The 111446-nt window shown below is 40.4% G+C and overlaps 2 protein-coding genes and 1 long non-coding RNA gene across 3 annotated transcripts; all 3 read left to right on the top strand.

Annotated features, from left to right (window-relative positions):
- Positions 1–3680: 3680 nt before the first annotated feature.
- On the top strand, positions 3681–20087 carry LOC144464210 (uncharacterized). The gene is made up of 2 exons (XR_013491980.1): positions 3681–3751; positions 18827–20087. It is a non-coding gene; the product is annotated as an uncharacterized LOC144464210 (long non-coding RNA).
- Positions 20088–37985: 17898 nt separating this feature from the next.
- On the top strand, positions 37986–46345 carry sall4 (spalt-like transcription factor 4). Its single transcript, XM_033630187.2, has 4 exons — positions 37986–38231; positions 41384–43840; positions 43933–44237; positions 44343–46345. The coding sequence occupies exons 1-4, from the start codon at positions 38165–38167 to the stop codon at positions 44775–44777; spliced, it is 3264 nt and encodes a 1087-aa protein (XP_033486078.2). The 5' UTR covers positions 37986–38164; the 3' UTR covers positions 44778–46345.
- A 4217-nt stretch (positions 46346–50562) lies between these two features.
- Positions 50563–108848, top strand: atp9a (ATPase phospholipid transporting 9A). The gene is made up of 28 exons (XM_033629272.2): positions 50563–50768; positions 55343–55487; positions 59420–59533; positions 59655–59763; positions 62606–62664; positions 63604–63655; positions 64745–64839; positions 67218–67298; positions 69532–69607; positions 70074–70150; positions 70372–70532; positions 70634–70776; positions 72331–72443; positions 73141–73350; positions 80490–80651; positions 81221–81313; positions 81443–81526; positions 84376–84546; positions 87106–87204; positions 90477–90566; positions 90829–90973; positions 93646–93710; positions 94954–95109; positions 97709–97773; positions 97999–98107; positions 98226–98283; positions 103462–103665; positions 106982–108848. Exons 1-28 carry the CDS (start codon positions 50701–50703, stop codon positions 107116–107118), a joined length of 3141 nt encoding a protein of 1046 aa, XP_033485163.1. The 5' UTR covers positions 50563–50700; the 3' UTR covers positions 107119–108848.
- Positions 108849–111446: the final 2598 nt, after the last annotated feature.

The raw sequence follows: 111446 nt of genomic DNA, 5'->3' as shown, positions 1-111446 counted from the left end.
TCTGTGTATAAAATAGGATGCATGTTGCAGATTATACGACCCCAAATATTGAAAGTAGGCAGAGTTAAAATGTTGTTATATAAATACTGTTTATATGTATCAGCAATAGCAATCCAATAATATGTCATGCAAGGTGCCATTTTGCTGCCTAATTTTATTGTAAATATGTCTTGTCTATAATCATTTTTTACTTCAATACTTTTTTGAATGCAGGATTTTACCTTTGAATAGAGGATTTTTAAGTTATGGTGTTGCACTTTGACTCAGGAATAAGTAAAATATTTGAGAAGTTCTTTCACCACTGAACTAAATGAAGAATGACTGCTGTATATCAGAACTCATAAATGTTGGATAATTAAGCATATCTCCTCTTAAGTCTGAAATTTAAAGGAGAAAAATGGGAGATCTAAGGTTTTAATTACTCCTTAAAGTCACAGTGGATAGTTTGTTTGCTCACAGGCAATTACCCAACAGTCCCTCGAAAATTCAGGAACATAAAGTGAAAAGTGCAACCCATTCATTCATGTTCGGTGGGTCTGTGGCATTGTCGCTACCTGCACTCAAGCTCACATTTACATGATAATCACAGCAGTGATCTGTGGTGTCAGCGGTGACCCTTTTTGAACATTGCGTGTGATTCCAGGAACCAAAGTCTATGAAGATGAGCGTTATGTGGGAAAAGCAAGAAGTGCTCTCTGCTGTGTGTCTTTGATCTATTATCTACCAGACTTCCAGGCCCTAATCCTGAGCACCCTTCAGGAGGAGAGCCCATTTCTTCCCCACCCACCCCTCCTGATCCACGTGTGACATCATGGGTGAGTTAAGTGCTTCTTGTATGGGCGACAATGTCTTTAGAGCTTGTGGGGAGAGTCTGAAATGTTAGATCTGAAGTTATGTTGTGTATGATTGGTGGGTTTTTGGTTGGAATATGAATGAATTTTAAAAGAAAAGTCTATGAAACCTTTATTTATTTGTAGTTAAAAGGGTTTTTTGTCAGAGAGGCAGCAGGAGCTTTTAACAGACCTCCTGATACTGTATGGCACTTCATCCCAATTCCTTCCTTCCTGTGTTTGAGATGTCAGCCTTTGAATGGGGTCATAAACGTCTCCCCAAAAAGCAATTTCCACTCGCAGCTGCTTAAAGAAATCGTAAGTTGTGATGCATTCCTCCTGGACATAAACAGATCCAGAGAGGACCAGGTGATAGCAGGACAAAAGCCGGTCAACACACGAGTGTAAGCAAAAAAAGGACAGGTACTTTAAACAGTGTGAAAATGTCAAAGGGTCGCAAAATAAACTTTAATGAATTTAACATTACGCTTCGTCTATTTCATCAGAGGTGCTTATAAATCGTTGAGACAGCCACTGAGTGCAAACTACAATCTGTCACTTCAACAATACATTTCTGACCTTTGCTTTGTTTGCACACAATTTGCTATCCCCATCAGCAAATGGCATTGAATGCTGTAATGAAATTAACTGATTGGCAAAGTATTGACATGGATTTGTTTTCTGATGCAGGCGTCTTCTCTCTGTGACACTATTGACATCTTAAGTGAGTTTTGATTCCTCAGTACACTGGAGGCTTTTATCTTGTCTCTGTTCTGCTCTTTGTCTGTGTGCTAGAAATAATGATAGAGCTAATTGATCAGCGTTTTACAGCCATGTAACAAAACACACTTTAATTTGCCTCTCTGAATGCAATGTGATTATTTGCTAAGACATTATTAGGCTATTGTCGTGGTGAATGGTGGAATCAATACCTTAACTTTGGGGTAAAATTTAGTTGTAGGAGCCTTTGTGGGTGGTTGTATTCTATTTTTAAATAAAATCATGCACAATTCAATCAATCAATTGATCCAGTCAGTTCAGTTTATTGTCATTTAGCCATACATCTCTGGTAAGGCAGAATTAGAGCATTCTCTGGGATCATGTTGCCCCAGTAATAAATACAAGAACACAACATTTATATGGAACAACTCAGTCTCTGAGTCTGTATCCCTAAGATGTATGGAGTTAAATTTAAAGATCCAGATTTGGGGGGATCTATTGGTAGAAATGGAATATAATATGATAAGTATGTTTTGTTTAGTGTATAAATCACCTGAAAAATAGCAATCGTTGTGTTTTCTCTACCTTAGAATGAGCCAGTTATATCTACGCAGGGAGCAAGTCCTCGTCTAAGGAGATCACCTTGTTGCGCCAACATGTTACCGTAGCCCAGAACGGACAAATCAAACACCTGTTCTAGTTAGAGCCATTTCATCTGGATCTTAAAGGGATAGTGCACCCTACAATGAAAATTCAGCCATTATCTACTCACCCATATGCCGATGGAGGCTCAGGTGAAGTTTTAGAGTCCTCACATCCCTTGCGGAGATCCAAGGGGAGAGGGGGTAGCAACACAACTCCACGTAATGGAGGCTGACGGCACCCCAGATTCAAATGTCCATAAACACAGAATTGAAACCACAAAATATTTCCATACTGCTCGTCCGTAGTGATCCAAGTGTGCTGCAGCCCCAACATAAAAAGTTGTTTTGAAAAACATAATTTGAACTCTGTTTTTAGCCTCATTGTAGCCTGCAGCTCTAACTGCCCCTCTGTGCACCGTGCTCATGTGTGTGCACTTGTGTGTGAGACCAGCGAAAGCACGTGAACACACATGAAGGTCGTGCCCATATCTCACAGTCTCGCGCAAGCGCACACACGTGAGCACAGTACACAGAAGTAGTTAGAGCTGCAGGCTACAATGAGGCTAAAAACAGAGTTCAAATGATGTTTTTCCAAACAACTTTTTATGTCGGGGCTTCAGGACACTTGGATCACTACGGACGAGCAGTATGGAAATATTTTGTGGTTTCAATTATGTGTTTTTCAATGTTTGAATCTGGGGCACCATAAGCCTCCATTAGGTGGAGTTGTGTTGCTACCCCCTCTCCCCTTGGATCTCTGCAAGAGATGTGAGGACTCTAAAACTTCACCTGAGCCTCCCTCGGCATATGAGTGAGTAGATAATGACTGAATTTTAATTTTTGGGTGCACTATCCCTTTAAGTTGTCTAAGAAAACAGGTGAGCACACATAAGCAGGTGCTACGCTAATGGCCCATCTCTAGCATGCCAAACAGCATCAGATAAACACTGATCTGAAACATGGAAGTGCTTTTTCAGTGTTTTAACCAGTTAAAATCCCCTGGGGTCTCTGTTTATTAAACAACGTGTAAAATTTATACTAAAAATGTACGTACGGACAAAAGCCAAAAACGGCGTGTGCCAAAAAATATTCGACAATTTCTACCACCTCACCATCTGCATCGGCAATTTCCCGACTCCAAAATGTTCGTAAGCATGGGTCAAAGTTTCTCCCATCATATTTGTTTTAATAGATCAAAACTGTTTCATTGGAAGTAGTGAACGCCTCTTTCAAGCCTTGTTGTGCAGATGCAATGTTTGTAAATGAGACCCCAGGTCATTTTACTTTAGAGAGGAAGAGAACTCTGTGGGTAATTCGACTCACAGTAAATACTCTTGAATGTCTGGATCAGAAATAACCTTAGCACACATAGGCGAGCGGCCCGTCTGCGATGAGCCAAACAGCATAGAAGAAACAATGATTTATAACATGAAACTGCTTTATTTAGTGTTTTTACCCGTTTAAATCACTTTGTCCATTTGTTTTAGAGAGGAAGAGACCTCTGTGGATAATTTGGCTCCTGGTTAAAACCTCCTGAATTTCTGGATCAGAAATAAGGTGAGCACACATAGCAGGCGCTGGGTGAATGGCCTGTCTGCCATGAGCCAAACAGCACAGAAGAAACACTGATTTGTAACATGAAACTGCTTTATTCCATGTTTTTTACAGTTTAAATCACCAGATCCAGTTATTTTGGAAAGGGAGAGACCGCTGTGAATAATTTGGCTCCTGGTAAAAACCTCCTGAACATCTGGATCTTATGTTATCAGAGAAAAAATGTGAGCACACATTAGCAGGTGCTGAGCTAACAGCCCTTCTCTAACATGCCAAACACCATCAGAGAAACACTGATTTGTAACACGGAAGTGCTTTATTCAGTGTTTTTACCTGTTTAAATCACCAGTTCGAAAAAATAGACAATGAAATAAATAAAATAAAATATTAAAGTAGACATTAAAATAAAATAAAATAAAATAAAATAAAATAAAATAAAATATTAAAGTAGACAATAAAATAAAATAAATAATAAAATAGTAAAGTAGACAATCTGAAATATATACAATATACAATGAAATGGTTGTAGCGTTATAAATGAAATAAGAATGAGTAATTATATTGTGTGTTTTGTTTTATAAATAGCCAAATGACCATGGTTACAACCTCCTAAATGTCTGGATCAGAAATAAGGTGAGCACACATAGCAAGCACTGGGTGAGCAGCCCGTCTGCGATGAGCCAAACATCATTAGAGAAACAGTGATTTGTAATGTGGAACTGCTTTATGCAGTGTTTTTACCGGTTTGAATCACCTGGTCCAATTGTTTTGGAGAGGGAGAGACCTCTGTGGATAATTCTGCTCCTGGTAAAAACCTCCTGAACAATGAACACTGAAGGAAATCTAATTGGGAGAAGTTTCAGCTGGTTGCAATCTGTAACCTTCCTCTGTAACCGTTCCTTTAAAACAGAGCAGAAAAAAAACAATATAAAAACAACAACAGTGGGATGAAGTTGTTAAAAAAGCTGTTCAAAGAAAAGATATGCAAATTGATTCTAATGTGATTGTCTGCTACAAATCTACATATTAATTTCTCCTCACTCACCAGGATTTTTTATTCACATTTCCTAAAAGCTTTGTCACCTTTCCTGTGGTATCCATTTGGTGTTTGAGTGTTCTGGGTGTTGTTTTTGTCTATCTTGGGTTGTCAGGAAGCATTACCCTGACAGTCTCTTTTGTTGTTGTTTCTTTAAGATTGAAAGCAGCAGTTTAAACCCAGACCTCAGGGGGCAGAAAAATAAGTAGAATTTTGAGCCAATAGGCACGGCCGCAGCGACAGCGCCAAAGCCCATAAAAGTCCCTTTAAACGGACAAAGGCCTGCTACAGTATCTCCTGCTCTCCACAACACACAGCCGGTGCCTTTTATAACAATGTCCTTTTATAACGATGTGGGTTTCACCATTTAGCAATGAGCGCTGAGTGTGATCTCGTGAATGCAAATAACCAGCTATCAGCTTTTGTGGTTCAGTAACAAAGACATTTAGCCATTGTTTCCCCCACCCTGTTTCTGTGCCACTAACCCTAAACAAATGAGTGTTTGCATGGTTTTGACCGTGCACACGGTGCCACGAATTGAAGCCGGAACAATTGCTTGATTGTTTTCTTTTTATTCCATATTTTTGTGGGATGCAAGTTGGGAGCAGTGGCGTAAAGGTTAGATTGTGCAGTTGGGTTCAGCTCTGCACAGATACAGGATTTTTTTTTTTTTATGCTCAGTTTGTGACAGCCTCAGATGGTTCTCACTGGTCAGCATGTTGCTTTGTGTTTTCTCCATCTGCATTCTCATAGTTTGTAGAGCGGGACAGTCGGTTATTGTGTGGCGTGACATTTGTTTTCATAGCCGACCTGCCATTATAGAGTGATTAGATTGTTCTTAAGCGTCCATTAATCTGAGTTAGTTTTGTGAAAGTAAAGCTGATGTAACAATGTAGATAAGTGGAATTCTTTAGGATTGAGTGGACTTTTTATTTTATTTTCAGGCAAGCAGCTGATGGGATCCACAATTTAAACATTTAACTTATAAATGCATACTTATCTCAGCCAGTCCCCAGAGTTGGAACAGTATCCACAATAAACAAAGCTATTTACAATTTTAGAAATTCCTCTGGTTTCAACAGATGGCCATGAGCAAGCAAAATATTTTCTTTGTTCACACATGCTTTATCCTAAGAAAACAAACATGATGGAAATCTGATCTTTACAGATACAAGCCATTGTTGTGTCTGTGTGTGTGTGTGTGTGCTTATCTTGTTTATCTTGCCTGCTTTCAAATGCGCACACATACTGTTGCTGCCAAATTCATTCTTATGCAATCTGAAAACTTTTTTTTTTTTTAAATCCCAGGTGGATATGGAGCAATTAGAAAAGCAGTGTGAGCGATATGGATTATTGTTGCTTCTCAAAAGATTAAGACTGCGCAGTTTTTTCCAGTATCTTTACAGGAAAGTCTTGTTATCGTATTTGTTTCCTGCGAATGCTGAATCACAAATATTTGGAGAGAATCGTTTCTCTCATGCAAATGGTCAAGAATTATTTTCATAACTGCTGCTTGTGTATCTTTGTCATCACTGGTGGTGATTCAGTACACCGGGGGACTCAGACCCAGGAAATGTTCTTGTTTTTATTTTGATATGGGATGGTGTTTCTCGGCAATGGAGAGGTGGGGAGAGGGGTGAGGAGATAAGATTAAAGCTGTGCTCTTTTAAGTGTCACAATTAGCATAACTGGTTTCAAAAGAAGTCACTTTTATTCTTTATTGTTACCAGTTGAGAAGAAAATGTGCTGTCATCCATACTGGCACCCTTTTTTTCCAGCTTAAATGAAGTTCTCTCACTGCTACCATAATGTCCACCCAACCCCATGATCTCAGTCATAGCCTGTCCATATTTGCTGTTTGTTTGACCCCATAAGGGCACGAACCCTGGCTGATCCTTCATCTGAGGACAAAGCTTATGTTTGCTGTGACATCATAAATGCCTGTGCAGAGAAAACAATGGCTGATGAATTCAGCGGGAGTCGGGCACAGTGGATGGCGGAGACGTGGCCCGAAACTTCCAGTGTCATGGAAAGTTTTTAGACAAGGACCCACACCTTGGCCAAACATGCTCCCAAAATGAGGGGAAGCTGCGAGTCAGAAGGGATCAGATTGCGTTTTTTTAGAGACAGTGTCAGGGAGGGGAGTGGGCACTGCCGCGATCATTGGGTTATAACACTAAATGTTTATATGAAGCTTTGTGGCTGTTGGAGACAGTCAGAGATGGGGCTCTGCTCCTTGGGGAAGAAAGACACTTTGTTTTTATAGGCTGCCTGGAATGTGTTGAGGACTGTGGACATCTGCTTTATTAGCATATGTGATTCCACCCCCAGCTATGAATCTGCTGGTGGTCTGATAATGTGTCTGATATCTGTAAATACAGACTGTGTGAATGACTTACACCCACCAGTGGGCTGTGGTTAAGAGTCATATTAGAAAATTTACATTTTTCCACCCGTGACAGAAACAGAGGAAATTGGCTTTGTTGAGTTCATGTTTGTCAATGCAAGGAGTTTTTGTTTTTTCAATTGCACCACACGGGGATTAGCACTATATGAATGTGTGGCACTGCAAAGTTTTAGTCTGGCTCTCCTGGAGCTTATTGGTGTGAAAATTCCTCACAAGCATTCTCAGGTCATTACAGATGCATCCCACCCATGCACTCGTACTGGCTCGTGGATTACCATTTTCTTTGTTAGGCTAATTGCATTATTGGGGCTTTTTTAAAATCAAGGAGGGGGTATGAGGGACTATGTATGAAAGCATCACTCAAGGCAGTCATTATAATATATATTGGGGGCCAAATTCAAATTCATTCATTCACAAATTGCATTTATTATTACTGCTGGTTCTAGTGGTATGGTTTGCTGCAGCTCTGCATGTGGTTTGTCCAAGTGGTGTTGCCGTACCCCAGCAGAAGCTGTTGGAGAGCTGTGGTAAAGATAAAATCAGTGCCAAACATTGAACCTGTTTTATAAATGTACTAAAAAGTGGAAAGCTAGAATGTAATAGAGTGCTGCAGGGATAGTGTTTATTAGTAGGCCAACAGGGAAGTTGAAATCATCCTGGTTCCCTCGACAAAAAGCCAGTGGGATTTTTTTTTACATTTGATTTTGGATTATTGCAGAAAATTGTTCTGTGGCAACAAAAAAAAAAATAGTTTATGATACTCAGATTTTGTCCTGGTTTATGTCTAAAATGGTCGTTGGATTCTTGGCTGGCAAACGGGTGAGGTTGGAATGAATAAAATAGAAAGATGGGAAATGTTGTTATTATTATCATATTTCATTTATTTTTAATTTGGCTTTTATTTATTTATTTGTTTTATTTCCTACATAGAAGCAAAACACACACTCATTGAGGGTGTTTTGCCTCTTTCTTTGTCGATTGTGTCTCTTTTGGTTGTTTTCTGTCTCTTTGTGGTCGTGGGCCCCGACACTTTGGACCCCTGGGCCTGTGCCCTGTAGGCCCGTTCAGTAATCCATCCAGGCTTGTTAGCACCCGTCTTTTTTTAAGACTGGTAAATGATTGTGATCAATTTTGTAAAGTGTATGGAAATGATAGTTTTGTAAATGGTTATCTTCTCACATTGTTATGCTAAATTCCCTCTAAATATGTTAACTAGCGACCAGCCCATACATGCTGAGCATATTCCACTTGCTGGCTTTGTGTAAAGTTAAGATCCATGAACTTATTGTTGTGTAGAGTGTTGCAGTGATGAGTCTTAAAACCCAATAGAGTTAGCGGATCCCGTGTCTCAAAGTAAGTCTTATGGTTAACACAAGCTTTAGAGACTTTCATGTTTTGTTCTACGGCACAAAATACGTCACTAAATACCCCACTCGAGAATTTTGAAGCTTTTAGGTGTCATGACCATATGACACGTGGCTAAATGAGACATCAGAGCATCATCATGCCAAATATGGCTCTACAGCCTTGATGTGGTGGAGACATTGAAGTCATGGAACTGTAGTGTAGTTAGTTTATAGCTTAACAATAGCTTTTTACTTCTGGTGATTGCATTTACACTTTAAGAATCTATTATGTTCTCTTATGAAGATTATCTTGCCGAACAAGACATGTAAGTATCACAAAATTTATCACAAAAAAATAATCCAGTGTAAAATGGCTTTTTGCAGAGGTGATGCTAACTTCTGTGTTGGCCTTCAAATGAATGTCAACCCTGCAGCTCTATATTGGCACCCCCCTCCCCCCCCCCCCTCTTAAAAGACATCACCCTTGTTCCTGATCAACCCACAACACCCAGCCTCGGGTGCTTCCTGTTATCACAACTTCATACCAGATAATTAATTAGTTTATGGATGATGCAGCATTTTTCCAAAAGCCCACTGATAAAGATCACATGACAAAGTCCCCTCAGACAGATATCATCTATTAAAGTGACCAGGCCTGTGTAACCTAACACTTCTTAGGGAATGCACTCAATCAAGCCTATTGTTTCTGCTCACATACAGTTCCCTGTGTGAGATAAGTCTGGCCTGGCCACAAAGATAACAACAGCGCCTTAAGAACACGGATGAGACGTTCACTGTCAACACCTTCAGTTTGTGAAGTTCCTGCTCAGATTAATGTGCGAGTTCAGCTCAGTCCAGCAGCGGTGGACATCTGAGTGCAGGAAAATGCCCCTGATTAACAATGTATATGGAGAGTTATATTACTGCGGTGACTCTCTGGTAAGCCATTCGTTCTAATATCACATTATCCCCGACTAATATTCAGACTATTAGTCAGGATGTAATGAGGTGAGCCGGTGCCTGTGGTGTGATTCACGCAGCAATTTGATGAGGGCAGCTTCTGAATAGCCTGCATAAATATTATGGCACGGAGGATGTGAGTCAGGACAGAGAATCCAGTTCATTGGGCCATTATTGGAGTTGAAAGGAAGGAGAGGAAGTTGGTTTGAAGATTTGTCACCAGCAGATCTTTCTGTTTTAGGAAGGGGGTGGGCTGTGCACGGCTCAGGAATGTGACCAAAAAAAACTGGGTGTTGGGAGGGTTTTCATAAATACGACTAACTTGTCTAACTAGTGACCAGGCTCTGTGTGTCGGGTGCTTTTGAACAGTAAATCCAAAAATATGCAACACACAAATATTACCTGTAATTTCACGTGTTTAACTTCATATTTTGTGTCATCGCAGTTGAATGGAACATGAAGCCTGTTGCTCAAGACTTAAATATGCATGTCCACAACAACAGGTTTCAGAGATCAGAGCAACAGGTAAATCAGAAACTGCCTCTTTCTGTCATCGGCTCATCTCGCTCATTTAATTCCAAGCCTGTTGACTGCATCTGCATTCCTGCTAAAAGCTCATTTGAGGCAGTTGTCCTGCTCAGACACTCATCACCATCGGTGGGAGGCTGATATATCCATCTGCGCCTGCGAAGGGGCGCTAATCCTTGACAACTGTGCCCCTCTGGCACCATATCCGTTGCACTGCTGGCTGTGTGATACAATAGACTCCCCTCCTTTGTCCTTGAAATTGTTTTAATTGGCCCCGCAGCAGGGGTTGGGGTTGCAAACATAAGACTGACTCAATGGGACTGACAAAATCACAGGAGCATGATACTGCAGGCTCAGAGATGACAGACACGTGTTGGAAGCAGACCATCTGTAATAAAAGTGACAGATTTAGAATCGGCGCAGTCTGTTAAATCACAATGAAAATAAATACAGCTATTTAAACGAACATAAAGGTGTTGAAAACATGTTTCAGTGGCAGCTTATGCCATGAGAATGTAATTATCCTGAACTTTTAACATAGTAGGGGATGTTAACACTTTATAAATACACCTGTAGCATGTTTCTTGTGGGGTTAAACATCTGGTGAGGAATTTAAATAGACAGTTATGAATATTTCTCAAGTGGAAAAACCTGCTGCAAAACACAAAACTTGACAAAGACCCAAAACAAATTTCCCCAAACATCACTTGCAGCGCTTATTGCAAAACCAGTTATGCATGATGGCTTATAACTCACATAGGTGAGTGTGTGTGAACATGCACATGTAGCCTCTGCTAAGCCACAGCCACATGCATTCGCCTGTCCCCAGCACCAAACTTGCAGCATGGACAGTTTGGACCTCCCAGCAGCCATGCCAACAACAAGAGGTGACGAGCGTGATCCAAGAGGATCCTGTGACCTCTAAAACACCACTTTAATCCAATATCCATGTCTGCTGTGAGGGTCACCTTCTTTTGGGAAGTTAATTCAAGGAATCTCTGTGGAATGCCAGAAGCAGCACCGGCTCTTGATACGGGGGAGGAGCAGCTGTAATTCAGAGCAATGGTTGTCAGACAGCAAAACTCTCTATGGGTGGAACATGGAGGCAAAAAAAACTTAGTTTGGCCTTTTATGTAAATGCAAATACCCCCTTCCAAATTCTCCCAAGTCAAACACACCCATCCCCCTCGACTTCTCCTCCTCCTCCTCCTCCTCCTCCTCCTCCTCCTCCTCTCCCTGCCCCATGGGAGGAGGGGTGGTGGAGAAACAGAGAGAGATCCCAAACCATCTGAATCCCTTTTAACTAAGTGGCCAGAGAGGAGTAAGGGCAATTATTCCACCATGATGCATTCCTTTTCAAAAGAGGACACCATCACTGTTCAACACATGGAATGCAAGCTGTGTTATGGGCACTGAAGGCATGTCACATCCTCCGAAAAACACTCGAGCCGCACATCAGAAACAGCAAAACAGGTGCTCACAAAGGCATTAAGTGCTGCATGCACAGTGGGGAACAAAATATGTGAGGGGGGAAACTGCTTACATGTAAATGCTTTTACAATATGCTCAGTGTGGTTATTTACGCTACGCACAGCCGAGTGGGTGTGTGCTGGAGTGAAAATCAAAATTATGGCATAATCTGCAAATTAACATGCAGGAATTTTAAAATCAGCCAAACTCTGATTTTGCTGTTTGCACCCACAAACTAATTTACTCCATGTATTCAGTCATAATCACAGCATAATTTGATTTTTGGTCTACATGTGAAGAAGCAGAAGGCTTTAAATGTGGGCAGCACAAGCCTGTTTGCAGTATTTTGCAATAGCTGAACAAAATTGTGTTCCTGAGATCTGATTGTCTGTCACTTCTGTTGTATGGCTCAGTTTCCTGCCACTGTAAACACAGGCTTAATGATGAAAAATACAGCTGTGGGACTTTTGAATGGAGAGGCCTACAATTAACAAAGATTAATAACAGCGTGTTGTAATGAAGCCCCTCCTTGCTCCGGGTCCCTGAGGCAAAACTTCTCTGAGAGAAAAAAAAAGTGTTTGTTTATTTTCACCATTCATAGTCATGCTGATTATAAGAAACTGGAGACGTTGCATTCTTGTCCGCGTGGAATTTAAAGAGTTTCTGCCCCCCCCCCCCAGTCACCTTTCAACATGAGTTCATTGAAAATGGAACAAAAGACGGTGTGTTGGTTTTATAAGACAAAATGATAAACACATTGTTTGGTTTTTTTTCCAATGTAAAATCAATACTTTCTACTAGTTACCACTTTTAATTCTGCGCATCTTTAATTTTTCAAATTGCCATTCTTACACTGCATGACTGCCTTTAAAAGGAAATATTACACACTTCTTTATTCTGATCAAAGATTTCAGGCTTGTGTAGCCTCACCCCCCCGTACCCCCACCTGTAGCTTGTGCAGTATTGATTGCTCCTGCGAGGTTCACTTCCTCAGCGGTGTTTAATGGAGCTCATCGTCCCCGACCAATTCTCTCACCATTTCCTCTGAAACTGGACACTTGTGCCCATGTTTCATCCCAACAGCACCTTCCTTAGGAAGCGACTGGAGCATGGAGCGAGAGCTTTAACACTTCTTTTAAAAAGACAATGAGCGCAAGACAAATTTGCAGCGGAGCAGCTGTGTGGTGGAAAAAACGCTCGCCTTTGTCCAGTCCTTCCCACAGTGGCATAGGGGCTGTCATATGCTGAGCATTTGTTTGACTGTTTTAGATGGGTTTTTGAATGCATGTGGGGTGGAACCAAACACATTCTCATGTGTGTGAAAGTCACAGGGTATAAAGACAGATTGCTCAACTTCTGTTCTCCCACCTCATCTGTGATATAACTCCAGTCTGTTTTGGAGTAGTCAGCTGGGTGGTGGTTTGACACCAGTATTCAGATGTTTCTCTTATGTTTAGCAACTGTGTTTTTTACCGACAATCAAATATGTTGAGAAGGAAATAATTTGACATTTTGAGAAATACACTTATTTGTTTTCTTGCCAGAAGTTAGATGAAAAATAGCTTCTGTTTTCACGTTTTTACGGTAAATATGAACCTACCATGAGCAGCTGGTTAACTTAGCTTAGCATAAATTCAGGAAACAGGGAAGCAGTTAGCATGGCTCTGTCCAAAGAAAACAAATTCTGCCCAAAAATCACCTCTAAATCTCATTTATAAACATAATATATCTTGTTGTACCTGTGGACAGAGTCAGGATGGTTGTTTCCTTGTTTCCAGTCTCTGTGCGAAGCTAAGCTGTTGTGTTAAAGGAGCTTGATATGATATTCAGAGCAAATTGATTCACAGGTTGTCTGCACATGGCTCTCAACATGGAGTCAGCTGGGACTTGGTATTTGAAATACATTTTCAGATGTTCTTCTCATATTGTGCACCTATGGGTTTGGGTTGTGGTGTTTTTTTACTGTAGGGTGACCATATTTTGATTTCCAAAAAAGAGAACACTCGGCCAGCCACGACATAGCCTACTGAAATGATACTCGCAGTTTACTCAAAGATGCCTTATAATTTTAATATATTTAAAATTTATATGTATGGATAGAAAATTCAGTTATATTACAAAATAATATCTCTCAAAGACAGAAATTCAGATAGGCCCCAATAGGGGACACATACACACACTAGAGTGTGGCGATCCGAGCCCGACGGTACCCGACGAGTCGGGCCGGGTTCGGTCAAAAATGTAGCTATAAATTGTATTCGAGCTTGGGTCGGATTCGGTCGGCTTTCAGTGAAAATATAGTGTAAAAATAAATAAAATCCTATTGTCTGTCCTGTTTATTGCTTTGGGACTGTTATTTACGTGACAACACCTGAACATAACACACACACACACACACACACACATTGGCTGTTTGTTTCTACCTCTCTCCTCGCTGGAAGTCTCGGACCTCCAGCTGCCCGCCTCCGCCTTGATTAAACGCTGAAAATAAAATAAAAGAGGGAGCCAGGTTTTTCCTATTTTATCTTATTTTGTTTTATTTCTCCCTCTCCTCTCGCTAGAAGCGTCGGCCCTCCCGCCTTCCGCTCCCGCCTTCCACTCCCGTCTCAAACACGGAGGTCTCCCTCTTGCGGAGCATCCACGGCGCACACCCGGCCTGTTAAATAGCCTGTAACCACTGTGTGACACAAACTCAGTGCTTTGGTCATTAAATAATGTCGGGCTCGGCTTGGGTTCAGACAGAAATATGCGGCCCGTGCCACACTCTAACACACACACACACACACACACACACAAACACACGGAAAACCGGACATTATCATCAGTTTATAAGGAGGACGTTTGGTCAGCCTATTTTACTGGCAGTCAAATATGTTGATAAAGAAATTATTTTGAATTTTGAGAAATATGCTTATTTGTTTTCGTGACAAAAATTAGATTAAAAATTGCACCGTTTTCATGTTAATATGGTAAATACGAACCTACTATGAGCAGCTGGTTAGCTTAGCTTAGCATAAAGGCTAATAACAGCGAAGCAATTAGCATGGCTCCGTCCAAAGACAATGAATTCTGTCAAAAATGACCTCTAACGCTCATTTATTAATATGCTGCATCTTGTTGTAGCTTTGGACAGCATCAGGCTAGCTGTGTCCCCTGTCTCCAGTCTCTGTGCCAAGCTAAGTTACTGTGTTAGAGGCCGCACACATGTTGTGTCTTTAACCACCTGAAAAACGCAAGGTCTGGCAGCAGGGCGGCATGTGAATGGTCCCTTAAAGGAGCTCCATTCAATATTCAGAGTGTATCTATGATTTACATGTTGTCTGTACATGGCTCTCAACATGGAGGTGGCTTAACTAGCTCTAGCAGCTAATAATGCTAACAGCACGGACATTGCTAACAACAGAAACAGCGCTAACATTTTTAACAAGGGGGGAACCAACAGGTGGGCGCTACACTTTCACAACAAGGCTGTCATGATATAAATGGCAACCACCATATTACTGCGGTGTAGATCGGTGATGATTAGCTAGCTGGTAGGACCAGAACCCCTAACCCAAACCCACATGCACATGCGTCGAGACCATCTACCACACCACAACAACATATCTTCATTCTGTTCGTATGATATCTTATGATTAAGCCTCCAGGAATGGAGTTGTCATGTTACGTACTTAACGAAGAGTTTCGTAGGTTAGATTTGGTAAAAGAAACATGGTTAGGCGTCGCTACATTATGTACTTAAAGTTAAGTTAGGTACCTAACGAAAAGTTTTGTACTCAACGTAAAGTTACATAGGTTAAGTCTAGGAGAAGAACATGGTAATGACATACGTTACAATAACTCAAATTTCACACTGGACACAAACATCAGTCTCCTGGGGGAAGTTCTCTGTTTGCTTGACCCACCCCAGCCTCACTCCATATATAGACTTTTGCTCTTTATACTACTTCCTTCTGTCTCTGGTCAGCGCTTTTGTCAGATGGTTGCAGCCCACCCAATTACTTGGGTTATAGACGAATTCTGGTGCACTACTTTTTTTTGATTACAACACACACAGCAGCAGCATGACTTCATTTTCTGCTCCAGACACTATTCCTCCACTAAATCTTTACATAGCAAATAGTAATTTGCCGTGGTATTATTGCTCTGAATATCACAAAGAGCTCCTTAGCAGTCAGATTTACCGCAGACACAGGAGTGGTTCAAGCTTCTGATCTAACTCAGTAAGCGTTATTCCAAATATGTCATGCGTTTAGGAGGGAAGACATTCGTCAGAAATGTCTGTACTTTGCATCTCTGTACTGAACTTCACGGTGTCTGTGTCGTGTTAGCAGGCAGATTCTACGCGCTGACACTCAGACAGCAGTCAGCTAAATGAGTCTGTGTGATAAGTCCAGCCCGAGCCTTTCATCCTCTGGACGTTCGGACAGAGACACAGACAGGTCAGGGTTAATGACGGGCTGTCATTGCACCTTTAAGGTACTACGTGTTGAGTAACGGGTGTTTATGGGTAATAGTTTAGAAAAGAAAAGAGTCAAATCTGACACACAAAAGGATTTTGATCATCAAATATTGATTAAATCTGTAGATGTATTCTTACTGGTTGAGTGTAAGATTGATTTTTGATTAATAATGGATTTATCCTCCATCATGCACAACAAAGGTGAGCTTATATTCCATATCAGTAACACCTCCCCTCCCCCCGCAAAGAAACTATCAACATTTCCTTCCGATCAGTCCGACTGTAATGGAATACTTGTTAAAAACCGAAGAATGCGCTTTAATTTGTCAAGGGGATCTGAGCTGACAACTTTAGTAAAGTCCACTATAACAACCTTCCAGGGCCCCTGACCTAGGGAGGGAGTGACCCCTGACCTTATTTGGGCCTCTTTTATGAGGACTTTTTTTTTTTTTTTTTGGGCTCCGGCCAGATGGCTAAACTATCAAAGGGTTTTTTTATGAGAAAAATCTGCAGGCAAGAGCAGAGTAGTATATTTATCTCATTGTGTGCAGGGCGAAGCTTCTGTTACTTCTGTCTAGGTGGGTCGAGAAAGAATCGGATACACAACGGGGTGTGTGTGAGTGTGTGTGTGGGTGCCAGCCTGCTCACCAACATCTGAAGTGTTGTCAGTTGGCCCCTTTTTCATAAATAATATCAGCTCGGTCCTAAATTCTCAAGCGAGGGAGTGTTTGTGTTTAACCTCGGTACTTTAGTTCCATATTCATGCTCACTACATCGATTTCTACACTGTGATATAACGAAAAAAGTTAATTGGATTATTTTTTTCTCAAATTGAAAAACAGGTTTCCATTATCAATGCTAACAGCAGCAGCACACAGGAAAAAAAAATCAATTTTATGTCTCTGCAACGCAAAAGCAATCACACTATAGAGTTGCATAAATAGTGTGTTGAATAAGGTTGCTGCTCTTTTTTTTACAAACAAGCCCTGTCCATTTTTTTTACAGGTAATATAAAACCAGTTTATGAAAAGATTTTATAAATGCTACCCTGAAACCGATGTGACAGTTGCCTGAGATCACAGATGAGCGCAAATCAGTGGAATTTGCGTGTTTGAGAAAAGGGAAGAGTTGTGTGTCCCAGGGTCACTATAACTCGCTCTGCTCACATCACTCATGTGGCGTCTTTATGAGCGATTGGCTGTTTTGTTGGATTAGGTTTCTGGGGAAGCATTTAGGGCCGGGGCCTGTTTGCAGAGCAACACGGGAACGGATTTTCGAAGATCCCAGTAAATGTTTAAAATGACATCTAATCCGGTGCGCATGTTTGTGTGTGTGTCTGCATGAATCTGACTTTGTGAATGATAGAAATATTGCTATATTTGTGTAGTGGTGAAAGCCCCGCTCAGCAGGAAGTGGTTGCCTTCTTATGCACACATGAATAGCCACACAGCTGCTGTAAGCATTACCTGTTTGTTGTTCTCTGCAGACACCAAATCAGCTGCTCCCTCTGAGCCTACTCATCATATGTCTTTTGACCTCTGTATGAACAGGAGCGAGATAATTTCCAGACATGAATTCCACATGAGCGCAAAGTGGATACACAGGAGTTTCAACGTCAGTGCAGTAATGTATGTAAAAACTCAAAGAACTTTGTCCTTTTGGACATAAAGTACTCCAAAATATGTCAATATAATGTCAAAATTTAGTATGTTTTGGTATTTATGACCTTCCAAAATGATTCCCAGAGACACCGATCAGTCATTTATGAACACATGTAGCTTTTAAAATAGTATCCGACCCTTCATAACTGTGGTAACCCAAGCTGTCGCCGGCCCCGGTTGTTTTAATGTGGCCATTCCTTCTCCTGATTGCGCTCAGGGGTCGAGCAAGATCTGAAGTCACTGGAAGCAGTTAAAATAATAGGAGCTGACCATGTGTTTGAGGTTATAAGAAGGGGAGGGACTTCCACCCCCCCTTTACACAGAAACAAAACAGCCGCAGCGGAGACGGCTGCAGTTGAACTCTGACGTTATTAGAACCTGGAGAATATGTGATGATAAAACATCAGTTATGAGGGTTTTCATCAGGCGTAGCTTCAGATCTCTGAGTGATTTTGTGAACTGTTTTGATTTGATTCTCGCCTTTGGTGTTAATTTCCATCATTAACAACACATTAAGCTTCAGTATTTAATAGCTAACTTAGATATTAATGTGTGTTTTTATCAGTAGACCTCAAAAGGTTATTTTACATTCTGATGCAGGATTGAAAATCTGAGCTAAATAAGATCTGACAAACTGAAGCAAAGCAAACTGGGCAAGGTTTGTAAAAACTCAGAAATTAGGCAATTTAAAAGTCTTGAAAATCAGTAACCACTGAATTGGTGATCGTTGTGGTGTGTACACTTCCTAAAGTCTGTTATGTACACACGGCCTGTTTACTTTCCCCAGCAGGGCAACGGCTCAGCACATGTACATTCACATGCACACACTCTCAAAAATACTCACCCACGCACATGTACTTCCACTCCACATAACTGTCCCCACCCAGTTTCATTCACAAAGAGAAGCGTGGTGACAGGGGCGGGGTTTTAAAGCTCACCCAAAATGTGTGTGAGTCATTGAGGGAGCACACGCATAAACGGACATCTGCTGTGTGCTGCAGAGAGTGAACATTCAATAACCCCTGAACTAAAAATGTTTATCATAAAGATGTGTACCAGTTTGCTTCCAATCTGTGTGTTTGAGTGTTTTTGCTTTTGACTTCAAAGTTTGATTTGTGTGTTTTGCAAATGATCTAGAACCAGAATTATGAGGGAGATCCTTCACCTTTTTTTCTTCCTTTCTTCTCCACTGTTAAATCCTCCTAAAGTTCACAACACAAAGACCCCTGAGCGCTGGCCAGCCCACCCTGCAGATGGCCGGAGGATCAGAGGCTGTCAGCACGCTTAAACGAGCCAAGAGTCGAGGCTTCAGCCCTGCGGGGGAGGGCAGAGCATGAATGGGGTATTTCCACCAACCTCTATAGCCCCCCACTGGGCATTTGTAAAATGATTTGTGGCAAATTTGTTTAATCAATATGGATGTGGGGGTTTGGATACCCTCCTCGGACACAAGTCTTTCTCTGACCTCTTTTTTTTTCCTTCCCCTGCCTGTAAGTGCATCATGATGTATTAGGTAAGCTCAGGGTTAAGTCAGGTTTTTGTTTGTATGTGTGTGAGTACAAAACCAAGTGGATGCATACCCGGGAGGAAAGTTAGTGCTCAGGAGAGGGCTCGCCAAACAGCACAGGGATTCAAACAAGTAATACAAGTTTGGACACTTCACAACAAAGACCTCTTTACAATGTGTATTGCATGTGTGTGTCCTTGAAGAGGAATCACTCCTTTTGATCTTTCTGATGTATTTTTTGTCTCCATTAAAAGTTTTTTGGGAGTTTTCCTCTGAATCGAGGGTCTTGAGATAAAGGCTGTCATGTGCTCCGCTTGTTTTGAAGCTCTTTAATTTGCATTTTGGGCTAAACTTTTGGGCTAGACTTTAAAATCTATGATGTTCTCTTTTTGGGTACTTGATGTCATGTTTCTCTGTGTAATATCACCAGCCTTCCGTGATGTAAAGGCCGAGACACACCAAACTGACTGACTAATCACTAGTGGTGATGTCGGCCTAAGACCAACCGTCAAGGGGTTGAAATCCTTTTCTCCCTCCAGGCAAGGAAACCCTTGATTTTGGCAACCGCTTTACCTGTATTGGACGACAGTGATGTGCTTTTTATGAATGCCCCTGACCAGTTCCTACAGAAACTTGAGACTGTTTACCAATGTGCTTTACATCTTATTACTGGCTGTGGAAACTGTAGCCCTCTCTGTACGTCCTCCGACTTTCACATTGGTTGGTTTTTAAATAAAAAGCTCTGTTTGGGATGGTCCTTTTATATCTTTGTACATTTGTAAAAGCCAAAAAAGCCCCTTCTTTGAATAACTTACAGAGATCCTGAAATTGTCTGAGCTGATAACTAAGAGGGAATTTAAGTCAGTTCTTAAGGGTTGAGAAAATAGCGCTGTTCGTCAGTGTGATTGGTATTCAAATTTGAACTGAACTCATTTTAGAAAATAAAACGTGTATGAATTTAACTGTTTTTGTGTTGCATTTTAACTGGATGTTGTGCTTGCTCATTTGTGGCGTGTGATTGTTTAACTTGTCTGCTTGTATTTATTGTTGTAACGATGTTTGAGCTGCCCTCCTGGCCAGGTCGCTCTTGAAAAAGAGATTTTAAATTTCAACAAGACTTTTATCTGCTTAAATAATGGATATATATAAATGTAGACCTACCGTTGCGTTGCCCAGTGTCACCTGTGTCTTAGCTAAAAAGTTGCACTGAACTCACCGCAATGATAACAGCCAACAGCCAGCTAGCACGTACATTCTCCACCTGTATGAGAGGAAATATCTCTTAATACCAGCAGGTGGCATTAGCCTGTAATCGTCATTCAAAACGACAGGATGGATTCAAGATGCTAGTTAGCCAGTTAGCACATTAACAACACAACCAGATGCTGAAAGAACTAATTATATTTACGGTGCCCCAGTGAACAATAATACAATTACGAACCTTGTTTCTATGTCATGCCCTCTTGACTTAAATCATTTGTTTACTTTCCTCACTTCCATTTCTTATTTTGTGTGCCGAGCTGAACTTCCAATCAGAGTGATTTCATTCATCGATGGGCTTCACCATCTCTGACACCAATTTAACATGCTGAATCAGCTGGGGAAAAAAACGGATATACTCTGATATACTCAAAAACACCTCAGAGGAGTTGATATTTGCATATTTAGAGCCATTCTGGCAGAATTTAGCATGATGGTTAATTTCATTACCTCCCTGATTTTGTTTTGGGTACCATAGTTGCTAAATCTATGTAGATATGCAAGAAAAGGGATTCAAATCAACATCCACAACCCCTGCTTTATTGTGTCCTCCTCTCTTTTCAAACCAAAGTTACACTGCTGGATATTATCAGCAAATTTCAAGATTCTCTCCGACAACATTTGCAATGTCAAGTTGGGGGGAAATACTGTAAAAAATGACACACTTGTGTGAGTGTGTTCGGTACACTTGTTCTCACTAAGAAGCTTAAATCCTTCCTCCGTCATGTAGGGAAGCAACAGTGGCCTCTTTTCTTCAGTGTGCACGGTGGCTTTACAGACAGGCAGGTGGCTTCAATCCAATTCTACCATGCCTGCTGTCCATGAGGAATCAAAGGACAAAAGGCACTATAGGGGTTTCTCCTTTTTGTCCAGCTTGTGATTTACAGTTGTGCCTCCCATAAAGTAAACCACCCTCTCTCTCTCACACACCCAAACTTGCTCATTTTTGTCTCGTCGGAGAGGAGATGGGTTGCTGTGGTCTTTGCTTCCAGTGGATTTATTGTTTCAGTTACTTTTTGTGCACAAAATGAGAAAATTCAGCATCAGCTTTAAAGGGTAAAGGGGGGTGACACACATGAAATGGGGAGGTTGAGGGTCCTCTGTTAGAACATTTTGAGCATCAAACACTAAATTTCCTGCATTCTTGTGATTTTAATGCACCGAATTTGTGCAGAAAAATCAGCATCAGCTTTAAAGGGTAAAGGTTTCGTTTTAACCCTGGGGGGTGACACATGAAGCAAATGGGTTGGGGGTCCTCTGTTAGAAAATTCTGAGCGTAAACAGTTAATTTCTAGCATTTTAGTGATTTTTAACGCACCAAATCTGTGCAGAAATTGAGAAAAGTAGGTATAAGCTCTCAGGGGTGAAGGTTTCATTTCAACACTGGGGTTGACATATATGAAATTGGGAGGTTAAGGGTCCTCTGCTAGAAAATTTGAAGCATCAAACACTAAATTTCCTGCGTTCTAGTGGGGTTTTTTTGCACCAAAATTGTGCAGAAATTGAGAAAAATCAGCATCAGCTCTGAAGGGTAAGGTTTCATCTCAACACTGGGGGCAACACATATGAAATGGAGGGGTTGGAGGACCTCAGCTAAAAAATGTTAAGTGTCAAACACTAAATTTTCTGAGTTCTAGTGGAGGTTTTTTTGCACCAAATTTGTGCAGAAATTGAGAAAAGTCAGCATCAAATTTAAAGGGTAAAGGTTTCGTTTCAACACTGAGGGTCACACATATTAAAAAGGGACACTGGTGGTCTTCTGCTAGAAAATTTTGAGCGTCAAACACTAATTTTCCTGCATTCTAGTCATTTTTAATGCACCAAATTTGTGCAGAAAATGAGAAATATCAGCATCAACTCTCAAGGGTAAAGGTTTCGTTTCAACACTGGGGTTGACATATATAAAACTGGGAGGTTATGGGTCCTCTGCTAGAAAATTTTGAGTGTCAAACACTAAATTGCCTTCATTCTAGTGATGTTCTAGTTCTTTTTATGCACCGAATTTGTGCAGAAAATGAGAAAAATCAGCATTAACTTTCAAGAGCAAAGGCAACACATCAAATGGAGGGGTTAGTGCATCAAATACTTAATGTCCTGCATTCTGGTAGTTTTTTATTCACCAATTCATGTTGTTAATGTCTTAAATTTGGTAAAAACAAGTCCTTTCATGTTTTGTATTGATGGAGATAAATTCACATGATCTAAATATTGAGTGGGACATGTCCCCTGACTCTCACAACACACCATTTATCATTTGTCATTTACTCTTTAAAATATCTTAATAATGTCTTTATTGTCTTGAATTTCATAAGTCCTGTTGTATCTATCTGTGTTTATCCACTTGTTCTGTTTATGTCCCATTATGTGCCACTAATAAAAGCCAAAAAAATACCCTACAAGAAGATCCTGGAAGCATACATATTCTACCTCTGCATACCTCTCTGGTTACTGTTATTTACAGCCTATCCAGCTGGATGTTTCTGGCCCTTCCTCTGGAATTGTTTGCCATTATAAACCACGCACAGCACATAAGAACTTTTGTCACATGCTTTCTTTTTTTTTTAACCCCACTGACTTGTGTAAGTTCAACAGGCCTTCATATGTCTCTTTCCTTTTTCCTTAGGTCCTATCAGAGCGGTGCTACCAGAGCTTATACTGCACCAGTTCCTGCACAGATGTTGGCAGAATTCCTAATTTCATTCTCATTCTCTCAGCCTGTCAGTTCTGAAAGGGGGAAGCAGGACAGAAAATAATCGGCAGAACATCCCATAAGTCTGAATGTGGGGGCAGCAGATGTGGGTGTGGGGGGGGGGGGGGGGGGGGGGCCTCCCCAAGGCCCATCTGACTATTGTTCAGCACAGAAGCCATTTCTCTGGTTGCTATAACAACCATAATACACTCTTATCCATGTCCCTGCGCTCACGGTAGCATGAGCTCTGATTCTTTGAACTTCATTAGTGAGACGAAGCAGCAGCAAACTCAAACATGTCTTTTTTTAATCCCAAAATATCTAAATGTTTTTCTTATTTAAGTTCAGACGTTGTGAGACCAAGCAGCAGATACAACTATGTTTCAACGCCATGATGTTTTACTCATGTTGAAGGGAATGTGAGCGGATTTTAAGTGCCTGGGAGTGAATATTGTTGAATACAGTAGGCAGAGGCTGTGGGGATTAAGAGTTTCCTTTCAGCGGTCACAGAAGGCAGTCATTACCTCTGAGGTCCGCGGCTGCCTTTGTCAACGGTCGCTGTAAACCTACATTGAAGAGCCTGAAAACCCACCAGGTGTCTTATAGTCTTTGAGCCCCACAAGAACGACCACATTCACTGTCAAGTGCTTTATACTGCGTGTTTCCTTTTGTATTCAAGGACGTTTTTACCCCTCAACACACAAGGGCACTTTAGAGAGCCTTTTTACTTATGCTAAATTAACCCCTTTTTAAAATTTGCATTATTTGAATCATTAAATCATCATTCTGTAACATCTATTACCACTTCTGCTACTAAAAAAACTTAAAAGTTTAATCAGAAAAACTAAACTTAAAAGTGTCCCCAATAATCTGGTGACACTATCTGCTTCATTGCAAGTTCAGAAGCTGTGTGTGTGTGTGTGCATATGTTGTTGGGTGTGTCAGCCTGAGATCACGTTAACATGGGCGTGTTACAATCATCAATGTTTCATCAGCGCCATACTTTACTCCTGTCACTTTGCCATCTGGCTGCACTTTCCACAAAACTTCATCCATCAATGTGAATGAGTGTAACATGTGTCCTCCTGCAGCATAAAAAAAACTTTTTTTAAAAAAAAAAAAGCAACTAAACAGCAACAAAACGATTTATTCATCTACAAAGTTCACTTATTGGACTTTGAAGGTTGTTTGGTAGATACAATTTACAAGAAAATAGATTAATCTGTAGTTTAAATGCCTGTGAATCAACTCTGCTGTAACTCTAAGTTCTATTGATGCAGTGTGTCGGCTTTGGAATGGAATATGATATAATATGTATGTTTTCTTTAGTGTAAAATCACCGGAAAATAAGAATCATTGTGTTCCCGTTGCCCTAGAATGAGTCACTTATATCTACATTGAGAGCAGGTCCTCATCTACAGACATTGCCATGTTGCACCGCCATGTTTCTACAGCATCCCAAATCGGACAAACCAAACACTGGCTCTGGATAGTGACATTTGCGTCTTTACTTTTTTGCATCAGACACCATAGAGAGAAGACGCTCCATGATGAGCAGCATTATTTACTTTAATTTCACACATAAGAAACAATAAATTGTGAAGACAATAAAGCCTCCACAAAAATAGCATTTTAAGTCTTGTGTGTGATTTATCCTGGCTCCATATGAGCAGAGGAAATCTCCACTAGTCGCTAGGCTAATTTATACAATGTAAAATGCCATAGGCTGGTGCTAAAAACATTAGCATGTTTGGAAAATGTTTTTAGTATAAGACAGTTGTTTTGTCAGTGAACCTTGTGAGTTGTAATGGAGCTGAATTTTGCAACGTTATCTTTGTTAAATGTTGCTGTTGTCCCTGGCTTCATATGAGTAGAGAAAAAGTCTGCTAGCTGCTAGGCTAATTTATACAATGTAAAATGCCATAGGCTTGTGCTAAAAACATTAGCATGTTGTAACTGTGGGGAAAATGTGTCCAGATAAAGACAAATGCTTTGTGTGTGAATGCTGCGAGTTATAGTGAAGCTGATTTGTGTACTTGTGTTTGAAGCTGTCTCTATTAAGTCATGTTTAATGTGTGTTTTGAGTCAGTTAAACTTTATAGCACTTCACAGAAACCCAGAAGCCGACAAGTGTTTTGGTGGTGTAACTGTAGAGTGACACAAACATACCACCACACAAGTATAAATGCTCACAACAGCGTAGGCTCTGCATTGAGCTGACACACAAGTATAAATTCAGCTTAATCTGGAGAAGCTTCAGCTAGTTGCAATCTGCAGTCCTCACCGCTAGACACCACCGAATCTCCTTAAGTCTTTCACACTGCTCCTTTCAACTGAAATTAGCATTTGGAAATCACCAAAACAGGAGCTTGCAGCATGCTATTGTATAACTGGTGCATTCTCATAAGCTAATTAGAAGTGAGAGAGCACTGATATCCTGCAGGCCCTCTGCTCAGCACTTCCCACCCTGTAAATGTTTATGACCCTGGCCCAGATTGCATTGGAGATTTGAAGGATTGGCCCCCTGTTGACTCACAGCTTGATGGTGACTGCCGAGCTCTCTCTATCTCTTTGTTTATTGTGTCTCAAATTCTTCAAGTTTGACCTCTTCATCCCCAAAACTGCAATTCATCTTCATAAACTGATTGAAATGTGTAAATTAATAGCAGAGCAGTGGGAGTTTTCTGATCTTAAAACACCACTTAAAGTGCTACTATATCTGTGTTTGCGCTCTACTTTCTCTCCAATGTGTGACTTGAGCTCTGAGGGCTCGTTATTGAACAGACTCATCATACGCTTCCTCACTGTGTGGCTGATTAGAAGAGAGGGTGAACACAGTGGGGTTCTTGTCATACAGTGAGTCCTTGTTGCCCCCCCCCAATACTCTATTGTTTATTGATGGAGGTGCTTGTCATAGTCATGCAATAACAAAAGCCTGACTATTGGTGTGTTTACCTCTGCACAGGAACCACTGGGCAATTCTCCATTAAATTACAGCCATGTGTGGGCCACTGATCTCTCCCCTCACCCGCCCTCCCCTTCACCAGAGACACACACACACACACACACTCACACAGATCACACACTCAGGGCCGAGCAGGATATTAGACTGTTACCATCTCTATAAACCAAGACCTTAAAAACGCACATTGGTTTCCTTGTATCATGTCACCACCTATGAGGAAATGTTGAGAAGACATAGCAGGTAGACAGCAGTTACAATCATCTTCAGGATTTATTACTGGAGCAGAAGTTGTTTGTGGAATGCTGTGACACATAATTTCCTCCAGCCCTGACGCCCAACCTCCCAGCCAACAGTGTGAGACAAATCCTTTTGTTATCTCATAAGACACAGATCTGGTTTATAGACAGAGTCATTTCTACTTCCTGTTTCTGGTGCCACAGCCATTTGTGGTTGAACTCTTAATGTGCATATATTTTGTTGCAGTTTTCTTTTTTTACATCCAAAGATCCCCTCTAGAGTTGTTTTAAGACCGGAGGTGGGACCGAGTCATTGTTAAGACACAAGTAAAGGTGCATTCCTTTTCCACTGGAAGCTGGAATTTTCCAAGACTGCTGTTGGAAATTTCAACCGGAACACCCTATGAAATGCCAACTCAGAAAGTCAGAGGAACCTCAAAATCCATTATGGCCACCCCACCTATCAACAGCAGTGAAAGCTGCAGTAATATTCTGTTTATTAGCACTTCTGCATCTCATTAAAACAGTCGTACATAATGCCTCTAGTCTGTGCGCACTGGAGTTCAAGTTTCCACACCACATCTGTGAAAGTTGCACCTTGACTTCCAAATCGAACTAGTGATGTCACTGAATCATGCTCATACAAACAAGCCTCAAATTCAGATTTAAAGTGAGTGCAAAGGAACCTTATGCCTCAAATTTGTTGTTTGTTTTGGTATCAAACTACACCGACCAACCTAGTCTCACTTCGAAGTTGTCGAAATCCGACGCTTGGGCAGTGATTTACGGTGTCACACACCAACAAAAAAGGCTGTCCTTTAATGTTGGTATGATATGTGTCCAGTCGCTGTTATAGTTTATAGATAAAGGGGAATTGCGGTGGGACAAGAACACAAGTTAAGGTGGTGAAAGTCCTTGTGGGGCGGGCAGATGGGCAGGACAAACACTAACTTCTACCCCGGAGACCAGTGTTGGCGTCCCATAAGATTATAAAGCCAAACCCTGTTCTTTTTTTCCTAAACCCTGTTTTGAAAGGGGAAAAAACCCCATCAATTTGCGGTGTTGTACCGACATAGGGCATTTATTACCTCCGCCAAGGAGGTTACGTTTTCGCCGTTGGTCTGTTTGTCTGTTTGTTTGTCTGCAAAATAACTCAAAAAGTTATGAATGGATTTTGATGAAATTTTCAGGAAAGGTGGATAATGGGACAAGGAACAGATTATAAAATTTTGGTGCTGATCCATTGAAGCAAAGTGGATAAAATAATGAAGAAAAGCGCTAAATAGCACTGTGAATTCACCGAGTTTTAGAATAGACTCATTCCATGACCAGACAGGCGCCACTGGTTGGCAATGGCGAGTAGGCCTACTTGGGCTCGAAATCCGAGCTGCTTGGCGGAGGTCTGCGCTCTCCGAGTGCTTTTCTAGTTTTGAAAGAGACTGTATAAAAAGAGCCTGGTCTCACTCTGCAGTCGTCGAAATCCTGCGCCTGGGTATCAGAAACCAACAAAAAAGGTGCCCTTTAACGTTGGCATGAAAAGTGGCCGGTTGCCGTTCTAATTCAGTGACACCCAGTGGCGTCAGGGGGAAATACGGCGGGACAAGGACGAAAGTTAAGGCGGCAAAAGTCCAAGTGGGGTGGACAGGAGGTGTTGTGCATGGGTACAACAAACACCCGAGAGACTTTAACCGGAGAGAGCAGTGTCTGCGTCCTGTGAGATTCTAAAGCCAAACCCTGTTCTCGTTTCCAAAACCTATCCATAACATCAGACATAAATACTGCAATGGAAAGGTCAAACACCCCAGTGAAGTAATGATAATACATTTTTGAGTGGAAGGGGAGCTTTAAAAATTCAGTTTATTACAGAAAATCCACTATACAGTATATTTACCTCCTATAGGTTAATCTTATCTTATCTTATCTTATCTTATCTCATCTTATCTTATCTCATCTCATCTTATCTATACAGTGTGTCTACATATCTACGTCCATGTGGCTAGTTGACCAGTAGGTATATGTTGCATGTTGTATGACTCATCTGGGTAATGTTTTTCTAAAGAGCGACACTCAATGGGGGAAAAAACAATATTGGTAGAGCAGACAAACATCCAATACCTTTCACCTCAATGCCCTCGGTCTCTCTTCTAGGCTGATGTTACCCAACAAAAGAACTAAATACATGCGTTCATGAAAAGGAGGACATTTGAAAGGGTGTTTGCTGATCAATAATGAAAACAGTCTGACACTATAGTGATTGCCGTGAGCCTCTATACTTGTATTTGCTAGATAATGCCATGTTTAGATGGTTGTATGCTGAAAACAAACAGTTGCAGGGAAAATTACTGTACGGTGCTCTCACATAAAAAGGCGCATTGATCGCCTACAAGCAAAGTGTATGTTGCGATATGACTAATATGAATGGAAAAAAACACACTGGACCTGGGCAGACTAAGTCACAACAAAAGGTCAGCGGGACTGTTTTCATTTGTGCTCGCCTGTCCTCAGCATTACTTACCCTTTCCATGGGAATCAAGTCTTGCATGAAAAAACAAACTTTTCCCTTTGTCCTTTGTGTGAGTTTAATGACGTTATTTATGACTACAAGAGAGGAAATGTTTTAAGGGGGCACCTGAAGAAAACCAACAGAGGATAAAATAATAAAACAGGATGTAGGAAATACACTCAGAAGAAATCCTTGTGTCAGCTAGCAAGAAACTGGTCAACCATTAAAAGACTATTTGTGGTGTCCCACTGCTGAAGGGAACACATTTGAAACTGTGAGAAATGGACCGCCTGGCTGTGATTTTTAGGTCCTTTCATAGGAAAATGCTGTTTATCATTGTGTTTCTCCAGCAGGCAGTTTATCATTCACAATGTAGTACTTGTCAACTGTGATTCAGTGCAGGGAGTTTAGGATTATATTGAAATGCCATCATGAATATTGAACGGTTATGACAAATTAAAGTGTTTCCCAGTATATTTTGTGTCCATAGTTGATCATAAAATCAACCTTTTCTCTCCCAGAAATGTTTGGAGACAAATAAAGATACTTAGCTTTTAAGAATACATTGTGTCTTGGATAGTTCTTCCACACACAAAAAGTCTAGATCATGCAAATATGTTACATTTTGAAAGTTGTTGTCTCCCTCCTCCCATGTGTTGTGAGGTTTCAGGTTTCCATATCACACTTATTTTAAAGGAATACTTACTCACCCCATGGTACTTTGAATTTGTGAAGAAAACCTTGTTTTTCTTGCATGCCTCCACGGCAAACGAAGAATCCAAAAACTAAGAAAATTCTTCATAAATTGAGGTCATTGGGGTCCACCTTTAACAACAGCAAAAATCTATCAGAACAGCCGTTTACAAACTGTCAAACAACTCGTGCAGTATACTCCAGGTCTCATTTATCTAGTCATATGTTCAGTGTTTACCAAATACATTAATTTCCATTAAAACCTTATTAAAACTTTATGAAATTCATTTATGTTCCCTTCAAATCCAGACTCCATTAACAAAAACAGTAAGTGCTGGTCTACCACTGCCTCAAGCTGCAGTTTTATTTCGCTCAGGGAGGGCTGGGTGATACGAGTAAAAACTCATATCTCGGTATTTACAGGCTGAATGACGGTAGACGATATATATCTCTGTATCTTCCACGAAATGAGCTCCATGTTTTCAGTTGCAGGTCAAAGCCACATTTGAGATGTCACAGGCACTTTTATAAAAACAGACTGTGATCAAAATAAAATGCAAAGACTCTGTTTGAAAATATACAGCTGCACAACATGGAAATAAAGATTATACAAAATAAATAGCAGGGCTGTACGTTAACTTGTTTGCCCATAGCACTGGAGCTACAGAGGTTTAAAGGTTTGAAGCACAGGACACTAAACTATGAGTATAAATGTATCAAGTAGGTTAGAAACAATTAAAAATCTTTGTTGGCGGAGTTAAAAAGTCCTTTTCCATTTGTTGGCCTTTTAAATGAATCTAGTGCTGGACAGTTATTTAAATCTTTATATTCATTTAGGCTATTAATCTTATTTATGCACAGAGCATCAACAGAGAGGTTGAGGGAGGGAAGGAGTGACACACTATTTGTCTGCGTTCTATTCGTCTTGTATATGAAATGTCTGTCTCGTCGCTAACCAGATCTGTCGCCTGCATCCAGGCGCTGTCTCAGTGTTGCAAAATAGACTACAACTACCAAGAAGAACAGCGATACGCTGTGATCCACCTCACACACAAACTAGCAGTGCAGCGTTGTACTGCACGTGTGCTACTGCGGTAATTTCATTCATCTCACAGGATGATTTAGTGTAGCATTGTGCAACATATAAACCGATGTCACACTGTAGACTAATTAATTAGAGGAGAGATGCACACTGGTATGGCGTTATGTAACGTAACTTGACCCTATATCGATATTAACAGTGTTGTCTAAATTTGTATCTTGCTTGAAAATATATTGTTTTATCGTACATAGTCGTTACATCACCCAGCCCTAGCTCAAAGCAGTGGTAGACAAGCAGCTGCCATTTTCTGCAAGATAGAAATACTGTTTTTGTCAATGGAGTCTGGCTTTGAGGAAAACATAGATAAGTTTCAGTTTTAGTTCAGCTCTTTGTCAAAAAGGGCAGTCTGACTGGATAAATAAGACTTGAATTATGCTGCATGAGCTGTGTGAATGTTTGAAAATGGATGTTTTGATATAGTTTTGCTGTTGTTAAATGTGGCCCTCTATGACTTCAATTCACCAAGAATTTACTCTGTTTTTGGATTCTTTGTTCACCAGGGAGGCGTGCGAGAGAAACAAAGCTTTTTTCATTAATTCGATGTAACATGGGATGTCTACTTGATATACAAATTGTAGTTTGGGGAGTGGAGTATTCCTTTAAGATTCCTTTAAGTTGTGACATCACAAAAACATGCATGTACATACATGTCTCAAACTCAGATTTAAGGCAGCCACATTCCTTTTTCAGAAGATCCACATGAAAACAGCCTTCTTTGTCAAAATAGAAATACAGAATATAACACGGGTCAGAAATCTAAATGAAGTAACAGTAAGTGCAGCTCATTTCTGAGTTGAGGGGAGCTTTAAGTTATTACCTCAAATCCAAGTAATTTGACTGTTTTCTTGTAAACAATTAGATGAGGGTCTTTTCGTGGAACTTGGCCTTGTTTTGACAGCAGCACCCATCGTCACACTGATGTGAAATCCTTCCCAAGTTGGCCTGTGCCTTTCATCTTTTACTGAGTCCTAAAAAACACATGTTCAATTCACAATTCCTCAGCAAGTGTTGAGGCTGTTATTGTTTGTCCACTGCAAGGTCATCGTAAAGCTCGGCAAATGACATATGTGAGAAACTTAACATCTGTCCATCTTGCAGCGCTGTCTTGTGTAAACTGTCTTGTGAGACTTGGAGAAAGGTCAAGGTATAGTAAATTGTGAATTGTAACTGTCCTGGGTGATGATGTATATTCACTATTGTCAGAAACACGACCTGGTCAAGGATGCAGTATATGTTCCTGTAGGTTCCTATGCACACCACAACATACTGCATCAACACTTGTTATTTCTCCTTTCTCCAAAATGACATAATTGACACTGACCAGCACCAAGTGATCACAATGGACCTGAGCAGCTGACAAACAACTATCACTTTAACAAAAGGCAGAGAAAAGGCCAAGGATCCATCTGTCTATACAGTTTGTTGCTCTTTACAGAACAAGTGCGAAGCAGCAAAATGGATTTCTATTCTTTCATATAATCATTGTCTCTTTCGACTGTGTCTGTCAAGGTAAAAATTGATTTTTATTTTCAATGAACTTCTTATATATGTTTATTATTTACTGTGTTACTCTTTTATAATTTGATTTTTTTTTTTAAAAGTGGTTAAGGCCATGTAACTCATATATCCCTCTGGTTCCCACAACTGCAGTTTTACAACCGTGCACAGTTTGGGTTGTTTAGATTGAACGCAGAAGAAACAGCGTATTCAAGCATAGTTTCTTATTGGGGCAATAAACCGTCTAGACAGCACTCCCCTCTTTTTCACCTTCAGCCAGGCCCTTAAAGGGCATTTGTTTATCTGGATATATTGGCTTGTCTTTGTCTCACACTTATCAGCTGTGGCACTATATAACACATATGGAGGCGTTTGTAGACTGAAATAGAAAGGTAAAAAGACCAATATCATGTATATGAGCTCATTTAAATCATAGATGTAAAAAAAATCCATTATCAGCTAATGAATTAAATACTTTTTAATGTATGTAGCTTTTTGTTTATTGTCTGTAAAAGAGTGTGTTAAGTGTCAAATTAATAGCAAATGATCACCACAAGGTGAGAGTCAAAACCGATGACATAATAATTAATCTATGGTCCATCAACAATAGACTTCTAATGTTGCTTTTATTTTGTTTAAAGTCTTTATTCTCATTTTTTAAATATCAGAATTACCTCCAAATGTGAAAAAGTTTTCACACTTTTTTAATTCAATCTTCTAAATCTTGTTTTTCAATTGCTTTAAAGTCCAAATGTCTGCACAGCCCTATTAAAACTGCCTTGTATATGAATATATACCCTTTTTTTTACCAGGGGTCAGCAACCTTCACTGTCAAAAGAGCCATTTTTAGCCCCCCCAAAAAATCTGTCTGGAGCCGCAGTAGCTACATATTTGTGCCTTATAGTGTCAGCAACACAGCCTGTTTAATTTAAATTAGCCTTTAAATATTCCTAATAAGTCTCAATGAGCATTCATTAATATGTTTTACAACAAAGAAGCTACTCTGCAGTGGAATATTTATGATTATTTGGTACTTAAACTTTGCAGCACTAGTGGTGAAAGCGAACAAGTCTGTTTACTCACTATGAATTCTTTATTTTCCTCTGATACCTTTTTATTTTCTAGATGTGGAATCAATAGCTAACCTCTCTAAGGAGACTCAAGACCAGCCATCACCACTGAGATTCCACAAATTTTATGAAAAGGCACCAGGCTGTAGAGGTATGACGCACATAGTTGATGAGATGTTAAAATGTTTTTTGATTTAGTGTGTAGGCACATTTATACATGAAAAAGAGAAGAATCACTTTAGAGCTACAACAATGTTCAATGAAAATAAATGTGTTAAAAAAAGAACTCCATATAATTTTTTTTTGTCAAAGCCACAGGAAGCCGCTGGAGAAGGGCTAAGGTGGAATTTATATGTCTGCCTTGAATCGACGCCGTACCCTACGCCATACCTTACGTCATACCCTACGCCATACCCAGACGTGCACCTCCCCAGAAATGTAACTCCATGTTGTGGCGATGCAGACTTCCTGTTTATTTTTGTAAGCTGAAACCGTTTCCCTCAGTGGAAACAAAGCTTTTATTTACTTTAATTTCACAGGTAAGAAACAATAAATTGTGAAGACAATAAAGCCTCCACAAAAATAACATTTTAAGTCTTGTGTGTGATTTATCCTGGCTTCATATGAGCAGAGGAAATCTCTGCTCGTCGCTAGGCTAATTTATACAATGTAAAATGCCATAGGCTTGTGCTAATAATGTTAGCATGTTGTATTTGTTTGGAAAATGTGTTTAGTATAAGACAGTTGTTTTGTCAGTGAACCTTGTGAGCTGTAATGGAGCTGAATTATGTAACGTTACCTTTGTTAATTGTTGCTGTTGTCCCTGGCTTCATATGAGTAGAGGAAAAGTTTGCAAGCAGCTAGGCTAATTTATACAATGTAAAATGCTATAGATTTGTGCTAAAAACATTAGCATGTTGTATTTGTGGGAAAAATGTGTCCAGATAAAGACAAGTGTTTGTCTATGAATGCTGCGAGTTATAGTGAAGCTGATTTGTGTACTTGTGTTTGAAACTGTCTCTATTAAGCCATGTTTAATGTGTGTTTAATGTGTGTTTTGAATCAACTTAACTTCACAGCACTTCACAGAAACCCCAAAGCCGACCAGTGTTTTGGAGGTGTAAATGCAGAGTGACACCGCTCAAGTATAAATCCTACTTAAAGAACCATATGTGGCTCCTGAGCTGCAGGTTGCCCACCCCTGCTATAAACCTTAGGTCCCCCTTAGTATTTAGAACGTGCATTTGTCCTCCACCCCTCAATGAAATAATAACACAATAAAAACATTAAAAAGTTGTAGAGGACTTCTACTTTGACAAAACTGATACAGAGAAAGCATAAACTGGTGCTTAAAGAATTACGAGAATGCAGAAAAATTAAATGTTTAATGCTCAGCATTTTCTGGTGGAGGATCCCCAAACCCCCCATTTTATACCCACACCCTTGCTTTAACCCCTTTTGACCTTTCTTTATGCACAAATATGATGTTTCTTTCACTCTGTTTACTCTCTGAAAGCCAAGATCTTTATAAATAATATAATTCCTGTTGTATCTCACTGTCTCATGAGGATCCTCCTCCTTTCTTTCTTCTTCTTCTGCACCTCATTAATAATGAAATATGTATCCAAAATAGATTTTCCCACACTCGAATGATCTCAGCTGACCCCTCGCTCGACAGCATTTTGCACACAGCTTGGTATGTCGTCGCTTTGTCACATTCCAAAAATAAATTCCTGCCTGCATACGGTAATATGAGCATGAGCAATGTACAAGTAAGGCAGGTTATATGTCCTGTACATGCATGCTTCATGTACATACTCATGCTCTGAACGCGCTGGGAAAATGTTTCAAGGAGAGATTTCTATCACGAGAACCACAATGGATTTTGTGTTTTGAAGAAACACGGGACAATCTATGTGACAGATTCAGCCTCATTAAAAAATAAATAAGCAAATGTCACGGCTTACTATTAGTAGTATTAACCTAAACATTCACAGCAGCTGAGTGATCTCTGTCTGTAATATTAAAGCACACATTTTCAGAGCGCAGTCATAAATTCAAAAGTGGGGAAACAACTTCCATTCACAATAACAACCATGTATGTTACCTTATGTCATACGCATGTCATGCTCGGTACTATTTTTGTGGAACATACAACATAAATAATCATGTCAGCCTAAAATAAGACCTGCAAACAGAGTTCATGTTTGTGTATCCTCCGTTAACGCACATTCCTGCTCTAACTTTTGACTGTATTTGGAAAAGTTTAGATGAACATTTATACCCTCACTACAATAAACAGTAATCCCATGATATTTGTTGTAAGAATATCCAAACAAATCTATAAATGCCCCGAGGAATATGGGAACATATAGAAATACCATATGTGTGTGTAGCCTATATAGAGGGATGATTAGACCACCAATCATCTGCTCCTCTTTTAAGAAAATATCAACTTTCATCAGTATTTTTGTCTATGTACAGCTCACTCATGAAGTCTTCCTCAGACATTCACTCTAAGAACCTTCATCTTCCACATTGTCTGACTTCTTTTAATCAATACTCACTGACAAACAGAGGACCATCTCTTTGGAACGACCTTCATCCATCTCTACAATCATCATCTACATTATCGTTATTCAAAAAACATCTGAAAAGGACTTCATGCAGTCTTTGTTTTTATCTTTTTCTTTTATGTATGATTGCTGTTCATCTTTATACGCCATTTTTTGGCTTCTAACCACCAACTTTTAATTTGTTTTTCCTGCATTTTCTATACACGTATGTGCAAATAAACCTAACTAAACTAAACCAAAAACCACAGATATGCCACATTTACCTGAAGCAACATCATAAATACATTACAGTGACAACATATCATGTGATTAAAGTCTTTAGGAGCATCCATATGAGTCTATGCAAGATCAAAAACTCCTGTATGTGTGTCTGATAGGAATCTAACAGGAAATAAACACGATAAAAAGGTCATAAAATTGTTATATTCCGGTTTATTTCAGCTAAAAGTGCCACAGGTTGACAGAAGACTACCAGTTTTAGACACTGTTGCATGTGACCATCTCTTTGGAACAACCTTCTTCCATCTCTGCAATCATCATCTACATTATGGTGCTTCAAAAAACATCTGAAAAGGACTCTAATTTGCAAAAACTCTCAACACTTCATTGATTCATTTGTGATTAGTTTGTGTTTCTGTTGTTGTAAATTGTGCATCTTTAACAATTTTGTATGACTTCTTAGTCTGGTCTTTGTTTTACATCTTTTTCTTTTCATGTATGATTGCTGTTATTTAACGTTTTGACTTTTAATTTCTTTTTCCTGCATTTTCTGTACATGTATGTGCAAATAAACTAAACTAAAAAAACTAAACCATAGGCTGACTCTTCCTTACCACAGATGCACCACATTTACCTGGAGGAACATCATAAAAACATTACAGTGGTAACATATCATGTGGTATAAGTCTTTGGGAGCGTTCATATGAGCATATTCATGTATAAATATGTACATCTCACTCATGACTTGCCTTGTGTTTTTCAGAAGTCTCCCTCTGACATTCACCCATATTCCACAAAACACTCTAAGGACCTTTATCGTCCATATTGTTGGACTTCTCTTAATCAATATTCATTGAAATACAGAGGACCTGGACCTGGTTTTATGTATGACTGCTGTTATTTAATAAGGGAGGTATCTTCATAAGCCATTTTGGGCTTCTAACCTCTCCTGCACAATGTTTTAACTTTTCTTTTTCCTGCATTTTCTATACATGTATGAACAGCTAAACTAAACTAAACCATGGACTGACTTTTCCTCACCACAGATACCCCACATCCATATGAGTCCATGAAGAAACAAAGACTATACAAGATCCAAACCACCCGTATGTGTGTATGACAGGGATCAAACAGGAAGTAAACACCATAAAAAGGTCATTTAAGTGCCAAAAGTGCCACAATGAACTAAAACTACCAGTTGTAGACACTGCTGCATGTGACCATCTCTTTAAAACAACCTTCTCCCATCTCTACAATCATCATCTATATTACTGTAATTAAAAAAACATCTGAAAATGACTCTAATTTGAAAAGACTCTTAAAAACATCACTGATTAATGTGTGTTTTTGCCATTGTTGCTGTTGTAAATTGTACATCTTTAACAATGTTGTATTACTTCTCAGTCTGGAACTCTTATTGTAATTGTTGTTATTTAATGGGGGAAGTATCTGCATTAACCATTTCTGGCTTCTAACCTCTCCTGCACAATGTTTTAACTTTTAATTTCTTTTTCCTGCATTTTCTACACATGTATGTGCAAATAAACTAAACCATAGACTGACTTTTCTTTTCTCACCACAGATGCACATTTACATGGAGGGACATCATAAATACATTACAGTGACAACATATAATAAGATATAAGTCTTTGGGAGCATCCATATGAGTCCTTGCAGAAAAAAAGGACAATGTATGAACTATACAAGATCAGAAACACCCGTATGTGTGTGTGATAGGGATCAAACAGGAAATAAACACGATAAAAAGGTCACACAAGTGCCTAAAGTCAAAGCCAAAAGCGCCACAGGTTGAAAGAAGACTACCAGTTTTAGACATTGCTGCATGTGACCGGTCTTTTGCTCGCTTGTGCCTGTCGGTGACAATATTTATTTTTTTTCCAGGGAACAAGGGAGAGAGCGATGAGTTGGGTGTTATTAACCCTGCCTCCATCCTGCAGTCCATCCACTCGCATGGCTCCTCCCGCCCCCTCCTGGCACTGCGCTCCGCTCATCAATAGGGAGCACATTTGAATAATGTGTGAGCACTTGGACTGGAGCCAATCAGCTGTCAGAGGACCGTGATAAATCGCAATGCATTATTGATAATAATAATTACGTTGACATGCGCATTTCTACTTGAGGGGACTAATTTTTTTCCCCGAGCCGAAGAATTTGTTGAAGAAGGAGAGGAAAAATTATTGGCAACTCTTTGCTCCTGATGGTTGCACCATGTCGAGGCGCAAGCAAGCCAAACCGCAGCACATCAACTCCGACGAGCCCGGGTCGTTAGAGAATGGTGAGTTTAACACAAACACACACACACACACATTTGGAGAGTTTGTTACCCAAAAAACTTGTCCCGCAGCTCCGCCATGCCATGTTGCGAACTATCGACATTTTATCTCAAAGCTGGGGGCTGCCTTTTACACGGTTCCCCTCGCACTTTGACCTGTTGCTGTCCGTTTGAATTGACCAGGAGGAAAACTTGGCTTCAGTCATGAGAGGCGACACTTTCAGAAATGATTTTTAACACAATACAGGTGTTGCGCGAGGAGCGTTTTTAAAATGCAACACTGTAATTTTGACTCCGTTCGCATTAAAGGCAGGTGAAACAATAAAGTGAGACATTATTTCTAGCTTTTTAAGCGGTTTAAATGTTTAAATAATTCACCAATTACATCTTGAATCGAATATTCCGGAGTTGAGTGGTTGTTTCGTGGGTAAAATTGAAGCCAGTGAATGCGTCTCAATGTTTTTTTGGCTACATTGAAGCGTGTGTTGCTACCTGTTGAGTTTTTTGGGACTTTTTTGACTCACTTATTTAGCTGTGCGGTAAAGAATGGCTGCCTTGGCTGTCTTTCATGTGTGTTTTTGCCCTTTACATCATTCTAATATCACTAACTGCTATCACCTATCATGAAATATCACTTTAATTGGTGGCAGATATTAGTGCGTAATTTCTAAGTTGTTTAACGGAATATAAAGAGGGACTGTCGCTGTTGCTTTTGTTTCTTGTGTTGTAAATGTAATGATTTACATTCCTACTTTGCTTAGAGTTTAAGTGTAATGTAACATTAATATTTTAGTTGTTATTTTTGGTGGATTTTGTTTGTGAGTGTGCGTCATCGTTGAGCTTTTACACAAAGGTACCTAAAAACAGTATGAAATGTGACTCTGGAGTAAGCTGACCTAAAGGCAATAAATCCCCCAGTTTAATGCATGACTGTTTCCTTTCGTACATATGTGGAGAGGTGGGGGATGGAGCAGTGGCCTTTTTTTGTGGAGACTGGGTGGGGGTGCGTTTTGGTGTTGCCATATGCAAGCTCCCATAGCTGCTGGCGCAGACCTCACCTTGTAATTAGGAAACTTTAGTTAACACGATGTTTGGAGAACCACCGCACATTCATATTTCCTTTCACCACTTATAACATCATTGTTTGATGAGGTAACATTGTGTGAGCCACTCAGGAACATGTATTGAATGTTTAGTCTGACCTCGTGTCATGGAACCACCAAAGGTGATCGGATACAGGTCATGCGCCGTCAAGTGGTAAACCAGAGCGTTGCTCTTTTTATTGTTATTTCATAATCGACAACTTGTGATTTTATTGCTAAGAATAGTGCTTAACACTCAGTTATACCTCGTGTTTACCTTTCCTATCGAAGTTAATTATATTAAGATAAGAGCGGCTGTACCACAGTGCGTAAAACTGTGTGTGGCCTGCGCGCTGTGTCCCTCAAAGATCAGATTGTAACGCAACTTTTCTTGTGACACCGCTTCACTGCCTCCTGGTGAGCAATTAACAAGTCCAGCAGTTTCCTTGGGCAAATGCAAACAGGTGGTCTACCCCCTTCCCCAGAGGCATTAGCATTTAACAATACACCCAGTTGTGAAATGGCCTCTTGGTTAGCAGACAAATTAAAATGCTCACTTGGAGCACTTATCAGGCTTTCACAGGCTGTGAACATGCTTGGAGGTAATCAACATTAAACCACCTCCTTTCTTTTATCTTTTTTTTTTATCCCATGTCTGCATAGTTAACCTAATCTTGTTTTGTCCTGTCTGCTCTTTTTTTCATATTTGCTGGAAACTCAGATTTAGAATTAAAAGTGTATGGATTTATTGTGTATTGTGGAACCCAGACTCACATTTGCTTGGGTTTTAGTTTAGTGTTTGTCACCAGTTTTGCCCCACATGTGCTCCGGAAACAGATCTGATTTTTAGCAAGTGCTTGGTGGAATATTTCAGAAAGTGAGTAATTTAATGCCCATGGCTCTTTGTCTCTCTGGACATTGTTCTGGGTAATGTCAAAGGTAGATGATTGCCCTCTGCTGGCCCTGTAGGCAAATTCAAAGCCCTTTACAGCCCAGTGCAGTGACCTACAGGGAGTGGACAAAAGAAAGGAACATCATGTAGGATTATCCATTGAATAAAACACTGAAGCCTGAAACATATCACAGAATCAAATCAACAAATTGTCATTAGAGCTGCAACAATTAATCGATCCAGTTAAAGTGATAATGGAGTAACATTTTTAAGTAAGTTTTTAAAGAGTTAAAATTCTCTGCTGCCAGCTTCTTAAATGTGAGTAGTATCTTTCCTCTTCTGTGATAGTAAACTCAATATCTGGGTTTGTTTCAGGAAGAGATTTCTATCACAAGGATCCAAATGGATTTTGTAAAATCAACATGCATACATCCTGTGTCATCAGGAGCTCACAGATTTTAAGAAAAATCATTGAGACTTTAGTGTTATCAGAAGATGTAATGCCAGGCAATTGATTAGCTGATCAACCTCATAACATTTGAAGATTGGAGTCACATTTGTCTGAAGTAAGAGTATATTTTGGGGCACTCTGACATACAGGAAGCATGGGACAAACTGTGACAAATTCAGCCTCATTAATAGATAATGGAGTCAGTGTAATGACTTATTATTTATTGTATTATCCTGAATATTCACAGCAGCTAAGTGACCTCTGTGTAATACTAAAGCATACATTTTCGGTTTAATGGCTTATTATTTATTGTATCAACAGCTGGGTTGTGGACAGAAAGACATTTTAGGATGTCATCTTGGGCTCTGGGAAACACTGATCCACAGTCTAACCATTTTCTGACATTATATAGACCAAGCAACTAATCGATTGATTGAGAAAATAATAAACCGATTGTCAAACAGTAAAAAAAAAAAAGCAAAAGCAAAAAAAAAAGCATTAGTCGCAGCCTTTGTCACAATGATAACAAAAATTTAAACTAGTTAAAATTTCTTAAGACTTTTGCAGGGGTGTCCTCTTGACTTGCATAACACATCTTCAGTTTACCAACATACTGTTTTCTAAAGTCTGTTAATTACTACACTGTATTGTCATTTATTAATTCTATAGTCTGTCATTGTCATAACTGTATGAAGAGCTGTCATTAAAATCCTGTATCCTCTCGTTTTAGGGATTCTTCCGGACGATCAAGCTGAGGAGACTGAAAATGAAGTGAAGAGGCTCAGAATGGACGAGACCAGGGTCTGCACCAAATGTTGTGCCGAATTCTTTGATGAAGCAGAATTTCTTGAGCATGAGAAAAATTGCACTAAAAGTCAGCAGGTGGTCATCATGAAAGAAGGAGATGGCAACGAAGTGCCTGAGGAATATTCACAAGGCTCTCCTGAAGGCCTCATGAGTGACCACGACGACAGCCAGTCCAGCAGTCACTCCCTATCGAATGTCAACACAGACCATCTGGAGAGGGCGGAGGAAGAGTCCAGCATGAATGCAGATGATTCGTCACAACAGGATCAGGCGGAGATGCCTGCGAGTCCTGTGATGAGTTTCCAGCCATCACACAAAATGCAAGACACAAATGTCACTCTTGAAACCATCGCAGACACCAAAGTGGCTGTCGCCCAGCATTATTCAAATAATACATCTCTGACCTCGTCGCAAGACGCCCTGCAGGCCATCCCGATGATCCTGGAACAGTTAGTGTGCCTCCAGCAACAGCAGCTGCAACAAATCCAGCTGACAGAACAGATTCGAATCCAGGTAGCCATGATGACTCCACAGAGTCTCCAGTCATCAGTAGGGGCAGCAATGGACCCTCTCAAAGCCCTCGGTGCACATCTCTCTCAACAGCTGTCTGCTGCAGCAGCTCTGATAGGAAAAAGGACTGGCAGTCAGAACCTTTCTCTGGAGACAATGAAGCATGTTAAACTACCTCTGCCCACTGGTATCCCTACCTCTCTACCTGGAGGACTGGGTTCTCTGCCTTCTAAAACAGACATTTTGAAGGGCATTCAAGACCTGCCGAACCGTTTACCAGCACAACTGCAGCATTCACCAGGTGTCATGGGTTTCTCCAGCACCTTTAATGGTATCCAAGCAGGGAATGAGGCCTCCAAAAAAGTGAAGACGAAGATGCTGAACCCCCCACTGGAATCAAAGAGTGGTGACTCGATATACAAGCACAAGTGCAAGTACTGCGGAAAGACCTTTGGCAATGACAGCGCTCTCCAGATTCACTTGCGTTCTCACACTGGCGAGAGGCCCTTCAAGTGTAACATCTGCGGGAACCGCTTCACGACCAAAGGAAACCTCAAAGTGCATTTCCAGAGACATAGAGACAAGTATCCTAACATCAGCATGAACCCCCATCCTGTGCCGGAGCACCTTGACAACATTCCCACCAGCAGTGGCATTCCCTTCGGCATGTCTGTGCCCATGGATGAGTCAAATCTGACTGACGTCAAGCCTATGCTCGGCCATCCTGCTGCTGGCTTCCACCCGTCACCTGTACCAGGATTCAAGACAACATTTGACAACTTTGCAGGGGAACCATTTTCCCAGAGACCCTCCCCATCAACAAGTGACGGCTCCCCATCTGTTTCCTCTGTGTTTGGCCAAGAGCCAGGAGTGGATCCGAATCACAAGGATGCTAAAGAACTGCTCGGAGCGCTGCATCACATGAACGGTAACGCCCTCGTAGCAGAACAGAGCTCTGGAACTGCAAAACTTCAGCAGATGGTGGATGGCCTGGACAAGAGGACCAATGACCCCAACGAGTGTTTAATCTGCCATAGGGTGCTCAGCTGCCAGAGCTCACTCAAAATGCATTACCGCACACACACCGGCGAGAGGCCCTACAAGTGCAAAATCTGCGGCCGTGCATTCTCCACCAAGGGTAACCTAAAGGCTCATTACGGAGTGCACAGGGCTAACACTCCTCTTAAGATGCAGCACTCGTGTCCCATCTGCCAGAAGAAGTTCACTAACGCCGTGGTTCTGCAGCAGCACATTCGCATGCACATGGGTGGGCAGATCCCCAACACCCCGATGCCAGACAACCAATATGAAGCAGCAGAAACAATGGAGTCATCTCTGTCAGAGGAGAAATCTATGGATATCAATGGATTTGAAGCAAGCATGGAGGATCAGGAGCCAGAGCTGAACTCCCAGAAGCCAAACAATGCCTCCGATTCCCTCCCACCTGCCTCTGAGGAACAACAGAAGCACGCTGCCCCCGCCGTGTTTTCCAGCCTCGACATTTTGAAGAATCTCACCTCTGCTCTTGCACTGAAACGACAGAGTAGCACCACATCGGAAAGTGAGGGAACATCAAAAGAATCCCCATCAGCTCCCAGAGAGCAGGAATATCAGAACGGCCGCAGTCCTGCCATTTCTGACTCTGCTGTGTCGTTTCACTCCTCTTCCCCACTAAACAATATGAGCAGTAGCAAGTCTCCTGAGTCTGCTGGTGATGACTATGCCCGCAGCGTGTCAAAACCAGAGTCTGATGGCGGTGCTCAAGGTGGCTCTGAGTCAGGCGGGGCCCTCGACCTCACCGCTTCAAGCAGCTTCACCCCCAAAGCGATCAAGGAAGAGCCGGGCATGCCGTTCACAAATGGAGATTATGGTGAGTTTATTAGAAGAGTATTCATTTGTATTGTAGAAGCTGCCATGTTGGATGTAAAGAACTAATTTCCCACCTTTTTTATATTCAAACAGTTCCCAGTAACATGTCCTTCATGAGGATGCCATCAAGTCTGGCCAGCCTGGAGATGAAGATTCCTCCAGAGAATCACATGGGCCCTCATGGGTTGTTCAACTCACATATGCCTCAGGGAACAGCCATGCCTTCGTCCATCTCCGCCGCACCGCGACGATCAGCCAAACAGCATGTGTGTAACGCCTGTGGCAAGAACTTCTCATCTGCCAGTGCCTTGCAGATCCATGAGCGCACTCACACAGGGGAGAAGCCATTTGCCTGCAACCTCTGTGGCAGAGCTTTCACCACTAAGGGAAATCTAAAGGTAAGTCATCGTCTAGCAAAGTGCTGAATAGGCTGTTTTTAATTTGGGAATAATGCAATGTCAAGTGTTGTGATGTGATTGTAATAAAATGCGTCTTGTCTTTAGGTGCATATCGGCACTCACATGTGGAACAATACGTCGCGGCGTGGCCAGCGTCTATCTCTGGATAACCCCATGGCGCTGATGGCGATGAGCTCCGAAGCTAAGATGTTGCCAGAAATTATGCAGGCCCCCAAAGAGCTGGGTGCTCCGCCAATGAACTTTGACCAGTCTCTGTGGAACCAGTATGCTGCTGCCTTCAGTGGGGGCTTGACCATGAAGGCCAATGAAATTTCAGTCATTCAGGGTGGTGGTATCCCACTTCCTGGAAGCCCTGCCGGTGGGCCTCTGATCGGATCCACCGGAGGCCTCGTGAAGATGGATGGATCCCACTCCGGCCTGCCTGCCACCATGGCTGAAATTGAGAAGAACAGCTCAGAGAGCGTGCCAAAATCACAGTTCCCACATTTCATGGAGGAGGGTAAAATTGCAGTTAATTAGGCTTTTTCAGTGAATTCACCACCCGAACTCAGTTTATGAATGTCTCCTTTCCGAATGAGGTACAATCACTTTTCAAAGAACCTTGTAGAATCTGCTGAGATTGGTTGAATTATTCCAGTAACGTCATCGCAGCTCTCTCCCCTCCTGATCTGAACAATTCTTAAGTGTTATTTTTAGTTGAACTTGATATAACTACTGTAGTTGTATTTTTATTTTATATAAATATATATGCGGGTATTTTTTTTTCCTGTGACTTTTGTTTTGCTGTCTATCCAGAAGTTTGAATGTATAACTTGAAACACTTGAAACTGCTTTAATTCAGACCGTCTCCTCGATGCTTTTTGAAGGATTTCGACGTAAATAGGAAGTTTCAGGGCATGACTCTTTAAGGACACCGTGTTTCAGTGCTCAGAGATAATGGTTTAGTTAACCGTATGTATCTAGAATGACTACTTTCCCTCCTATTGTGTGCCATAGGTTTTATGACATTGTACATTTTTTGTAGTGGTAAATGTCATTAGCGTGTCTCATTTTGAAGGGGCTTTTGATCAGACTGACAGATTACTCCAGTGTCTTGTTCATTAAATAAAGGTGCAACAGTTCAGTCATCAGTTTCGGGTTACAAAATAGGCTTTCATCGTTGATGCATTGGTGCTAAGATACAGTAGGTAATGACTCAAACCTTTTGCCAAGTGCCTAATTTGAATTGTACAATGTTGCTGTTGTCTTTCACTGCATCATCAGGTTGTTAGGAAGGCTTTGTTTGACTAAGAAATTAGTGTGTTGTACCGTTTAACATTGTATGTTATATTTTCATGGGTTTACAAAAGTCAATTTCCCTCCTGACATATTCCACTTCTTCTTTAGAGTCAAATTTAGTTGGCTGAGCTCTGAAGGCTGTTGTATGCTTCATGTTCTCATGCCTGCACTTTATTTCAGGTTTTAGTTCCATTTCCATTTATAGTTACATTTCACTGCTTTTACTGTGATGGCTGAACGGGGTAAAGGGCAAATCAACTATTTTGTTAACTTCTCCTTCTTGTCATATTTTGTGTGAAACAAACAGAGTAATTGTCAGACTTTTTTTTAGGTTATCGTATCAGTTTTGTAGCGTCATTAATTTATTTATAATTCACAAAATGCTTGAGGTTAGGGGGTAAGTTCTACCTCGTTTAGATTTTAGTTGTCCTCCGCGCCCCCTACTCTCAACGCAGCGTTCTGTACATTTTCCGATACATTCTTGAGTATACGACGAGATTTTTCATTCTCAACCTGCTGAGTTGAACGGTAATGAATGTATCACTGGACACTTTACACAACTCAGAATAGTCAGATTACTTTGTGGGCCCCTGCTGTACATTCCTTATCGATATGCATTTGCCAAGTTGTGCCTTTCTTTAGCAAACCATGTCAAAACTGCTTTCAAGTTGGTCTCTGCAATTCAAGTGATGTTGAGCCAATTTGGCCTGTTTACAATGTAAATGTCTTTTTTCGTTTTGTTTTTCAAATGTTTCCTACACCTAAATATTTTCTGATTTTGAGAAATAAAATCAGGGTGACTTTTTCAATATTTTTCCTGTCATCATTTCACGACTTAAAACTTTTTTACTAAACTTATTTGAGCTGATACCCAAGGACAAACTTAAACAGTGTAACACAAGTCACTGAAATGTACCCTGTCCTTATGCTAATGTCTGTGCTAGCACAGCCAAGCTTGAAGGTACATAAAATCCCTCATTTACATCAATTCACCTTCAGATGACTCAAGTGGAGTATTTTTCTATTCTCATGGCCCACCAGGAGCCATTAATCCTTTGCCATTTTGCATTTTCCACGAACAGCTATTTGCATCCACAACTGAAGCGTGCTCTCCAATCATGTGTCCACAATCTATTTTAGGTCAACTATAAGGTGGCCTTTCACTTTACAACTTTGACATGAGATAATATTCTGCGTACATGTCATTACTGCGCGCTCAGGCTAGTAGTGTCTGTGGTGAGAGAGCAAATACACCTGTACTACAGCACAACAGCTCTACAACAAATACAGCCATATGCATTTGGTTTGATTTGATTCTGCCACAGACAACTCAACACACTTGTCCAAACATTCAAAATAAAATATGAACCACCTGGGCATACAAAGATAAAAGAGAAATAAACTTAAGTACAAGGTTCTATGCATAAAATTAAAGCATGGCACAGTGTAGAAACACAGTGGCTGCCCCAAATCATGATGACAGACTGCTTTGCCTTTTCTAGACCAGTGGTTCCCAACTGGTGAGTCATGGTCCAAAAGTGGGTCACAGGCCCATTCTGAATGGACCACAAGTGACCTGCAAACGTGCTAAGTTTGTATAATACACCCTTTATTTTGAAGTACAGTGAATATCTGACACAAGCTTTTATTTTGATGTGCTGTGTCCTGTTGTAGATTTACAGAGACAGGAAACTAACTTAATAACATGGCCAAATACAAGTATGACGCTGAATATGAAACTTTGTGGACCTTGAACTAATGACTAAGGAGCATTTTGGACCCAGCTGTTAGTGGATCAGTTGGGAACCACTGTTCTAGACTTTGCAAGAGTTGTGGCGTGCATTATACAAACAGTACATTTTTATTAGAGTAGCAGACATCCACCATCACTCCTCTTTTCATTTCCTTTAATAAAAAGTTTTAACACTTGTTTTAGAAGCCAAAGTAGTCTGTTAGCTGTCACAAATATCAGCCTCCACAAGGATTGAGATCCAAAGTCATATCTGTAAATTCTGATTACATGCTTGACTAGCGCTCATAGTATTATATTATATTATGCTGGTTTCTAACACCTGTAAATTGCCTGGTGCCTGAAGTCCTGGACCATTGGACTGCAATATATGGAAAGAGGTTTCTAATATTTTGTCCACCTCACTTAGCACTTAGCAAAATATACATTTAAAAAACTTGACAGCAATGTGTCTTTGCAGAAACCATGACTCGGTTACTCAAGAAGTACTCAAGAGCGGTTTCGTGTATTTTCTCTCTGCGCCCGCCAACCAAATCACAGCTCAGAAGGAAGCGTGCATCAACTCATGGATGAGAGGCTTGTTGTAAACATCAATGGCGCCTTCCTCGGCTGAGCTGTAACATTAGCCAGCTCAGTGGTGCTAACTGAGCTAGTAGTAGATGCACGCTTCATTCTGCACAGTGATACAGTTGGTGGGTGAAGTTATATTCATACAAGTAATATTAATACTGGTTTAAATAAACAATTTGATCACGCTTCCCATCTTTGCTGAGCAACAGTTTTGTGTGAAAGGAATTAAAGGCCTGTCCCAAATATAGGCCTGTTGATTTCAGTGAGTTAAGCAAATAATAGCCCGGGCTACTAATTTAAGTTTTACGGGTAGTTCATTTTTACCTTTGCCTGTAACTGTGAGTTAATATATGCACATATTTTTACCAGTTAAGCCCTGATCACACAGGAAGCGTTTTAGCAGCTGGAATGTTGTAATTGTTTTGATGAAAATGAAGCTTTTTGCTGGTGGTTTTTGCTATGTGCCTCATGTTTCTGCGCTCCAGGTGCCTGATATTTTTGCCAGAGTGCTCTGAACTCCTCGACTTGAAAAAATTTCAACTTAGGGGGTGATCACACAGAAATGAGACGCTAGAGACGCGGACGCTTCAAAGACGCTTGAAACGCTGGAAGCGCTTATTCAATGCGCGCTAGCTACTGGCATCTGTCCCTCAGAAAAGTTGAAAATATTTTAACTTTTCAGTGTCTATGCATGTCTAAAAACGTGTGTCTAAAAAGAAGCGTCTACAAAAACGCGCGTTTAAAAAGACGCCGGAAAAACACCTGTCTAAAAAGATGCTTGAACGCTGGTCAGACGCGCCGTATCATAGGAAAACAATGGTTTTACTGGTGTCGTGCTTCTATCTTTTCATCTCGGTGTGATCGCTCCCTTAGAGCAGAAAGGCGCCCCATGTAATCTCTTTTGTCATCGTTTTTCGCGTTGTCCAATCTGATGATTTGAGAGGCGGGCCTTCTGTGGTGGTCATGACAACTTAACAGTTGGTAAACATTGGAGGAGAAACTGGAGGTAGAGGTTGCTGGATACCCAGAGCTATACAGCCCGATGATAGACAGCAGGTTGTCAAACTGCCACTGAGTCATCCTAAAATATGCCTGGAAACGTCCATCATGGAGGAGAAGCTCCTGGACCAACTGGTGGTACTCCCCATGATCCACCCTCTTTTTTAGGGTCTCATGTACCCACACAGATCTCCGTTTATCTGCTGACAGCCTCTCACCCTCAACCAGAGCTACAGACAGTACCCTCTGCCTCAACATTGTAGGAACTAGATACTAGTTACTGTGAAAGAAAAGTCGTTTGATTACACAGGAAGGGTAGTGTAAGGGTGTGATGGGGTGGTTGCCTGGCAAAAATCAAAAGGTACAGCAAGTGTTTTTTTTTTCACTAGTGGTATTCAATCGAAAAATCGGGGCCCAACTTTTTGAGGGTTACCCATTAGGCCCGTTTCCACCGCAGGAACTTCGGGGTAATTTTACGGGGCTGGGGCCGTTGGTGCGCGTCTCCACTGCAGGAACCACCTCAAAGGACAGAGTTCTGGAACTTTTACGGGGGCTAAACAAGTCCCTGCCTTGGAGTAGGTACTCAGAATGGCCCCGAGAAACTCCTGGCTGGGGCTTGGGGTTTACTTGGTGCTGATTGGATATACTCAAGGCGGGATGTGACGTTTTGTAAATAACAACATGGTTATCGTAGATTAGCTGGGCTAACCATTAGCTGTTAGTGGTGTCTGTAATAACTCAATAAACGGCCCGTGAAAAAAAAAAAAATTCCAGCGGCTATCTTAGTTACAACATGATTGAGCTAGCAAAGCAGTTTTGTGTTGCTATGTGTGGTATTTATTCAGTTTTGGGAAATCACGATGTCTAGAAAGCATCAGCTGACAGGGACAGCTAACAGCAGCAGCAAAGCTAACATCAGGACGTCATCTGTTAAAAGCCTCCTGTTGTCAGATACGACATGAAATTACTCCAGTTAGCTCAATCATGTTGTAACTAAGACATCCGCTGGAAATTTTTTTTTTTTTCACGGACCGTGACCGGAGTTATTACAGACACCACTAACGGCGTCCCTACGCCCCTACATCGCCCCAGTCAAAATGGTCGCGCAACGATTACATCACAGAGCCCGGTAACTTTACAGGAACCTTCCTCCTACTCCGCTCCCTCAGTGGAGACATGGTGGTTGAGAGGGCCGAGTGAGAGGACGTTCCTGTAGTAGTTCCTGCCCCCCAAATAGTACCAGGAACTTCTTCAGTGGACACGGGCCTATAGAGTATCCATGGGTACGCCAACCCGGTGCAGGACTCTGCTCAAGTCTTTATGCCCTACAGCATCACAAGTTTGAGACGCACTTCTCTGGTTTCTGACTTTGAGAGAGAGTAGCTCATGTTCTCAAATATTGATTTAACTTTCCTTTGGCCATGGAAATAACATACTGGAATTTTTAATTTGGGTGGTGTTCCCCTTTAATGTTTCATATAGGCTTGTGATGCAGACTGATAAGAAATAAAGCTCAACACAGGTACAGGTTACCTACATAAAAATTGTATTTCAAATAGCTCAAGAGGTTTTTGAGTCAGTATTACAATTACTTCCGGTCTCCAAGCAAGATATAAACATTTTAGATTTACATCATTAAAGTATTCCCAAATAGGTCAGCAGCCTGTGTGCTTGCCATAGTGCTGTAGGCTATCAGTCCCAGCAGCAGCAGCAGCAGCAGCAGCAGAGCTAACCTGCTGACGGTCCTGAGTGAGTGACAGCTGGGAAGCCTCCGCCCAGTCAGAGCCGCTACAGCCGGGCTGCCTGCCTGCCGACAGCCCCCACCCGCTACCAGGAGCCGCAGGAATGACCGACAATATCCCCCTACAGCCCGTGAGACGGCCGAAAAGACACGACAGTAAACACAGAAATGGGTAAGGGCGTTACACAGCACGGTAACATGAACACGGAGCCATCTGTTTGTCGCTCGGCGGCTCCTGCTGGTGTCAGTGTAGCCGTTAAATTGTTTACAGCAGCGCGTCGACATTGTCTCTGAAACTAGCTTAGCGGCGGCGGGTTTTAGGGCTAAAACAGCAGTTAGGGGACAAAACAACGACCAACAGACACATACATGCTAGCGAATATTACGTGGCCATTCATAGTAGCGTTTAAAAAGCTAGCCATAGCTCCAGGAGACATCAGTCTTGTTCCGGGGTGCAGTTGGAACAAGTGCAATTGACGCCCATGTCAATATTTGCTCGGTAACGTTACACTGGAGCTGTCAAAGAGCAGAAATATAGGCCCTGACTAAAAAGACACCGTGTGCTAAACTCACATGTGGGTTAAGGGATGCTTTGTGGTGTAGTTTTGACCAGCACATTAAGGGACAGGCCTCCGTAGATGATGATGGAGAAACGCGAACAGGGCAGACACAGTGCTGACATGCAGCCAGTAGATCAGACTGTCATGGTGATGTCACCTTCTGTAGTTATCACAGTATGCTAAGACAAAATATATGAAAACACCTGTCTTAATGCAGGAATTTTGGCCTATAATATAATTAATATTTAAGCTGGATGCACCCATTCACCTGTCCACCCTCTGTCATGGTCGGTGTACACTTAGCTGCCAGTTTATTAGGTACACCTGGCTAAAGCTCATGCGATCTAATACAAAAGTCCTGCAATAAATCCTACCTTAACCTCCCAAGACCTGAACTTTTAATTAGTATGCATTTTTAATATCTCCTAATTCTAGTTATACAAGGTATTTTTGCTCAGAGAACTGCCGCTCACTGGGTATTTTCTCTTTATTGGACCTTCCTTAGAGATGGTTGTGTGTGAAAATCCCAGTAGATCAGCAGTTTCTGAACTACTCAGACCAGCCCGTCTGGCAGCAACAACCATGCCACGTTCAAAGCCACTTAAATCACCTTTCTTCCCCATTCTGATGCTGATTTGAACATCAGCAGGTCGTCTTGACCATGTCTACATGCCTAAATAAATTGAGTTGCTGCCAGGTGATTAGCTATTTGTGTTAATGATTAGTTGAACAGGTGTACCTAACAAAGTGGCAGGTGAGTGTATACCTGTTAGACAGATTTTTACAGGACTCTGCTCCAGACTTTATACCCTACTACATCACAAGTTTGAGACTCAAGTCTCTGGTTTCTGGCTTTGAGAGAGAGTAGCTCATGTTCACAAATATTGATTTAACACTCCTTGGTCATGGAAATAACGTACTGGAATTCTGACTACGTTTGGGATCAGTAGCACCCAATAAGTATAAAAAAAACCTCAACATCATCAGTGATAATTGAGTCGCAATATCCTCACATGAGACAACAATAAAGTCTGAATGTCCTCAAACGAGTACCTCCTAATTAACAGTGTCTTATCTTTCTCTTATTTCTCTTCATAAACAAACAAGTTTCAACCATAAAATGTGATCAGGTTTTGGACCTTGTTCACTTTTGTGTCTGGATTGGCTACAGACTGACTTTGCAGAGATGGCTGCCATCTTGTTTTTACATGAATTAGTGTATTATGATCTTACTATCTCTAGAATACACAAAAACAAGGACATCAATTCTGAGTTAAGTTGAATTAAGTATAAGGTCAAGTAAACATGACAACACCAAAATTTGCAAGTTCTCTGGGGCCTCACATGTCAGGAATTACAGATTTTGAACTGTTGATTGAACAAAACAAGACATGTGGATATGTCAGTTTGGGTTTGAGGAAATTTTAACGGGCATTTTTCACAATTTGTTAATATTTTATCAAAGTAAAACAAGGGTTGGCACAGTGACCCCTCTCTCTCTGTTGGGCTGATTTTTATACTCTAACCAAGTAATGGTGAAACTATTTTTGTAGAAGCTATGTAGCAGAATAATCAACAACAAAAATGAAGTGCCATTTTGACAGCGGACATTTTGACTTGTCAGAGAAAGAACAGCGCAGGTGTTAATAATAATAATAACGATGTTCCAGTCTATTCAGCTGTCCCTGTCTGCCCTGACGGTGAGCCAGCATGCACAATACTATGACCCTGAAAGTGAAGCAGAAAATACAATTCTCATAAACAAAACGTGGTGTTTACATTCTCAAACACATAAACTGGATTGTCCAAAAAAACCTGATTGCTCATATCCATGTGACCACTCTCAATATGAGACACTTCTAGAGTATGAAAAGAGCAACATTATCTTTAAAAAAAGTAAATGTCGTATAACAAAAACATTGTTACTATGTGGCCCTATTATTAAAATATGTTTGGTTGTTCCCTGAATACAAGTTATACAAGACCCCAGCTGTAGCATATTAAAGAGATAATTTGATTTTTTTTTTTTTTTAATGGATGTTACATGGGGTACTTATTTTTTAGGCTCTTTTTGCCTTTATTTATTAGAGCAGCTCATGATAGACAGAAAAGAGAGAGCGATAGAGGGCACAGCACGTAACAAAGGGCCATGGGTCGGAATCAAGCACAGGCTGTAGTACATTGGACGCACGCTCTACCAGGTGAGCGCCCCATAGGAGGTACTTATGCATCACCTTCAGCACATGGTGGTTGGCATGCCCCTAGTTTAGAGAAGCGGACAGGAGTACCACCACAGAAGCTAAGCAATGTACTGCTTTGAATGGGGGGTTTCATCATGTTGTCAGACTGCTCTTTCCGAATGGGAACTGAGGATGGTATCTATGTTCTTATCAAAGCCAGACTCCTTTGACAGAAACAGTAATTTTACTTCGCACAACACAGGAGTTGCTGGTTTACTGCTGCCTCGATTGGTTATTTTTGGTTATCATGTGACTTCAGGCTTTTTTACACAGAGATTGGGCTCTCGGGCTGCTACACAATCCCTTCTTTGTGCCGCTTTTGTATTTTTACACAGAACCAAACAAAGACTGCATCATGCCGCTCCAGTGTGTGGTTTTAAACTGCATGATGGTATCGTGGAAGCAGAAGAGCAGTGAGAGCGTCAGCCTCTAGTATGATATACAACATACACATCGGCAGCACTTTCTAAACGATAACTATCGCATAACATAGCAATAACAATCATTTACCTTCCCTGTTATATGGTGGCTGATCTCATCCTCTGCTTGGAGGGTAAGAAGCTCCGGGTCTTCATTGTTTTCCCAATTTGTTGACATTTTCAGCTGCTGTTCTTCTTTGAGTTAGCTGCTAACTGCTACCACCTAGTTTTTAAATCTCCTGTGGTGGGTCGCATGCATAACACATTGTCAAAACGTTACACATCCCATCCTGCGGGCTGTCTCTTTTATACTGGCTGTTTTGAAGCTGTTACTGCCTCCGATGCCGGCTTAAAGGCAAGAAAACTCTGTCCCCTCGTTCCGCGATTATACCTTTTATACAGAACAACAAGGCGGCATAACGGCATAAACACCCTGCCTGGAAAAGGCAGTGTAAAAGTGGCTTTTGGTGTTTGAAAAGTTTAGTTCGGACCAGTAGCTCCCATGTTCTGCAAGGTAAAATTACTGTTTTTGCCAAAGGAGTCTGGTGGCTTTGAAGAGAGCATAGATAAATGGCTTCAGACAGCAAGGTAAAGCATTGTAGAGTCTGAACACCTGAAGTGATAAACATTTAAAAAAAAAAATAATTAAAATACATTTTGCTGCTTGCTCTGTCTACAGCAGTACGTTGCTTAGCTTCAGAGGCAGGACTCTTCTCTGCTTCTCCAAACTGGGTGCGTGCCAACTGCCATCGACTGTCGGTTATAACCTGACTGTGGATAAGTGCCTCACTTCAAAAGATCCAAACTGTCTCTGTAAGTGGAGGAGGATCCTTGTGTTTGGTGTCCCATCCACTGCAGGGTTATCGCACAGTAAACTAATTAAAGATTAACTGCAGTAAAAAAATTGTCAGGCCTGGCAGACAGCTTTTGAACAGTGAAACTTGTCATGCTGTTTGAAATACTGAGTCATCTGTCGTAAAACGCATGGTTCCTGAATTTCCCCATTTTGTCTTCATCAGATAGGGGCTAAAAATTTGTCACGCCTACATTTTGTTTAGAGCAAGTGTTCTATAACTTGGCAAGTAGTTCAATTATTAATCAGGAGGTCACTGGGCTGTTAGTGTATTGATATGGAATGCTTTGTTTGGGTAGAGCGAAGGGAGCGGCAAACCTTTTCCAGATGAAGTTAATATTTATTTTGTGAGGCATAATCTCTCCAGACTCAATGATCATGCACCTTGAGCACAGCCTTGTATGTTGTGAGTTTGTAGCTGCATTAGGCAACACATTAACTCAGAGATGTGACAGGAAATTCATTAAATACGGAGCTCAACAGCTTTACACAATACCACAAACAACAGAATCTACTTTTAAAGTGAAATAGACTTAAATGAATCAACTGAATCCTAAATATTTTCGTCTTTTTTCATGTAACTGTCTCCTTCTCCGCATGCCTCAACAAAATGGTGAGATTAAGTGTGTGGCTATATTGTGATTAAATCACCCTCCCCCGCCTCTTCCTCTCAGGTGCTGCCCGTGGTCGAGATGCTGTGGCATGGGTGACTTCCGTCCCCGCACCGTGTGGCTCGGCCACCCAGAAAAGAGGGAGCAGAGGTACCCGAGGAATGTCATTAACAACCAGAAGTACAACTTCTTCACCTTCCTGCCTATGGTTAGTGTCAGTCAAAGGTCACCCCTCCACCCTTCCTCCCTTTAACCCCCCCAAACCACCACCCACCTCTCCCAGCCTGTCTCTGAGTCACTGTCACTTGTTGGAAACATTTTCCCATTAACACAATCTTAATGTTAGGAACCATCATCTTGGCTGTCATCTCGTACCACCACCCACTGGTGCTGGCAAAGTGGGTGGTCATTGTCATGTCTGAAAATAATAAAAGCTGTCTGTTAGAACTTAAAAACCAAAAGATATTCAGTTTAAAATAATATAAAATAAAGCGGGATATATGCAGATTTATGAAGTTGGGACAGGCAGGTATCAGTTTGGCTTGAAAAGTGACTCAAACAATGAATCGATTATGAAATATATCTATTAAAGTTGTCGATCGACCAGTTCTCAGCTCTAGGTCAGATACGTGCCTCAAATTTGAATATTATTTGTTTTTTAAGTTCACTTTTCTTTAGTTTCATCTAAGAATACTTAAGCCTTGTTTGCCCATTAGTCAGTCTAATCCCAAATGACTACATATTAGCAAGCCTCGGTATGCTTAGATACTGATTACCTTCTTACTTTTATAACATAGGCCAGAGGACATTTTCCTCCAGGTGCACACTTAACACTGTACCAGCCTGATATGTTGATGAAGCTTCAGCTCACATGTCGACAGTATAAGCAAATGTACTCTTTCTACCTCGTTAAGAAATTCTGTATTCTGCTTTCCGCTCTGCCAACCACCACTGCTTGTGCCAGCTAGGCTGACCGGTAAAAGAGAGTGCGCATCGAGATGGCTAGCATTCAAGGACACATTGGAGAGATTCAGCCATACATATTTGAGCCTCGGATGAGGAGTCTGTTGTGCACCAAAATCAGCGACTAGCAGACATATCAGAAAGTTGAGTGTACTTAGCATATTATTTTTGTTTATGTTGTTAGGTGATGTCACAGTATGATCACATTGTCAAGGTGTTATGTTATTATAAACCAGCGGTCCAATCAGTGTTTGCAGAAAGATATATTACGTCGGGGTGAGATTTTTATGTTGTGTGTAAAGCCCAGTTCACACCAAAGATTTGCAAAGACGAGCTGAAACAGGCAGCTACTTCCAATGCGCCGTTCTGCAACGTTCTAACAACCTGCAGGTTCACACCAATGCAACTAGATGAGATGGTGTATCGTCTCTATGCAACAACTCTCTGTACTTCTGATTTGCAGCTTTTCAGCAACAGTGAGATAGTGGCTACAGCTGCATTTGTAGGAGTGATGAAATGGCAAAAACATAAACAAAACAAGCACCAGATGGATTGTATTCATAATAAATATGCCATAATAATACATAAAACAGCAGCAATTAGTCAGTCAGTGAGAATGTGTGTGTTGAGGGGGGCATAACAAACATACAGCAAGCAGCAGCAGTGACCCACTGTCCGACATTGACCCACAGTGAGGCCGGAAACAGAGTGCAGGGACAGAGCACAAGCCAATTGGCCATTGAAACAGGTGACACGCTTTATGTTCTAAAACCAGCTGCTAGCGATTTGACCAGCTGAGTTGCAGGTGACACCATTAGCAGGACTGAGTCGAGCTCACACTGCTGCAACTCTTCTCTGCAACATCCTAAGATGGTTTTGTCTTGTCGCGAATCATTGGTCTGAACTGGACCTTAAGGCTCGGACATACTTTGACATTGAACGTGGTGGTGAGCTGCTGGTTCGTGGACAGCACGCGGTTCAATACATAGGACGGCTGAGGGTCTGTGTTAGCCCCTAGCAGTAAATGAGAGGGCTGGGAAGTGAGCTTACTGTCCTCCCACTGCCAATGTTGGGTCAAACTGAAGCTCAGAAGTCGATGTTGGGTCCGGAGTGATTGGCTATTGAACATCCAACTTTACTGTGGAGCAGTGGCTGTGGCTGGCTTGGCTGCAGTGTTTTGGACTAAGCTGGAGTATGGAATAGGGCCCGACCGATATGGATTTTTTGGGGCCGATGCCGATTCCGATATTATGGAATAAAAAAAATCTGATAACCGATACATTGGCTGATTAAATTTTTACGTTTTTCAATTTATATTTACTATAAAGTTATAGTGCAAAAAGTAACACAAGGACATCATTTCTAAGTAAAACACCATATTCCCTGCATTTTATTAGTGATGAAAATATAAGTGTTATCATCGGCATCAGTCGGCCAACTTTTGGCCCATTGCTGATTATTCTCTAATGGCTATAATCGGCCGATTAAATCAGCTGGCCGATAAATCAGTCGGGCCCTAGTATGTAACATGAGGATGTCTGCATAGGGGTCCGCCTGGACCTTTTAGGGACAATGCCAGATAATGACATTTACCTGTGTGCCCCGTAATAGACAGCAATTGGCATTGAAATTGGTGACATACGTAATCTATCCTGCCCTATTTACTTTTCAATCTCAGATTTTGGAAGTGCATCGACATCTCCCCCATCATTAGAGGAATATGAAAACACCTCTCAACTGACAAACTTTGAAAGATACAAGCCAGTAGAGTCAAGTTCAGACATCTCAGGGGACATAAACTTAAGTGGAGGCTGACTTAAAGATCTTAAAATGGTAACAAGGGAAGCATGATATAGCTTCCGTCACATTTGGACAAACAGCAACATGGTCTCACAGCACCAGATCACATTCACATTCTTAGAAGAATATGGAAAAGACAGATGTGACATTGGTTGGAGATGTCTAACATTGGTGGCAGTTACTAAGCTGTGTGTTTTCTCCTCGCTTTTCCCCCAGCCTGATTTACATATGCATTTGTTTTCCAGATATTCAGTTGTCTTAAGATCTTATGACTTTTTTTGTATATGAAGTCAGACATTGAAAGTAGCTCAAATTTGTTTGGAAAGCCAAAGACTAGAGCAGAGCCCTTTTTGCATTGCAAATGGTGATGGTTTTTATTTACCTTAGTACATGTCAAGAAGTTCTTCTTACTACAACATATTATAGTCTTTGTGTTTCTGTGCATGGTTTCATGTTCTCTGCCTTCTGCTTAGCAACAGGTTTGGAAATGATGTACAGTAGCGCTGTGAAGACACAAGATTCCCCTGGTAGTCATCTTGCACGCTGGTGATAATGAAATTGGGCAAAGCTGAAACACGAGTGTTAACTTAAGAATGACACTACTGGAGGAGAAGCTACTCCATCTCTAGGGTTGTTTTAAAAGGCCAACAAGAACAGTAATTGTAGACAAAATTTGATTTCATTATGATTTTTGCATCAATTTGAGAATGTTTCTTAAGTTGTCAAGTGTACAGTTCGCTGATTTGTTATCTAGGAACAGTTTCTCATTAGATTTTTTTCCAGAAAGTGTATAATTATGACCGCAACTAAAGATTATTTTCATTTATTTGCAGTTATTCTCAATATATCAATGAATTGTTTGGTGTATAAAGTGTCAGAAAACAAAAAAATGCAATTTCTCAAATCCCCAAGTCTCCAAATTGCTTGTGTTGTGCAACAAACAGTCTAAAATCCTCTATTTCTTTCATAGAGGACTAAAATAAAACAGCAAATATTCACATTTAATAAACAATACCTTATGAATTTGTTGTATTTTTGCTTGAAAATGATTAATGGATTATCAAAATATCTAGATATGCTTGCTGCGTAGGGTTGCGGTTGCAGTAATGTAGATATCGTCACAGCCCAAGTGTTGAATTAACTTTTTTATGTACATCGGAAGTCATTTTTCTTTTTCCTCAATTTATGTTCATAGATGTTTAAATGACTTTTCATCTACAGGTCATTAAGGCCGTGTTGTAACAGGGCGGATGGAGACCAATAGTGTCGAATCAAAACCAGTCATGGCCCGGCAGTAAATGTCAGATGCAGTCATATGCACAATAAGTTGTCACACAGCAGATATTTCACACTGTGCTTCTTGTTTCATGTTCACAGGTGCTGTTCAATCAGTTCAAGTACTTCTTCAACTTGTACTTCTTGCTCTTGGCCTGCTCTCAATTTATCAAGGAGCTGCGCTTAGGTGCTCTCTACACCTACTGGGTCCCTCTGGTATGTGGCATTTCACTAATTGCTAGTTATTATGGTCAACCAATAATATTTTCCATACTTTTGTGTTTAGTGCATCTTGGTATTTGTATTTTTTTGATGAAAATGTGATGTCACCCTCCAGGGTCTTGTTTTGGCCATCACCATCATGAGGGAGGCAGTTGAAGAAATAAGATGCTACATCCGAGACAAAGAAATGAACTCTCAGATTTACAGCAAGCTCTCAACAAGAGGTAAGGATCTGAGGCTTAGAGGACGACATCGATTATGTTTTGGTCGTGTCGATATCTGAACCGTGTTGCTTATTTCTCAGCATCAGCGTCTATTAACTGTAGGAGGTTGGTCCTATTAAAACTTATTGGGGCTAGGGGAAATGGTGGGTAATTCAAAGCAGAGATGTAAAAGTGTACATAAGAGGCCTTGGTATAAAGTGCTACCAGCAATAAAAAGCAGGAGACCTCTTGTGGTTTCCATCACTTTGCCCCTTTGATGTGGCAGCTTGTTTGAGCCATAAACACAATGACTGGTTGCCTCCATGATCGCGGCCCCCGTGCATATCTTGTGGTTTATGGAAACTTTATGGTGTCAGAACTTGGGAGTGTTGTTTTCGAGCATAAGAAGAAAATAGTTTTGTATGAGTTTTGTTGATTAATCAGTTAATCGTTTTGTCTGTAAAATTAAAAAAGTAAATAATAATTTTCTCTTTTCTTCGTTTCTGAAGGAGATTTAATGAAATTGCTTTTTTACTCAACCAACATTCCAAGAAGCAAAGATATTCAGCTAACTGAGTAAAAGCAACAAATCTTCACATTTCAGAAGTGAACACTTTTCGTTTGGAAAATTAAAAGTGATTAATTAATTGTTACTTTTTTTTTCGTACAATTGCTAACAAATGTTTACTTAAATTACAAATTTTACTGTTTGATGAGGCACTATCTTTGAAAGTATTTTTGCAAAGCTCTACACACTAACCGCAAAACCAAACCAGCAAAACATTATACATGTCTTGTAAGAGCAAACCGTTCTTGCAAAACTCTTTGAAGCCTCTTAAAGAATTGTGTTTTTGCATCAATACAGTACAAAAAAAATGAATAAGCACACAAAAATTATTTAAACACAAGATAATTAACAAATATAAAACTGAAGTATGAACACCAAAGTCTACTGAAATGTGTTTGGGATATTTGGGCAGACAATAGGCCTATATAATGTATATATACTTAGTTTCTGTCCATTTCTTGTTGCTCTGTATGAGTAAAAGGGAGCAGACAAAAATGATGAATGTTAAGGGGGTAGGTGTTATAAGCTTAGGCCTCAGCCTACACCTTTTCATTCCTGTTTTGTTTTCTTTTCTTTTTTTGTTTACCTTTTGTTTTTTATGCCCAAAAAAGTATTAACTTAATGTCTATGTACTGTCTATCTACCAGTATATTTGATTTTATAAGTTGGGAAATGACTGAAATGAACTAAACTAAACTAAAAGACGTAGTATTAAAGCATTCAGAAAAACTGTGAGATACTTTTTCTCAACTCTTAACACAGCAACACACCTACATCACCAACCAACGCTGCATTTCAAATGGCAAAAACACTTTCTCTACACGCACTAACTCTATCAAAACACTGCCAACCTGACTCAGTATCGAATCATTCTTTCAAAGCACTGCTTTCCTATCCAAGAGGAACAATCAGCACAATGACGGTCAAAATATTAACAGCTGATGACATGACAAAAAGTGCAGTACTTTCATGTTTCAGTTCTACCTGTATGTAGTAAGCCAGGGGTGTCAAACAAAAGGCCTGTGGGCCAGAACTGGCCCGCCAAAGGGTCCAATCCGGCCCACTACATGACTAGACTAAGAGGTGCCAGGTTTCAGAAGCAAGTTAAACATGCGTTACCTACTTCGTGTAAAATTCTGCTTCAGAGGCTTTTCCACCCTGACCAGGATACAGCTCTCTGACACAGCAATGAATACTTATTGTGACCATGTTTAGAGATATTGAACATTGTGCAAAATATTTTAAATCGGCAGCTTCAGTTCAAAAGAATCTGTATCAGGACATGTGTGGATAAACGCTCATGAACTGACAGAGACTGAATGTGGACAAACTGAGACGTACTGTTGATATTGAACTTATTCTTCTTAAGACATCTCAGGCTGTTCATGTGTCTTGTAAAGGGATGGGCGACATACATGGCCTTTGGTTTCAAATGCGTAAAAGCAAAATACACAAATACAGTGGAAAAAAAAAAAAGATTGCTCAGTCCTGTTCTAATCTTTACAATCTCCTCTGTGTTGTTCTGTATTCACATTTAACAAAATCAATCCAAGAAGTCCACTTTTTACTGAATAGTCTACGTAATTAAAAGAACTCATGACTGTGTCTCTGATTGAGATCAGAATCAGCTGTGGTTGATCTAACTTACACAACTTAAATCAGCTGCAAATTTTCGAATGATTGTCTACTCAGTTACTCAACTAGTCATTGCAGCTCTGATCACAGGTTTATCAACAAATGTTCATGAGATATTGACATTAAAGCACTTCCTTATCTCAATCGAAGCTTCATATTTTATTTTAGATTTTGTTTCTGAGCGCTGTAACATGAAGCTGCTGTGTAATCTGTAAAATGCTTTTTTGTTAGCAGAGCAGAGCACTAATGTGAAGTCCCTTGAAGCCTTATGCACAGCAATATTAATGTGCTTTAATGTCTTACATATGCAAAGCCCAGAGGTCACGGCAGAGGTCGAGGGTCAGTGATCTCTTCCAAACAATTTTGCCTGTTCATTCCGAATGGAATGAGAGAAAAGGCTCAACCAACTCCCCCAGCATTCCTTCAAATCTGAGAGGAAAATTACTTTCCCAAATTCACTGCCAGGGTGACTGACGAGGCACGCACCAGTCACATTTCATTTCAAGATCAAATTTGTGTGTGTGTAGATATGATCTTTGAAGGATCAGTTCCATAAATGGTCAAAAATCTATGAGAATTGAACTGCGTGATTTTTACCATATGCAATAAAAAAGTTGGTAAACACGTCATTAACTTTAAACTCTGCTCTGTGTGTTTCAGGCACGGTGAAGGTTAAAAGCAGCGGTATTCAGGTCGGAGATCTTATAATCGTGGAAAAGGTTTGTTAAAGATTGTTTCACCCCACATCTGTGAATAGTTTTGCCTCTTAGGACTGTCAAGTTACCATTTATATGACAGCAAATAATGAGGGGGTTGTTAATCTTCTGGTGACTGAGGTGAAAGGAGTTAGTAAAGATTTTGTAATCTTGTGATCAATGCTGAGCCTCAGCCTGTCAAACTCAATGCAAACACAACAGACGTGAACCGAAAATGCCTTTAATTAGATCTCAAACACAAATTCAATTAAGTCCTATTTATTGATATATATTTTTGTTCATCTTGAAATGTCATTTGTAGTTGTTTAAGATATCTAATCTGAGAGGAATCTGTTGTGTTGCTCTTTTTGTGGACAGCGTCTCTGAGGTCTTTGTACATGAAATGTGAGAAGCAAGCGCTGTCTTCTGTTTCCAGCTGAGGGCTTCTCTCTGAATTACTCATTTCAGTGCAGCTGAAGGAAAGGTCACACATGTTGTCCCACACATTTCATTAATATGACTGAGCGATTCACAGTTATGTGGGTTACACATTCAGACATGAGGTGAAACCGGTAGCTGACAAAGGAAAGCTTCTAAATTCAGCTGCATTTTAAGAGTCATAATACATCTTTATTATTAGGCTATCGACCACTTAGCAATAATCCATGCACGGTTCAATTTTTGGGAAGCTGTCTAGTTGAATTGAATGGAGAATTTGTCTAGTGCGGTGGAGGGAGCAGGTCAGCCAGAGTGTAAAACCTGGTCAGGGTCCCGTTCAGGCCACGACAGGATGATTTGCTGGAGGGCTTATTATTTTTGACTGACTGGCTGCTGGTAATGTGGCACATGAAAAGCTAAAAGTCTTACTTTTCTACAGTTTAAAGAGCGGAGGAGGGAGGTGGAAGAGTGCAGGATCAGGAAGTGATGCTGAAGTGATGTTTTTCTTTCTGCCTTTCTTTGTAGAACCAGCGTGTTCCTGCTGACATGATCTTTTTAAGGACCTCTGAAAGAAATGGTAAACATCTGCTGGTCATTCATCCAGATCTCCACAACAGGCCGGCTGCCTGGCTGGCTGGCTGGGGAAATGACTTGTTTAAAAAGGCGCTGAGGTGCAGGGATTAGCCCTGAGCCAGGACAGGAAGTCCTACAATGTCTAAATTGTAACTGAGTCCAGTACTAAACTATCACTCAAAGTGCAGGGTGGTGTAGGGCTCCGGCTCCATGTAAGGCTGAGATGGGCGCTGGAGACAAAACATTGCTCTCTCTTCTTCTTTGAGGACTAATTTTGTCTTTCAAATGAGAAGATAATGAAAAGGAAAATCGAGGACACGCAGAAATCCAATGCAAAGAGAAAACAGGAGACATGAGAGAAGGATGCCTCATCTGAATAATCAAATATGGATTAGGACAAGATCTGTCAGTGATAACACAAACTTGGCCAATTGCATTGCGCTGTTTATTTGCACATATACAAAATAAGTCCATTCAAAATAACAACCTCCAAGGCACAGCGCATCAAAAATCACAGGGACATATTTTCTACTTGTAGAAACCCAAATGTGAGTCTGCAGGAGGAGCTAGATGCATGTTGTTGTTGTTGCGTCTTCCTGTCGGGGGGAAGAAAAACAACAGCTTTGTTTTACTGGAAATAGTGCTCGGTTATCTCTCTTCCATGTGGAGGCCATTAGGTCAATTATAAAGAGCCTAGGCCAGGGTTGGGAGTTTTGGGCAGGATGACGCATGCAAGCCGGTGGGGGGATGGGCTTTGGTGCCAACAGTAACGTGCAGTTAGTCCCATTCACAGAAGTTGCTGCTATTCATCTGTGGCTCCATGTTAAATTGTTTTACTGCGGTTTTTCGTGTGTGTACTCAAACTGGGAACTTTAAAAATTTTCTTGTAATAGAACAAATAAAACCGGCAACAATTGATAGTAGCCTTCAGTATGTGATGGAATATTAACATAGTGATTTGTCCACTCACTGCCACCATCAAGAATAGCTTGTGATGTCCCCTCTTTAACTAAAAGCCTATCTGTTGTTGCCCCCTAGGGGTGAATGTTTATCCATCTGGCATCAGCTGCAGCTCTTGTCCTCTCCCTCCTAGGCTCCTGTTTCCTGCGGACTGACCAGCTGGATGGAGAAACGGATTGGAAACTACGCCTCCCAGTGGCCTGCACGCAGAGACTGCCGACTGCTGCCGTGAGTCATGAAATAAAGATGGAAGATGAAGTAGTGAGGATGCAGGAGGAAACTGCATGTTGACCGCTGTGTTTACGCCATCACCGTGCCGTGTGTTGTGTGAAATAAGAACTGATGAGTAATGCATTCTGACTGTGATCTCAGAGAAGTCTGTCATTAGGACGGAGTGGTTGTTTAACTAGAGTGCAGGGTGGCCTGGTCGTCAGAGAATGTCTTGACCACAAGGTCAAATTTTGACCTCAGGCCTGTGCTTTTTTGTTCCTCTAGTTCTTCAGTGTTTGATAAGGCTGAAAAACAATGATTATTTTCATTGCCAATTAATCTGCAGATTATTTTCTCGATAAATCGATAGGTACTTGGTCTGTGAAATGTCTTGTTTTGTCCCCAGCCCAAAGATATTCAGTTTACTGTCATAGAGGACAAAAGAAAAAAGAAAATACACACGTTTAACAAACTGTAGTCAGAGAGGTTTGACTTTTCTGTCATGAAAAATGACTCGGACTAGTTGACAACTAATCAATTAATTATTGCAGCTCTAGTGTTTGAACAGTTTGGGTTTTTAACATCTAGTTTTTAGATATTCATACTGATATTATTAGATTTTGAGTAAATAAATTGTCACAATTAATATTTTTCAATCATTTTATTTATATATTTTTCAGACATTTCATTAATATATATCTTTTTATTTTTAATCAATATTTTTTCAGACAATTTATTAATTTTTGTCAGACATTTTATTAATATTTTTCCACAATTTTCAGTATGATACAGTTTAATTTATTGTGTTATTTTATTCATTTAGTAAATTATTTTCCACCTACATTTTAAATTTGGCTTTCGTCTTCACTTCATGGGGGGTAAGAAGTGGTGGCCTCAATTTGAAATAATCCTAATCAATCAATTAATAAATAAAATCTGATATAGATTTTGATATTTAATTATAGATTTTACAAACTATTGCTAAAACACTGGTGTCAGGAAGAAACCTTTTTATGAGCAGTATTGCTGTTGCAAGCTGATATATTGTTCTAGAGCTGAAGCAGTTAGTCATTTTATCAATTAGTCTATCGACAGGAAATTAATAAAAAAAAATGATTTATTTATAATTATTTGTTTGGGTGCGTTTTTAAGTCAAATTGCCAAAAAAAGACATGAATATTTGCTGGTTTTCATAATCCTGAATCATCATCATCATCATCATCATCATCATCATCTTTGGGTTTTGGACTATTAATTGACAGAACAAGACACACTGAAGATGTTAATTCATGATTGGCATCTTTTATTGTTTTCTTTCAGCCTAAAGACCAAATTATTGATTGTTTATTAAAGAAAATAATAAGCAGATTAATCGGTTATGATGGTTAGGTGCAGCCCTGGGTCTAACTCGACTCAGAACTGCTGCTTTTCCAGCATGAGCTGCTACCGTCATCTCGTGCTCTCTGAACCTCTGGTGACAGGATTTTTTTTTAAGAGAAAACAATATATGCCTCAGGTACAGTTGATAGTCAAAATAAAATAACTGCCATATTTGTCAAACAAGTGGGAATATTTATTTTCTGTGCGTGTCAAAGCAGTTTGTCTGCTGATTACAGCCTGGAGCAAATGTTCTTCATGCAAAATGCAAAAACAACAGAGCAAACACTGCAGCCGCATAAACTTTAACTGATCATGTCAATGAATCTGGTATCTGTGTAAATGATACGTCACTGGAGATGGGTACATGACGGATGATGTTTGATGAGCGAGTAAGGCAAAACTTTTCATGCTCTTGTATTCTTCTGAGTCAGTTTTCATTGTTAAGTCACTTTTTTCTGTCAGTGACCTCAAACTTGGGCTGTATCGAATACTTTAAAGCTTTATTCATAACGTCAATTCCAATTATATATCAACATTTTTTGCATGCCATTCATGCTGTTTAAACCTGTTATTTTGGCACGCCAATATTAGTATGTAGAATTACATTCCAGTGGTGGCTGGGTATGGATTGTTTCCAACTGTGTGATTCAAATGTTTCTGTTTTATACCATCTTCATTGGTGATCAACATACAACATTTCCACTTTGCCTAAAAACCTGTTTGCTCTCATGCTTGCCGCCCACAAAGGGAGGCATGCACCTGTATCAACAGAGCGGTCTAGCAGCAATCTATGTCATCCATACATGACATTTATGTAAATGAAGAAAGTTCAATTTTGAACGTATGTAATCAGATAAATTACTTCATTCAAATTGAGGATTTTGCTTGAGGATGACGCCATAAAATATGACAGATATTTGAAGTTTCAGAAAAAAATCTATAGAAGCTGCGAATGTTAAAAAAAAAGGGATATTCTGAACAAGTCTATCATTAACCATGTTTTTGATGTCTTGCAGGACCTTCTACAAATCAGATCGTATGTGTATGCAGAAGAACCAAACATTGATATCCATAACTTTGTTGGAACTTTCACCAGGGTGAGTGCTTACATCTCTGTTCTGTTGAACCCTGAGCCCCTTTATGTTAATCTGAAGACAGTTTAATTTGTTGAGCTCATTTCCAAATAAGTGCCTGAATCACTCCTGTGTAAAAGTCCTGATATTGGTTTTGCTGTGGCGTAGTAACATTTCAGAATCACTTTCAGCATGGAAAAGTCTAAATTGAAAGCTGATAAATAAACAGCCCAAGTAAACAACAGAGAGAGAGACAAAGATAACTGTCAGAGACAATAAAAGTTATCCATTTGATAATCTGTAAAATTACTCTTGTCAGGTCAGTGTATAAAAATATTTTTTCCTCTGAAGGCCTTTGCACACTGAGTCCGTTTTCTGTTATCTGAAAAAAGTCATTACATACCGAACCTTTGCACACTGATTCCAATATGTTTTATTGTTCTATTCTTTGCAAACGTTTGCAATACATGACAAAATTAAAAGACATATTTACTCCTCATGTCCACCTATGGTCATGACCTCTGGGTAGTGATTGAAAGAATGAGATCGCGCACATAAGAGGCCGGAATAAGTTTCCTCCTATGGGTGGCTGGGCTCAGCCTTAGAGATAAGATAAGGACCTCGGACTTCCGGAGGGAGCACGGAGAAGAGCCGCTGCTCCTTCGCATCGAAGGGGGTCAGTCGAAGTGGTTCGGGCATCTGATCAGGATCCTCCTGGGCGCCTCCTGTTAGAGGTGTTCCGGGAACATCCCACTGGTCCCCAGACCCAGAACACGCTGGAGTGACTAAATATCTCATGTGGCCTGGGAACGCCTCGGGCTCCCCCAGGAGGAGCTGGAAAGCGTTGCTGGTGAGAGGGACGTCTGGGGTGCTTTGCTTGGCCTGCTGCCCCCGTGACCCGGCCCCAGATAAGTGGATGAATATGGATGAATGGTTGTACATTTCCTCCTTTGCCTCTCCACTGGAGTGACCAGTGTCATCATGCCCTCCCTGTCTTTCATTTGGCACTGCAGCTGTACGAAGGGGCGGAGCTGTCCTCCATCAACATCTACCTGAATATTACTATCTGACCTGTTGTGAACGTGAGCTATCTGAGTGACGAAATGATTCTGTGCACCCAGTTCCTCTATCCTGTTGTGGATGTGTCCTGCCGCCACATTTTTCTCACTGATTTTCAGTCAAACGTCTCTAACGCGGAAAATGCAGAAGATTGAAAATTTTAATGGCAGATGAAAGTTTCAGGCTCAGTGTGCCAACATAAGATAAGATAAGATAAGATAAGATAAGATAAGATAATCCTTTATTTGTCCCACAGTGGGGAAATCTGCAACATTACAGCAGCAAAGGGATAGTGAAATAGGAAGACGTAAAAATTTTGGATAAAAAAACGGACTCAGTGTGCAAAGGCCGTTGGATTGCGACCAAGATAAAGGAGATCAACAAAACCTTTGCTCTAACAAAGTTATATATTTATTTATCCTTTATTTAGCCAGGAAGGTCCCATAGAGATATAAGATCTCCTCTTTTAGGGAGTCCTGGTCAAGACTGCGGAACAATCAACAAAAAATAACTGTAAAAGACGTACAATACATAAAATCAACACAAGGGAAAATAATAAAAGAAGATGGATATACAATACAATACCTGTACCATACACTTTCTATCTAGGTCAAGGACTATATAAAGCAGCAACATGTTTTCTTCCTTTTAAAAGAATTTTAAAAATCTTTAAGAAAGGGAGTGCTTCTAAGTTATCAACATTTTGAAGCTCATTCCATGTCCAGGGTGCATAAGAAGAGAAAGCAGATCTACCAAGCTCTATGTGCACAACAGTCTCTCCCTGTAATTTCAGTTTTCATGTCAACTTTATGAATGAATACATAATATATGTCTAGCCAAACGCTTTACATTAAGCATGTGAGCTAACAGTCATAAAACAAGAGTCCCAACCCAACATCTTGTCATTTAATTGTCAGATTTAATAAAAGATAAAGCTAAATTCAAGTGTGAGTCATAAACTGAGGCTTCAGAGGCAATATACGTTTCAAAATCCATCAGTGATGCACCTGCCAAAGAACAAATAACTTCATCCCGCAAACCCTCCAAACTGTTTTGCATACTGTAAGGCTATGTGGCTAGGTAGGAGCTAGATTAAGGCAGCAGTATTTACCAAACGTCTTTAACAAAGATAACAATTATATGACCGGTTTCTGTCTTCTCTCATCATTTTGAATATTTGTTGTCTCAACTTCTATAGGAAGATGGAGATCCCCCAGTTAATGAAAGTCTCAGCATTGAGAACACCCTGTGGGCCAGCACCGTTGTTGCCTCCGGTAAATATCTGACTGTTGGTGCAGCTTTGCTGATGATAAGGCAGCTATTTCCCAGGATATAACACAGACCATCCTTTGCCGTTAGCGCACAGAGTTGCACTGGATCATTTCTTTGTTTACAACTGTTGGTATGTTGACTTGTCTAACGCATCCAGGAAAATAATGAGGCAGTATGCATTTTGCTCATTTATAAAATAGCCCCCGGGGCAGGTACCCATAACGGTAAAGAAGGTGTGCACCTTTCATAGGAGATGTAATCCACTTTAAACCGCAGTAACATGTGTTATCCATTAAGCAATTGGAAATCTGCATCCTATATTCCAAATGACACTCATCATTTGAAAAAGTCTATTCTTGTCAAGATTATAAGTCTGGAAAACATCTTCTCGACATACTTTGTTTTATGTTGTTGCATTATTTTGACCTGAGGCAGTTTTTTAGGGGCTTTTTCTCTCCCTCACTCCAGGCACAGTGGTGGGGGTTGTGATTTACACAGGCAAGGAGCTGCGCAGTGTCATGAACACCTCCAACCCAAGGCACAAGGTACAGTAGTGTGAACCGTAGCATGAGCACAAACATTGGATCACTTACCAGTAGTTTTCATAAAGATGTACTTGTAGGATTTTTATGGAACGTATCCATTATAGATTAATTGTGCAAGTTATTTAACTTTTAATTTGTTTACTCAGACCTCTGCACATGCACAGACCATTTGTTTTTATGTTGATCTGACTCATAATGTTTGCCTCTGTTGCTCATGCTAGGTGGGTTTGTTTGACTTGGAGGTGAACTGTTTGACTAAGATCCTGTTTGTGGCCCTCGTGGTGGTATCTCTGGTCATGGTGGCCCTCCAGCACTTTGCTGGCCGTTGGTACCTCCAGATCTTTCGCTTCTTGCTGCTCTTCTCTAACATCGTGCCCATTAGGTGCGACGTAAGATTCTCTACTTCACATCCATCAGCAGTGTTGTATTTCCATGTAAGGAGTTAAAGAAAAATTGCTCATTTGTTGTTTTTATTTGATGCAGTTTGCGAGTCAATCTGGACATGGGTAAGATGGTGTTCAGTTGGATGATTAAGAAAGACTCCAAGATCCCCGGGACGATGGTGAGGGCGAGCACCATACCTGAACAGCTTGGACGCATCTCCTACCTGCTGACTGACAAAACAGGTTAGACTGCAGAAAGTGGCACTGAAAAGCAACATACCGGTACTTCATTTTTAGATATTAGAGATGCATCGATATTCACCGGAATTCTGGTTTTGGGCAAAAGGTTTGGTTCAGGTTTAGGTAGGGTAAAACAACGACGGGCAAACGTTAACTAGCTCTTCTCTTACCCTAACCCTTAACACAAATTTGATGTCCACAATGTGGCATTAGAAGGGAAAAAATAGGTTGCGTACACGAAGTTGTTGATAGTGAGTGTACTGATGAGTCCTTTCATCCCAATGGAGTCATGGGGAAGATGTTCTACTATCTCCAGGACAACAGGCAGTGCTTTTTAGCCTGCACAAAACTGATGTGATGCAACAGAAAAGCATCGGCCTCTGCCATTAGTGAGTGTTCTTCTATTTTGCCGATGTTAGGATAAGAAGATTTGTGCATTCCTATGAAATATCCTTGGTTTTGTGGCCAACAGGATCACCAAAGCCAGCTTGTGGAGTACTAAAATGAAGAGTTATAGTGCTGAGGATTTGCCAAGGAAGTATCCAGTAGGACAGAGTTAAGTCATTTCCTTCCCTGCGGCGGGGGTTCGCTCTTTGGTGGGGTTTCAGCTCCCTGAGACTTGCTACTTATTGGACCCTTAAATCATAAAAAAAAAAGCCCTAAGTCTCTCATCCATACACACCTTAAAGCACAGCGCCTCCACCAGCGCACTTCCTCAGGCGCAAGGTGTTACACGTCAGATTTATAGCCCTCATGCCCAATAAACTGATCAGCCATTTCCCCATCCAGAGCGTGATAAGGCTTGTGGGGTCCGCAGGTCAGGCTAATGTACGTGCGAGGCCCCTGAGGTCTTTTTGATATACTGGCGGAAAATGCTTTTAAAGTGAGTGTGAGGATACGGAGGATATGTGTAGTGTTGAAGGAAGGGCCTCTGGCTTCCTTACAACTTTTTCCTTGATCACTTTATGTGACACGTTGTTTTTGGTAACTGGTTATTGTTTGTAAATCCAAACTGTGAATCAGAATCACAAATGCATTATTTAGCCCCGGGGGGTAACTGGGATATGTTACAGTTACTCTGATTTTTATATGTTCACAGAGAATTATTAGAAAATAGAAAATAAGAAGTATGTAAAAGTATAAAATGATATGCATTGTGTGTCACGCAGGGTTGCAGTCCAAAAGTGCCAAGTTTAGTGTTTAGTGTCAAGTTAGTAAAAAACACACTTTATTTTGAATTACAGTGAAATTTCAGCACCTAACTTTTATTTTCAAGTGCTGTTTCCTGCTGTAGAGTGAGCAACTAACAGCCAGTCACTTGGCTGAGACAGCAAAGTAGCCCGACGACACGTTCAAACACAAGTATGACATTGAATATATTAAACTGTGTGGACCTTTAACCACTGATCTAAAGCACCATTTTATATTTTGTGCATCAATTATAATGTAAACATAACACATGCAGCAAAGGATGCTGAAATTAATCTCGAAACAAACTTATGTGTGTAGTTATTTTGAAGGAATTTAATTGAATGCCTGTAATGTAATCTTCACCAGGGACTCTGACTCAGAATGAAATGGTGTTCAGGCGCCTCCATCTTGGAACTGTGGCGTATGGGATGGACTCGATGGATGAAGTGCAGAGCCATGTGTTCAGCGCCTACACACAGGTAAAACAAACCAAAAAAAAACACATGCATGAGTCTATGCAGTGCCCTGAGTCTGTCAAAGAGAAGAAATGACTGAAGTTTATTCACATTTAGAAAATAAACACAAAATAAAAGATTGAAATTCCAGGGGAAGGGTAAAACAAACAGACGTGAGCATTATTTTAAGAACCATATTAGTTTGTGATTATTGTTTGGTTGAATGCTTCCTGACCTCAGATGACACTCTTTGTCCCCCCTGACACCAGAGGTTAGTGAAGCAGGAAACAGGATTAGCCCACAAGCAAAGCACTGACCGGACTTCTTAAATGACGCCACCATTAACCCCTGGAACGCACAGCCTTCTATAAATAGCACAGCCACAATGCAAAGGCAAATTGCTCATATTCTCTTTACACATCTGGTTATGTTTACGGGCCACTAACACAGCAATCATTGAAACCGCAGTTACTTTATCAGACTAACATCTCCAGTTTGTAATCTCTGTTTTAAAATGAGCTTTTTGAATGTGTGTCTTTGTGTGTTGTATTCAGGGGTTCACATGTTCCTACACATTATTAGTTCTGCTGGCGACAATAGCTGCCGCCTCTGAGAAAAACCTTGACCACAATAAAGTGCTCCTATTATAAAAGGTTAGAACTCTTTTGAGCTTCCTGAATGCCCTTCTTTTGATCACAGTACCCTCTGTAATCATCTTCAGCCCACCCATGACCTTCCAGCCTCCAGGGCCCCGGCAGCCACCAAGGTCCGCAAGACCATCAGCAGCAGAGTCCATGAGGCTGTGAAGGCCATCGCCCTGGTGCACAACGTGACACCCGTATACGAGGCCAACGGCGTGACGGACCAGGCCGAGGCTGAGCAGCACTATGAAGACACATGCCGAGTCTATCAGGCTTCCAGCCCCGATGAGGTACGACAACCAGACACACAGAATCATACACACGTTTTTTTGGGGGGGTTTCAAAACCCTCAGGGCGTTTGCTGATATGAAAATTAGGTAGTACTGGGATTTCCCACACATTCATGTATTTGTGGCAGCCCACCACGATAGCAGCAGTTGCCGCCACATACTGAGTTTCTATTTTTGGAGCTGGTCCGTTTATTAGGAGCGCTGTTGGAAGAAATATACTATTCGGTTATTTGGAGCTCCAGCGTACAGACGGAGCAGCGGAGCAGCAGAACAGCAGGCGTGGTGACAGTAAAACTTGATCATGTAGAAAGAGAACGCTCCTTTTCATAGAACAACAGCCCTCTTAGTTTAGTGTTGTCCATCATTTCATTGTTGTCCAACCTATTTTACATTATACTGGCTGCGTTTCCATGGAAACTGCGCACCCCTTGGTCCATGACTGGGTCTAAAAGTTTGCTTTTACTAGCCTCTAATCCATCGATCTGATCTAAACTGATGATCGATCCGACCACAAATTGATGGACTGATCAGTTCTCTGACACTGCTGCTGCTGAGGAAATACAATTATGAAGAGCAACAATAAATGCAGATGTCACAAAGTTTGCCATGATACGATTTTGATTTGATTCAAGTGAGAAGCCTGCGATTGATATGAGATGATCTTATACGTCCATATAACACAGTCAGTTACAGAAGAACACACCAACTATTTCTTTTTCTTGCTTGTGGCCATAAAAGATAAAAACAACATTTAAATAATGTAAATAATTTTAACTGGTTAAGTGCAGAAAAGTTTGCTTTAAATTGACTCCACTGACACACATAAAACAGCACATGGGATAAATTAGTCTTCAGGGCTTTCGGACTGGTAGCTGGTCTGTTTGAAGACTCCTGTTCTTGATCTCTATGATCTCTTCCCTAAAACTTTAGGGCTAACGTTATCTGCCCTGGAGGCAAACTTCTCCCAGCAGCCATAAAACATGGATTAACAACATCTTTTAACAAAAGTATAAATTCCACTCAGTAATAACTGTCGAGTTGTATCGACAAAACTGTTGTTTTTTGCTAGTCACCAAATATTAGCTTAAGCACTTTTACCTTGCATAAATGAGCCTAGCAGCGAGTGGAGTATGCCTCAACTCATAGGTAACCTATTTATGTCTTACTCACCATTGGTTTACATCTCCCAACAGATCATCACAGTTGAATTTCAGCCAGCATGCACATTTTTTTTTTTCGAGCCATGATCTTAGATTGAATTTGCACAAAATACTATTAATTTTTATTTCCGCAAATGTATCATGAAGAACTTAAGTGACTTAAGTTAAAGTCCTCCTCCGGTCCAAATGATGTTAAGCTTCTTGTTCCTTCACTTGGATGTTTGAACTTCACCGTGCAGAATAATGCATGTGCTTACAAGTTTTACACTAGAAGGTTGTTTTCACATTCATTTGCTTATTTTAAATCTGAGTTTAACTCGAATACATAAGAACGTGATTTGTGACATCACAACTATGTAGGAAGCCAGTTGTGGTCCAGTATGTAACTTACACAAATGAGTGTAAAAACCTGAAGCCCTCAACGCAGAGCCACTGGGGACTGACATCTGGTTTCCAGCAGTTAAACCTTTGAAATGAAAAATATTTGCATATTCATAAATTCTCTCTTTTTTTTTTTTTTTTCTCCAAGAAGGGGGGACAAGCAGGTGACATTTAACAGTTTTGAGCAAGGTCTTTTTTTGTGTGGAAAAACTGCACTAACCAGACACAAATTATTATTCAAAGCAGAATGTATTTAGGAGAATTTAACATTTTACTATCTAACATCTAATCCAAAAATCTAATCTAATCTGACAACAAAAAGTGTGTGACTGTGGAAAAACTCTCCATTGAATTGTTGCACGTCATATGCTCTGTATTAATTACAGTATTATAATAACTAGTAGCACGCTAAGCACAGCTCTCCACCAAAGCCAAATAACAAAGGTGAAAAATAATTTGTGTATCAGCCCTGTAATTCGGATCAACTCTTACATTTAATTGATTGTTCTTTGGCCCTCGCTACACCCTTCCACTAGAGATGCGACAGTATGAGATTTTCACGGTAGGATAACTCTCAGAAAATATCACAATTTCACGGTATCACAGAATATATATTAATATCAGTCAGAATGACCCTTAAATGAATGAAAACAGACAGGTTATTTTTTGTAGAACAAACATTTTGTTGCTATAATTGAAACTAAACCATTTTGTTCAAGGGGAACTAATGTTTTTTTTCAACCTGGGCCCTATTAATGTTTGTTTGTCCAAATTTTTACCCAATTTTGACCAACTGGATCTGGATGAGCCATTTGAATTTGATGACCGCCCGTATTTATTTGAACACAGAATACATGGACGTACACTGATGCAGAGCTCATTGAAATTGAAGAGCGGACGAGGAGAGAGAGGGAGCAGTGTTACTTCGGTAGCACATATACTAAAATTGCAACAGGCAGAGGAACATGTCCGAATCCAGCTAAAGATAAACACAGACGTTCATTTCACCTCTCCGTTATGTTGTCGGATAATTATACTAACAATCCGAGCCTATCTGTATGAAAAAAATGCACTTTTAGTGGACGTATTTTGACGTTGTTTGACGCTGTCTGAGTGCCCTATTATTTAATATAGCGTGCGCTCACGGGCTGCAGGCAGGTCAGCCCTAGCTTCGTACTGGAGAAATGTCAAATATTGAACATCCTATCACTCATTTAGACAAAAGTAGATCGGAAAATAGGGCCCAGGTTGAAAAAACATTAGTTCCCCTGTAAAGGAAGTTTGTGTAAAAAGTCTCCACTAAAATAAAAGTGAGATTCTCTGTGCAGTTGCATTTTTATTATAATATTAGATAAGCAAATGTACACGGTATGATAACTGTCAACTTTTATATCACGCTGTACCTTAAAACCGGTATATCGCCGCAACCCTACCTTTCACAAAGTTTCATGAAAATTGGGCCAGTAGTTATTCTGTTATCCTGCCAAACCAAAAACATACACTCCTTGGCGGAGGTGACAATAATAGAGTAACACTTTATTTATATACTGTGTATGTGTGGTAGAACCTTTCACATAAGAAGTGCAGCTCAAAGTGCATTACAAAACAAAAAAGAAACTATTTAAAATATTATATGCATTTTAAAAAAGAAGGGAAGTAGAATTAAAAAATGTTACAAATGGACGAAAATAAAATGTGTGGTGAGCATACTGGATTTATTTATTAGAAACATAACCTCCTTGGCGGAGGTGACGATAATGGTAAAAAAAAATTTTTATTGATGTACTGTGTGGTAGAACATTTCACACAAGAAGTGCAGCTCAAAGTGCTTTACAAATCACAAAGGAAATAATTCAAACAATTTGAATTATTATATACATTTTAAAAAAGAAGGGAAGTAGAATAAAAAAACTTTACATATGGAGGAAAATAGAATTAAATAGATAAAACAAGGTGGGGTGAGCTCACTGGATTTATTTACAAGAAACATTTCCAACTGAACAATTTATTGCTCTGCCTTTTTTTTCTTCACGTCTGTGTGGAAACCACAGAAATAAATTTCATAAATACCGTTCTATTTCTGTGGTGGAAACATACATGAAGACAAGTTTCCCACATTTATTATACAAACAGCTGCAGTATATCCGTCAGATCATACATGTAAACACACGCAAAAATACACACGGGCAAAAGCCTACTTGTTGATATACGTCAACCTGACATGTTGGGAAATGTACACTTGATCTACTTAAACATCTCAAGGACAAACAGGGAAGGCCTGACAGGAGAACAGACTTCCGATCTCAAGATGGAGGGTTTGTCATTTTTGTCAGTAAAGGCTGTTACCTCGAGTGTCTTCGCCGCTTTCTTCCTTGAAGGGGAACATCCACAAGCCAAATGGCATCCCACATTTATGTCCTTGATCAGTACGAATTCTTTGAACATCAGGAAGAGGGCTGCGGAATTTGACTTCGATCCATTTCCTGCGGTGTAAATACGGATTTCCTTAATGTGCTCCCCAGCCCATTGCACTTATCCCCTTTCGAATTTCCTCTTTGATAGCATATTTTTATAGAGCCCAGTACATCTGGTGCGATTAAAGCACTATGGTTTATGTTGTGGCGAGGAAATTGAGCTGTTTTTTTGTTTCGGGTCACGCTGGATGAAAATTTTAAACTGTTTTCTTTTGAGTTGCTTTGCCCTGAAAGGTGTGTTTTACCAGTTTGATACAATCTGGAGTAAGATTCAGTTTGCCTTTCTACAGCTTTCAGGAAGTCCTAATATAGATCTGGTTTTGGCTGTGAGCACCATGGACACAGTGTCAGTGACTGTTGAATGCATGGTTTTTACCAAAGCAGTAAAACTGACATTTAACTGCACACTTTTTAAAGATTGTGTACATACCAACGAAAACAGGTTTTATTTTTGCTTGTTTATTCATATTAGAATCAACTCATACATAAGTAATAATCATCAAAAAGGTGACTTATATTATGTGTAATTCACCAAGGAGACCTAATAGCTGAATCACTTTCCTTTTCAGCTCATGAAAAACTTGTTGGCTGTGCGGGGGCTCTGAGTCAAGCCAGCAGCAACTGTTCAGTCCAGTTAGAAATCTGCAGCCAAGCCAGATGTTGCTGTTACAAGGTGGTGCTGTTGTGGCGCACACCAGATCCAAAAATGCCTCCACACTGAATATTTCTAGACTGTGACTAAGCACAATCTTCATATTTCCCAACCTGGATGACAAACATTACGGTAGTCAGAGCTTTTGTGACGTTAAACAGCTCCTGGCCGGGCATTGTCAGACTGGGTGCTCATGTTTTTCCAAAATAAGTGATTTAGCAACCACAGAACCTGTGGTTTTAAAATTAGAGTTGGAGCGTGGCGTTTTCCTCTCATCTGTGTCCATTTGGGCGCTCTGCCGTTAGACCTGTCAGAAGATGAGTGATGTATTAGGTATGTGATCTGACCTCTGGTCTGGAAGTTATTGGGTAATGTCATCTGCCCTCTTTTCATCCGACCCACGCAGACTCACTCACGTTAACATTGTATTAATGGATGTCGCCTGTTGCGTCCTTCAGAGAGCATCGAGCAAAAACTATATTTTCAGTTCAGAAAGGGACATTTCCCCAGTTTATCAATCAATAGTCTTGAGTGCTGAAAATGTTTGAGCTATTGATTAGGACTAAATGGTTACTGTGCTCGGTGACATGCTGCTCGGTCCAAAGTGGTCGTCACTGTTTTTTATTTGTGATTCAAGTAATGGAACATCATAATGACATAATGGTGATGAGAGCAATGAAAAGTCCAAGCAATGGTCAGTTTATGATGATAATAATTATTATGCTTTATTATTTGGTAAAAACATAACATTTTTCCTGCCCTGTTCTCACAATTTTCTTGCAGTGATTTATCAGCTGAACATCGGTATTGGCTGATCCGCCTTGTTGACTTGATTTTTTTTCTGATGTGTCACATAAATCTTGCGCAGCCTAAAAAGCAGGGCTCGAAACTAAAGGTGTCCTGTCATCCCAGGGACAATAGAAAGCATGTTTGGGACGAACAGGGATCTTTCCCAGGACACTGTAGGGACAAAAGGATGTAGTAAACTCACTATTGTCGACCCTCTTGTCTTCCAAATAATGCAGTTGCGTTCAATGTCTAGTCAGTAAAAATTAGTATTGGGTAAAGGTACATTTTAATGTTATTATGCTTTAAATTTAACCCTGGGAAATTTAGTTTTTGGCAAGAAACTGGAACAGATGCAGTTGTTAAAAGGAGAAATTTGTTGCAGCAATATAAAATAGATATTAAAGACAGAACTGTGATATATATTTAAAGTAAAAAAGGCTTTAACATGTTTTTCATGTGAAATTAGGATATTGTTTTAAATGTGTTTGATAGAAATTGTGCTCATGACTTTAAAACAGTTCAGTTATGTTTTAATAATAAAGAATTATTTGTTTTCTTGGCACAAAAGAGATGAAAAAATACCAACAAAACAACATAAGTAACATCAACAACAAAACATCGATATAGGCCCAGCACACGGTGTCGGTGTAACCCTACAATATTCACAATACATGTATTTATATATTTTAATGACCGTCTTCTACGGCAAGGCAGTGTTATCTATAAACCACATTTCATACACAGGTAGGTTCAAGATGCTGTACAAAGAAGTTAAAACAACACAATACAGAAGAACAATTCAAAGTTAAAACAACAAAATTTGAAAAAAAAAATATATAATTCAAGAGAGCAAAATAAAAAATATAAAAGAGTAAAATAGTGAGCAAAAATAAATAAGGGGTGGAGTGGAAAAGAGTGGGTTGGTTGTGCTGTTTTTTTTTCTTTTGTCTTTGTCGTTTTTTGTGTGTTTTTGTGTGTGTATGTGGATGTTATTGATTTCTTTTTTGTTTCTTCTCTTTTTTTAAGATTATATATAAATAAAATATTAGATGTAATTTTATATATATATGTTTAATGTAAATAAAAAATATACAAATATATATAATTATATATGTATAATTTAAATTAAAAGAATATATAAATATATAAAAAATATGTATGTGTATATGAATATTTTATATATATATTATTTATATATTTTTGTTTTAATTTTTTGTTTTAATTTTCTGCTGCCTCATGTTTGCTGCTGATGCAGTTGTGCAAATAATAAAAACTTGATTTTAAAAAAAAAAAAAGATTTATTAACATGATCATAATAAGGCCTTGAGTTAGATAAATATGTAGTTAAATACACTCCAGATCAGTGTGGTTTTCAGTCTTTATTTAAAACCCTGCAATGATTGGGGCATTACTAAAACCATCAGACAGTTGGTCTCACTGCTGTGCTGCATAATGACTAAAAGATGTTTAGATTTTCCTCTGGGCATCACTGCAGTCCACCTATCAGTGATCTAAGAGGTCTTACAGGGTTATATAGCTCAAAAATGTCAGTTATATATTTAGGGTCAACTCCGTGTAGAGATTTACAAACAAATAATAAGACTTTAAAATTCTGTAGAGGTTTAGTGTGGAGACGTTTGAGAGCTGCCTTTAAAACAAGCCTTTACAATGTGGTGTTGATAGGTGTCGCTGGTGCAGTGGACTGAGAGTGTCGGTCTGACGCTTGTGGGAAGAGACCAGTCCTCCATTCAGCTGCGGACCCCTACTGGCCAAATCCTGAACTTCACCATCCTGCAGATTTTCCCCTTCACCTATGAGAGCAAGAGGATGGGCATCATAGTGCGAGTGAGTGCCAAGATAAGCTTCCCTCTAGTGATTAATATTATATCTGTTAGATTGCAGGAGCTATTGTTAATTTTGATTTCTTACTCAAAGAGATTAAACTGATTTTCTAGTTGCTCAAATATTTTTTCACTAACAATGAAAATCAGTGCTTGTTGCTAGGAGGGCGATTTGGACTTGACACCGACTTCAACAAGAACAACAAAAGACAAACAGATTCATTTTAAAGCATATTATCTGTGAAACACCTCACCTTCTAACCTCTGACTCAGTCTGATGACTAACTTTATTTCTCTTGGCCAGGCCAGAGCTCAGGAAGCCTGGGATTTTTAAACTTCCTCATGATAATATTTTCAAACGCTTTTTGAAACCCCCGTGTGAATACCAAAATAAGTTTTGCATTTCTAGGCAACACAAAATCATGAAATAGTGCATGTGCACCTTGGCTCACATGGGTCCAGCCTGGAAGTCCCTTAAGAGTAAAACAAACTTTGCTATTTAATGTAAGCTGTATCAGATTCTCTGCCCTATTTATGTCTCCTGCTGAGTGAACTGGGGTTAATGGTTTTTAGGATGAGTCTACAGGAGAGATCACGTTCTACATGAAGGGTGCTGACGTGGTGATGGCAGGCATCGTCCAGTATAATGACTGGCTGGAAGAGGAGGTAGATCTTCTTTCTTCTTCACAAGACATGATGACGATTATAACAACAGGGGTTTTATTCCTGTTGTAAATAACTCACAGACGTTGTAACCTGCTGAATCCAGATGTTGCTGCTGACTCTGTTTTCTAGTGCGGGAACATGGCGAGGGAAGGCCTGAGGGTCCTTGTGGTCTCAAAGAAGTCCCTGACAGAGGAGCAGTATCAAGATTTTGAGGTAAGCACCATCTCATGAGGTTAACACCTGCCACAATATGATTTTGATTCAGTTCGATTCAGGGTACTGCAGTTAATATGAGACGATATCATACGCCTTTTTAAAACAATCCGTTACAGAAGAAGCTGCTGTCTCTGTTTTGCTTTCGGCCATAGAAAGAAAAAATAACACATAAATAATTGTAAATAATTTTAACTGGTGAAGTTCAGTGAAATTTACTTTTAGTCGACTCCATGAACACACATGAAACATGTTTGGGTAGTAACAGATTACATGTAATCAGGATTACATAATCAGGATTAAGTTATAAACATTTGAACAAAACTGTAATTAGATCATAGATACATTATCAAGGATCACTTGACTACATTTTTGATTATGTCATTATACTGTGGCAGTTTTAAAATTATGAAACGTACTCATTTTTCATGATAAACCAGGGGCGAGCAACCTGCAGCCCCAGAGCCACATGCGGCCCTTTAGACCCTCTCCAGTGGCTCCCTGTGGCTCTGACACAAAATTATATGGAAATGAATGGGTGAACGGTTACATTCAGATTTTAATTTGTCATTGCTTTAAGCCTAGAATGATTCTACTTCTAGTTTCATGAGCTAAAATGTGCATCATACGTCTACGACCTGGTGCCTTTTCCTCAAAATTTTGCCGAACTTCAGTAGCAGTGGCTGCCTGGAGTCTCCCTAGCAAGACTAACTATGGATTCCAAATCCGAAAAAGGGAAACGTTTTGGTGGAAAATAGAGGATTTAATACTGTGAGGACAGATTAATTTTCTTTTACCACCAATGCTGCAAAGTCAAAGCTCTAAATAATTATAAATAGCCCACTGCAGAATAGCCACCTTGTAGTAAATCATATTAATGAATGCTCATTTAGACCTTTTCATAATGTAGATGGGCTAATTTAGACTTAATAGGCTGTTACCTTTATTCTTAGATGTTTTGCGGCTCTAATAGTAAAGGTTGCCGATCCCTGTGGTAAAAAATTGACCTATTAACTCATGAAAAGTGCATCTGACATACAAGGTTTCTCAGAAGTGTTCCAATCTGTGGTGGTAATTGATGAGGGTAATTTGATTTGAGCAACTATAAATGCTGGATATTCAAAATGCATTTTATTTGCATTGAAAATGTTTGGAGATGTTAAAAGAGATAAAAACACTTTGTTTGTGAAACTTTTCCAGCTGCGTCCATTTTAAGTATAAGGTGCGAGGTTTGATTTTGTAGTTCAGGAGTTTTAAGATTAGGTTACATTTTTGGAATCTAATACATTGTGTTGCCTTGTAATTTGTATTCAATAGCTGACAACATTTAAAAGTAATCTGCTTAACAACAAGGACATTTCACAAAACTTCGGCTCAATAGTAACTGCCAAGGTTCATAAACAAAACATATGTTTTTTGCTAGTCACCATTATTAGCTTAAGGTCTTTTAAACTGTATGAATTAGCTTAGCAGCTAGTGGACTTTTCCTCTACTCATAGCTAGGAAATTATATGCATTTTTTTTTAATACTTTTATTTTTCTCAGCGTTGATTTAAGTCACTGCAGTGGTTGAATTTCAGCCTGTATGCATGTTTTCTCAGCCCAACATTGTTGAAACAGAGCAGCTAACGTTGCCTTAGTGAGAGCAAAAAAGCTAGCAGAGTGAGGCCAGGTTGACATGTCTCCTGAGTATTGTGTCTCTCAGTGGCAGTGTTTGCAAAAGGCATGAGCCGTGTCTTTTCTGCAAAACCCCAAATATTTCCACGCTGCTGATTTATCTCTGAGAGGGGACTAAATGTCCTCATCGTCTTTGTCTTGGCCGCTTACCATCATCTGCCTGGCACTGTGCGACAGTGATACAGACGTGCCATGGGAATTTTAAAATAGAGGCATACTTTTAAAAAAATGATGCGGATTGGTGTTTTTACTTTGCATAGATGATATTGGATCATTGAATTGATGCATCAGATCCAGGTCGATGAGGGCGTGGATCTGAGATTCATCTTGTACCAACAGTTTTTCTAATGAAGCCTTCATATCTGATAAACCGCAGAAGCATCAACAGTTTGTTGGACATTTGTTATGCTCATATTACAAATACACACAAATGCAGAGTGATATTTTGTGCAGCCATATTCAGTATTTCTAAATGTCAAAGTGTGTTGCTGAGTAATTAGACTGACCTCTGACCTCCCAGCCCTTCAGTCCATACACCCCACCCTCCCACGCACACACCCCATTCATTGTTTGAGCAGGGCAGGGCTGTCTCCCCTGCACTCTCCAGCCCCAGGCCCATTACTGAAGTGTATAATTGTGTGAGCAGAGCTGGTGGGCAGCAGTGAGTCACCAACTGAGTCACACACAGAGTTTGTGTTCCTGTATGAGTCACACTCAGATTGTTTTTGCTTTATCTCACTCACAAATTGCCCTGGAGCTGGAAGGCTGAAGATGGGCGTTAACCAATTGATCATGTCTGCTGTTCTGTATTTCCAGCTTTGTAAAACATGGAAGCAGCTTGCAAGGAAATACCTGAAAGTTTATATTTAGATGAAACTTTGATATCTTGTGGGAAAATTTCTGTGCGTGTTAAATGGTGTGTGTCCGTGCTGTGTACGGTTTAATTTCTGCGTAGGTTGCAAAAATTCTGCTCATGTCTGTGCACACTGTGTGAAGCATCCCTGCTGCAGTTTTTAAACTCTCTGTCATGACTTCCACAGCTGGTGGTCATGTTGATATTTTCTCCTTCCACCCCTGGCTGATTTCCTGCTTTGGTCTTTTAGTGATTCTACTTTATTTATTCTAATTTCATCCCCTCCCACTCTAAATATTCCCATCCCTCTCCTCCCCAGGCACGGTACGTCCAGGCCAAGCTCAGCGTTCATGACCGCTCTCTGAAGGTGGCCACAGTGATTGAGAGTCTGGAGATGGAGATGGAGCTGTTGTGTCTTACTGGGGTGGAGGATCAGCTCCAGACTGACGTGAGGCCCACCCTGGAGATCCTCCGCAACGCAGGCATCAAGGTCTGGGGGGCAGATGGCTTCATAGCTCACAGTAGCAACAAACTCAAAAACCAAAACATAGAGACGAGACAAGTACATATGTTTTTCATATCTACCTACATGAACAAGCTTCATCCATGTGCGTCCTTTAAGTTTAAAAACCAAGACTACAGTGAACTTGGATGAATTATAAGGATGTTTTAAGTGGTTTCGGTTGGCACACATCAGAGGGTTGATATGAAGTATTTTATGGAGCATTTGGTTCTGTGCAAAGGAGCCAGAAAGCTGATTAGTCACTGTGGTAAAAGTTGGGCTGATAGTCTACTTTACTCTTTATAATATAAAGGGTCAGTTCACCCAAAATTAGGGCTGCAAGATATGCCCCCCAAAAAAATCATATGGCAGTTATTTTTGACAGATATTGTGTTTGTGATATGAGTTGCAATTTTAGGGGAATGGGGTTTTTGCATTTTATTTTCACTCAAAAAAGCATATAAAGATGAGGATTATGTGATTTTTGCCAGGGTCTGTAACCAACAAGCATGTTCCCTAACGTCTGACATATGATTTGTCGGCTGGGGCATCTCTGGATACTGCACTTCACCACATTGTGATTTTTTTTTTTTAAGATTATTTTTTGGGGCGTTTTGCCTTTAATGACAGTGCTGTTTGAATCATGAAGGGGGAGAGCGAAGGGAGGACATGCTGCAAAGGGCCATGGACTGGAGTTGAGCCTGCATCCGCTGCAGCAAGGACACTGCTTTTGTGCATGGGGCACCTAGTAGCTTAGTGTGTAGTGCGGGCGCCCCATGCACAATGTATGTAGCACTGCACACAATATTAAAAAAAAAACAAACACATTTTGTTTCTTCGCTCCAGTGATGTCAGGCAGAGAATATAGTTTTTGGGTTTTTTTTGTTTTTTTCTCCAAGCAATATTTTTAGTAGTTTTTTCACATATTTCACACGTACAAACAACAAAGTAAACATTACAATACCTCACATATTTAAAGAAAGAGAAATGAATAAATAAAAACCAACAAACAAACAAGCAAAATAAAAGGTAGTACTCAGGTAGTTTTTTTTGTTTGATTTCTTTTTACATTTTTGTATTTTATTTGAAATTTTTCAAGAAGCAAGCATTCACCATGACATTACATAACATAACAAGATTTTCCATAAATGCAAAAAAAGTAGCATTTTACTTATGGTGAGGTTAAATAATGATTATCGTGTACCTTGATCTGATTCATATCCAGTGTCCACAATTCACACATTTTTCCACACTTTTTATCCATTTGACACATTTGCTCTGGTTTTGAGATATTTGTCCAAGATTTTTGTCTCCACCCTCAGCACAGTGGAGGTGAATGTAATTTAATTTCAGCTTCTCACAGCATTTAAAAAATGTATTTTTAAAAATGCAATAGCTCACAGAAAAAGTATCAACATAACACCTGATAAAGCTGCCAACAGTTTTCATAGGGAGTATTTTCTCTGTAGAAAGTATATTTCTTTTTTCCAGTGCTGTGATGAGCTGAAATTAAATTCTGTTTATCTCCATTGAATCTGAATGGAGGCAAAAATCTCTGTGATAATAAACCCCAAAACCTGAGAAAATAAACCCCAAACCACTACTGTTAAGAATAAGCATTTAAACCCACGGCTATAAGTTTCTATAATTGACATCCAATACAACTCCATTAACAATCAGTCAGAATTTGAATACAATGATACCTGTCTATGTGATGAATGGTGTTTGTCCTCTGTTTACAATAAAGTAAATCATATTTGATTGCAAGTTTACAAACTGTAGCTCACAGACAGAGCAGTTACAGATTGCTTGAAGTCAGTGGTTAGAGTTATTTCATCCCTGGAATTCAGCTGTTGTTAATGCCTAGGTTACACTACATGACTTAAAGCCCCGTAGGACTTTAGGATATTCCACTCCTGGACAGTTTTGGAAGCTCCACGACAAAAGCCCAACATAGGAGGCAAATCAGTGTTGGCTCATTCTTGGCAAATCGCTGCTGAAGTGGAATGTGTGAATAGAGCCAAGAGGCTCACCGATGCATTAGGAGGAATCCCAGATATCTAGCACGTTAAATATCTGGATGTGTTGGCATGCTACTGTCAATGAGAGTGCAAGTTATGCCACAGACTCAAGTAGTTGTACCTAGAGGAAAGAGGCTGTATAATAGGAAAGATGTGTGGAAACTGTCTTTTTTATGAACATGTGTGCCAACAACAACACAAAATCGCGGTATTACGTTACTCCCGTGTCACTTCTTGCATTTGTTTTCGTCACAAAATGTTGTTTGGAGACCAGACATGCTTGTCTCAATGGGGATTCTCCCTGGTGAAAGCTCATATGATGTGTAACCTCGTCACCAGTCAGTCATGTAGAGTGAAAACCACCACTTCCAATTGCAAGATAAAAAGTTGTGTAGTGTGAACAGTGCAGAGATTATCAGAGATTATGGAAACATTTTGTGTCATGTAGTTTTCTCTTCCAACATCTGTGCATTTTACAAATCCAAACGTTGTTGTTGCTACATGATATTCTCTGGTTTCTATGTAGGTTTGGATGCTGACAGGAGACAAGCTTGAAACAGCCACATGCACTGCGAAGAACGCTCATCTGATCACCCGCAACCAGGACATCCATATCTTCAGACCTGTAAGTGCAGGACACCGACCCCTCTTCCTCTCATAATCACATGAAGTGGGCAATAGTTGATTTTAGTACCACAGGGTTCATCCCAGTTCAGTGCAGCACTGACAGTTTCCTGACTCCGTCGACCCACGGGCAACCATGCTCCGTGCGACCAAGGCCCATTAGCTAGTGGTCGCAGAGCCCCACACAACTACGCATGCAGCCCGAGCCAGCATCCACAGCTGAATAAATCACCTCCCACCAGCGAAAGCATCCAAGCCGCTGTCAATGAGAACAAACAGGCCTTCGCTCAAACAGAGAGGAGAAACCAGCTGAACCACTCCCAGAGGGAACATGCAGAGGGCTCACTTCCTAATTTGTTTTGCAGGTTTAGGGCTCTTTCGCCGCTTTGATAGTCCCCTTCTGCCTTTCCCCTCTGGAACCGTGCCAGAGCAGAAGGAGCGCCTGCCATATAGGAAGGTTACAACTTGCGTACAACTGTGGTTACTGGAAGAGAATAACAATGGCTGGCACGGCTTGAAAACCTCAGTCCCAGCGGACGGGGGAGTGCTGACTGGGCCTGCAACACATACATCTGGATTAGTTTCCTGGTGGCCACCAATGGCCTGATCTGGATTGACGTATGAATAGTCAGCGGCTGAAGGATATTCATACCAGAGCATAACTCTTGCTGACAGATTAACACCATGCCCTGTCAGTGCTGCACGTTTGGAGAATTTTTAAGTCTATATTTGAACCTGACACAATTGTTAGGAACCTCAGTTGATTTAATAATACAGAATATTTCCCCAGTTTCCCATTCCCATTGAGATTTTATTACTTCGCCCATCTTTAGTGAGCGTTTGTAAGCACTACATAAACATTTAAAAAATGGTCTCTAACCCACTGTAATCCAGTTGTACAGAGATCTAAGTGTTTATTAATGTCTTTCAACAAGTATAACTTCCCCTATGAAGACAGATTTATATTATTACAACTGGATATTATTACATTGTCATTCATTATTTGTTATACACTAGCCTTCACATACAGGAGGAGATATAGTTGTTTACAGATAAATTGAAAAACGTTAATATGTGTTTATAACTATAGTATAGTGTGCTACAAACCATTTTAAAAAGTTCTTTTAAATGATAAATGGGGGATTTAAAGTGCTACTAAGATTTTACAGTGTTCCTGTGAATCCTTAAAATATCTTAAAAGGCATTGAATTCATTAATATAAAAATGAGACCTTAATTGGTATTAAAATGTCCAAAATCAATCTTTCAAATGTCTTAAATATGACATTGGAAGTAGGATTTTATGAATTGTTTTTTCTGATGTTACATCGTAAATTCTATTCTATTCTATCTAATTCTAAAAATTGGTAACATCTTTTTTTAAAAAAAAATAATTTACCAAATGCCTCTCTCATTAACGTCACACAGATTGGGAAAGTAAAACCAGCAATACTCACAGTTTGTTCCTGGCCCAGATGCTCAAAGCAGAGAATCTGCTGTCTGCTAGCTAGTTCTCACTCAGTACCGACGACACGAGGAAGAACAAATAAAATGAAAATCGGCTATTTAACCAAGATTTTGCACCATGGCTGAAACTGGTGCAAGGCAATGCTTATTTAGCACAGCTCAGACCAAAGATTCGTGACGAGACGCAACTGTTTTAGAATGTTGGACAGAAAAGTTGCAACAGTGTGAACTGGCCAGTCTGAGCTCGACTCTACCCGGCTGATGGTGTCATGTCGCCTGTTGCTACAGCCAGTAGGCTTGTAGTGAAGTCCACTGGTCAAGTCAAAATGACCGCAGACAGTGTGTTAGGGTGCTTCGTCCCCACTGAGCCCTCTGTTTCCGTCCTCATGGTGTGCCGGTGTTGGACGGTAGGTCGCTGCTGCTCGCTGTGTGTGCTTATAGAGTAATAATTCAATTTCATTTGTAATGAAAAACTAGCAGGATGTGTGTTTGTTTTATGTGAGACTTTTTTTTTAATGTGCTGTATAAATCAGTACCACAGTTTATTGTAATGAACATTAATTAAATCAGGGATGTCATACTCAATTTAGTTCATGGGCTACAAACAGCCCAATTTCATCTAGAATGGGCTGGACCAGTAAAACCACTGCATAATAACCTATAAATAACATCATCTCCAAATCTTTCCCTTTCCTTTATTGTAAAGTATATTATGAAATATTCAGTCATTGGCAAAGCAGATGATGAACAGCCTGAGATGTCTTAAGAAATATAAGGGCAGTTTAACAGTATGTCTCAGTTTTTCCACACTCAGTCAGTCTACGACTCACTGTCATTACATGAGCATTCATCCATACATTTCCACTCCACTGTGTAATAATGCTTACATCACCACACCAAACTAAGTGGAAGCTACTGAGGAAGCAGGTTAAGTCATCCCCTGCCTTATAAATCATTAACAAATCAAGGTTTGGCCATGCCTTAGCAATAGGGTTCCAACTATATTACAGATTATTTTGTACTGAAGCTGTTGATTTACAGTATTTTGCACAGTGTTTAATATCTATTTGAATATGACCTCAGTAAGTATTCCTTGTTTTGTATTGTTTTAACATGAAGCTTTTTAACTTGCCCCTGAAACCTGGCACCTCTTAGCCTCCACAAGTGGCTCAATATCAGGTGTGCAAAGTCATCCAGTGGGCCCTTTGGTGGTCCGGTTCTGGGCCGCTGATCGCATGTCTGACACTTCTGAATTTATTAGTTTTATATGCGATTGTGCCTGTGTTTATTCAGATTCCTTTATGGTTGTTATACAAACACACAATGAAATTCAGGCGCACTCAAGGACTGGGCTCATATATGAAAATAAGTAATAAATTGTAATAAAAATAAATACATAAATGAATGGTGGTCTGTATTTATAGTTAAGATAATATGTCCTACAGTTAAAGTTACAATCTGACGTGATATAAGAATATTCCCAGTGAATTCCATTGAGCTGTTGGGAGAGAAAAAGTCTGATCGGCATCCCCCCAGTTAATAAATAATTTCTTAATATTGTGAATTTTATTTCAGTCATATCATCCAGTCTTATCAGTTCCTTATTTAGATAGCTGGATGTTCGCAGGTATTTGGTCGCTCTAACGTTTGCTGCCGTTGCAGCTGCAGGGAAACAAGCTGTGAATTTTAAAAGCTACTTGTCTGATAACAATCAGGATGCAAATGCTGACAGATTGTCATCCTTGATAATTTCATATTGCGAGTGTGTTCGGTGCCTGCTTCATAAATGCGGTTGCCTCTGCCATAGGTGACGACACGAGGGGAAGCCCACCTGGAGCTCAACGCTTTCAGGAGAAAACACGACTGCGCTCTGGTGATATCGGGGGACTCGCTTGAGGTAAACTGTCTGTGTGTCTAACCCTCCTCCCACCAACTTATCTCTCCTTATGAAACTCTGACATGTTTTCAGTGTGATTCATGATAATACCGCTGCCACGGAAGCATCTCTGGAAGTGGTATCTGTGGTTAGATTCACTTTCTAAAATGCAGTAGGAGTTAAACTGTAAGTTAAGTGGAGGTGTTAAAGATCCACAGCTGAGATCAGTTATATGCGGTGGCCTGAGTTGTTCACCTGTCCTTTCTGGTGGTTTTTCTTGCAGGTTTGTCTGAAATACTACGAGTACGAGTTTATGGAACTGGCATGCCAGTGTCCCGCTGTGGTTTGCTGCCGGTGCACCCCCACCCAGAAGGCTCAGATAGTTCGGCTGCTGCAAGAGCGCACAGGAAAACTCACCTGTGCTGTAGGTGAGTCGAGAATAGAAAACTGTCCAACAGCTTTTCCATGGGGGGATTCCATCTGCGCAGCTTTCAGCTTGAGCTTTGTTGTCTTTAATATCAGCTTCCAGATAAGTTCAAAAATAGCGGCCCACAGACGCCATAATGGGTGATATGGTTTGGTTTAATTTTCCTCACTGATGATCCAGGTGCTTCGCTTGGTTTAAGAGTTGATTGACTTGCAGGATGTATGGAGAGTTGCAGGATATAAACTGTCTTGACTGTCATGTTAAAAAAAATGAAAACAAAAATCCCCACACAAACATTTCCCAAATAAACAGGCCCTCGCAAAGACAAAGTTCAAATTAGTGGGGTATTAAACGACTTCATCAAACAATAAAAACTGAGATGAACCAAAATACGCAGCAGATAAAGACTGTAGCCCTGTGGCGTCTTCTATGCTCCACACTCACTTCAGCACACCTGCCTTTAACTAAAGGTTCCCAAGATGCCAGGTGAGGTGGCGCAAAAATAATAGGACAAATGACTCAGGTGACAAAGTGACTCAAAAAATAATAGGAAACTAGAACTTGCTACAAACGGCTCTAACAGAGTTTTTTGACATTTAACAACAGACTTTTGCACATCTTCCTCAAAACCTATTTATCTGTTTCAGCCACAAACCTCTGTCACTTACTTCTACTCATTTCACCAGTACTCCCAGTATGAGCATTGATAAAGACTAGTTGATTAGTCAAGTCAGTCTGTCTCAAAAAAGGTCCAACCCAGGGGAAATTGCAATAGTAATGTCTAATAGTTTTAACTGATTTTAATACTTCCTGCATCATATATTAAAAGTATACCATCATGGATTTAGTGGGAAAAAATGTTTAAGGTCAAAAGCAGATCTGATGCTTAAATGTGAAAGACCATCCTAGAAAACTAAAGTTTAGACATAAATTATATTAAAATATCATGTTCTGAAGGAGACACATGCATGTCTTTGTGTGATCCTGGGACATAATGGCCCCAAATTTTTGAGCCCTGAATTTACTTTGATCCACTAAAAAAGATTGATTAAATAGTACTGATGGTCGTTCTACAGCAAATGTCAAAATGATAAACCTTGAAAATTCATAACAAATCAGTGGATTTGTCAGTTGTTTTTTTATTTGTTTTTTTTTTTTGTAAAACAAATTAAATCTGTCTCTTCCTATACATATTTTTAGCTAAAGTGACACCAGACTTGCTACATAGGATCTTCAGACTCAAAAATTAAGTCCACATTGCATCAAAATGTTTTAACGTAAACATGTACTGCATATTCTCTCTTAATAAATATTCAGTGTTACTGACAAGAGGGAAAGAATCATGTGATGGTAAAAGTAGTGTTTTAAATTTCAGCATTGTATCTCAAAAAGTGAATTTTTTACCATTTTTTTTAATCTGTCCTCATGTAAACTATTGTAGTCAATGGAGTAAGAGCATCTTTAAGCATCAGAGCATCAGTTTGAATTTAAATTACAGACAATACAATACAGACTTTTGTCTTGTTAACTGAATTTTTTAGCTTGAAATCTGCCTTTACATGCGACTTTGGTGACTGTTTAAGTTATTGTGCGTAGTCAGTAGGGGTGGGAATCACCACAATACAATATTATCACAATACATACACTATTATTGCGATTTAAAATATGTTGCGATATATTAACTTTTTTCAATTGCAAATTATATCCCCAAAGGAATATTTGTCAAAATCTGTTTTATCTAATAAGATAAAGTTTTCAGTGTGTCATATTAATAATTTATATAAGAAAAAAATCAATATTTTGCACTGTGTAACAATATAATATTGCCACACAAGAAGATTGTGATACTATGCCACACCTCTAGTGGCCAGTCTATTGTTTGTCACTGGGCATGTAGCTCCACAAGATCATGACCTACACGTGGTGTGTGAGGGTGTGAGTTTGAGACCTGGGTGATGCTGAATAAACATGCTAATGCCTATTCAGGTACTGTGCTGTGTGGATAAGAGACACATGAATTTTAAGACACTTTTTCAATGAAGGAATTTGAAATTAGTCAGGGCAGTTCTGCTGGTGGTCACTCCTTGGTCTCATATTTGTCTTCCTCCTCTTTCTTTTTTCATCTCCTCCCTTTTCCTCCTCGTTCTTCCTCTTCAAAATACCCGACCCTGACTCACTTTTGTGCATTAATATTTACTGTTGCTGCATTTAGAAAGAATCGTATCATGTAATTTGGTTTCATAAATCTGTGGTTGATGTCAGTGATTTCTTGCAACTTAAAACTAAATCAGTTATTGAGCTTCTTGTTCACACGTGAAGGGTTTTGTCAAGCATAACAGTGGAACACAGCTCACCCACTGAATTGAATGTCACTTAATCAGTTTAAACGTGATTGTATTGTGTCACTGGAAAAATGTTTTTAATAATATTGTGTTTTTCAGTCACATTACTGTACCCAGCCCCTTTTTCACACCCTTTATCTGGCAAATTCCAAACGTTTCATTTTCCTGTCTGTCTGTCTGTTCTCATCTTCTAATCAGGCCAAATTAAGGGAGTGTCACATGAAATGCGCACACACACACACACACACACACAATACACTCAACTAAAAGTTTGTATTGGTGAGTCACTGATGTGAATTCTGACACCTCCATGGCTTTTGTTTTCTCTTAGGGGACGGAGGAAACGATGTCAGCATGATCCAGGAAGCGGACTGTGGCGTGGGAGTGGAGGGAAAAGTAAGACTCTCTCCGTCTCATCGCCTCACACTGACGTGCCGCTCTCACAGATTTTTACTTTGTGTTTCCTGCCAAGATCTCTCACGTTCAGAGACATGTAGAGAGACATGCACACAGATGATTCCTCTTTATGAGGATCCATTGTCTGAGCAGAGGAAACAAAGATGACAGGATGCTTTTGTGCTCGAGTAAAAGTAAGAGTCTCTCATCAGCCCGTCTCTTGTACTCCTCATGGGTTTGCTCAGACATGGACCTCAAACATATGTCAGCAATGATACTACTGGGAAATTTGCTTAAGAAGATCAATAGCATGGCGATGAAACTGGAGCCAGCAGCCAGTTAGCTTAGCTTAGCTTAAAGACTGGAAACAGCTAGCCTGGCTCTGTCCAAGGGTGGCAAGATCTTCTAACCAGTCCCACGGAAGCTCAGTGTTAAACACATTATATCTTGTTTGTGTAGTCTGTACAAAACACTCAGGTGTTAAAACAACAATGTGATTTTACCAGCGGCTTTCGTGCTATTTCTTGGCTCGGAGCAGCACCTTAGAGAGGTCTCTGCTGGTTGTCTTCCAACCTCAAGGTGACATTAAGACTCCAGGAAATCTTCGCTCTTGGCAAAGAAACAGCCCAGCACATCGCTCCAAGTAAAACCACAATTTGAAGGTTATATTTTTGGCTTTTCACCCAATATTTTTGCAGCAGAGTTATCAATATTTGAAAGCAAAGATGCCCCAAAAAGTTCTGTGGTTCATTTATGTAAGTATTTTCTGATTGTCTTTTGTCTTATTTGATAGTAAACTTTAGGTTTTGGACTGTTGGTTGCACAACAAGCAATCTGAATATGTCAACTTGGGCATTTTTCACAATTTTCTGACAGTTTACAGACCAAACGATTTATCGTCTGATTAAGAAAATGATCAGCAGAAGAAGTGATAATGAAAAGAATCATTTGTTGCAGCCATGCTGGTTATCATTGTATGACATACTCAAAGTTTCTCTAACTCTGTGCTTTATTCTGCATGAAATCTCCAGATCTGGTGCCTGAGGGATTCCTTACTTGTACTAGTCATGTTTGCATGCAACACCACATGTCTGATTTTTGTGCTTCCAAAAAAATTAAAAACAATCTGTATATCTGTCACTGCAACGTCACTTCACAATAAACACCCAAGAACCTGCTTCACAGGTCATCTCAGGCTTCTTGCAGCTTGTCCTCACTGCCCTCTGTGCCGTGTGTTTGACAGGAAGGAAAGCAGGCCTCGCTGGCTGCCGACTTCTCTGTGACTCAGTTCCAACATTTAGGCCGACTCCTCATGGTCCACGGTCGGAACAGCTACAAAAGGTCTGCAGCTCTCAGCCAGTTCGTCATCCACAGGAGCCTGTGCATAAGCGCCATGCAGGTAGAGTACAACTAAAACATGGTGCTGTTTGGGTTTGTGTTTATTAGTCATGTCATCACATTCAAATTATGTATTTTCCAATTGCTTTGGCTCAGTTTTTGCAACAGAGTCAATTTGCAAAACTGACCTCAGAAGTTTCTATATCACATATAATATAAAAAATATCTGTATTAAATTAGATAATTCATGACATATAATTTCATCTGGACAAAAACAACAGTTTAAGGGTCTGTCCATGTATTTTAAAATGAAATGCTCATTAAACAATCAGATGCTGCTGTCACACAGTTAGCAATGGTAATTTCTGCAAGATAATACAAATAGCAACGAGAAGAAGAAAAAAAGTTCAGTTTTGGAGGTTAGTTTTTAAACTTTTATTTTACTAATTGAATAAGCCATATTTCTGACTTTATTTGTAGAAACAGAAAAAAAGCCATTCTTACAATAAATAAACCACCAGTTTGATGTATATCCCTTCAATTGCACAATAAAAATAAAAAAAAACATTCATTCATGAAAATGTAAAAACTCTGAGATATCTTATCAAAACAACACCTACCAGTTTGACTGATAATCCCTGGCTTTCACACACACAAAAATTATGATTTTGAAAACAAAGAAAAAGGAGATACATGTTTTTGCAAATGAACCTTTCAAATGAAGATAAGAAAGTCCAGAGTCTGACTTTACAATAAATCTGACTTTCATATGAGACAATTTATACTTCACTGCATCAGTTAACTTTTTCTGTTCTATATCAACCTTGAGTTATTGTATATTTAATAATTTCAAATACAGTATTACTGTATATAACATTAAGCCTCAAATTACTTTGATAGTAATCAAAAGAAAAGAAATTGCAATTCTTTTTTCCTTTTTTCCCTCCCACTATTGCCATACATTTCACATGCCAGTAATTAGCAACACTGCCAGCAATGCTGCTCTGGATAATAATGCTAAAATAAGGTGAAATGCTTGCAAACGCATGTTGCATTGATTTATGAATCTGTAAAGTACATTTAGTAATAATCAGTGAAATATGCTCATATGGTGGCTGTAAAGACTGAGCATGTGATTTAGTGTTTTGCTCTTTGTGTGTACTAGGGATGGGCATTTTAAGTACATTTCATCTTTGTGTGCTCGAGTAAATTATTTTAGAATACTCAAGTACTCTGAAAAAAATCTAATGCAAGAGTAGGAATTTAAATTGGCCAACAACGGAAAACAAGGGCAGTTTGAAATGTATTCGTAGAACAACCAGGCTTTAATTAGCCTATTTAACCATAAATTCTAAGCTAGCATGAGAAAATCAGCAAACTTTCTGTTGCTGCTGCTACACAGGTTAGATGCAGCGCTGACAGACTCCTGTTCAGTTTAACGTCTGCCCGGTTAATATAAGCTAACACAGCAGCAGCGGCTAACATCCGACACCGAGCTGTTTAACAGTCTCAGCAACCTCAGACTAACATCAAAACGGCTTGATTTTGTCGTTAAACCTGTGCATAACTGTTAGGTAACGTTAGCTGTGTAATGCTAACAATTAGCCCCGTTGCTGTGTGTGTGCGGGCAGAGACCAACTGTTCTCGGCACGGAGCTCTCACTGCTGTAGCGGTAGTTTCATGAGCGAAGCAATAACTGCACACAGCTGTACATTGAAATAAGTTTTTACCCATTTCATTTAAAATAGTAAATACAATACAAAAGTCACGTTCACATGTAAGAGGTCAGGCAGTGATTACTCTATAACAAAACAAATATCCGAATCAAGTACTTGAGGAACTCATGCCCATCCCTGGTATGTAAGTACGTATTTGTGTCTAAATATGAGAATTGTGGCCGGTCAGTTGAGCCAAAGCAACCTTAACATGCTGTGAGATATCTGAAAAAGATCGTAAGCTAGCTTAAAGTTTGGGCAGGGAGGTGTGGGCTATGTTTATCCACAACACCTTTAAATCTAAATGTGAGGAGGAAATGATCGGGGCGTGGCAGGGAGAAGTTTCAGGGGTGGTCATGGAAGGGTGGGGTGCACGATGAGTCAGAGGAGTCATCCCATGGTGCCCTTCTGCGCCAGCCCCCACGCACACACAAATTCGACACCGTCCCTAGTCCAATTCCCATGTCCCTGTCCAACCTCAGCCCCCGCCACGGAGGGACAGCCCATGACTCACTGCATTGTGGACTTTGGGGTTTTCGGGAGGCCCTCCTCCACATGTCTCACATTAACGGCGACCACAGCCGCAGCTGTGACCCGTCTGGTTTGGGGCCGCCAGGATGGCAGGCTGACTAGTTGACAGGTCAATATTGGCATCATACATATGTTCAAGACTCATGCTACAATTAGTCAGAGAGGTCTGATTTTCTCCAGCAGTAGCGCTGCGGTAGAATGAGGATTACTGAGGTGATGCACTTTATGTGTGTGATTTAACTCGTGCTCATCATCAAAGTGTGGTTACCCTGGGAGTTGTGTGCTGCCGTGCCAGTTGGTAGCATTTAGAAAGTGATGCCCCTGATTTCTTCTGTTATCATCTGTAATGCCATCTGAGCATTGATATGAAAAGAAGAATAAACGATGGCTCTCTCTTTACTTCTGTTCCCTCAGGCGGTCTTCTCCTCTGTTTTCTACTTTGCTTCAGTCCCACTCTACCAAGGATTCCTGACTATTGGGTGAGATACAAACTCTGTATGGCTATGACTAATCAAGAGAGCATTTGGCTGCCTTGTTTCCCTGGCATTTCCTCTGTGTTAAAGCACTGCTGAAATGTGAGAAGGGGAAAATATGAAAGTCTTGACTGGACTGATGCATTTCACTGCTGAAACTAACAATGAAATGTGTGAAACTTGTTGTCTGTGTCCCATTTTATCTGGAGCATATTTTTCACACTGTTTCAGCTACTCCACTGTCTACACCATGTTCCCCGTCTTCTCCCTGGTGTTGGACAAAGATGTCAAGTCTGAGGTGGCCATGTTATACCCTGAGTTATACAAAGATCTGTTAAAGGTATCTGATGAATGATAACACACTGACTGTCACAGTGCAGCCAAATATCAGATACAAACATATATATGGGGGCATAAAGGTAAATATGATGTGTTGTTCTGCTGTTTTCTTTCAACAGGGCCGACCACTGTCTTTCAAGACATTTCTGATATGGGTTCTAATAAGTATCTATCAAGGTAAGAAACACTTTGTACAAACTGCGGATGATCACAGTCAATGTTTGCAGCTGTTGGAGAGAAATATATTTACAACCTAAATATATCGCAGGACACAGTTCATACAGAAGTCAGCAATAGGGCTGAGTATCGGTACTTGATACTTTTTAAGGTATTGACCGAAACAACATGGAAACAAGTAGTATCTTCAGTCAAACCACACCTGCATTCGATCCTTTTTGCGCTGGTGGTTTCATCCCAGACTGTCCCGTCTCCACTCCAGATCAGCAGACTTTCTGTTACAGCCATCTCTAGAGCCGCTATCCTCCCAGCGACTGGTCAGTTTAACATCTGCCCCGTAGGCACAAGCTACACAGTTGCAGCAGCAGCTAACATCCAACACCATGCTGTTAAACAGTTCCAACAAACTCACAGTAAAACGGCTCGACTCTGATGTTAAATCTGTTGATAAAAAGCCATGTGATGCTAACAGTTAGCCCTGCCACTGTGTGTGTGCGTGTGTGGCCAGGTGGACTCTCACAACTGGCCCCGGAGCGAAGCTTTCCCTCAGCACACAACCAAAATTCAACTAAGTATCAATGTCTAACAACATTGTTGGTCAGCTGGGTTTTTTTTAAGAGGATAATAACAAAACAATAATAAATATTGGGGTGCCATAAATTAAGTTTTACGGTATACATGCCCCTCCATTCACATGATAGCTATTCAATGAAGTCCTCTATTGGTATCGGTATCACTTCAAAGGTACTGGTAGCGGTTCTGGTATCATATTTTTTTAAACAATACTCAGCCGTAGTCAGCAATCATCAGAATCAGAAATACTTTATTGACCCGAGGGGAAATTATGATTCGTTATAGTTGCTTCGATGTAAAGAATAGAGAATTATAGGAAGTAAGAATAAGAGGATGAAATAAAAGTGTGTTGAAATGGAATTTTTCATTTTGCTACTGTTTATAACACTAGCACTTGAGGTGTAAAACTTAAAATATTAAAACAAAATATATATCATCACTGTGCTGAGGCTGTAAGTGTGAAAATTTAACTACAATATACACATCAGTAGAATAAAACAATAGAATAAGAGTAAACATAAGACATTTCTACAGTTATGTGCATTGTAATATAATACATACATTCAAGAAGTGAAAAATATTGCACATGGAGTATTTAATATTTCACGTCATTTAGTTGTCAAGACATCAGATCAGGCACTAAGATGAAGACAAATCAAACCCTGCTTTGTGCCACATTATCTTTAACAGCCGAAACACTTTTTTCTTAATTTCATGAGGAGTTTATTTTTGTGTGAGGTACATTTCCAACACGGGCCATTTGCAGTGAAAAAGAGCTCACAGGAGCATCTGAAGCTACGCCCCGAAACCTTTCATCTACTTTTATCAAAACCTGAATGTTTGATTTAATCGCTGATGTTAAGATACTCTTGTTTCCAAGTAATGGGGCCTGATTTCCAAACCCCTGCTCTGCATGTTGGCATGACTGTATTTACACGTCCTGCTACTCTATCTCCTCTTTATATGAAAGGAGAGGTCAGAGATTTTTTCAGGAATAGTCACTATCAAGTGGTGAGAAATGTTTGCTAACAGGGAAAAACTTATTCTTTTTTTTTAAAGATATTTTTTGGGCATTTTTAAGCCTTTAATTGATAGAACAGACAAGTGTGAAAGGGGGGAGAGAGAGAGGAAGTGACATGCAGCAAAGGGCCACAGGCTGGATTTGAACCCGGGCCGCTGCTGCAACAGCCTTGTACATGGGGCGCCCTGCCCTACCACCAAGCCACTGACGCCGCGGGAAAAACTTATTCTGAAGGGGAAAATGATCCTGTGTGGAGATCTTGTTAGTTTAGTGAGTAACATTACGTCTGAAGCCCCAGATGGATAAAAGGCTGTAAATAGTAATGAGAGAGGTCAAATACATACATCAGTACTCTTATTATTTTTTGGTCATGGCACACAGTTAAAGATTTATCTGTTCCCTGTTTTCCCCTGTACAGCATCTCCTGTTTTCCTAATGCATATATGATGATTAGATTGCCATGTCCATCCACATCTTCGGCGTCTATGTGTGTGTCTGTTTATCATGAGTAGAACAACTGAGAGGACTGTGCAGCGAGTCAACTTAAAAACCAGCCTTTTCAGCTAGCTACCTAGCTGCAGCTAACTGTCATCAAACTACACCACCTAGTGCATGTATGTTATTAATCCATATTCTGTAGTGCGTACTGCTGTAGCATCACTATGTTAACACTTGAAGCAGCAGTTAAAACATTTAAGCTGTCAAGATAATGCTGACAAAGTTAACAAAGATAAAAGTTAGCTGCATATTAATCTCTGTAAACAGATTCTGCAGACAAGATTTTAGTGTCACAAGCATTCTGGTGTCCACTTGTTGTCCGTTTGCATTCTAAGTAGTGTCGACTAATGACATTTGAACTGCAGATTAGCAGTCCACGTGGAGAGGCTGAGAGCATTGGCTACAGTGCATTCCTGGAACTCATCGTCATTCATTCCTGTTTAGCTTTATATACAGTACAGGCCAAAAGTTTGGACACACCTTCTCATTCAATGCGTTTTCTTTATTTTCATGACTATTTACATTGTAGATTCTCACTGAAGGCATCAAAACTATGAATGAACACATGTGGAGTTATGTACTTAACAAAAAAAGGTGAAATAACTGAAAACATGTTTTATATTCTAGTTTCTTCAAAATAGCCACCCTTTGCTCTGATTACTGCTTTGCACACTCTTGGCATTCTCTCCATGAGCTTCAAGAGGTAGTCACCTGAAATGGTTTTCCAACAGTCTTGAAGGAGTTCCCAGAGGTGTTTAGCACTTGTTGGCCTCTTTGCCTTCACTCTGCGGTCCAGCTCACCCCAAACCATCTCGATTGGGTTCAGGTCCGGTGACTGTGGAGGCCAGGTCATCTGCCGCAGCACTCCATCACTCTCCTTCTTGGTCAAATAGCCCTTACACAGCCTGGAGGTGTGTTTGGGGTCATTGTCCTGTTGAAAAATAAATGATGGTCCAACTAAACGCAAACCGGATGGGATGGCATGTCGCTGCAGGATGCTGTGGTAGCCATGCTGGTTCAGTGTGCCTTCAATTTTGAATAAATCCCCAACAGTGTCACCAGCAAAACACCCCCACACCATCACACCTCCTCCTCCATGCTTCACAGTGGGAACCAGGCATGTGGAATCCATCCGTTCACCTTTTCTGCATCTCACAAAGACACGGTGGTTGGAACCAAAGATCTCAAATTTGGACTCATCAGACCAAAGCACAGATTTCCACTGGTCTAATGTCCATTCCTTGTGTTTCTTGGCCCAAACAAATCTCTTCTGCTTGTTGCCTCTCCTTAGCAGTGGTTTCCTAGCAGCTATTTGACCATGAAGGCCTGATTGGCGCAGTCTCCTCTTAACAGTTGTTCTAGAGATGGGTCTGCTGCTAGAACTCTGTGTGGCATTCATCTGGTCTCTGATCTGAGCTGCTGTTAACTTGCGATTTCTGAGGCTGGTGACTCGGATGAATTTATCCTCAGAAGCAGAGGTGACTCTTGGTCTTCCTTTCCTGGGTCGGTCCTCATGTGTGCCAGTTTCGTTGTAGCGCTTGATGGTTTTTGCGACTCCACTTGGGGACACATTTAAAGTTTTTGCAATTTTCCGGACTGACTGACCTTCATTTCTTAAAGTAATGATGGCCACTCGTTTTTCTTTAGTTAGCTGATTGGTTCTTGCCATAATATGAATTTTAACATTTGTCCAATAGGGCTGTCGGCTGTGTATTAACCTGACTTCTGCACAATACAACTGATGGTCCCAACCCCATTGATAAAGCAAGAAATTCCACTAATTAACCCTGATAAGGCACACCTGTGAAGTGGAAACCATTTCAGGTGACTACCTCTTGAAGCTCATGGAGAGAATGCCAAGAGTGTGCAAAGCAGTAATCAGAGCAAAGGGTGGCTATTTTGAAGAAACTAGAATATAAAACATGTTTTCAGTTATTTCACCTTTTTTTGTTAAGTACATAACTCCACATGTGTTCATTCATAGTTTTGATGCCTTCAGTGAGAATCTACACTGTAAATAGTCATGAAAATAAAGAAAACGCATTGAATGAGAAGGTGTGTCCAAACTTTTGGCCTGTACTGTATATATATATATATTTTTTTAGCGTATCTGCATTCATATGCAGATATCTGTTTAGATTAGCCAAAATAACCAGCGCAATGAAGAGGATGTCTTGGCCCTGCTCTCGCCTCCAGAGGCTCATCATCGTCAAACCTACAGTCGATTGCTTCTGAGATTGGTTGCAAATAAACAGTTAGCTATAAAGGCTGGTGCTCACTGCTCAGTGTGTTTTAGCTACTGGTGTTTTCAGGTAAGCTAGCTAGCTGCACAGTCCACTTGTTTGCTCCAGTCTGTATTGACCACCGATGGTAGACACACACTCACACCTTGGATCAATCTCTGTTCTCATTATCATATAAGCATGAGGAAGGTTCGGAATGTGATGAGGACAATGGTAAATGGTGTGTGGGGTAAAACGTGAGATGGATAAATGATTAAATGTGCGCCAAAAAAAGGTGTTGTGTAGGATTTAATAGTGTCTATCAGTGTGGTTGCAGAGCTGAAACTTTGAGTCTTTGAACAGAATATTGCACACACTGCTCTCGTTCAGCTTCACAATTTATCAGTAACACTAACATTTCGGTCATCCTGGACCTTCGTCAAGAGTGTTCAACACCATTATTTACAACACTGGGCTTAAATAGAAACAAAAGCACAAAGATTATTATTTTTCAGGTCATTAAAAACTAATAGAAACATAATTATAATGTTGAATATATTAACATTTCTGTAAATAGATGCCCCCAAATCCTACAAACAAAACATAACAGTTTCATGCCTTTTGTATATTTTGTCATATCAGGCCTCTTTATAGTTCTAATCCTGCAGGAGAGTATTTCAGTCTCTCTTTTCGCTCACTCTTTTTCCAGACTTCCAGACTATTTATTTATAAAGCCCAGTGTCACAAATCACAGTTTGCCTCAGAGGGCTTTACAGCACATGACATCCCTCTGTCCTTTGGACCCTCACAGCAGGGTGTTTCCTGCTGACTTGTATAAGTCTCATTCTTATTTGAACTCCACAGGGAGCATTATCATGTATGGGGCACTGCTTCTCTTCGAGTCAGAGTTCGTCCACATCGTTGCCATTTCCTTCACCTCTCTCATCCTGACCGAGCTGCTGATGGTGGCCCTGACCATTCAGACGTGGCACTGGCTCATGATAGTCGGCGAGCTCCTGAGCTTGGCCTGCTACGTCGCCTCGCTCGTCTTCCTGCATGAGTTCATAGGTGAGTGAGCACAAACACATGTACATGAACTCACTTTTCACCCACACAGGTGGCGACTCCGAGCCTGTAGCAGCGAGACGAGAAGACGTGCAGTCTGCGTTCAGTTCACTGCAGCCTGATGGATGTTTTTGTGCTTTAGCTGACCTTGATATCGTGCGTCAGCATCCAGCAGTTAAGGTGGACGTGGACGTATTCATATTATGCCTCTGGTGTACAATTAGCTGCAGTATGCTGGATGCGAGGAAGGTTAAAGGTGAGTGCACTAACAAAGTGTCCTGGTGTGGACGAGGCTCAGGCATACCATAGTATCAGAGGGGAAATGCCAACAGTCCTGTTTCCTGTGGACTGCAAAGGATCATGTGTTTATCTCACTAAAGGTGTGTATGTTAGGAAGCACTGGTCACATAAATAATATTCTCCCCAGTGTCAGATAGAAATAGTTTTACAGCGATTAGAAGACTGAGACATAAACAATTCTTACAGCAGAAGAAAGAACTGAAGTTGTAGTTTACATTGCTTTATTACTGCGTATCCTGCATGTTGGCACTCTAATGGACGTTTATTTACTTCAGCCTGCAAACAAAATAAGCCAATTTTAGCTGAGCCATATTAAGATTTGTGACATATACAATACTCTAACCGAGAGCTTTCCAAGGCTTTATTTTCAGCTTTATGTGGGGTGTAGAGTTCCATTTTCAGCTTACAATCTCCACCACTGAGGATCATGACTGGCATGTGGTCAAGTGAACCGTTTTTGGACACTTTCTTCCCTCTTGAAGACTGGAATAGATTTAAAGGCTATTCTTCTGCTGCATGTGTACTTTACACAGTAAATTGGACATTTTACAATTACAGTAGTTTGAAACCGTCTCCTGCGTTCAAGGACTGATACATTTACAACCAGAGTGAATAGAAATGACACTGAACTGTTTGTAGGGGTAATTTGACTAGTACAAAAGAAAATGGCGATTGCTGTTAGTTATGTTGACAACATGTGTTAGTGGGGCTGTTAAAGGGAAATTTCGGTTTATTTCAACCTGTCTCCTATCGTCCTAAATTTGTTTCAAGTGACTAGTAACATAAAAATAATAGTTAGCATGTTAGCCGTTAGCCTAGATACAGCTGGTGCGCATAGTAGCGTCAGACCTGTTAAAATGTATGTGAACGGGCAACCTTCAAGTGCAAAGTTAGTCCACTAAACAAGCTTTTTTTCCACAAAGACTGCTTCATATCGTTAGGATAAATGTCAGAGAATATATAGAACATATGGATACTACTCCAGGTGGAGGTATCTCCTCCTCGGTCACATTCAGACCTTGAAAATAAGGTTGCAACCGGTCCCATTCCTTGCAACAGAGGCATTCCTCTTCTGTGGGCACTGGGGCACAGCATTCACAGGTACACCACCAATCTCCAGAGCTACGCAGCCTTGCAGCAGCCATTCCTCCTCTCTCGTCCTCTACATGTTGCGCCTCTCTCTCTCTCTCCCCTTCTCCGTTCTTCAATTTCACGAAGCTCTTCGTCAGTGTATTCTGGCTCAAATAAATAAGGGCGGCCATCAAACTGCAAAATCAAATTCCTCCTCCTCCTGACATTTATCCTAACGATATGAGGCGGTCTTTGTGGAAAAAAAGCTTGTTTAGTGGACTAACTTTGCACTTGAAGTATGTCCGTTCGCTACTATGCGCCCCGGCTGTATCTAGGCTAACGGCTAACATGCTAACTATTATTTTTACGTCACTAGTCACTTGAAACAAATTTAGGACGATAGGAGACAGGTTGAAATAAACCGAAATTTCCCTTCAAGTGTGTCACACTCACTAGTTTGAGGTATGAATCTGTGTCTGAATTCAGGGGCTGCAGCCTTTGAAGGATGCAGCCTTCATGGTCTACGTTGGTCACGTCCTTTTATGACCACATCTGCCAAACCTAAAGGTCCTCCAAAATGGGGAGGATTTCCTGGTTGCATCACCAGTTGTTCTTGCCCCAACCTGTTGACGTTCCTGTTACCTAGGAACCAGCATTTCTCTGCCGGGTTTGAAGGAGCCTTCGAAATGGGACAGCCTTGGTCGCACCAATGTGACGTAATCAGTTTTCAGATGCAGCCCTCAAAGGCTGCAGCCCCTGAATTCAGACACAAGGTGTGTTTTGGCCTCCATCACCTATTTTGTATATTAAACAGAAATATACAACCATACACCAATCCAAGTTTCTTTCTTTTACCGGACTAAAATAAATGTTAGCTTAATTGCCTTGCTCGCTCATCATAAAAGACACTTCTTTCAAACTTTCAAACCATCTTAGTTAGTTGTGTCAGTCAGCTACTCAGTCCAACAATCACCAGCTCTGGTTTGGTTGAAATAAGCCGTTAATTCACAGTTAGATGTTAAAATATTTTGATCTATATGCTCCCCAGGGTTTCTTTCTGTTTCCCAGCTGTCCACTGAGCAGCAACTCTCACTCGTTCTTTGGAGGCAGCCTCAGTAACATTAGATCATGTTTTGAAAAACATGCAGTTAATGGCAACCAAAGAATCAGAGAAATAAGAGTTACAATAATATTTTAAAAGTAACGGACTGCATATTTGAAAATGCACTACTCCACTGCTCATTTGGTTGTTACTGCAAAACCTCACCTCAGTGATGTTTAGTGACTTGCCGCAAGTCGACTTGTTATACAGGAGTTTATATTGAAGTTAGCCTACTACAACGGCTACTGTGAAGCTGCACCTACTTAGTGCGACAAAAAGTTTTATCTTGGGTGCGTTGGTACAATGGACAACCAAGACAGGACGGCAGAGGAGACACCCGCATGCAACTGGGCTGGACAGCCACAAAAAACACTCACAGGCTGAGATCATTGCAAAAAAATGTCAGTCTATTCAGGACATCTGTGCACAAAAAAAGGTGCTCAAAGTACATAAAAAAAATCATAATAAAAAGGTGAATAAAAACAGCAGCAAACCTTTCAGTCCTTGACCATCATCAGCGCTCAAATACAAAAATAAAAATGGCTGCCACTCTGACTGTCCTGATTCATTGATTTAGACCTGCACCTGCAGTTATATAGCGTCTCTCTAGTCTTCCGACCACTCAAAGTGCTTTTACACTACGAGTCCCATTCACCAAAGAAAGAAATTCAACAAAATTGTCAAAAAATTACTGACAAAAACAACCTTTCACACTCACATTTGTCCCCATTAGATGAGGGTGTGCCTCTCATCCTCCGGGGGTCATAACTGTTTTACATGATGCTGAGTAATATCTGTCCGTATACTCCAACCTCATGTTGATCTTTGCTTCTTCGTCCATGCCAGACGTCTACTTCATCGCCACAGTATCGTTCTTGTGGAAGGTGACCGTCATCACGCTGGTGAGCTGTCTGCCTCTTTACATCCTCAAGTACCTACGCAGACGCTTCTCGCCGCCCAGCTACTCCAAGCTGACCTCTTAAAGACTGAGAGGAGCCTCCGGCCTCATTTGCTGTGGGGAAAAGAGAAAGGCGTCCCTGTCTTCACCCAGCAGAGCCTGCGCTTAGACCAGAGAATCAAACATGGATTCATCCCATTTAATTTGTTCTGAAAAGTTCCACTCGGGAGTGTGAGGGATGGGCAGATTTGTCAGGGACAGGTTGTTTACTGAGACTTTGTGTTTAAAAGCAGTGTTACTTGCTACACGTGTTTGATGCAAAGACTAACTCTCTCTCTACGTGGAGAACGCCTGCAGTGAGCTGTAGATTAACCTGAGCTATTTATTATCAGCTGTCCTCAGAGTTCTGAACATTAAAGTGTCGTGGACATAAATGTAAATATGTAATGTACAAACACGCAGCTGTTGAGCCTGTATGTTATAAGTTAAGGCACAAAATCACTTCAGTAAATTATGCAGTTTGTTTTATAATGTCAGGAATCACATCAAGGAAAAGTCACTGGAAAAGTTGGATGTGTCATTTGGGCTGGAAACTAATTTACACTCATTTCCTGTTGCATCTGAAATAGCAAAACTGTTTTTATTGTTAGACACTGAAATTGACGTAGCATTCTCACTCAGGACTTGATTCACACTCTCCTCAAACAGTGCTTTCTAAATGCAGTTTAAGAATTATATGGTGAAAAAAAAAAAAAAAAAAAAAAAGTTTACTGGCTAGACTTTGCATAAAACACACGTCTGCAAGTTTGTGTATTTGTTTATGCGTCACCGCAATGCTACAGCCCGGCACGGCGGAGGTGGTGCGGTTGTTTATTTTAGCATGACCTGTGGTGTCTGATGTTAAATCTGTCTTTGTCTCTGTGTACGGACCCTGAGTTGTTAGTGTTTGTGGAGCGCGGTCAAAACAGCCACAAAGGAGTTTTGGTTATTTGCAGCCGAAACCTTCCGCCGGCGCTCCCGACAGGCTGTGTGTCCGCAGGAGAATGCGCAGCCTCTCATGTGGCTGCTTGGCAGGCCAGCACCGGCCACGCTTCAGCATTGCATGATGACTCACTGTAACAGTGACCTAAAGCCATAACTGAAAATACCCCAGTGACCGGAGTCCAGCTGCCCCACTTTCATGTCGTCTAACCCTGGGCCCCCGTCACTTCTCACGTCTACTAACCTCCACAGTTCAGCTGTGAAAGAAAAAAGGGATCAAATCACTTCTCCTCAGTCAGATACAATGTGAATATTGTCAATAAGTATTACTACTGCACACTGATGATGCCATACAGCTCATGTCTCTTTTCACTGGTGTTGTGATGGTGGAGATTCTGTAAATAATCAGCCACTAACAGAATAACATGACTGCACTGTCACTTACTGCAAATTACTTCAAAAAACAGTTTCAATTTTTAAAAAACTAACTTTTGTCATGTGACTTGATGAAGCTTAACGTGTCAAACTGAGCATCCAGGCTGCCATAACTTATCATTTCTCACATACCTTCGACTAAACTTTTAAGCAAGTCGTTTGCACATAATTTTGTTTTGTACAACTGATTATTATTATATTTTTATGCTGTAATAGAATCACAAAACATAAATGATGCTAAAATGATTTGGCTGCTTGTAAATAACCTGTGTTGTTTTTTATTTATTAACATGTTTTATTTAATGGTGTTGATTGCACTCAGATGAGCAGAACAAAAAGGGAGATTTGTGTTGATGTCAATGTCGTGATGATGATTAATAAAATCTCATGTTTTCTTTTCGTGTGCCTGTTTTTTTTCCCTCAAAAGTTGTTATTTCCACAGCTTAAAGGTTATTTTGTTGTTTATATATTGTTCTTGTTGTCAACAAATCTCAGTGAAAGACCAAACATGTTATTCTGTTTCAATACTTTAAGATTTTTATACCTATCTTTAGCACTCATATAAATATATGTAGTTTTACTATTTTGAAGGCATAGTAAAGTGTAATTTTTATCAAACTTTACTCAAACAGAAGTACAGCATATAGTGTATTTGTTTGGGACTATTTTCAGCTGTGGATTAATACACATTTGGAGCTCCAGTACATACAGTATTTGGGGCAGTAGGACTGTGTACGTGGGATTGACTCAAAATAAACTACAGTGTGTGTGTGTGGTCATGGTAATGAAGGGAACATGTCACCCAGTGCAACAGTGTGACTCACCAATGTGTTTTTGGAAGTTTCTGGACAAAAGTGCAGCTTTAAGACCGAAGAATAAGATCTATCAGGCTGTGGATATGGACTTCTCATAGGATCGAGTCACTGTTGGTTTTGGACTTTTTATGGGTTTCATATATGTAACCAATGAGCTTTGTAGACAGTCTATCCATGTGATCAGGGAATGAATCTTGATTTGGGGTGGGGCAGTGAGTGCAGGAACAAATCCTACATATTGTAGGATATTTTAATATGAATATCAAGATATGTATTTATTAGAAAAGTAGAGGCTTTTGAATACAAAGCTGTCACAAGCTGAAATTTCCCACGGACTCCTTTTTAAAAGACATTTAATTTTACTTGAAGTATTAAAACCACTGACAGGTGAATTAAAACCTTTGGTCCTGGCATTCATGTTGACGCCACTAGTCACTGTTGCAGACCAAGTGCCCTACCCTCCACTACACCAATGGCACTCCCTTATGGCAGTGGCCCTCAGCAAGACAATGTGCCATCCCACCCTGCAAGAACTGCTCAGGAATTATCTGAGGACCCTGACAGGGAGCTCAAGGCGTCAACCTGCCTTCCAAGTTCCCCAGATCCCGATCCAGTCAAGCAGCCGTGGAGCATCGCAGTATCACACCTCACAACCCACAAGACTCAAGGATCTGTCACCTATGCTATGGTGCCAGACACAACAGGTCAAAGCTGATCCACTGTGAGGCCTCTGACCTCTCAAGGCATAGATACAGGACCTCTGGGGTACCCGCTATGTCTCACAGATTCCTAATTCAAATTGGGATCTAGGGGTTTTGGAGGGCAGGTTGACACCTTGAGTGCTTTGTCACGTTCCTCAGACCATTCCTGAGCAGTTTCTGTGGTGTGGCATGATGCATTTGAGTCCAAAGTTCTAACCTTTGCATTTTGAATTGTAAACAAATCATAATTCACTTTTAACCTCACATTATGTCATTTTAACAACAGGATATTTGTTGAAACATGTTTGTTCAAAGGTTTCTTAGCCATTTAGCAAATGTTAGCTGAGCATTAACTTGCTAACTATGCTAATATTGACCTCGGCTTACCTCTCTTTGTTGAACAAAGTTGGAAGTTGTTGCTTCAACATCTGTAATTTTACACCCTCAGGTTTTGCGTCCTGCAGTTTGTTTTTGTTGACCACCACGTAGTTTTGCAAACGAGATTAGCCTATCTTGGGCATGGTGCATGGTCCTGCTAGGGGAACCACTGCCATCAGGGAGAGCCGTTGCGATGAGGGGTCGGTTTGAGTGGTTGGAACACACCGAGTGGCATCCACAAGAATGTCAGGACCAAAGGTTTCCCAACAGAACTTTGCACTGTAACAAGATGCACAACATTATTCACTTCACCTGTCAGCATTTTTAATGTTTTGGCTGATTGATGTATGACAGCATGTCGGCAAACTTCAGGCCGTCACACTGATGAAGAAACGTTTCACCAAAACAAAAAGGGTGGTGCAGTCAAAAAATGTGTAAAGCAAAGAGGAAAATGCACTTTTTAAATGTTAATATGTAACAACGTGTAAAAATACATGGTCTTTTGGATATAATATACATTTTTAACCCCGCTAAACTTGAGCTTAAGATTTCAAACTTCCTACATCCTACAAGATGCAAACACAATTCCACCTTCCATACTTTTGATTAGTGTGAATGCTTCAGCCGCCACACTTATGTTCTTTAATTTAATACAGCATTAGTTTTCCAACATGTCCCCCCGTCACCCCCCTCTAAATTACACCCCTGCATGTGCTTGTTATTATGAGGTTTTTTAGTATTTTAGGACACATTTGGTAGCCACAAACACACAGCCACAGAATGTAATAATGCAGCTCAGTGTAGCTTAATAACCTTCTCATGAATAATAAAAGTGGAGCCAGTTGATGTTAGTGTGGCCTTACATGACTTTGTGGTCTCAAACCTATGTGGCCGAAGACGTGCTGCAGTAAGAACATTAAGTCAAACAGAAAACAGATCTTTTTATGAATGAAACAAGCTGTAATACTTTCCTTTTCACTCGATGCCCCTGCATGGTACATGGAAACTAATTTTGGACTGAGAGTATCATCCACAGTTTGTATGCAAAACAATTATGGTTCTTATGGTTGTGTTCCACTTCAGTCCAGTTTCTGATGAGGTGT

This window comes from Epinephelus lanceolatus, chromosome 8 (genome assembly GCF_041903045.1).
Source record: "Epinephelus lanceolatus isolate andai-2023 chromosome 8, ASM4190304v1, whole genome shotgun sequence".
Classification (NCBI taxonomy): Eukaryota; Metazoa; Chordata; class Actinopteri; order Perciformes; family Serranidae; genus Epinephelus; species Epinephelus lanceolatus.
The sequence above is the reverse complement of the archived record's forward strand: the minus strand, read 5'-3'. Positions and strand labels throughout refer to the sequence as shown.

Excerpts from the sequence above, each read along its gene's own strand:
- atp9a (XM_033629272.2), top strand. The coding sequence starts at position 50,701 with ATGACCGACAATATCCCCCTACAGCCCGTGAGACGGCCGAAAAGACAC. Across the intron at positions 90,974-93,645 it reads AAAACTCACCTGTGCTGTAG|GGGACGGAGGAAACGATGTC; the intron begins GTGAGTCGAGAA and ends GTTTTCTCTTAG. Across the intron at positions 103,666-106,981 it reads CTTCCTGCATGAGTTCATAG|ACGTCTACTTCATCGCCACA; the intron begins GTGAGTGAGCAC and ends CGTCCATGCCAG.
- sall4 (XM_033630187.2), top strand. The coding sequence starts at position 38,165 with ATGTCGAGGCGCAAGCAAGCCAAACCGCAGCACATCAACTCCGACGAG. Across the intron at positions 43,841-43,932 it reads GTTCACAAATGGAGATTATG|TTCCCAGTAACATGTCCTTC; the intron begins GTGAGTTTATTA and ends ATATTCAAACAG. Across the intron at positions 44,238-44,342 it reads CCACTAAGGGAAATCTAAAG|GTGCATATCGGCACTCACAT; the intron begins GTAAGTCATCGT and ends TCTTGTCTTTAG.